This window comes from Lepisosteus platostomus, chromosome 3 (assembly GCF_059453375.1).
Source record: "Lepisosteus platostomus isolate fLepPlt1 chromosome 3, fLepPlt1.hap1, whole genome shotgun sequence".
Lineage (NCBI taxonomy): Eukaryota > Metazoa > Chordata > Actinopteri > Semionotiformes > Lepisosteidae > Lepisosteus > Lepisosteus platostomus.
This window is the reverse complement of record NC_142613.1, coordinates 13,541,893-13,680,011: the sequence shown is the minus strand read 5'-3', so window position 1 is coordinate 13,680,011 and position 138,119 is coordinate 13,541,893. Positions and strand designations below refer to the sequence as shown.

Genomic DNA, 138,119 nt, shown 5'->3' with positions numbered 1-138,119 from the left:
AATGAATTCACTGTGCCCTTTCTCGCCTCTCTCCCAGTGTCTCGCACTCACTCTCCTGCTCGGAGTTCTCCTGGCGCCCATCCTCGCCGAGGAGGTGAGTGTCTCTCGTCGTGTCTGTCCCCTTCCCTCGCTCTCTTCTCTCTGTCAGAGTCTGTCGTTCCACTGCCCCTCCTGCTCTCCTCTGTCCCAGTCTCTGTCCATCTCCCCGGCCCGGATCACTGTAACCCCAGGGCAGGGTCCGTGTGCAGCTGAAGTCCTGTCGTTTCGGTATTAGCTCTCTCCTTATCCCTCTCTCAATCTTTCTGCACACCAATTCTGTCCCTACCTCTCCCTTTATCTCTCCCCCTTCTCCCTCTTTCTCTCCCTCTCGCATCTCTTCCTCTCTCTCCTTTTCTCCCTCTATCCCTCCTTCACTCCCTCTCTTCCACTATCTCTCTTCCTCACTCCCTCTCTTCCTCTTTCTCTCCTTCTTTTCCTGTTTCTCTCTACCCCTCTTTCCCCCTCCCTCAATGTTTCTCTCCCCTTTCCTCTCTCCCTCTCTCACCCTCCCTCTCTCCCTGTCTCACCCTCCCTCTATCTCTATCCCTCTCTCCCCCTCCCTCTATCTCTCTATCCCTCTCTATCCCTCTCTCCCCCTCCTTCTATCTCTCTCTCCCTCCCTCTATCTCTCTATCCCTCTCTCCCCCTCCCTCTATCTTTCTATCCTTCTCTCCCTCTCTTCCCCTCCCTCTTTCCCTCTCTCCTCCTCTCACTGTCTCCGGCTCTTCCTCTCTTTCCCTTCCTTACTCTCTCCCTCTCTCCCTCCCTCTCCCAGAGTGTGTCACTGGTCAACAAGGGGAAAGATGGGAAGGATGTCCACCACACTCTGGTGATCAACAAGGAGCAGGGAATCGCTATCCAGCACGTGGGGGCGGGGCGCCAGTCCGTCACCGCCATCATTGACTACAAGACTGTGAGTACCATGGCAACAGGCTTGGGGAGGCGGGGGGTGGGGGGGACTGAGGGATCCTCCTGGGGAGTGCGTAGAGATTCTGCTTGGCTTTATGATCCAGCTGCTTCTGACATGATGGCACCAGTTAACTGTCCATTTACATTGGACATGTGGAGCACTGGGAGCACATCACAGGACAGGAATCACTGATCTGTCTCACAGACACCATGTGTCTGTGCTCTTCACAGTTACTGCTGTTAGTGCTCATTTGAACTTACTTAATTGGATGTACAGTATTATTTAATTTGATGTTTCTACTGAATATACCGCTAACGTTTAAATTACTTCTTCTGACTTTTTTTTCTGCCGATTCGTTGTGTGGCATGAGTTCTGAAGATACAAAATTACAGTTAGGGTACTTGTGTGAATCCATTACAAAGCTGGCAGTTTGCTCCTTGGTGTCTGTCCTGTATTCAGGTCACATACAGAGATCCTGGAGAGCATCTCCAGGTTATTGAACTGTTCGAACCGGATGCTAGTCAGCAGCACTCCTGTGCATTGTGAAGCAATGACATTTTGCATGTATGCAAGTGGAGCTGTAGGGCACTCACGTGTATGACAGACCAGAGACTACCACATCGCCAGTGTCCACTAGAGGGCGCACATGAGCCTTCAGGAACACAAATGGTGATGTCATTGAGCTGATCTAGCATGCTCTGGTGGGAACAGCTGTTATCCACAGGAACACTTTCCAAAGCATTGCATTTGTGTAAGCAGTAACTTTCCATCCTCATGGGTGGTAGCTGTCCAGTACCAGGCTTACATGTAGTCATTTGAATGCATTTATCAGATGCTGCCTTCTTTGGGTCACCAGATTCCAGGAACACAGAGTCGCCCCTCGCTCTGTTGCTGCAGTGGGTTGAGTAGCGTGGCTGTGGTTGTTGTCTGTGTCAGTTAAGAAGGTCCAGGACACCCAGGTTCAGTGTGTCGCAGGGATGCGTAGGTGCCAGTCTGATATCTGGCTGTGGTCTCAGGAGTGGGACAAGCTCTGTTCCTCAATCCTTTGACACGGGGGGTGTGCCTTCAGGTATCTGATCTAATTCAGGTTCAGGTCTGATATCTGGCTGTGGTCTCAGGAGGGGGACAAGCTCTGTTCCTCAATCCTTTGACGCGGGGGGTGTGCCTTCAGGTATCTGATCTGATTCAGGTTCAGGTCTGATATCTGGCTGTGGTCTCAAGAGGGGGACAAGCTCTGTTCCTCGATCCTTTGACACGGGGGGTGTGCCTTCAGGTATCTGATCTAATTCAGGTTCAGGTCTGATATCTGGCTGTGGTCTCAGGAGGGACAAGCCCTGTTCCTCAATCCTTTGATGCGGGGGGTTAGCCTTTAGGCAGACAGCTGGCCCCAGAACGCTGCCGTGTAGCTCCAGGTGGATCCTGCACCCTGAAAGCCAGCAGGCTGGACGACATAGCTCATGAGCTGTAAACCCACTGGGGCCTTCACGATCAGGGGCCCATCTAGCCCCTTCAGTAGTTCATAGCTAATGGTATAGACTGAGGATCTCATCCAACTGTTTCTTAAAACAAGCTGGCCTATCAGCTTCGACAATATGGCTGGCTAGATTGTTCCATGCTCCCACAACCCTCTGAATAAAGCAGTGCCTCCTATTCCCACTTTTAAATGTTCTTCCATTCGTGTCCCCTGGCTGGTATTTTATTGTTGATTCTGAAGAAGTCTACTGGGTTGACGTTGTTAATGCCTTTGAGGACTTTGAATACTTGTATCATGTCCATCCCTGTTCTTTCTGCTCAGGACTCGAAGGGTTTGAATTCTTCATTGTGAAATACTGAAGTCAGATAACAAAGAACCAAGAAGACGCTGTAGGTTTCCAGGTGTAGCTGCTGTGACGTGAGTTTAGGGGTCTATATTCTGAGGTGACACACGGCGGATGTGCACTGTTTCCATCAGGGGATCATCGCCTACAGGGCGTTTGAGTCGCAGTCCTGCTTCATCGTCAGGATGGACCGGGCCACCTTCCCTCCTCTGGACAAACTGAGACAGGCAGCGGAGGATGAGAAGGTGAGACAAAGAGAGAAACACTTAAGAGTACAGACAGAGGACTGTTCTAATTTTAATATCTGTCTTTCTTTTCTCCTTATGTCTCTCATCCGTTTCCTCCTTTCTTCCCTCTGCCTCTCTGTTATGTCTTTCCTTCTCATCCTCCTCCCTTTCTTTTTCTCCTCTCTCTCTCGTCCTGCTAACCTCTTTTCCTACAGTATCTCCACCTTCTCCCTTCTCCCTCTCCCTTCCCCTTCCTCTCAATTTCAGTTCAATTCAAGAACACTGTGTGACCAATGAACTACAGTGATGCCGAAGCATATTCAATTAACACAACTTTTACAGGCGATTACAATACAGACACATCATGGGATGTTTACATGCAACATGCAACATATAGAACATTCCTGGGAGACAGGCTCACTGCTCCTCAGGCTGTAACAGGAGATCACATACCGGGCTGCCAGTTCAACTGAGTTCCCTGTCCCTTCTCCCAGTCGGATTTAGAGCTGTTCTGATTCTGGCAGCTGTGGAGCTGTTCTGATTCTCTCTTTCTCTCTCCCCATTCTCCTTTCCCCACCTCCCTCCTCCCCCTTTCTTCCCTCTCCTACAGAGCCAGAAGAAGAGGCCCCCTCCCCCTGGCAAGCAGTACAATGTCAACCCAGAGCCCATCAAGGACCTGTCCAAGCTGGGGGCCCCAGTCCAGGCCATGTGCCACGACCTGCCCACTCACTGGGCCCAGGAGCAGATCGGTAAGCACAGGGCCGTCAGATCATGCTGCTTTCGAACTGGCGTCTCTGCAAGCATCTTCTTCATAGATGTGAATTTTAAACTGCAGCAAACAGGAAACTCATGATAGTGCACCCATCAGCAGTTCAGAATAAAAAAGACATTTACACTAAATTATCAAGACCTACTGTGCACCTATGGGGTACTTGTAAAGATAGTTGGTGTATTCAACCATCTTCAGCATTAAGGATTCAATGCTAAACTATGTTATATCAATGGATTAGATCATAATCACATTATGGTCCAAACCTGAAGGCAGGTTTTATATTTAATATGTTTAAAGCTTGCAGTATCTTACTGCAAGACTGAACAATAAATGCTCCACCATGTTATTTTTTAATCCATCATTTTTATGTGTAGTTGGAATATGAAACATGGGTGAAATTGCATCTTTTAAAATCCATGCTTTTCTTTACTTGTAAGTCTGAATCAAGAAATGCCTCTCGGATGTTTTAGACATGTATTTGCATGTCCTAAAAGTTTGCAAATGTCCGGTTCTGTTGGGAACTCCTGTGTCTGATGGAAGGCGTCGGTGCTTCTCTCTCTCCACAGGAGAAATGTTCTTTTTTGGTGAATCTGGAAAGTGCTTCAATCTGAATCTCCTCTTCCTCCTCAACATCAACATGTGTCGGCACTCTGAGGTCCACTCATCCTACTACTAATCGCCTACCCCCTGCCCCGCCACCCTGCCCCTGACCTGAATCCTGCCCAGATATAATCTGATATAAGAGCTGTAAGTTCTTTCTTCCCGCAAATAAAGGCTTTCAGCTTCATCACACCTGCCTCTCGTCTGTCTGCTTTCTTCCATAAAACACTTCACAGCAGCCGGGCAAACTAGTCCAGATAGTGTGGCCCTGCAGAATGTACAGGAAAATAACATCCATCAATAGCTTGATGTGCTCCAGTATTGTGACAGGGAACATCGTGTTGGAGAGGCACTGTCCTTCAGAAGGAAATTTCAACTGAGGATAGACTACATGCCAGAATTTAGAAATTTGAAAAGCACAAAATGGAAAGGAAAGGCAGGTTTTTCTAAACTTCCAATTTTATTTCTATGCCTTTGTTTTGCGCTGTTCAAGATACACTCCTGTGTCTTGGAGTCCACTTTGAAAAAAGTCTGGTCTCACTATAGGTAAAATGGGGTACCTCTTAGATGGTGTAAATTTCAATTTGGCTCCATAATTATGCAATTACTTCAATGTTCAGCAGAAAGGCTACCAAGCCATGTTCATCTGAAGGGCTCAGTCCAGAATGTCTATAGCCTGTTTTTTACTTGGACCTCAGCAGGAAATAAAAACAGAAGGAAAAGCACAGCCAGCTAAGGATAATTTATATGAGATAAATAATTTTAAAAGCTGTCCTTGTCAATAACTCACAAGTATCAGAACTGCAAAAGATTGAGTAACCCAGGGTCACTTAATCTACTGCAGTGCTGTACTTATACACAAACAATCAATCCCAGTTAATTACTAATTAAAATGCAAACAAGTTATCAAGGCTAATTACAAATTAAAGTCCTGAAGTAAACGCCTGCTGTTGATTGAACTGAAAGGCTCACAGGGTGAATACCAGTATCGAGGTCCATTGCCAGTCAATTGCTTCTCAGCCAGCAAGTCAAGTTGAATCAAATGTGCTTCTTTATAGCGCTCTTTGCACCAGAGTGTCTCTGAGCTCTGCCAGGACTACGGTGGAATCTGTCGACTCTAGGTGTCACTCAGGATCACAGTGCCGTCAGTGAGGGACATGTCTCTTCTCCAATCAGCGATGATTGGATGTGTTGTCTGTGATGTGTTGAAAGATGATTGGCTTGAAGGCCCGGGGGTGGGAGGAGTCTGCCTACACTTCCTCATTCTCCTGTGTGCAGTCAAGAGGTTTGTAGCTGTGGGCAATACATGAAAAACACACAACTGGTGATTTTAAAATGTGGTGCGTATAACAAAAATAATGGTTGATTTTATTATAAACCGACCATTCATTAGCTGCAACAGTGTTTTCCAATCCAGGAGCTCTTGACCCCAATGTCTACTGTTCTGTTGTTTAAACTGAGCTCTTGAGAATTGAATTCACTCCCAAATTTAACAATTAATGAGCAAATTAGATCTCAGTTCCAACTGCCCAACTGAAGGTCCAGCTGGATCGAAAACTACCAGACACTGAGGTCTCAAGGACCAGAATTGGGTGGATTTTACTGTTGTTAATGGTACAGCTGAGCTGTCTCCTTGAACTCATAACAGAACTGAAAATCTTAATTAAAGGGTCATCAACAAGGATAAGACATTATACTCCATTATATTTCCTTGGTATAAAAGCTCTATATTTAATCCTTGTTTTACATTGATGTAAGATGACATATTTCTTATTTTATTTTTAAGATACTGACATTTATGTCACACCTGCAGTTTTACTCCAGGTTTAAGTGTTGAATTAAAAGTTTTCATGAAAAAAAAAACGTTTTCAGGCTCCAGAGATTCTGGTATTTCGTCCCAAAGATTTACTGTGAGACAACTTGCTTTGGGTATCAACCCTGGAGCGGCTTGAATATTGACACCCTTTTCATCCTCAATGTCGCTGTCTGTGGGCAGTCTGGCATTTTCTGAGCACTTCACACGGATTATCCCCCCTAACCTGTATCCTCTCTAACCTGTTGACATTTCTATCCCCGAATTACCCAGCTCCCTCAAACTTCTAATAAAGACATTCAACTACAGTCTCTTATCTGTCTCCTACTTCCCTAAAAAATGATAAAATATTCCCAGAGTCAAAGAGGAAACAGAAGTTCATAACATTATAACTACAGCTGTGTCACAAGCAAAATACGTCTATAGCCCAACACCACAGCACACAATGGAGCAGCCACTAGCACAGGATGTGTATAATATGACTGCAGGAGCTGATACAGATGCACATGAGGGAATTCATTGTTGATTCCACTGGTTTACAAAACCCAAGACCTCCAGAGGGTTTGAAGGGTGCTCATTTTAATGTGGCAGAGTCGAGCAGATTAATTTACATTAATATTTACTTTTTAGGTCGTAGTGTAGCCAGAGGTTATATCCACACAGTGCGTTGTGTGATTTTAACAAATCTCTTATTTATTCTTTATTCCTATACCGTTTCAGTATGAGTAATAAATGCAGCAACTGACGTCAGTTATTTTTGGATGTGAGATTGGCTCTAGTAGAATGGTTCAATATTCAAAGGTTCTGTAAAAAAAATAGTTGACGGTAGTTTTGTTAACAACGGTAAATGGTATTGAAATAATTTTTAGTAGATGGCAATAACAGCAGTTATAGTTGCACAAAGTCAATATATGTTTACAATTGTGCCTGTATAATAAGGAAGAACGCTTAACGGAGCATACAAATATTTTGGTGTGGGTGACGGTTGAGACCTTACGAAGACGTCGCAATACGATTACAGCCTATTCGCCACGCCTCATCAGTGCGTTATGCGCTCCGATTGGCCTTCTCCTCGGCCCGTCGCGCCTGCGGTTGGTTACGACGCGCTGTCAGTCAAAGGCGTCCTGCAGGATTACCGGAAGTGAGTCACAGAGACACAGAGCTCCGATCGAGGGATGTGGAGAGTGGGCATGTCGGAGGATATCGGCAAAGCGTTACAGGCAGTCGTAGACCGGGTTCAGCAGGCAGCTGCCCGGCGCCCGCAGGTGGGTGCGGGAAAACTGGGGGGAGGCGGGGAGGATAAGGGGAAACGGGCGAGTCGAGCAAATAAACTTAGTGTTACCTGACCATATGGTTATGTAAAGAGAGACACCTTGATAACCTTTGGTCTGTGGAGTACATGTGTACTCACCACTGCCTGTTTCAACCTTGCGCTTGTAGATTTAAATACTTGTCTTACTCTGACTTGTGGGAATTACACTCGGATCGATTGAACGGATGGGATCTGTTCCCAGTACTTGCCTACGCTGGGCGCTAACGGCTCAGAGCGGCAGCAGGTAGCGGAGTGTTCCGGCCGGCTCCTGCTCCTGCTCCTGCTCCAGCTCATTCACGTGTCCGGACAGGGGGCGAGCGCGACACTCCCCCGTCATTCCGGTGTTTATTTCGGCCAGCGGCGTGTCTGGCGAATTAAAGCTGCAGTCGCGGCGAGCCTCTTCGCACACGAACCGTACTAACGTTTGTAAAACCGTTGAAGAAAACTTAAGATGATGTAAAACGATTCCTTTCTGTACACACTGGAAAACAGAATATGCAAAATATCCCACCCAGCTGGCCTGGTTGTGCTGGTTTGCCTACTAGCTGTAGCTAATTGCTCTGAGCATCTCTCCTGCAGTCCTTCTAACAGCACGTCTTACAGCTTGCTACAGACACCCACTACCCTTTGTGTAAAGGTGCTTCCCGTTCTCCCGTTGATTTAGTTGCTTGAGCGCGTCAATGACATGCCCGTTAGCCCTGGGGTTATTCTGGAAACTCCCTGTGGGGTAGTGATCTCCATGTGAGAACTGGACTCAGTATGCTGCTTGGGGTCTGACTGTGATGCCGTGTTGCATACCGTAGTGGAAATACTTCAGTTTTTCTTCCTTTGTTGAGTTTTGCTAAACTTAAGGGTCATGCCTGAAAAAAGCCCAAGATATAGAAATATACCTCCCCGTGGAGCTGTCTGGTTGTGGGTGCGCTGGCAGCGGTGCCGATCCATTTTGAGCCCTCGCTGGCGGCGGCTGTGCTGGGGGGTCGGACCTGCTGGTGTGGGTCTGGGTCAGGTGTGGGAGTGGAGCGTGCAGTGGCGTTAGGGGGGAGGCCAGGGCCCAGTTATGGTGAGGGTTGGGCTGCTGTGTGCCACGCGTGTGAATGTCTCTTGAGGTAATAATAATAATTGCTTACACTTATATAGCGCTTTTCTGGACACTCCACTCAAACGCTTTACAGGTAATGGGGACTCCCCTCCACCACCACCAGTGTGCAGCCCCACTGGGATGATGCGACGGCAGCCATAGTGCACCAGAACGCTCACCACACATCAGCTCTCAGTGGGGAGGAGAGCAGAGTAACGTCACTAACTGCCCTCTTCTGCCCCCCCCCAGTCCCTGCCCAGCCTGCCTCCTCGGCTGGTGGCAGTCAGCAAGACCAAGCCCCCCGAGATGGTGATAGAGGCGTACCAGAAGGGCCAGCGCAACTTTGGGGAGAACTATGTGAGTACAGTGCAAGAATAACACTCATTTCAGAAGCTTGACTAAACTAGTGTCCAAACCACCTGTCTGAATCTTTCTGCTGGCCTGGTCTGCTGACCAGTATTGCATTTGCCTTTCTGCGTCATGTTCTCAATGATTCATGCTCAGGTTCCTTTAAACTGCCGAACAGTGTCTGTTTCATGGAGTTGTGGCTATTAAAATTACTCTTGGCAACAGGAGCATGTTTAAAGTGATGTAAAAAAAATAAGACTGTGTCTTTAATTGCAATTGTAATATGACATTTTAAGGCTGCCGATCACTACCAATAGAAACAAGAAAAGAAATCAGCATGTATCTCAGCTGTTAAAAATGAGCAGATAAGAAAAAAAGACCCCCCCACCCCCCAGTGATGTTAACTTTTTTCTTTAAATGACCGAGGGTACTACAGATATTGTGTAGCAAGATTTGTCATCTGTCTGATTTTCTCTTAGAATTTTCAATAAATTGAAAATTAGAGCTAAAGAAATGGTGGATTTGAGACCTCTAAGTGGCTCAAGCAGTAAAGGTGCTCTGTGACTGTGGGTTCGAGCCTGGGTCATGTCCGTGGCCAACCGTGACAGGGCCTGGCTCTGCTATGCTTTCTAGTTCTCAGAATGTTTTTGTGGGTCCGATATCTGGAATATCTGTATATACACACATAAATCTGATTCCTTGAATCTCTGTATACAGACACATGAAACAAACAGCCAACGAGTAAGGGGCTGGGCTGCCTGTGATGTGTTAAAAGATGATTGGCTTGAAGGTGGGTGGGAGGAGTCTGCCTACATTTCCTCATTCTCTCAGTGTAGCTGCACAGCTACAAACATACAATGGGCTACTCCAAACTGATTGATCATAAGAAAAAATAATTGGAGGCTGAAGAATGTCTTGATCTAGACTTGATGCTTCCAAGAGGATAGTTGTTACTATGGTTACAGTATATCGTTCTGTTGCTCACGCAGCTGTTCGGACTTCATGGGGTCCTCCTGGTATTGGTGTGTCACTCCATGAGTACCATAGCAGCCGGGAATGGAAGTGGAGCTGGTGCAAATGTAGAATTAATAGGATGCTGGGACTGGGGTTACACTGGGTAACACTAAGTCTGACTTTTTCCTTAATCCTCCAGGTTCAGGAGCTGCTGGAGAAGGCGTCCAATCCCCAGGTGAGTCCGGACACAGGGATCGGGAGGGTGGTCGCATCCCTGCTCATTTGCTTGCTCACTTGATCCCAGCACCTCATTAAAATGTACAAACTCAGACATGCAGATTTCATCATTTTTTGCCAGTAAAATAAGCCATTGATTTTCCAGAACACTTATGTAAGAAGAGAATAGAGATACTTTTCGTGCTTTTTTCTCTTGATCAGCAAACCCGATGTGCATGCACAAAACAAACACACATACACTTCTGACTTAATTCTATTAAAGTTAACAACATATAGTAGATATCAGCACGTTGCATCTCCAGCAGTGTTACTCACTAGTTTGTTAAGAAGTAGATATCACTTACTTGTTTTTGCAGTATTAGATTTCTCTAACATGTATATCTTAGCAACCAATATTAAAGACATCTAGTGAATGAAAGTTCCAGTACTAATAATTAATACTTATTTCAGCACCTGTATAGAATTTAAGTGTGTTTATTCTTTTTTTGGGGTCAGATTCTGTCCTCCTGTCCTGAGATAAAGTGGCATTTCATCGGGCACCTGCAGAAGAACAACGTCAATAAATTAATGGGTGAGGACCCTTCGGGTGCTGTCGAGAGCGACTCTGGCGCACTGCAGCCCATGTTACAGAGACAGTCCTGGGTTCCCCAGCCTTCACCGTCGAAGTGTTGGGCAGTTTGTATGGTGGAGTCGTGGATACGATGTTGGTCTCGACACTGCCCACCTCATGGAAAGTCCCATCATTATATCAGTACTCCCCAATGTGGGTGGAAGTGCCAGTTTTTTCCCAGATCCTTTATTACCATAGCAGAGTGGTTGCTGCTGTGTTCATGTCTGTTTTGGTGTTTGCTGTAGTGCTATAGTCATCTCTGCCACAGCAGGGTACAAATTAAATGGCAGGTTGGCAGCATTCGCCTCCCTCTCTCTCCTGCCTATTCCCCACCCCCATCTGCCACTATTCCTTTTCTTACTCCCTCTCTGTCTCTCTCCCCATTTCCATTTCTCAGGCGTTCCTAATCTTTTCATGGTGGAGACGGTAGACTCTGTGAAGCTGGCTGACCGAGTCAATGCTTCCTGGCAGAAAGTGAGGGCGTCGTCCACGCTGGGTCAGAGGTTAAAGGTCATGGTCCAGATCAACACCAGTGGAGAGGACAGTGAGTAAACAGAGGGATTACATTTGGGAAGAGCACCTGTTTGTTTCGAAATGAGAAAGCATTGCGGTGAGGGCAGAGTGATGCCACCCTCTGCCTCCCGCTGAGCGGCAAGTGTTTCTTAGTTTCCAGTTGAATGAAATCTAAAAAAGCACATTATTTGATTTCATAGCCAGATTGGTTCACACTACGTGTGAAATGTAATAAAATCAGAGGATGCTCTGTTATATGTGTTTGGGGAAAAAGGAGGAAAACAAATTGTCCTTGGGTGGCACGTTAGTGCAGCTGTTAGCATTGCTGCCTCACAGAGATGGGGCCCTGGGTTCAGTTCCTGGGGTGCTATCTGCATGCGTTAGTACAATCTCCCCGTGTTTGCATGGGATTTCCCCTGGGTGCTCCGGTTTCCTCCTTCAGTTTAAAGATAAGCTCAAAGGTTAATTGGTTCCTGGGAAAATTAGCCCTGGTGTGAGTGTGTGCCCTGGGATAGAAAGGTGTCCCTTCCAGGGTGTACCCTGCCTTGTGCCTGTTGCTTGCTGGGATAGGCCTCAGAACCTGGATTGGAACTAGCTAGAATGGATAGTTCTAAATTTACTGATTTGTTGGTCTAAGCAGAAACAGTATCTTAATGTTTTAGAATGAAAAAGCTTTCTCTTTGCTTTTAAGGCCCATCCTGAAAGTGTGTGTATTGTGTGAGGTAATTCACCGCGTCACTGTGTTGCTTACTTCTGCAAAGAAATGAGGTGTGCAGTTAAGACTGGTGGTGACAGTGTGTTGAACACAGCCCCCTGCCCCTCGCTGTCCCGTATGTGTCGGCAGGTAAACATGGCCTGCCCCCGGAAGAGACTATCAACACCGTGCAGCACATCGTTTCGCAGTGCCTGGCCCTCGAGTTCGTGGGGCTCATGACGATTGGACGGTATGGCTATGACCTCAGCGAGGGGCCCAACCCTGACTTTCAGGTACACGCCTCCTTTGCAGAGCTCACTTCCTCTCTTAAAGGGGTTGACAGAACTGGGAGTGGCAGGACAGGTGTGCAGTGTGTACCCTGCTGTAGTTGAAGACAGCACCGTTTAAAAATGGCGTGGCAATTTCTTGACTGTCAAATATTTCCTCCGTAAAACATAAGAGGTTATTAACGAGAGGCCATGTGGTCCATCTTGCTCATTCGGCATCAGGTGTCTAAATGATGTAAGAATGCTACCTGTCCTTTTCTTAAAGGACTGGATAGTCAGCTTTGACCACATGATTGGAAGATTGGATGAATATTCTGATTGCCAGATTTGTTTTTCTGGTTACTGAAGATTTTCTTTAACTACAGAATGCTCTGTCCAACCTTGAGTGTTATTTTTTTTCCTTGATTGAAACCAACAGTTCACCCACCGATTGCTTAATTCATTGATGACCTGCACAACTTCCCGATTGATTGAGTTTGATATTTATGTGTCCAACCCATCCCTTGGCTAATAGAAGTGGTAGTAAGAAGTAGGAGAGGCTGCCCAGTCTGTCTGTATAGCTGAAATGGTCTTTCGTTCTGTGGCTGTTTGTGCAGAACCTGCTGGCTCGGAGGAGGGAGTTGTGTGAGAGCGTGAAGCTGCCCCTGGAGAAGGTGGAGCTCAGCATGGGGATGTCCAATGACTTCGAGCACGCGGTGAGAGGGCCACACCCCTGTACAAAAGAAACACACGCTCTTCATCAACCAAACACTGCTGAACACAAACACAGTCCTGAACAGTTTGTGTGGGAGCTGGTCAAAGATAGCCATGCAAAACAGCCATTATATACAGTTGTATGCAAAAGTTTGGGCACCCCTGGCCAAATTACACGTTTTGGGGATTTTCTAAGTGAAAAGAAGTTAACACAACTTCTGCAGCGAATAAACTTAAACCTGACATATTTCTGCAAATTTTAATGCACAGTTACTATTTGTTTTCTGTTTAACAGACAGAAGAAAATAAAACAGTAAATGTGGCAATTGTAAAAGTTTGGGCACCCTATCTGTCAGTACTCAGTAACACCCCCTTTGGCAGAAATCACAGCCTCCAAACATTTCTTGAAGCCAGCCACCAGTCTTTCTATTGTTGCTTTAGGAATTTTTTTATACATGTATACAGTATATGATTTGTACTTGTATACATGTTGTCGGAGGTCAATTACTTTTTTAAAGTTGAATTGGTGTTTGTGTTTTTTACTGCTCCAAACCGATTGATTCAATTTCTGACTGATAACCAGTGTTTTTGCTCCTCCCCACATATGAGGATCTGGATTTGCTAGGAATTAGTAAGGCGTTCGCTCAGCGGGGCCAGTAACAGACAGATTTGGAATTCAGTGCTCACAAGAAGGTCTGGGAAGGGTCAGCTGTGTAGTCTTTCAGCTGTATATACTGTAAAGCATGTATTTCGTCGTGCGCAGGACTTTCACATGGCTGTTATGGGGGGGAAAAAAGGGAAAGATTTCCCTTCCCTGTCGTAGTTTTCTCCTGTAAATTGCTTTTGTAAACTTACAAACCATTTTTAAAACAAACAAAATGCTTTAAAATCTCTTAAAAGTGTCTCGAAGCTTCGTTGACAGTGGTTTTTTTTTGCCATCTTTACTGTTACACAGTCTATACAGTTGTCCATGCAGTAGTACAGTTTCCATGGGGACGGCCTGGCTCGCTTCCATCACTCTGGGGTTTGAATAGAGATTTCGGTTTGTGGAAACATTACATTTTTGACTAATTATCTGCTTAATTTCAGATGCAACAAAAATAGTTTTCTCAATAATGAAAAATCATGACAATGATTTCTACCACATTATAATGGGGAGGACACCCCTTAAACTACACCCTTCATAATTAAAAGTCCCTTCTGTTTTTTTCAGTTTCTTGTGAAGGGCAGTTTAGTTTGGGAGCTCTTATCTTTTCACTGTCAGCTCATATTTTCAAATCCGCAAGAGCTTCACCAGGTTTTATTATATATATTTTTAATGTTGATTTCTTTCTTTTCCCCTCTCTGCCCAGATTGAAGTGGGCTCTACCAACATAAGGGTGGGCAGCACCATTTTCGGAGATCGGGGGTACCCCAGCACCCCCAGCCCCGAGAAGAGGTCAAAGGTCGTGACGCAGGAGGCGGCAGAGAAGCTGGACCGCCTGACGGTGAAGGAGCACTGACTCCCCCAAAGCCGCGCGCGCCCACAGACGCACACACGAACCCAGCCTGGCCCGTAGGCGGAATGACGAGAGCTATGGACAGACTTCCCGGAGTCGGGAAGCCAGCATGGCATAGGCTGTCTCTCCAGAAAATCTGAGAGGACACACCCCCCCCCACCCAAAGCCTCATGGAAGGAGACACTTCAGACTGACTGGCCTCCCTGTCCCCCCCCTCACTCTCTTCTCTGCCTTGTTCTCCTTTCTCTCCCTCATCCACCTTCGCTCCTTTCTTATCCATTTCTCTCCACCCTCTTCTCGCTCCCTCTCCTCCTTCTCTTTCAGCTCCCCTGTGCCTCTGTGTGTTAGAAAGCCCCTTTCCCTTTTGTTCCTTTACACTGTTCCTCTTCAGCGACACAGAGCTGCTTGTATACTGAACACCCTCACCCCTCTGCCACCCTTCACCACATTTTCTCTGAGTGACGGGAACACATCGCCATGACCTGCGTTTTAGTGTCGTTTTTATTATTTCCATTTTACACCTGAGCAGTTTATTAACTAAGGTGGGTTAAGAGGTAAAAAGCAGCACAAGACTCTAAAAGGATGTGAGAGAGCTGGTATGATTAGAGATTGGTCTGCCAGATCAGTGAGAGATTCAGTATGTGGTTTTCCGCCGATGCGGGTTCAGCTGTGTTATTTGGCACACTGCATTGTTGCAATCCTGGATTCTTCACATTTAGTCAGGAAAAAATTTAGGACTTTGATCAGTTTTATCAAACATTTATGAGTCTTAAAAAAGCCTGGTGTTAAAGTGTTCTTTTTTGTAAATGTTTAAGTTATTAACTTTTTTTATTGGCATGCAGTTTCAGATGAAGGTCTCGGGCAGTTTCTGTGTACACATCACTCTTCCAGCGAGAGTGGGAGTTCTCAGCTTTGCTTCATGAAAGTGCTTTTAACCAACGGCAAATCATGCTGTAAATATCATGACCATTGTTTCCAGCTAAACTCGAAGCACAGATTGTTAAATATAAAAAATATAAATCTATAATAAAATTATTAGAAATTAGCTAGAGTAATTATTGCATTGAATTATTTTTAATTCATAGGCATTGGCTTTGCTTCTCATGAGTACCAAGGAGTTTTTTGCATGCTGGGGTGGCTAGGCTGAAGTTACCACCTGCAATCAGTAGGGGGAGCTCTCACCCTAATTTCGTTCCAAATAAAAGCCAACGTCTTTTTTTAATCCTCTCTTTAATTGCAAACAGAACAAACTTGCAAATTCCCACACGAGTCTTGTCTCCTGCTAATCATTCACCTTTTACCTTTTTACTCCCTTTCAAACTCACTGTAATTAGTCCCTGGAGTAAAAGCCTGGCTTGGGGAGCTTTAAGCATTTCCTTTCTGGCTTACTGTTTTAGAGTGTCATTGACATTCAGTGGCAAAAACTTCGAAAAGTGGATGTTGTCATTATGCAGGTCAGTTTTCTGGAGGCAGTTATTTGTAAATCAAATTCTTCATGAGTTATTGTCTTAAATCTTTTCCACATTGAAAAGTTTGTAAAGTGGTAAACAAGTATAGGCACCTATATTTAAAGAATGATCCCAGTGTTGCTCGTCAAGTTCTAAAGTAAAACTCGATTAACCTTCTCTGCACACAGGCCAGCCTTAATAAAAGGAACAGTCCAGACAAAGACTACGCACTGTATATAGAGCACCTGTGAGCCTGATCTTTTCTGTCCTGCGTGGCCTGTTTTAGACAGTCATGCAGAGGATAATCTGGAGCTATTCCACAATTTTTGTGTTCTGGAGGGGTTGCTTACTTGATAAATCCATTCTCTGTATGTATCCTGAATTAAGGGAATAATTATCTTTGTGGCTGAGACAGTTGTAGACCAATATTTTAAAAGCAGAGCTCCAAACTTAAACCCGTAGCTTTAACTGATGTGTTCTGCATTCTAAAGTAGCAGGAAGTGAAGGCTATGAACTTTAATGAATAGAATAGCTGCCTTTAAATTCTGTTACTTCATAATCGCGAATTTGTGTGTTCATACTGTAGGTATAATCCCTCCTTTGAAAATGTTTTTTTTTCAGTGTGTCAGCCAATTTGTGCCAATAGTGCTTCTGTTGGGTGTTGCCTATTTGTCTTTCTAGATGTTAATAATAGAATCTCCCCTTTAAACCTTGTTTTATAGAAGCCACCCATTGAAACTATAGCAATTTATCACTTGTAATACATCGATCTTATACAGTGCCCCAAGGAATGTCAGCCTTATAGTCAGACTGAACATATGCATTATTTTCATTTTTGGCTATAGTGTGTGTAAGGTTTGTGCTATACAGTTGTTTATGAATGCATTGTGTACAAGTGTTTGTTTTATTTGTGAAAATTCTGCACTGGATCCGTCCGGTTCCCTGGACTGTGCCACCAGACTCTTCATTCTGCTGTGCATTAATGCCTTCTGGTGTGTACTGCCAGTGCTCATGTGAACACATTTTTCATGGTCTTATTTGACTGTGCAATCAATTTGATTTGTAGATATAATTTTGTTTGGCCCAAAGTGCACAGTTTTCCCTCTGTAGTTGTTTGCCCAGGCCAGCTAACTCCACATGCACCTGTAGAAAGTAGAAAGAAAATCTTTGAATTAGTTATGTAGTTTGACACCTTGTTGGTCTGTTCATCCACATTCCACAGACCACCAATTTAAAAACCTTCTGAAGAGTTGTAAGCGGTGTGTGGCAAAATTACAAGAAGCCATTTTATGCTAAAAACAGGAGGACAAAGACATTTGAATGTACACTACTGCCAACGTATTTTAAACGCTATGGGCTTGGGGATGCAAACTAGAGAGTGAATACAGGGTAAGCTCTGGAAATCAAACTACTGCTGAATGCCTCAGTGTGACAGTGTAGCACTCTATGGTCAGAGCGGTTGTCTGTATGGGGAGGGATTCCAAACAGAGCCTTCCAAAGTTGTTCTACAGCATTCCGAATGACATTCCAAGAGGAATTCCTGGAATGCCTTTGGAACTTGGTGAGGATGCCAGAGTCTGGGGGCTGGAGATGGAGAGGTTTTGGGTGACAGCAAGCCAATACACTGTTGCCAACTGATGTTCTTTATTGGGAGTGTTTATTTTTAATGCAGATTTCAAAGTTTACTTTAGTATAAGAGTTTGTAGACTGTACCATTCTGTAAACTGTAGTCCAGTTATACCTGAATAGTTTGTACCCTTTTGGTCTCCTCTGCATTGTGTGCGTGTGTGTGAGAATGCATCACAGGCTGATGGGTTTTAAAATCAGCTCGTTTTGCCGAGATTGATGGTTTTGCTGATTCTTTGCATTCTCAGCTTGCTTATCTCATTGTTTAGATGAGCCAGCTCACTTACCAGTATAGATACCAGTATCTCTTCTGCCACAAACAGAATATCTGACAAAAACAAAACGTCAAGCCATGCCTGTAATGATTACATGCCTGTAATCCTGTAATGAAGTGATAATACTGATCATCAGAGCTGATCCGCATCGGAAGTGCCAATCCATTCACCAGCAAGGCGTGATCTTGTCAGGGGAGGACTGTGACGCGGAGAGGCTGTGGGCTCAAGCAGGGGGCCAATTACATGCGTGACAGTCCGGGAGAAAGCCTTGCTTTGAAACCATACTGGATCTTTTTCATCAGCAGGATTAGTGGTACAATGTGAGGAATGATAAAATATAATAAATGACTATTTTTTACTGTACACATATCCGTTTAATTATATATTAATTTGAATTAAAGATTTATCTGAACAGAACGGCTTTTTCTGGGTGTATGCTCTCATCTTTTACTCCATTGTGTAACTGCCCTTCTTTCTCATTTCTTTTTTGGATGTTGAAAATAACACTCCCCTGGCCCAGTCTTTGTTCTTTACTTTCGGTTCACATACAGTATGTTGGTGAGCACACCGTCCTGGTTTTTTCACATTCGCTAACATTTGAGGAACGCTTCTGCTCAGGCAGATGCAATAACTGCTGTTAAAAGCACACTACGTTTTCTGCCTCATTCATACATTGGAGAAGTAGTTGGCATCTTGTAAAACCTGAAGTGGAATCAAACTTCTATGTAGCCTGATGGGAGCACTGTAAAACCTGGAATCAATCAGGTCGCAGAGCAGTAAGAGTCCGATAATCTGGACTGGACCACACCACTCTGCAGTGCGAACCTAATAGCTATACAGTATCGGCTTCATTTTTTAATGTTTTCTGGCTGGTGTTACTAGACAATGATCAGCCTGTGTGGACATAAGATATATCTCACTCATCCTTTTTTTTAATAAAAAGGATGAGGCATATGATTCCTCCAAAGGGTATACTGGAAATTGTGTCCATTGGACAGTCTTTCTCCCTCTTACCCTTGCTTGGCGTTGCCTGTGCAACACCTACGATTTGATTTGCACTTCCATTCTGTTTCATAACCTGTAGGAGCTTGCAGTTGCATCGTAAATTAGAATTTAAACATGTCAACATGTACACACAAACACGTTCGACTGTACGTTGTAATTGCTATGTAATTGTTTACACATATGCAGCGAAGTATTCTGTATCATTCTGTATGCATGCAGTTCTAGATCTAAACTCCATCCCAGCTCTGAAGTTTTTGATTGCACTGGCAAATCAATCCATGCAGTTTTTGTCCTGGACCCCTTGGAAACACTTGGAACTTAAACTGGTTTTCCTACCTGATTTGATGCCCGTGCTTGAAAGCAGTCAATCACTAAGGATTTAGGTTTTTCTGAAGTTTGGACACCTGGGATGCACCTTAAACACTAAAAGCCCCCTTTGTGTGAAGAGGTGGGAGACAAGAGCAGCAGAATGGGGAGCTGTTGACATTTCCCTGGGATCGCTCATCCCTGGGTAATCTAGATTGGGGGACCGTTCTGCATTTGAAAAGGAGGTGTTTGGTCTTCTAGGCCAAAATAAAAACACTGATTTCGGCACCTTTTGTGAAGAGCAACCCCCTAGTGAGAGACATGGATGGCTGAAGGTGTCCCTGATGCTGGTTGAGGTGAGAGGCACCTGTTTGCACCTTTCTGCTCTTCCCCCATCCCTGTTTGGGACACTTCTTCTGCACAGGTCCTGGGACAGGGTGCTGCTGCCTGCACAGGGTCACTCCTATAATTCAGACACACCACGGAGGATGACTAGATGGTGACAGAAGAGAATGCAGAGCGCATTAAGCCCATCAGCACCCCACCTCTCACTGCCCGTCACTGTGTTTTCCCTCCTACAGTCCGGTAAACGCTACCGAAGCATTCGGTCAAAGTCCAACAGACTACGGAACAGCTTCTACCTCCAGGCAACAAGACTGCTAAATAGACAACCTGCAGCTCCTTCAGCAAATTACCCGTAATGGCTACACGGACACACAGTTTTCACTGTATTCGGCATGCTGCACTACTGGGACATAATGTATTGTATACACCCTGGACGCATACTGTAGCAGCTCTATTTATATTGATTTTTGTCAGGGTTTATTTAATTTAATCAGCGCAGGTCTGCAAGTTACACTGCAAGTCAACTACTCAGAGAAAACTTTTGTCGCTTTAGAGCGCAAGCAATGACTGACGGGTGATAGACCATTTCAGACCAACTTGCTACGGTTGCCAGCGTTTGTACTGAATGTCTCCAAAAAGGAAACTCTCACCCAGTCCATTTTTGACGCTATGGCACACAGGGCTTGATTTACAGGGGTGCGCTGCGTCTCCCCGAGGCCTGCGGGTCCCTGTGCCAAGAAGAATAAGTCTTGTATTTTCAGTGTCGAATAGAGCTGTTCCCCCTGCAATCCGCTTGGAATAGGGATCAATACAATCGCAACCCGATTGTTCTCGGTGCGATTGCCTCTCCTCTAAGCGGGCGGACCTGAATACACCACGAGCAAAGTTGTTGTTTTTTTAATGCGATTTGCATACTCCATCTAGAAGCCGTCAATCGTATCTCCTGTTTGTGCAGCTCCCCCCCAGCACACAAACTGCGGTGTCCGACGGAGGAGATCGTATCAACAGAGCTGCAGTGTTTATGCAAACGATGAATACCACGTCTAAACAAAAGAAAAAAAATGTCCCCCACATACCCGTCTTGCGGTTTTTGACGCGCTTCGCGGAGATTTAAAATAATCATCCAGTGTGTACACGCGTAAAAATGTCCATGCGTAAAACATATCTTAACTGTCCACCTTTTGCCGCGAGAAGACAACTGCAAGTTTTTAGCCTTCTTTTAATAAGATTACAGTAAAAAAAGAGGGTTGAAATGCTGCGTTTGCATCGCAGAGTCTTGTTAATTCGGGGTGTATTGCTCCTAAACGGGGCGTAAGGTCCCAGGCCTCAGGGGAGACCACACCCTAAATCACCCTCAAGGCTTGACCGTCTGTGAGCGTGCGCGACCCCACGTACACCGGCCGCGGCGATGGACAGCCAGCTGACGGGAGTTTACATATTTTACACCAGATTTTAAAACTTCGTGTACCACTTGCAAAACGTGTACGTTAAGAGTGATAATCGTAAATGAAAGCATAATTTGCGAATAGAAACACATAGGTTCATAACATCCAGACGCAAGTGACGCGCTTGGTGAAGGAATGTGAATAGATCAGTTTTTGAGTTGAGTATCCCTGATAATTCTTATAATGCATAGATTATTTCATTCGTTGTTACTTATTGTTACATGATTTTTCGTTAATGGCTATGAATTACAAATATATATAAAATTACAAAATACTAAAAAAGCATTGCAACGTATTACATATATATATAAATTTAAGAACTGAACATTAACTGGAAATTAGTTTGGATAGTTCACAGATAAAAACCTTCCAAACAAGGTTAAAGAAATACCAATTAAATTTTTTACAGATTTTATCCTGTTAAATTAACACTTTCTAGTTTCATATGTGAACAAGATAATTAATGTGTGTTCTGTAAGGCTGGAGAAGAAATTTGGACACATTTTTCATTGGTATATATACGACGTTTGTTTTGCATAGACCTGAAAAACCTTAACCATTTAAATGTGAATATACGACTTTGATATTTTGTGCAAGATCTACTATGGAAAAAGAACATTTATTTATAATTATTTTGTTAGTAATTCTGGGCTAATCTCATATTAACTAAACAAAACGGTCTGACTTGAACACCATTAAAAACCTGAAAAAAACAACAAAGCAAAAACACAAGTGATGAAAAAATCTTATCTTACTGTCTTCTGATCTGTAATTACCTCTGGCAATATATTGAATTGTGTTTTGTTTTTGTACATTTATGTTTTTTGGATACCTTTTCTCTTTGTATTATTTACGTTCAATGAAAGTTTGAAAAATAAGATCAGTTCTTGAATACATGAGCAGGAACAAGACAAGAACAAGATGATTGGGATTTGCATGATTACTAGTCCTGATTGTGTCGGCCAAATTATCTCAGACTTTAAAAACCCTGTGTTAATAAACAATGATTGTCCTGTTGCCTGAATAACGAAATCATTCTTTAAAAAAACTCCTCGCCGCAGAGCAGCAGCTACACTGAGCTCGAAGGATACTGATGAAGGACAGGAGAATTTCAGAGTTAAGATGGTGTCTGGTCTGCACGAAGCGAGCTTACAGTAAGATGCTTCTGGGGAAAAAAGAGCTCGGTGACAGGGTTTTTTATTTTAGAAATAAAGCAATTTGCATCTTATAAAGCATGATAATTAGATAATCATTGCATTTAGATATAATTTCTTTACCCCCAAATTAAGCTGAAGCCCTTAACTACATTTCACCAAATTTCCCCCTGGCCTTTAGGAATCATGGCCTCCTAATAATCCCCATCTCTGAACTGGCTTCATGACTGTTCTCCTCCCCACTGAGAGCTGGTGTGTGTGAGCGTACTGGCGCATTCTCGCTGCTTTTGTATCGTCCAGGTGGGGGTGGTGGAGGGGATTCCCATTACCTGTAAAACACTTTGAGTGGAGTGTCCAGAAAAGCGCTCTGATCAAAGTTTATTTATCAAGTGCACAACAATGCAGCGTGCAGCAGTAGTTGCTGGCAATGAAATGTCTTTTTTACGCGCTCACCTGGGGGATAAAAATCACAAAATTAAGGTGACAAAATAATAGATAATAATGCAATAGAAATTAAATTAAATAAACTCAGACAAAACTCAATATAAATAGAGCTGCTATGTGTCCAGGGTGTATATGATACATTATGTCCAAATATGCCGAATACAATGAAAACTGTGTGTCCATGTAGCCATTACAGGTGATTTGCTGAAGGAGCTGCAGGTTGGCTATTTAGCAGTCTTATTGCCTGGAGGTAGAAGCTGTTCCATAATCTGTTGGACTTTGACCGAATGCTTCGGTACCATTTACCGGATGGTAGGAGAGAAGACAGTATGTGACTGGGATGACTGCGGTCCCTGAGAATGGATCTGGCCTTCTTAAGACATCTAGCTGAGTAGATATCCTATATAAGTGTAAGGAATTATTATTCATTATTATTAACTACGTCCCCAGTGAAATAAAAAGGGGGTGTTTAGGGAGGCCACAGTGTACAAGTCCAGCATGGAATGTGGCCAGGACAGCAGCATTGTGCACTGTACGCCTGCAAACTTCTTTAATGACCTTCAGAGATCTGTGGGGAGAAGGGAAGGGAGAAGCAGAAGATCTAAGGACAATAGAGGGCACAAGACTGAGTCTCAAGAACCTTTTATATTGATTATATCAAATCATTGATTTGAGAGCTGCTCCCAGGCTACAAGGTAGTATCAGTTTCTTCCTTGCCAATATCAAAGCAATATTGCTGTTGTCTGTACCTCAGAGCAGTTCTACTAGATGAAAACTGCTGTTAATTTGACATTTTTCATAGTGTCTTTGTATCAGTCTTGGATTGCTCTTGTTGGCATAACTTGAAAGGCTGTGTGGATGCTGTGGGAACGGAACTCTGTGTCTCGTTTGGCCAAAATGGAAATTCTCCATACGAGAGGACATGTACTCCTATGTATATGTATCATGTAATGTGTATTGGCGATCCTGCTGTTGATGGCTTTTTATGCATTTGCTAATCAACTCAACCACTCTCCTTTATTTTAGCAAGAATATCCCAAATAACCCAAGTGAATCTGAACCTGAAGACCAGGGGCTCTCAGAAGGCTGCTCTTGTCTCGTGTCAGATGTGAAATAGGAACGGTGATCCTGCACAATAGAGCCCTGCCGAGGTGTCTCTGTTGCACAAGTAGGCACCCCCCTCTTGAAAACGTCCTCTGCAACCACCAAGGCGAAAAAAACGGTTGCTCACTAAAACACATACTTGACGCAATAGAAAAAGAATGTATTGGAATGTCACAAAGTTATGATAAATGACTCGGTAGCTGCTGTACTCTAACTTTACAAAGATATGCAACATTGCAGGGGAGGGTTTTGTTTAACACAACAGGTTCTAACATCCGCAAAGGCCCAGGAAAAGTCAGCCCACCGGACATCTTCACAGTCAGCAGTGAAACACCAGCCAGGGGAAGCCACAGAGGTTAAATGTAAAATTCAGACCAGGGGGCACCTCTATTAAACAAAGTTGTGGGAGACCGGAACAGGCTGCCCAGCCGTGCTGTTGAAGCCGATGACCAGGCTTCCTTCGAGAAACATCTCATCTCGAGATCCTCAGATCAATATACTATTCACTACCAGCGAGCTGCCCAACACCAGAACACCAGCAGACTAGACCGACAGAATCCCCTCTTCTCCTGTAACATTTTCACTCTCACGTGCGCATACTTAACACTGAAAACCCTGAGGGTCAGGGTGAGGGATCAGAGGTAGCTAGGGTTACAGAGATGTGCAGAACGTGGGAACGGGGTTGTTTTCTCTGTTGTTGTGTCACGGGTGGGGACAACCTCCTTGTCTCCCGTCTGCAGAAGGTGCTGGGTGTACCAGGTGACTGATCACCTGCCCCCCACCTTCTCCTGCCTCATTAATCCCATTGTCTCCCTAAACTGCAGCAGCTCCTCCCTGACACACACCTGCCGAACCGGGATCGCTGGACCAGCAGCTCTAGAAGATCAAAAGCCCCCCCCCACCCCCACCCCAAAATCATTTGTTTTTCTTTTTCCTGCTCTTCAGTCGGGTCAGCCTAACGATCGCCCAATAAAGCACCTCACATTTTTATTGGTGCCTTTCTTGTAAACAATACATCAAAGCAATTATCAGGACAAACTCATATCAGGGAATCAGAATCTGACATCTTGGCACAGGGTTAATTAGTGTAAATGATTAATGTAAGTGAGGTATGGATGCTTGCACCCTCTCTGAAACCATGATCATTTTTTCCCCTGTCCAGCCCATCACATTCAGCAAGTGTAGAGTCAAACTGCCCCTGGAGTCACAGGAAGGAAGATGTCTTCCTAAGTATCGGCACAGTGTTAATAATTTAAAAGTCATTTGAGGTAAGGTGCAAAAACATGTGAACTAACCAATCTTTTTGAGTCAGAGAACAGTTGATTTTGTAAGGCTGTGCTCCCCAAAGAAAATAAAGAACAATACTGGCTTTAACTCCTTCAAACCTCCTTCAAAGGCTAGATAATAATAAGGTTAATGATTTACTGTTTGGTGCTAATCTTGTCACATAATCAATCCCTGATTTTTTAAACATTGAATGATGGTACAGGGGTACATGATTGCCACACTAAAATGAGCGTGAAACATTTATCAGATTTAACCCCTGGAAAGCATGAAGTAAATCTGATATATGACCTTTCAGTGTGAGCATCTGGGTCAGGCCCTGCATGTTTGATGAGGCCATCCTTGCCAGCAACTATATCTACCTGCAACTCACAGCTAGCAGCCCCACTGAAGCTTAACAGGTGTGAGCCTGGCCTGTACCTGGATGGGAGACTCCTGGGCAAGATAAGGTTGCTGCTGGAAGAGGTGTTATTGGGACCAGTAGGGGGCGCTCACCCTGCAGTCTGTGTGGGCCCTAATGCCCCAGTATAATCATGGGGAAACTATACTGTAGAAAGGCACTGTCCTTCAGATGAGATGTAAAACCAAGATCCTGTCTCTCTGTGTTCATTCAAAATCCCAGGGTGTTTCTCAAAAGGAGTAGGGGTGTTACCCCAGTATCCAGGTGAAATTCCCCCCTGACCTTTACCAATCACGACTTCCTAACAATCCCCATCTCTGAACTGGCGTCATCACTCTGTTCTCCTCCCCACTGAGAGCTGGTGGGTGATGAGTGTACTTGCACACTATGGCTGATGTCTCATTATTCAGATGGGTCCTACACATTGGTGTTAGTGGAGGAATGTCTCCATTACCTGTAAAGCACTTTGAGTAGAGTGTCCATAAAAACACTATATAAGTGTAAGGAATTATTATTCTATATCAGGCACATGGCGCACAGGCACAGGCACATACCAAGCAGCAGAGCTGGTGCCAATGCTATTGTAACAGCTGTAGAAAAGCCCCTGCCAGTCTGCTGCACTCTCACCCGAGCTCGCTAGCCTCACTACTCTTTGTATATGCTTGCTGGCAGTGAGTTGTCACCCCTGCCTGCTCAGAGCCCCTGTGTTTTCCCTCAGACTGATCCCATCAGGCCCTGTACAGCTGCCACACCTGAGCTTTCTGCTTTTGCTGCCTTTGTTTTCTCTCTCTTTTGTTACATCAATGAGAGGAATTTGCTCCTTAAATGAGCAGGTTTGATTCTGTGATGAGACCATCAGTCCAATAGGACTGAGGTTGAAAGATAAGCCTTGAAAGTTCATGATTGTCTCTAATGTACTTTGGAAGGCTAAGCCCTGTCATCTACAGATACTACTCAAAATTGTTTCAAATGATGCAGATGAAACAAATGTTATCTCTTAAACCTTGAGGAAACAAAAAGTGCAGACTATTTCAAATCAGAAAGGATTATCTCTTTGTATTGTAACTGTAACTTAGTGCATTGGAAAATGTAGAGCAGTGAGGAGCTGAAAGGCCTGTTTTTCGTTTCATTTGAGACGAGTATTTCTTCTCTTCTGCTTTTTCGTGCTGGAAGGAAAAATCAGAATGTCTCATTCGTGGTTTCCCAATATGCACTTGGTTCAGGAGCCACGACATAGCCTCTTGCGTTCAGCAGCGGCTTAGTGCGCATTTGCTGGGCTGCATTCCAATTAATATAACTGTGAGCAGCCAGTAGGTATGTAAAATAGATCATATAGCATACGGTATATAAAATAATTATTGTTCCTCGAAATGACTTTCTGGAACGAACGTCAATCAACAAAACTAAGTTTCATAGCTCACGTGTCACGTGGTGTTTTCGTGTTTTTGGAAAGAAAACCAGGTATCTAAGTTAGTCCCGTGGTTGATTATTGGGCTCCTTGGATTTAGTAACCCCCCCCACCCCCGTCCTCAGCTCCCTCGTGCCTCCCAGACCACACCCCTTTCGACCCCCACAGTAGACGGGCTGTAAAATCGCCAGTGCTCGCCGCTCACTCCGTTACTGAGTGCGGTGAGAGGGATGAGACCAACTGCGGTTTTCTGAAAAGTCAAACGGAATCTCTGCAGTTTGCAAACCCAGATGCGTGTTTGAAATTGGACTTATTTTTTTTTAAATAAAACCACTAGTGGCGAGATAGAGTAAAAAAAGTTCAATCTTGAGAAAGCTGAAAGTTTGGTCACGCTGGTATCACAGTTTTGTTCGCATTCGTAGTCTTGCTGTAACGAGTTTGAGTTTGTTTTTAAAGACGACCAACTTTTTTTAAAGAAAATCTTGCTTGTTTTTTTTTCGGGAACTGTCACGCGATGTGATGCGAGACCTGCACAGTTTGCAGAAACCCACGATGCCGAGAAAACACGGCCGTCTGGCCATCTGGAAACAGCGAAGGCGAGGTAAGGGTGCTGTGCCTGTCAGTACCTGTTTATTACAATGGTAATAACCTAAATGCTAAAAACCTGCTATTTACCATGGCCTCGTATTGCATTTAGTTTGGGTAGGTTATATTTTCCCCTGAAACCGGATTACTCGTGTAGAGATGCAGTCAGCAGACTAGCATGTTTTCGGCTCCTTCAATCGTGCATCTGCGCATCTTAGCAGTGGTGGTGTCTTGAAAGCATCTTGAGATGGGGCACTACGACTCCGTAATGTACATTTAAATATAATTTAAACTGATTCGAAATGGAGATACTTCCAGACCTTTATTTTTCGTTCCTTTCATTCATTTTTGTACGTAATTAAAAGGTCTACGCAATGTTGGCGAGCAATTATTTGTCGTTATTTGTACCACTGAGCATTGTTACTGTCATATCAACACTGATTTTGCGTTCCCATTCGAGACATTTTTTAAATCCATTTTTATTCTGGTTCTGATTTGTGAAAAGCGATATAAAAAAATATCGATAATGACCCTCCGGTCTCTCTTAAAGCGTGTGCAGTAGCCGGGTGTGGGACCGAGCCATCAAGAAGCTGTTTCCTCGGTTAACTGAAATGTCAGAACAGAAACACAGGACCTGTAGCTGAAGCTGAAAACTCTGTACATGCGGAGACGGCAGCGCCAGGCATGTTCTGCTTAAGTTATAAGAAATTCCCATCTTCCCATGCCGATTTCAGTCTTATCCTCTTTGTTGCACCTGTAGAAGTGTTTAAGGCCAGCGGTGTTAATTTCTTAGCGTTTGGTTACCTTGTACATTAGTCCCTGTGGTTATAGGGCGATACGGAAGTAGAGGTTTGTACGTCTGCTTGACTGTTGTAAGCATCAGAGGCACATTTCGAAGGACCCAGGGGAACCAAGTCACTGTCGCACACAGAGAGCTCTGAAGCTCATCGATAAAGCACTGTACTCTGGAGCCTGTGCAGCTGTGAATCGGGTCCCCATATTGTCTCATCCGTGTTGTTTTGGTTGATTGTTTAAGGAATATTTGATGTTCCTTAAAAAGGAATGGTTTCAGGGAAACGGGTTGAAAATAAGTTAATATAATACAGCGTGCGCAGGTAAGGGTGACATAATTACCGCAGAACCGTAAGGATCTATCAGTGATCTAGGTTCTGATATAGCTGGTAAACTAGAAAAGTTTGCAGATGATCCCAAATTAGAAGGATTAGCAAACACCAGTAGAAGCAACCAAGAGCATAGATAAAATTCAAGTCCCTGCAAACTCAGGGACATAGTGGGTGAATAGTATACATTGGGAAACACTGAGCAAGAGGCTACTTATCAAGAATCTTGGATGTTTATGTTGATGCATCATTGACATCTTCTAGACAACGTGGTGAGGCAATAGAAAAGGCAAAGAAATGTTAAGTGTGTACAAAAACAGAGATGTTAAATAGATTATGCTACAATTGTACCACACACTCATAAGTCCTTATTGGTACTATTGTGTACAGTTTGCGTTGCAATGCTGTTGAAAAGATATTGCATTTCTGAAATTAGTCCAGACAAGAGCAGTGAGATACATACTAGGAATTAAAGGAATGTCTTGCACTGACAAGCTGAAGGAACTTGAACAGACAGGATTGTCATACAGGTATTCAGGGTCCAACAAAGGCACTGACAGTGAACCCAGGGGATGTCTTCAGAATCAACAGTGGAACTTGAACCAGGTGATACAAGTGAGAATTAAGGAGGATCTGACCCTAATAACAATTTCGTGAAATGCATAACAGAATATAACCGAGAGAAGAGCTTGCACATTGTTCAAAGAGCAGGCTGATCATCTCGACTGGCAGGATAGCCCTCAGAAGCAGGCAGGTGTGTAGCACAGGAGAGAACAGCTTGGAGGAGCCGGCAGGGTGAGGGAGGTCAGAGAGAGACGAGGGTCACCGGTCACCACAGGCTGTACTGGGAGGTGAACTGGTTCAGGCCTCGTTCGCCTGGAGTGCCCAGGGCAGTGGCGGTTAAACTCCAGTCTGTCTCTCCTGTCATGAAAGATGGATGAGAGGGGACAGAGAGACAGACAGAGGACATGGTAACAGTGCCTTGAGGGAGATTGGGGGGAGACATTGGGGTTTCAATGCAGCTGAGCTTGAACTTAAACTAAACCACTGAAGTCCTTAATCAGACTTTGTTAGCTGTTTTTGTTTAGCTGGGAAGCGCTTGGAGGTGTCAAGATAGCTCTAGAAACCCTGTCATATCTGGGAACATGCAGCCCCTTAGGAGCTTAAAACAGCTGAAGAGATCATTAATTGAGATCAGTTAATGGTTCAGTTTATCCTGATAATCATCCAATTAGCAGAGCACAGTGGGGTGTAAATCAAGCGCCAGCACACAGTGGGGACACCCAGATTTGGAAATGAGCCAAGAGTAGGCTGTCCTCAGCAGTTTGAGAACACAATGTTTATGTATCAGCAAGCATTAAGAGTCATTGTGTGTCCCTGGTGATATCAGCACCAGATCTCCCGGAAACAATCCAGCAGGTTATCCAGCAGGTTACAGAGTGAGAATGCAGTGTTTTATTAACCACAAAGAGCCCTGCTGGGCTTAATGGCAAACTATGTTTACATAAACTCCTGACCTTCTCCTAGGCCAGAAGCTTCAATTCCTGGTGGCAGGGGAGAGACTCCTGGAGTCTGTGCTCAGAAAGAGAGGGAAGGATGAGGAAGAGAAGGAGTCTTTATGTGATGTAGCTGACCAGTGTGCTCAATGATGTTTATACTGTAAATGTCAGTACCTGTTGTGCTGATTGTATGTGTTTGGCAACACTGAAATTCATCGGTCTTGCCAGTAAAGATGACTGAATTTAAAAGGTGAAGGGAGCAGGCAGGACAGAGACGAGGAGATCTGGATCAGGGGTCCCCGACTGCTTCTCTCCCAATCCAGTGGAGAGTGTTCTGGGTAACTATTCCATGGCCAAGTTCTAAAGGCTTGAGACAGTTTAATTCCAATCGGTTGCTTGTGATTGGGATTCTGACATCCCTCATAACAGAAATGTAGTTTTGAAGCATCAGCTGCCATGATTGACCACATGGTCTTGATGGCAGTAACCCCAGTGTGTAGCCCAGTCTCTTGTGATCTCTGAAGAGGAGGGGGGCTGGGCATGTTGGTGGGCCTTTAGGTGCAGGATCACCTCTTGATGTTCAATCTCCAGGCCAGTCTCCTGTACGCAGATGAAGGAAGTGCCTTCTTTCAGTTGCTTAAATTGAGGATAAATAATGGCTGCATGGTCATGAAAGAATCCAGGCCACAGTTTGATAGAATGGGTGTGTTGGGGTTTTGATCCCTGTGTCCCGGCAAAAGCTTTGGATTTGTGTAATCTAATTTCCCCTTACTTCAGTGGATGATGCAGTTTTCACTCTTCCTCCTGATCTGTTGTGCTGTGGAGCTGCTGTGTCACCAAGCTGGGCTGTACCCTTTGTGGTGAATGAAGTGGGTCATTCAGGGCAGTGATGTTATTTGAGGACTTGCCTGCTCTATTGGGTGATTGGAAGCTGTTCTAATTCTAGGTAGTGTGGGAATTGTGAGATTAGATTTATTTAGAGGAAGAATGTTTTATTCCCAAGTATTTCTTACAGTGCTACAGAAAATGCTTCTGCCTCTGCTTCTCTCTGCTGGCAGTGGGAGCACAGTCTGTCCTCTCTGGGTATCCAGGTCTGCCTGTGTCCAGTTTCTATGGCCAGGCTGTGGTCACTGAGCCTGTCCTCTCTGGGTATCCAGGTCTGCCTGTGTCCAGTTTCTATGGCCAGGCTGTGGTCACTGGACCTGTCCTCTGTGGGTGTCCAGGTCTGCCTGTGTCCAGTTTCTATGGCCAGGCTGTGGTCACTGAGCCTGTCCTCTCTGGGTATCCAGGTCTGCCTGTGTCCAGTTTCTATGGCCAGGCTGTGGTCACTGGACCTGTCCTCTGTGGGTATCCAGGTCTGCCTGTGTCCAGTTTCTATGTCTAGGCTGTGGTCACTGGGCCTGTCCTCTCTGAGTATCCAGGTCTGCCTGTGTCCAGTTTCTTTGGCCAGGCTGTGGTCACTGAGCTTGTCCTCTCTGGGTATCCAGGTCTGCCTGTGTCCAGTTTCTATGGCCAGGCTGTGCTCACTGAGCTGTACTTCATCAGGGTTGTCATCTCTCGCCCAGGGCAGCTACTCTGCCAGTGTACAGAACCTGGAAGCATTTTTGTTGTGTGTGTGTTAGCTGTGATTTGAAATCCGTTGCACCACTTCCTCCCTTACCCCCCCCCCCCAAAAAAAAAAACAGGCCCGGCCACAAAAGGGCTGCTTTAGTTTTCCTCCTGTGGTTTTAACAAAGCTAATCCCCCAGGGTGTGCAGGCCCATTGACTTTCCCGGCAGTGTGAAGGCCTGGGCATTCAGAGCCGTTGGCGCGCGCCCTGTAGCTCGGGCCCGGCGGCGAGATAACGCCGGCCAACGCCCCCCACCCGCGCACCCCCTCGTGAGGCTGTTTCTCCGCGGCCGCTGGGGTGCGAACGGGGAGGGCGTGGCTAATGGATCGCTGAGGAGGCTGCCATTGTTTCAGCCCTGTGGTGTGTGGAGGCGCGCGAGTGGAAAGTGGAGCCACGCTGTGGGATCAGTCCAGGCTGTGGTCACTGGATCTGTCCTCTCTGAGTATCCAGGTCTGCCTGTGTCCAGTTTCTATGGCCAGGCTGTGGTCACTGAGCCTGTCCTCTCTGGGTATCCAGGTCTGCCTGTGTCCAGTTTCTATGGTCAGGCTGTGGTCACTGAACCTGTCCTCTCTGGGTATCCAGGTCTGCCTGTGTCCAGTTTCTATGGCCAGGCTGTGGTCACTGAGCCTGTCCTCTCTGGGTATCCAGGTCTGCCTGTGTCCAGTTTCTATGGCCAGGCTGTGGTCACTGAGCCTGTCCTCTCTGGGTATCCAGGTCTGCCTGTGTCCAGTTTCTATGGTCAGGCTGTGGTCACTGAACCTGTCCTCTCTGGGTATCCAGGTCTGCCTGTGTCCAGTTTCTATGGCCAGGCTGTGGTCACTGAGCCTGTCCTCTCTGGGTATCCAGGTCTGCCTGTGTCCAGTTTCTATGGCCAGGCTGTGGTCACTGAGCCTGTCCTCTCTGGGTGTCCAGGTCTGCCTGTGTCTTACGTGCTTCCGGAGACACAGCTTCCACACAACGGCGGGCGAAATAACCCGCGATCGCAGATCCCCGCAAAGTGGCTGGACACGGGTTCAGACATTCGTAAGGAGCTTAAAGACTCCGGGCAAGATTACAGGGAAAACGCAAAAGAAAAAGGTTGGGGAGGATTGTCTTAATTCTCCCGAGCCGTCGCTGTAAAAATAAGAAGCACTTCTGTACGCCTGGGAATAGCCCCGTGTCACTTGGCTCAGCCTGATCCTCTTTCCTATCGCTCGTTTGTCTTCTTACACGTGTCCTGTGACGCTCATCCACATGTTTAGCATGTGCCAACGCTGTTTTTGTGTCCTGAATTACACATGGAGGGCATGTGGAGAAGTAAAGAGGGATACGAGGAGGTTTGTGAAACTTGAAGGTGGCTGTTAATTGATACTGGTAGTTAATTGATCTGAGAATCCCATCCTGCTGTTTCTGGAAAAAAGCTGGGTTAGCAGCTTCAGTAGCCCAGCTGGGTTGTTCCATTCTCCTTCAACCATTAATAATAATAATCCTTACACTTATATAGCGCTTTTCTGGACACTCTACTCATAGCGCTATACAGGTAATGGGTATTTCCCTCCACCCCTATCAATGTACAGCCCCACCTGGATGATGCTCCAGTCCGCTCACCACACACCAGCTCTCAGTGGGGAGGAGAACAGGGTGTTGAAGCCAGTTCAGAGATGGGGATTATTACGAGGCCATGATTGGTAAAGGCCAGGGGGAAATTTGGCCAGGACACCGGGGTTACACCCCTACTCTTTCCAAGAAACACCCTGGGATTTTTAATGACCACAGAGAGTCAGGACGTCGGTTTTACGTCTCATCTGAAGGACGGAGCCTTTTTACAGTATAGTGTCCCCTACTGGCCCCAGGGACTGACCAGGCTCACATCTGCTTAGCTTCAGTGGGTTGTCAGTTGTGAGCTGCAGGGTGATATGGCCCTTGGTGTAAAGACATCCTTTTCTCAGTTATAATGCAGCTCTCATTACACTTGTCCACCCTGGTTCATACTCTGCTGCTGACCCTAGTCTAAGAAATAGGTGAGAGATACAGATCATATTTGTTACAGAACATGGAAAAGAGCACACCTGGCACGGGGCTGGAGATTAGGCTCCCAATGCACAGCAGTCTGATCCATTCCGGATTTTGCCAGCTGCTGACCGTGACATTCCTGTTCAATGGGTGTCTGGTTTTTACGCTGATCTCCAATGGCTAGGGTTTTGCAATTTGTTTTTATGCTTGGACCTTTCAACTCATGAGTTAGCGTTTTTCTGAAATGTGGAAAACGGGAGGGGGAGCAGTTTCTGCCCTGGAGTAACAAAACCTTTCAAGTCTTTGTTCATTGTTAACGTGAGAGCCAGGACAACAGTTCCACTCAGCTGTGTAGGTAAACATTTTTAACTTAATCTTTAATAGTTTAACTTTTGAGAACAAAGACTCAAAAGAGTATTTTAAGCGGGGTGGAGGTGGGGGGGGGGGTTGTTCTCCATTTGTTTTAGAATTGGAGGTATTTAAACCTGCAAATGTACCATAAACCAACACCCGCCATTGAAAGGCAATAATTTTTATGTGGTTTAGCTTGGATCTTTTTCTGTGTCGTTTGCCTTTCCTGCCTATTAAATACGTTTATCCCATTTTGTTCATTTCCTATGGAAGACTTTTACTTTGCTGAATCAAAAATCCTCTGTGGATTTTAGATTCAAGGTTTAGGAGGCCAGAAGGAACTTATCTGGGAGTTCTGAGAGCAGGTATTGTTCTCAGGTGTGCTAACAGAGGCTCAATGATGACTTTGGAAGCAGGTGTGAACTCTCCTGCTGGGAAGACTCCCTAACCACAATGGACACCATCAGTGGCGTCGTTAGCAGCTGGTTTTTCTGCACAGCAGGGATCAGTGCCTGTTTTTTTACCTACATTAGCACTACATCAGAGCTGCAGTGATGCACATCTAGCCTGTTGGCTTGCAATTTGATCTGAGGATCCCATGCGGCCGTTTATGAAATGAGCCCAGAGTATTGTCATCAACAGCATAGCTTGGGTAACTTGTTCCACACTCCCCCAACCATTTGTGTAAAGAAGTGCTTCCTGTTTCTCGGTTTTAATTGCACTTCCATACGGTTTCCTCTTGTGCCCTCTGGTTTGTTTTTCACTCTTCTGAAGAACTCTCCTGCTTTTAGGTATTTTGAATACTAGTATTAGGCCCATAGTTTTCTATGTTCAAGTCTAAAATGCTTCAGCTCCTTCAGCCTGCCAGTGTAGGGTGTGTCCATAATCTGATAATGCATCTAGTTGCTGTTCTTCACTGGACTAATTTCGAGCAGCAGTATCTTTTCAGTTCCATGGTGATCCAGATTCAGATTGTTTTGTATTAATAGTGGAGGTGAGTTTTAGGTGAAATTGACCCTCTAATGCTGCTACAGCCAGGCTGAAGGGTTTGGAATTTACAGTGTGAGAGCTTATTAAGATGAGTATATCATAGACCCACACAATGCTCTCTCGCCCATCGCCACCTCATCCAGGGGCAGATTTTAAAACCCCTCCGACCCCCTGGTGCCCGTCCGTTCCCCCCGTTGGTAGCGAGCAGATCTACAGGTGCTCATGGGGCGTGCGAGAGCCTCTGCAGGCTCGTGGAGGAATGCAGGAATTCAGAAAGGGGAGGACGACGCCGTGCAGTCGGCGTGGACGCCCCCCAGCTGGCTTCGAGGTGCCCCCAGGGGTTAAAGGAAAGAGAAGAAAAGCTCCATTGATTGATGCGATGCAGGTTACCTGTCGTCCTGGAATGCGAGCTATGTACCTTTACTTATCTCTCCCCTGGAATGTGCCGTGTGACGACTGAGGCATTGCAGATCGCTGGCGTCACTTGGGATGAGTGAGCCAGCCTCTTCTCTGGCAGCACTGCCTTGGAGCTGGGAGGCTGCGGGTTCAAATCCTGGAGGGGCACTGCTGTTATGCCTTTCGTTTGGATTGCCTTTGTAAAAAAAAATACCCAGCTCTCTGAAGTTTTAATGTATGATGTATATACAGTAGAAACTGATACAGGCAGACTGTGTAAAGTAAGTTCTTGGCTTGCTCGCGTGTATAGCAGCAGTGCCTGTCTCCTGGTTTCTCGTGTCCGCTGCTCGAGAGAAAACTGCTTCCAGACTGCAGCCCTGACCGTGAAGCCTGGAGGGGTCTATGGTCTTCGGTCTCAGCTGTACCTAGAGCTCACTTACCATCCTAACTAGTGCAGTCAGTTACTTCCAGCTTTGGTCCTGGAGGGTGTCAGTCCTACTGGTAAGAGGTGCGGTCAGGCATAGACTAATGTTGCACAAACTCCAGGGGCACATTGGCCTAACTGTGGACATCTGAGGAAAGGATCACTATATATCTTCCGCATCCCTTATATCGTGAGCTTTAAAGACTGAAATTCTGGCATACTCGTACTTAAACCAGTCAGGTTAATTAAGGTGCTAAATCTGTAAGCTCATATCCCATGCCACTGTTTTCATAACGTGTTCATTTTCTTATGAGCATTTCTTGGGAATCGATATCCCAAATATTTCTTTTCCCCTTTGCTTAAGGTCTTCACTCTTGATAACTTTTCACATTTCTCAGTGCAAGAAGTTTTTGAATATTATCCAAAGATTATTTTTACTTTTAAATTCAAAATATATATTTTTTTATCTTTCTGTACCTTTTAAAAGCTGTAGTAGCTGCAGTTTCACATTGCATATGAAGATAGTTGAGAGTGCATTTCCAAAAACACATACAGCACGTGTCTTCTCTAATAGTTTAGGTTTGTATCATTTTCTGTATATGTTAAAATCTATACAGGGTTTCAGCAAGTCTGCTATCCTCTTCTTACAGACAGAAACCATACTGTTATATACAGCAGCCATTGTCTCCTTATGGGCAAAACCTGTACTGTTGTTTAACTGCTAACTGCAGGTTCTGGCCATGTAGCTGCTAGTCTCTTCTTATAACAGTGCAGGCTTTGTCCATGTAGCTGCTAGTCTCTTCTTATAACAGTGCAGGTTCTGGCCATGTAGCTGCTAGTCTCTTCTTATAACAGTGCAGGCTTTGTCCATGTAGCTGCTAGTCTCTTCTTATAACAGTGCAGGTTCAGGTTCTGGCCATGTAGCTGCTAGTCTCTTCTTATAACAGTGCAGGTTCAGGTTCTGGCCATGTAGCTGCTAGTCTCTTCTTATAACAGTGCAGGTTCAGGTTCTGGCCATGTAGCTGCTAGGCTCTTCTTATAACAGTGCAGGTTCAGGTTCTGGCCATGTAGCTGCTAGTCTCTTCTTATAATAGTTCAGGTTCAGGTCACGTAGCTGCTAGTCTCTTCTTATAACAGTGCAGGTTCCGGCCATGTAGCTGCTGTTCTCTTCTAATGGGTAAACCTGTGCTGTTGTGTAACAAGCCTCAGGCCACGTGAAGGAAAACAAAGACATTGTGCAGAATTCATTACAGGCAGGCTGTGGAAGATCACATTTTTTATAACTGGCACCATGAACAGGCAGGCAGTGTGTGCGACTGGATGACGAGAGACATCTCTGGGCTCCTCTTCCAAGGGGTGTAGAGGGATCCCCCTCTTTTTTTAACGGGGTGACTCAGGAGGCAGAGGTTTGAACCAGCCGGGCCAGTTTCTCAAACAGGGAATGTGGAAGTGCCTTTTAATTTCCTTCATCTTTTAAAAGAAAACGCCTCTTAATAAGAAACAGGAACAGACCGATCTGTTCCTATGTCGCCCTGCAGTTTTGTGCCTGCAGGCATCACACATTTTTACAGGTCTCATGGCTGCTCTGTCTGTTTAGGCTTAATCCAGGATATTTCCGTTTGTGCCTTTAGCTTTTACATCCTGAGCCGTTTTTTTTCATGCCTGTCTCTGGAGCCCTACAAACTAGCGCAGTGTTGCTCAGAGTCGACCTTGAGTGCAGGCTGTTCTACAAGGCACCCAACTCAGTCTTTCAGTAAGGCAGGGCATCTGAAGCCGGCTCCCCTTCCAGTCCCCTCCGTTTCGGGACTCCAGTGTAGCTCACCCAGGCTGTTAACCAGATGAGCTACTGGTTGCACTGAAGAGCTGGCACTGGAGTGGAGTGGACGGGGCCACTGTTTCTTCAGACCCTGTGGAAGTGTGATGTGGAAACTGAATGGGGGGGAATAGAGGAACTTGATTACTGATACCTGCTCTTGGGAATTCAGCCATGAGGGAGGTGGAGTCTTCCTCTTTTCATTCCACTGCTGATCTTAACTATTTGGCTAAGCCAAGTCACATTTCCTGGCCTTATAGTTAACTGATTTAGTGGCCTCAATTAAAAACCTCCTTTATACAGCTTGCCTTCAAGGACTGAAGCTATTTATTGCTGCCATACAGTCGGCTCATACAGGGGTCCCATTTCTGGTCCTGGAAGAGGGGGTAGCAGTAGTGAGGAACCTCAAACACTCCTATTGTGAAGCGCCCTTGTTCCAATTTAGGTTTAAGGAGTATTTTGCAGGTATTTCAGTCTTCTTATGCAGTGTCTGAGATTTACCCTGATGGACACTTCATCAACACAGTTGGTGAAACCAGAAATGGGTCAGCTGGCTGTGCAGTGGGAGTCATGTTGCTACAGCAAATACAGAGGAGCAAACAGCTGGGAAACCACTGGGGAAAAATGAAGGTGGCATACTGTATATTAAAAGAAACATGAAACCGGAACAAGATGGCTCCAGCTGTCCTCTGTCTTTGTAACAGTGAAGACAGATAGGGAACCGTGTCTAGCTTTCTGATGTGGGAATTGTATCGGATAAGAATGAAGCGACAAGCTGTACAAATAACATATCAACCAATGCACAGTTTCCACAAGGCCTGTTTGAGCACATTGAGGTCGGTGATTGGCCCCATCTTCCATTTGTTCCGACACGCGCGTGCGGTCGGAGACGGGCACGCCAAGGGCAGCGGGCAGCAGCCGGAGCAGGAAAGCAGAGTGGCAGTTCGCTCGCACACAAAAGAGAAAATGGAAATGCTCAGCACGTGAGCCGCTCTTGAGAAGCCAGCGGGGGTGTTGGGGCTGAGTCACAGGCAGGAATGCGGTGCTGTCCTGAGGAGGGGGGAGGGCAGGAGGAGGAGAGGAGGAATTTGGATGTGAAGGGAGTGAAGTCATTCCAGCTCCTCTGCTTGTGACGGAGTCTTGAAGGTGGGGGGTGGGGGCTGAGGAGTATTTTAAAAGCCGCCCTGTCTTGACTCACTGCAGAAGGCTGCCTGCCTGCACCTTGTGCTCCTTCACCTCTGCTACTGCCCTAACTCTCTCTCGTACCCTTGCAGAGAGCCAGGCTGTGGAAAATGAGGTGGTCCTCACCAAGATGAACCTGTATCGGAATTTTGGCACGCTGATGGAGATGTGGGAGAGCTGCCCCCCCCTGGACAGGAAGGAAGGGGGGGTCCCGTCGGCGGTGGGCGGCGGCAGGGCTGTGGGGGTGCTGTCCAAGTCCGAGTCGGAGGATTCGGGGGTGGAGATGCCGAGCGCCGAGACCACACCCTCCACCCCCCGCGGATCGGAGTGCAGCTTCTCCTTGACGGGCTCCACCGACCCCACGGACACGGAGAAAGAGGGGTCCCCCTCCCCCTCCCCACTCCCCCACTCTCCCCTGCGCCGCCCCCCCTCGGTCTCGGACGAAGACCCGGAGGACATTTTCGCCCCCGCCCGCTCCAGAGTGGAGCAGGCGCTGCGCAGGACGGACTGGCGCGGCAGGAAGGGCCTGCGCGCGAGGCTGTCGCCGGTGCCCTCGCTGCGGGAGGCGGAGGCCGCGGGGGAGACCGCCGACGCCCAGCTGTGCCCCCTCAGCGGGCGTCTCTCCCAGAGCTGCGTGGGGCTGGAGTACCTGGATGCCTGCTGGAGAGGGGAAGTGGTGAGCCAGGCTTTTCTTCCCCGCTCGTTTTTGGGAGACTGGGAGACTGTGGGACCGGGGGGCAGGGGGACTGGGAGACTAGGAGACTAGGAGACTAGGAGACTAGGAGACTAGGAGACTGTGGGACCAGGGGACCGGGGGACCGGGGGAACAGGAGACTGTGGAGCTGTGGGAGACTGGGAGACTGGGAGACTGTGGGACTGTGGAGCTGTGGAGCTGTGGAGCTGTGGAGCTGTGGAGCTGTGGAGCTGTGGGACTGGGAGACTGTGGAGCTGTGGGAATGGGGGGCTGTGGGACTGGTGAGCTCACATCGGCTCTAGAGTTCTCCTGGGCAGGCTGCCACGCTACCCCACAATTCTGGCAAACCTAACGCCTCTGAACTGTTTGGGTTGGACGTGTTAGTCTGCAACTCCCTTCTCAATTTCCCTCTGAAAGATTCTTGAAGAACAATCTAGAATTTTCTTGGTCGCTTGAAACTGGACCCCGGGACTGTGGAAGTGTTTGTTCTGACAACTGTCAGAATTGCAGCCTTGAAACAAATTACTAGAGACTTGTAGCCAGATCCAAATGTCTCAGTGAAATATCTTAAGGAGAAAATTACCTTTAGAATTGGAAATCAACTACGTGTGTTTGCAAAGAAAGTTAAAATGGGAAAGACGTAGGACCTCTGTCTTAGTAATGGTGGAGAAAGAATGGAGCAGACTAGTGTTATAAAAATTCTGATATATGTGAAAAGGGGGATAAATATTATGTCTAAAGATTATTCCAATAAAATCTAAACTTCCTTCTAAATAACCTCAGACAATCCTACAATGCACGCCACACTACCAAGCTTTTCATTATTTCCCTGTAAAAGCAGGGTTTTAGTCAAATCAAACCTTCAGCCAGGGTCTGGGGTTATGGGGTGATCTCAGATTCCCTTTCCAGTCTCTCCGCTGGTTTCCAAGCTCCCAGAAGACACTTCTGCGGTTAAGTCATGTTGCAGCATCAAACAAACCCCAAACAACACCCAAGCAAAGCTGGTTTCATTGTTTTCTAAAGGCTGTATGACATTACCTGAGGGAATGTAAACACTGATTGATTGCCGTATTGATGGGTGATTGCTAAGGCTCTTCTCTGGTTCCCCTGTGGGCTTGGGGCAGGTGGACAGCGGGGTGGCGACAGAGGCGGCTTTGCAGGGCTCGGGACTGGGCTACCTGGAGCAGGTGTGCCGCATGTTGGAGGAGATGGCCAAGCTGCAGAAGACCAGCCAGGTCCTGCAGAGGGAGAGGAAGAGAGTGGAAAGCAAGCTGCGGGCTCGGGGTAGCCAGGAGGTGAGAGAGAAGGGGGCAGTCAGTGGGCAGGTCGTGCTAACAGAATGCACCTCTGACTGGTCTCTGTCCGTACAATACAAAAGGCAAAGACCGTGCTAAGACGTATTGTTAATAGCATAGAAACCAAATTCGGGAATGGCACGTTAACATTGTATAATATACTAGTTAGGCCTCATTTCGATATTATTATGCACAATTTTGGTCACCAAGTTATAAAAAACATTGTATCTCTGGAATCATTCCAGGGGAGAGCAACCGGATACATTCCAGTTCAAGGAATGTCCTAAAACGGGCAGGTTAAAAGAAGTGCAGTTTTTTTGTTCTTGATCGGTGAAGATTATGTGGGGACCTGATGCAAAGTATTCAAAATCCTCAAAGGCACTGACAGCATCAACCCGGCTAATTTCTTCGTAACAGAGAGTGAAACACAAACCAGAGAACAAAAGTGGAGACCTATTTGTGGAAGTGCATTTAAAAGCGGGAATAGGAAGTACCGTATTTACCCAGAGGGTGGTAGGAGTGTGTAACAAGCTCCCCAGCTACATGGTTCAAGCTGAAAGCTCTGTCCGGCCGGATGAGGTCCTTTGAGCAGTTAGTTGCTAGCTACCAAGCGGGCTGGAAAGACCGAATGTCCTCTTCTCGTTTCTTACAGTTCCTGTGTTCTTCTGTATTTGCTCTGCAGGAGGGTTTATGCAGTGATGATGCTTGTGGCACAGCAGAGGACTGTCGGGAGACTGTGAAGACCGATCCCCGGAAACGAGGGTCCAGCGAATCTTCGAGAGAGGAGCCCTTTGTCCCCACGCACTTCAGACAGCGGTCTGTCTCGGAATCGCAGAAATTCCTCCAGAACAGGAAACCCCTGGGTGAGACCGCATGTCGCGCACATTGATCGCCCTTTAAATGAGCAGGCCTTTGATTAACACCTGTTTGTCAGTATAAGAGAGGATACTTAACTAGCTGGTTAATTCTACCTGGTTATTTGTGTCAGTTAAAGTATAAAGGAGTGTATGGTCAGGTAGTTTTAGGTGGCAAGTTATTGAACATATTCCCACTTCCCTCAATCTAATGGGACAAACGTCTTATCCCACATGAATGTTGCAGTCAGCTTTCAGAACAGCGTACTTTTTAAACTGTGAAGGTATGGTTTGCGTTACGGTGACACTGGAGAAAATCACATGGCAGTCCGTGATGTTTGGCCACTGTTGTTAAGAATTCGGGACTAGACGGTTTGCCAGTAAAGTCACTGGAGCCTGGCTCCTGTCACTAGACGTCAGGAGCCACGATGACTCAAGCGTAGTGCAGAATAGGTCTGAAGACCACCAGGGCAGGCCTGGGATGACTCCCGAGACTTTGCAGATGTGCAGTGATGTCAGTGTGGGACACGTTGATCCTCCAATTGCTGTCAAACTCTCCTGTCGGGCACTGTGGAGATCATAGCTTGTCCAACAAAGGGGTGGCTGTGTAAGTGGGCGTGTCAGGGGCCATGCGTCCATGTGCCTCATTCACTTCAGTTAGAGCAGCAAAGCTGCTGAATATCTATATCTGATTGGCTGCAGTCGTGCCACTTCTAAATTGGCATCAAAGATATTTCAGCTACTCTCCCCGTGTGATTGGATACCTTAAAAGACCTGGGGGACTATAAAACAGAGTTAGGTTCTACTGCATCAACGATTAGCCCAGCGAAGTGAATCAAGAGCTGAAGCTGGAATGCAGTGCAGATGTAACCCTGCTGAGGAGGAGTGCAGTACTGACCTTGTTGTGTTTTTATCTGACAGACCAATGTGATCTCCCGCTGCAGTATTTCCACAGCACTGGGAACCTGCTGGAAATCAAGGACACTCTGCCTGAAATCCCTGCCAAGGTCAGAGCAGTGCCACACCCTGATCATTCACACACAGTCACCAAGAAGGCCATCAGACATAAGGTTTATCAGTATGGGCCTGTTGAAGAACTCTACTCTGATCAAATATCAGGAACTGAGATGTTTTCCCTTTCAGGCATTGCTGTAACGAACTGGGTGATATCAGGGGGGCAGAGTGGAGTTGAAACAGACACTAGGTGTCTGCAGCAAGTGTTCACAGCCCCAACATTTTGCCAGAGTAGAAGTGTGTTAGAGCACAGCTACTATGATCACATGTTCAGAAAAGGAACATGAGACTGTGCAAATGAGAGGAAGATTCAGCCCATCTCACCCATTTGGCAGTTAAAAGTTAATTTATCGAAGAAGGGAATCGACCTCAACAAAATGGTTGGGTGACTCTTTGTGTAAACCATTGCCTTTGGGTACCAAGCAATCCCACGACAAGTGGTAGTGCTACAGACATCCAGTCTTGGTATAGATACAGAAGGCCCTGGAGCTGGTGACACTTGAAAAGGTCAAATTCCAAATGCAGTGGAATTCTCATTTCCCTGTTCCCAGGAACACAGGCTCGCGGATACAGTCACGCACGTTTGCCAGTGCCTTGGGGTCAGGTGTTTTTTTAAGCCTTGTAGCTGAATAATGTAATGTTTAAAAGGGCCCTGAAAAAAAATCCAAGGTCACATGCTGTTCAGAAGTGCCAGCAGCCACACAACTCAGGTGGGCTGAACAGCCAATTTTTGAACGCATCCAAAGCTACGAAGTTGGCACGGGCATTTTTAGAAAAGGTCGTGGGAAAAGAAGGCAGTAAACACAGTAATGTTATGTTCATTACACTATTACATAAACTTACACACATACATACCGCGGGGCGGAGCAGTGGCTCTGTGGCTAAGGATCTGCGCCTGTGGCTGGAAGGTTGCCGGTTCGTATCCTGCAGCCGGCAGAGGAATCCTACTCCGTTGGGCCCCTGAACAAGGCCCTGAACCCCAGCTGTTCCAGGGGCGCTGTGTAAATAGCTGACCCTGCGCTCTGACCCCAAGCTTCTCTCTCCCTGTCTGTGTGTCTCATGGAGAGCAAGCTGGGGTATGTGAAAAGACAAATTCCTAATGCAAGAATTTGAATAGGGCTAATAAAGTGATCTTAAGCAATAAATAATTCAATGAAGGGGGTGTGACTGTGTCTCTCAGCAGACGGAGAGGAAGCAGTTGGGCAAAGTGAAGGAGCTGGTCTCCCGGCTGAAGAGGAAGTCTCTGAAGCAGCGGGGCAGCCTGTACAGCTCGGCCGCCGACCTGAGCAGGTGGGATTGCGATTCCTTTAATCCGGCGGAGCCCAGCTCCGGTCCTCAAGGGCTGCTGTCCGGCATGTGTGACAGCAGGTCTCTGTAACTCTCCAGCTTCTCAAGAACAAGGAAGGGTCCGGTTAAACAAGTGAGTTCAGTCAGGAAACTAATAAGAGCTCAGCTGGAAATAAAACCAGGAACCTTCTGGCCCTCCAGGACTGGAGTGGTGCCCCACAGATTTAATCCTGTAAGAATCCGGCCGCATCCTTCAAATCCGGATGGAAAATGAGATTAAGAAACTTTATGAACGGTTGAATGGTATTACACTGGAGATTGTTCTTAGCTTGGATTACACACATCAAATTACCCTGAAATCTTTTACACGATCTCGCTTGTTATCTTTTGATACTGCAGTCTTTCTTCTTTCAGTATCTCTGATGACAAGTGTTAAAATTCTGGCTTCTGTGTGCCTCTGGGGCAGCCAGCTGGAGCCAGATCAACCAGAGCGCTTCAGTGAGCGTGGGTTTCTCAAACAGCTTGACTGATGGCTTACACCGTAGCCAATTTCAACATGAAAACACACCATCTGAGCAGCAAGTGTTTCTGAATGGAAGATGCTGCTTAGTCATCACTTGGCATGATTAAAATGCATTGTTATATGGGGAAAAAAAAAGATGGCATCTTGAATGCTCCATCATTTCTTAATTTTATTATCCTTGCAAATTGCCCTCTGTTAGTTCATGCATTTTCCTTAAATGCAAGAATTCAGCAATGAGCATCAGCTGCTCTGTCTGTCTGATCAGTGGAGTTTTGGGTTGGCAATAGGAAAATGAATCAAAAATGTAATTCTACTTAATTTTCACACAAAATTAGTTTCAGTTGAGAGGAATTGCGCAAAGCCTATTGGGTTCCTGTCTGAAAAGCGTCAGGTTGATCTGGGGCAAAGCCGCCAAGCCTACATACAGCGCACACCACAGAATTGCCAAAACAATAGACTTTAACGAGTAAAGAGGCATTTTAAAAATATCAGCTTATTTGACAGAGAGAGGCCGGATGGCACCGTCTCAGAACTGAGTCTTCCAGGCCTGTTCACAGTCACTGCGGTTAACCTTTTTCAGCTCTGTAGGGCGCTCAGCTATTAATTTCTTTCTCTGCGTTTGTCTGATTCTTAGGAAAGACGCCCCGGATCCCACAGAGACGGGCTCCAAGCGGCGGTTAAGTACGTTCTTCAAGAAGAGGGAGAAAAACTTGACCATACACTAGACCCGTACCCTTCCGGAACATTCCAGGCCTGGCAAGCCTCCGTCTCCACGTCCCATCTCTCCCTTCCTTTCCTGTTCCTGTGCATTGTCCAGGAGCCCCCGACCTATATACACACAGCGGTGACCTACGCGATATGGTCAAACCACACGCCCGAGACTGACGCCGCCTCTGATCTGGACTGCTTGCCTGAGCCTGAGTCTGAGCCTGCCCGCTTGTCCTTTCTCCCTGGAGAGCTGTCCTCTGCTTCCTCTTCGCACTGTCCCCGTGAGGGGCCCGTCCCGAGATCCTCTCTGCTCGAGCAGCCTTGCTGAGAGGCGGGGCTGGGGTGGCGCCCCTTCAGGGGGCAAATAAACACAGCTGTCGAGCCGTTGGGCTTGTAGGTTTATACGAGCGTTCTAGTTGTTGGGTGACGTGTCGAAGTGTCTGTACCTCAGACTACGGCAGAAATATTTCGTGACACTTTTGCCTGTTGGAACGAACCAGACTCGTCCTGGATGTGCCTGCCAGCTGCATCCTTGTTCTGAGGGAGCAGGAATAGAGGTGAGGGAGTATCCGGCGAGGAATCCCATAGACTCTGAAATCCACTGCTGTCTGGAGTCTAACCATTTCCTCTTGGATAGACGGTCTCGTGCTTGTGCTCCCAGTTTTTTGGGGAAAAACCTTGGGAGCAAAGAGCAAGCGTTTCCCTTTTAAGCAGTTTCAGGGGAATTAGGAGACTACCTTTTGCTAAATTGTCCCAGGAGAGATGAAAAAATCTGGCTTTCAAAACAGATATTCCTAAACCTCTCACCTCTTCCAGGTTCTATCTAACTGTCCAATTACCTGAGAGTCGGTATCTTTTTTTTTGTTTTGTCATTTTCTGAGAATTACTATAGAGACACTTTTGTGACACAAGTGATTTAACCAAACATCAAGAAAGAGTGACTATCGGGACAGGAATCCAAAACGGCCTGCCCACAAATCGCCTTACAAGTGTGCCTGTGGGTGGTTTCGTAAAAGGTGTCGATAAAGAAAAACTTTAGATTTTAATTTGGGATTGGTGGGCAGGGTAAAGTCTTGATTTAATCTGGTTTCCAGGATTATCCAGGACTGTTTCTGTATTTCTAGAAAGGACTGGACTATTTTTCTAATTCTTCGTATTAAAACTGTCTGGTGTAATGAAGGAAAGAAATAGTTGTTTGCCAAAAAGGCAGCTCATTTTCAAATGGCAGGCCAGGGGAGAGGGCATGACCGGGCGAGAAACGGGGACAGTGAACAATGCCCGGGATGTCTGGGGAAAAGGCTCTGGCCGTGCTCTCTGTTGCTGTGCTGCTGCTCCCTCGGGCACAGCAACTGCCTTTACCTTCGGATCCCCAGTCGTTATTCAGGCCTGCAGGATCTGGCTGTTGCCCATTGTGAAACAGCGGAGGGCGCAGTTTGGCCCGTCTCTGGCTCAGGCTCGAGAGAGATCAGGGCAGGTCTGAGCCGGCTGGGCTGTACCAGTGGACCTCTCTCGCAGGAAGACAAGTGCGCTGACATGCTGTAAAATCCTCTCCCTGGAGGGCTGGGAAAGATCCCGGATCCACACGGCTTCCACTTTCTTGCCAGCAGCTGTCGGATTCGTCGGGATGAGTTTTAGGATTCTCCACACCAGGGTCTGAAATCCCTCGTTTTTGCATGAACAGTTCAACCACTGTACTTTGTGAATTTCTTAATAACTCTGAGGACACAAGAAAAGTGTCATTGCACAAGTTTGATCCTTTTCTGTTTTCAGGCTGTGAGCCCTTGTTGAAGCAGGGAATGTATTTTATGTAGACACTCTTATGCAGATCTTCTTAAAATAGGGTGACAGGTTTGAAATGTTCCGCACCTCTTTGACTTTTGCACAGCTCATATGAAAACCTGGAGCGGACCGCAGTGCATTGGGAGTCTCGTGAGTTTCTCCTGGGTAGACTGTACTAAAGGTTGTCCGTGCTGCTACTGTTGACTCTTCCTGAGGAACGATCACTGTGTTCATCCTGAACTAACAGTCACTCCTGTGGATTTCTGTATTTGTGCTTCTGTATGAAAAGAGAAAAAATATGTTTTTGTCTTGATTTGTTTACTGACTCAGCTTGTTAAGTGTTGTGATATTTATGAAGAGGCAATTGATGCAGTATATTTTATGTACACTTCTCAACACCTGGCCTTATTCTGTATGTATATAATGTCCTTGTCAGTATTACATGGCAATAAAGGTGTTATCCATTTCTTCAAAGTGTGAGGGATTTTCTTCTTGAACTACTGAAAGGTTCATGATGAGCTACTATTGTGATTATATATTTTCCTAACCTTAAACATAAGCTTTCCCCTTGAGCATCGCAATTAGGCACCTGCTTTTTTCAGTGCACCAGTACGCAAAACACTGTAGAGATGAGTGGCCCCGCATGATTAATGAGACCAAACTACACAACACTACACAACACTGCTGTTTGAGACTGCTTGGCATCAAGGCTGCTCCCTGCTGGGTGAAGATTCTGTACTCCCTACATGGTGTGTGTGCCCTTGTGTGTGTGTGTGGGGGGGGGTAGTTTAATTGGTAACCTTGCTGAAGATGGCAGCCCAGACGCTGGGTCATGACCCTCCTCCTATGTGGGCACAATAGTGCCGTTTCAGACGCTCTGGTCTGGAAGAGTATTGGGGCGGGTGGGCAGAATGGTCTCTCCGAATGTGGGTGTCCTGGCACATTCCACTGGGTTAACAGTTCACGGTTAGTGCTAACAACACCAGCTGGCACCGCTCCACAGCTGCTGCTCATGTCTGGCTAGAGCAGTTTGTTGGCAAATGAAGTTTAGTTCAAGGAATGCATGCTACTCTTTTTTTTTACTTTTAGCCCTCAGCGATTCAGTGAAAAACAAGGATCTCGGCTCAGGGGACAGGGTGTGCTGGGGAATAGGTCGGGTGTCTCTCCGATGGACTCTAGTTTTCCGGCCAGTTCAGGCCACTGTGTTGCGCTGTAGTTCTTGTGTTGGGACGGGGTGGGTGGGCAGGTCTGATCCTGCACAGCCAGTGTCTTTGCAGGTACTTATAGGAGCTCCTCTCTCAGCCTCCATCAGCTCTTTGTGGGCTCAGAGGGGGCCAGTTTAACAGCTCTCAGTTCTGAAGAGATCCAGAGAATGTGTGGACATGCCAGCCCTCCAGGACCAGGATGGGACGTCCCGGTGTAACGACGCTATGAGACAGTCCGCTTTTTTTGTCCCTTTCCCCAGTGTGGTCGTGATTCACTGCAATGCTGATTTCTAGAGTGTTTTCCATTCCACTGCTGAGAAATGACAGTTCTGAAATGAAATTTCGGGCAGAGTGCTGGCTCTGTAGCTAAGGATCTGCGCCTGTGGCTGGAAGGTTGTAGGTTCAAACCCTGCGGTCGGCAGAGGAATCCTACTCCGTTGGGCCCCTGAGCAAGGCCCTGAACCCCAGCTGCTCCAGGGGGGCCGTATAAATGGCTGACCCTGCGCTCTGACACTAGGCTTCTCTCCCTGTCTGTGTGTCTCATGGAGAGCAAGCTGGGGTATGAGAAAAGACAAATTCCTAATGCAAGAAATTGTATAGGGCTAATAAAGTGATCTGATCTTAAATATCTACCGAACTTGCTGTTCAACATCCCCCTTCGTTTCTAAGAGCGAAACCTTCACATCTCGTCACTAAGCCATGCGGTTTCTTCCTTTCACTTATGCATCCCATTTGGTTTCCCGCCTTGGTCCGTGTCCTTAGGCGCAGAATGCCTTTCCGTGAAGCTCGGAATACTGGGGTCATTCCATAGTATAGCTTCTGTCTCCTCTGACAGCTGCTCGTCCAGATGCACAGCCAAGAAATTATAGTCCGTCAAAGGGGGAGAGAAGGGAGGAACAAGTCCGCTGAGCTCCTGCGCTCTGGGATGTGAAAAGCACTCAGCAGTGCAGTGACCCTGGAGGAAGCCGGCGTGCATGACCTGCCGCAAGATGAAAGAAGGACAGCCCTTGTTAATGATCGCGGCCGTTAGAGAAGTGTTAGCTGCTCAGTGTATCCCCTGATCTCACTCCCCCTGTAGCTGGATCCCGGGATCATGGATCAGGGGGAAGTCACGGGCCTTAGCAAACATTGCTGTGATAAGACAAACACTGAGACATTGCTGTGATAAGACTTTTAGGACAGGAAGAGGAAGACCGCACTGTTTCCCGCAATCCCCCTGCCGGTCCATTGTTTAACCTGCCCTGCTGGGACTGTACTGTATGGCTTTTCTGAGGGAGAGCTGTTAACTGACTCGGAGAAGGAAGCGGCAGAGATCTGTTTGAGCCCAAGACTTGGAAACCTAGTTGAACGGAAAGTATTTTATTTTTTTATGTGGTACTCCAGTCTTTGCCCCATCAGGTTAATGGGACATGAACTGTCAGAGACTTTCATTTTACCTAGTGACTGCAACACGTTAGGAGGAGAAAACAATCAATTCTAATAATATGCAATAATTCCTTACACTTATAGAGCACTTTTCTGGACCATTATTGCATTTTACAGGTAATGGGGACTCCCCTCCACCACCACCAGAGTGCAGCCCCACCTGGATGATGCTCCGGTCTGCTCACCACACACCAGCTCTCAGCGGGGAGGAGAACAGAGTGATGAAGCCAGTTCAGAGATGGGGATTATGAGGAGGCCACAATTTGTAAAGGCCAGGGGGAAAGTTGGCCAGAACACCTGGGTAACACCCCTACGCTTTTCGATAAACACTCTAGGACCTTGGTTTTACATCTCATCTGAAGAATGGCACCTTTTTACAGTATAGTGTCCCTGTCACGTCACTATACTGGGGCATTAGGACCCACACAGACTGCAGTTTCAGGGTGATATAGCTGCTGGCTTTAGAAAAGTGAATTAGAAAAAAAAATGGAAAAGTGTACATAATCAAATTATTAAATCAAGGAAGAAAGAGTTCAATTTGAAGTAAAAAACAGCAGACACACAGTTACCTGTTACATGTCTCATGTTGGCAGTGGCACTATCATAAAAGTTGTAGTTAGGAAGACAGTATGTTTCTTAAATTTCCTGTAACAACAGTTGTAAACGACAGAAGGACATTTGACCCCTTAGTTGCTAATTGATCTGAGAATCTCATCCATCTAATTCTTGAAAGAAACCAAAGTACCAGCTTCAACAACAAGGCAAGGGAGCTTGTTCCATACTCCCACAACCCTTTGTGTAAGGACGTGCCCAGTGTCTTGATCTGAAGATTTCCTCCAGCTTTTTCTTGAAAGCCGCCTTGTACGACAAGGGTAACACCAGCATATAGGAGCAGAGGAAAGGGCCACAAGTGGTTGTGGATTAACTCAAATTAAAAAAGTTAAAGCACAAATAGCTGAAATTTAAGCTTAACATGTAAGGACTTGAAACGAATGTTTAGGGCAGCACAGTGGTGCAGAGGTTAGCATTGCTGCGTTGTAGTGCTGGCTTCAATTCTGTCTGCGTGGGGTTTGAATGTGCTCCCCGTGTTCCTATGAGTTTCCTCTGGGTGCTTTGTTTTCCTTCAACAGTCCAAGGACATACTGACGGGTTAACTGGCCTCTGCGAAAACTTGCCCGTGTGTGTTTGTGTGTGCCCTGCTATGGACTGAGTCCAGGGTGTATTCTGCCTTGCACCTGTTGCATGCTGGGATAGGCCCCGGCTCCTCCACGATCCTGCATTGGATGAAGGGGTTAGAAATCGGATGGATGTACAGTATTTTAAAACTGCAACTCTTTATTTAGAATAAACTGTATGCTGTATACTGTTTGTGATAGAGTTATCCATTCCTTGTTTGCAACAACAAAAACAAGGCTTTAGCTAAAAAACAGCAGTAGATGCACATCAGCGAAGAAATGCTTTTTTTTTTAAACCGTACATCAACTCTCAGGTTACGGTGATTTCAACAGCTCATTCACAGTCTTAGACGGTACCAAATCGCCCTCTAGTGGTGCTGAGTAAAAACTTTCTGTGTGAACTCTCAGAATCTCCTCATTTAAGCTCTGTTCTCTTTAGGCTCTGTTCCCAAACTGCTTTCCGGTGCTAGCGTACTTGATGGCAAGAAAACTCCACATAGGCCGTCGACTTGATGAATCCGACAAAATCATAAACGCGCTGACAACATAATTCAAAGGCGATTAATTATTAATATTCCTTTTGGAACACGACTCGGCTAGACCGAATCTGTTAGATGCTGTTGTTTTAAATGCCTGTATGAGTGCGCAACAGTAGATTCTCCCGACTCTGCTGTATATGACCGATCATTGTCACGCTACGAATTCCGCCGGGGGAAAAAATGCCGTTATTTAAAAAAAAAAGTATTAGAAAGTTTAAGGACGTGTCATGCATTAGTGAGACTTCGTTTAAGAACATTGGGAAAAAGTTTTGGTTTCTATGTTACAAAAAAAAAGTATTTCTCCTCTGGGACTAGTTTAGTGAACTGTGACCAGGAACATTTCCTGACTCAGAGCAATGTCCTACACTGAGAGGCTAAAAGAACTGGGTGTCTTTGGTTTTAGACAGAGCACTTAACGAGGTGACTCGTTATTTCAAGTAGTCCTAGAAGGCACAGACGGAGTCAACCTAACGGTCTACTTCAGTGCTGTACCCTTACTAGAAAACAGCCTCTGAATCTTTAACAGCGTGAGGCCGTGGAGTTAAGGGGGTCCAATTATACAGTTATACAATTATACAGGCAGTTTATTCGTTTTCCCGGATCTAGATCTTGCTGTTTTGGGAGAGCCCTTTCCCACGTGCACAGTACTCCTGCACCGATGGCAAACGGATACTGCAGATTCTGTCGTTATGTGTTCCGAAGTGCTCTGCTCTGTAAGAAATCACTCTCGTGTTTGGACCGCCATTGGTCAGCTTAATCCTAACTGACATGGGTTTAATGAATTATCCATTTTGGAAGCATTTGAAATCCTAAAGTGTTAAAAAGCAGAACACGCAGGTCACCAGATCTACAGAAAATTCATTTTCAATAGAAAAGCGTAGCTTTTCCAGCAGCCATATCCCCCTGCAACTCACAACTGGCAGCCCCACTGAAGCTCAGCAGGTGTGAGCCTGGTCAGTACCTGGATGGGAGACCTCCTGGGAAAATCTAAGGTTGCTGCTGGAAGAGGTGTTAGTGGGGCCAGCAGGGGGCGCCTACCCTGCGGTCCATGTGGGTCCTAATGCCCCAGTATAGTGACGGGGACACTATACTGTAAAGGTGCCGTCCTTCGGATGAGACGTAAAACCGAGGTCCTGACTCTGTGGTCATTAAAACTCCCAGGGCGTTTCTCGTAAAGAGTAGGGGTGGCATCCTGGCCAAATTTCCCATTGGCCCCTACCAGTCATGGCCTCCTAATAATCCCCATCTATGAATTGGCTACATTACTCTGCTCTCCTCCCCACTGATAGCTGGTGTGTGGTGAGCGTTCTGGCGCACTATGGCTGCCGTTGCATCATCCAGGTGGGGCTGCACACTGGTGGTGGTCGAGGGGAGTCCCCATTACCTGTAAAGCGCTTTGAGTGGAGTGTCCAGAAAAGCGCTATATAAGTGTAAGCAATGATTATTATTTTTACACTCTGCTGAAAACCGTTCCCTGCACGGTCTTTGTGTACGCCCTGCGTGAGGGACTATTTGTCCGCTGTATCTCTGTGCAGATACAATATAATCAACGTTCATGGGTATGACTTCTCATGCAAGGACTGCCAAAGCATTGCGTAAAAAAGAACAGCATCACACAGTACAGTATTACACGGTGCGTAATATGATATAATATAATAACACAATAGGTCAGTACGACTGAGGCGAACCTCTATGCGGATACAGTGCGCATTCCCTCCCAGACGCTAGGTGGCGGAGTTGCTTTAAACTCGCACGGCTGTCTGGCTCACTGTGTTCTGTCTTCCCTCCCTGCGGACTCTCCTCCCTGTTACTAAACAAACAAAAGCGATGGTAAGGAAAAGGAAGTAGCGATTGGAAGACTGAGTTGTGGGGGGGACGTGTGAGTGACGGGTTTCTGATCTTTTTAAATCGACCTTTAAATAAAACCGGCAGCCCGCGGGTGTATAATGGACTCGGCGGGTGTTGTGCGCTCAGCCTGTGTGAAATAAAGCTGCTTTGTTCGACTTTGAAGGCGAAGTTTGCTCACCCGGACACCCCGGGATAGCTCGGAAATGTGAATCTCAGAATTGCTCCCGACAATAGAAGGGACACGTTTTTACTCAAATGCAGGTTATGTGTTTGCCGTGCTGACTGCTTTTCAGTGCTTTGTTTCTTCAGCGTGGCTATTTTGTCCAGTTTGTGGTAAATGATCTCCCTGTTTTTCCTACGAGACTTTTGAGTATGCTTTTCTGTGCTGTCATTGGTACTGAAGGCGACGGCACGTTCGGGTATCGGCTCTTTTTAACCGGGGAGAAGTTCGGTGTCGATGCGGTACTTTTAAAGAGAATTCAGTCATTGGTTAATTGTACTGTTTTTCGTACCTTGCTATGCGTTACACTAGGGGACAGCAGTGCAGGGCTCTGCGCCGATCCGATCTAGATCCGCTTCCGATCCGGATCTGTACACCTTTTTTTAAAATAAAAAGAAAAAGCCCTGTTCATACTTTTAGGTGACAGCAATGCAAAAGCGCCTTATTTCTTGTTCATTCGATTTTAGAAATAATACATGAAAACGGAAAAGGTCGAGCTTTCTCCCGGCTTCGTTCACGTTTGCATGCAGATCAGAGCAGCCGCTGGAAGATAAACTCGCCGAGCGGCTCAAGTTTTTGCGCAGGTCTGCTTGTCTTTGACGTGGCTCAGCGCCCCTCTTAACTAATCGCCGGGACCGGCTGCAGAGCAGCCCGCCCTGGGTCGGTACCGGTCCGGTGCGTGATGTTTTCCAAGCCTTTTCCCGAATGAAAAGATGAAAAAGTGACCGTTTGACGTGCCTCGCTGTAGCGAGAGGGCTGGTGGGCGACAGCACGATGGAGACATGCCGGCCCATACCTTTGTCGTTCACGATGATTATTTCATTTCATGAACGGTTGAGTTTTGGAATATTTGTATTATAACCGGCGCGTGCGTGGGGAGGGCTCACTCGTGAACGAGTGAAAGGCCACTCCTTTCAAATCAGATTCATGGTGCAGGCACCGTCTTTTTAAAACGACTCGTCTGCCCACTGAACGGAGGACGCCTGGGATCTGCGAGTCAAAGCAATTTACACGAAAAGCGTAGCTTTACAGCAGGGTTGACCCGGGCAGGCTTGGTCCAGCATGACTGCGAGGTTTCGAGGTGCCCTGTTTCTTAATGAAGGGGGTGTCCAGTCCTGGTCCTGGACAGACTGTGTATCTGTAGTTTTTCTAGCTGTCTTTAAAGCAGCAGCACCCGAAGAGCTGGAAAGGCAGGTGGATTGGGCCAGTAAAGCCAGTAACTAGCTGGTTTTGCTCTTGGGTTGAAAGGGAAAACCTGGCTCTGGCCTTTCGGGACCAGGATCGGACACTCCTGGCTTTCATGTTCAACGCTGGCAAAGGGGTGTCATATGCACTGCTCCGGGTTTCAGCTGCCTGCTTCTTTCTTGTAGAGCAAGTTCAGTATTGGCCGGTATCGGGACCACTGGTTACTGCAGGTGCCTACGGGGGAGCCAAGTTCTTCCATCCGAGCTGGGGTACGTCTTGCTATGTTGTTTGCACCGGCAGAGATCGGGCCTGAAAAATCTCCATTATTCCTTGTTGTGGGAGTCTTGTTATCCTTGTTGGCAGCAAACTCATCGCATTGTCCTATTCTGGACATCCCAAGCACCTTAGCATGCAGGCAGCTTGTTGGAGCAGACGTCTCCTTCGCTGGTGGCATGGGATTGGTCCTTTCAGTCCTCAGCGTCCTTTCCTATAGCGATGGATATATTCTCCACTTGTTAAGAAAGGCAGAAAGCAATGCGGTGACCAGATCATAGATAAGGGTATGCTTTCTGTGTCTAGTCAACATGGCCATTGGTTTGCCTACTGAGAGATCCCTAAGAAAGCACATTTTTACATCTCATCTTCAGTTTTTGACTGAAGTAATACATAAACTGATTTATTTTACCCTTTTTCTAAAACCCTACCCATTTGCCCATAATGCATGGTTCATAATAATAATAATAATAATAATAATAATAATAATAGCTCTGTGGTTAAGGATCTGCGCCTGTGGCTGGAAGGTTGCTGGTTCATATCCTGTGGCGGCAGAGGAATCCTACTCTGTTGGGCCCCTGAGGAAGGCCCTTAACCCCAGCTGCTCCAGGGGCGCTGTACAATGGCTGACCCTGTGTTCTGACCCCAAGCTTCTCTCCCTGTCTGTGTGTCTCATGGAGAGCAAGCTGGGGTATGAGAAAATAAATTGTAAAGGGTTAATAAAGTGATGTTATTTGTGATGTACACCAAGTCAGTATGTACATTATCCTTCAGTGTAAGAAAAGCGTGCTGTGTTTTAAAATGCTGTTCACTCAGAAGTGCGTCAGATGAAATTAAAGATGTCTTGCTCTTACAGCCTGGAAGTCCTTGGTAGTGTGAGACATATTGGGGTTAACATGTTCAGTGTTTTGTGTGTGGTAATTTGTTTGTTTGGTGGGTAATTTAATCTCTGACCCAGGGAAAAGTGTGGTGTGGACGGTGGAGGTGGAGGTGGACGGTGGAGAAGAGAATGCAGGCTCGCGCTGTGTCCGTTATTCTTTTTCTTCGTCTGGCTTGGTCGGCTCGTTTTGGTTTTATCAATAAAGTTTGATCATTGGCCAGTGAAAGCTTCACGTGAATGCCGAAAACCCTATACCGAATGCAGGATTTTACAGTAGTGTTGGGTGTAGCTTAGAATTAGGGGAACTTCCTACAGGAAGAAACCACATGGATTCGGAGCTGTGGAGAAGAGTACCTGTCTGAAAGAGCTCATGGCAGAGGTTCACTGCAGGATCCAGTTAAGAACACAAGAAAGGTTACAAGCCAGAGGAGCCATTTGACCCGTCTAGCCCGTCGGGTAGTTAGTCGCTGATTGACCCAAGCCATTGCTGGATCGTATCTGGACATTTGCTGGAAGAAGCCGGGGTACTTGCTTCAGAACATGGCTGGGCAGCTTGATCCGTACTCTCACATCCCCTTATGTAAAAACATACCTCCAAGTCTCAATGTCTTTGAATGCCTCTTCCACCTAGTTTCCACTGATTTGTATAAAAACAGAAATGTTCTTGTCGAGCCATTATGAGCTTCGGACGCTCTGCAAAGGTTTTTGCACAGGATATCTTAAGAAAAAGGATTGTCACATATACAATACTGTTGTTATCCACACTTTATGGCCGTGTCTTGAGTAAGAGCTGCTAAGTTAGGATCTGGGATGTCTGCTTTTAAAGATGGAACTTCCCTTCCGTTTTTTTAGCTACATGGGGAAAAAAAACTGTTTTTAATTTGATCCGTTATGAATTTTTGAGTGCCTGGTATGGTCGGATGACTCCTGTCACCCACCAGATATGTATCAGTACTGACTGTGTTGTTTTGCAGAGTGAATCGGGAGAACGGTCTCAACGTTGTGCTGACCTAGCGGAGTGCACCATCAGCTCAGCTGACGGCATGGCAGGGTAGAGTTCAGGATGTCATCGCGAGCCAATCATAAGACAGGTCAGTACTGTGAGCTGGTATGGGTCTTATTGTCCTGATTTATGTATACTTGTGTTTGTATGTAATATTGTAAAAGCCCGCAATGTAATTGCACCACCAGTGCTTATTTAGTGTCACACACGTAATGTAAAAATTAGTTCTGGACAATAAAAGACAAATGTAAAAGCTATATTAGTAAGTAATAAGCTTTGATTAACAAAGAGTAGTTAAAGTAGAGTGCTATATTAAAAGTACAGTAGGATAGTGCTGTTATAGTAGGAGACTGTAGTAAAAGTGCAGTAGGACAGTGCTGTTATAGTAGGGGACTGTAGTAAAAGTGCAGTAGGACAGTGCTGTTACAGTGGGGACTGTAGTAAAAGTACAATAGGACAGTGCTGTTACAGTAGGGACTGTAGTAAAAGTGCAGTAGGACAGTGCTGTTATAGTAGGGGACTGTAGTAAAAGTGCAGTAGGACAGTGCTGTTACAGTGGGGACTGTAGTAAAAGTACAGTAGGACAGTGCTGTTACAGTAGGGGTCTGTAGTAAAAGTGCAGTAGGACAGTCCTGTTACAGTAGGGGTCTGTAGTAAAAGTGCAGTAGGACAGTGCTGTTACAGTAGGAGACTGTAGTAAAAGTGCAGTAGGACAGTGCTGTTACAGTGGGGACTGTAGTAAAAGTGCAGTAGGACAGTGCTGTTACAGTGGGGACTGTAGTAAAAGTCCAGTAGGACAGTGCTGTTACAGTGGAGACTGTAGTAAAAGTGCAGTAGGACAGTGCTGTTATAGTAGGGGACTGTAGTAAAAGTGCAGTAGGACAGTGCTGTTACAGTAGGGACTGTAGTAAAAGTGCAGTAGGACAGTGCTGTTACAGTGGAGACTGTAGTAAAAGTGCAGTAGGACAGTGCTGTTACAGTAGGGACTGTAGTAAAAGTACAGTAGGACAGTGCTGTTACAGTGGAGACTGTAGTAAAAGTGCAGTAGGACAGTGCTGTTACAGTAGGGACTGTAGTAAAAGTGCAGTAGGACAGTGCTGTTACAGTAGGGACTGTAGTAAAAGTGCAGTAGGACAGTGCTGTTACAGTGGGGACTGTAGTAAAAGTGCAGTAGGACAGTCCTGTTACAGTAGGAGACTGTAGTAAAAGTGCAGTAGGACAGTGCTGTTACAGTAGGGACTGTAGTAAAAGTGCAGTAGGACAGTGCTGTTACAGTAGGGACTGTAGTAAAAGTGCAGTAGGACAGTGCTGTTACAGTGGAGACTGTAGTAAAAGTGCAGTAGGACAGTGCTGTTACAGTGGGGACTGTAGTAAAAGTGCAGTAGGACAGTGCTGTTACAGTGGGGACTGTAGTAAAAGTGCAGTAGGACAGTGCTGTTACAGTGGAGACTGTAGTAAAAGTGCAGTAGGACAGTGCTGTTACAGTGAGGGACTGTAGTAAAAGTGCAGTAGGACAGTGCTGTTACAGTAGGAGACTGTAGTAAAAGTGCAGTAGGACAGTGCTGTTACAGTGAGGGACTGTAGTAAAAGTGCAGTAGGACAGTGCTGTTACAGTAGGGGACTGTAGTAAAAGTGCAGTAGGACAGTCCTGTTACAGTAGGGGTCTGTAGTAAAAGTGCAGTAGGACAGTGCTGTTACAGTAGGGGACTGTAGTAAAAGTGCAGTAGGACAGTCCTGTTACAGTAGGGGTCTGTAGTAAAAGTGCAGTAGGACAGTGCTGTTACAGTAGGAGACTGTAGTAAAAGTGCAGTAGGACAGTGCTGTTACAGTAGGAGACTGTAGTAAAAGTACAGTAGGACAGTCCTGTTACAGTAGGAGACTGTAGTAAAAGTGCAGTAGGACAGTGCTGTTGCAGTGGGGACTGTAGTAAAAGTGCAGTAGGACAGTCCTGTTGCAGTGGGGACTGTAGTAAAAGTGCAGTAGGACAGTCCTGTTACAGTGGGGACTGTAGTAAAAGTGCAGTAGGACAGTCCTGTTACAGTAGGGACTGTAGTAAAAGTGCAGTAGGACAGTGCTGTTACAGTGGGGACTGTAGTAAAAGTGCAGTAGGACAGTGCTGTTACAGTGGAGACTGTAGTAAAAGTGCAGTAGGACAGTGCTGTTACAGTAGGGACTGTAGTAAAAGTGCAGTAGGACAGTGCTGTTACAGTAGGGACTGTAGTAAAAGTGCAGTAGGACAGTGCTGTTACAGTAGGAGACTGTAGTAAAAGTGCAGTAGGACAGTGCTGTTACAGTGGGGGACTGTAGTAAAAGTGCAGTAGGACAGTGCTGTTACAGTGGGGACTGTAGTAAAAGTGCAGTAGGACAGTGCTGTGTACAGTTGGGGGCTGGGCTGTAGTAGAAGAGTAGTTAGCGTGTAGTAGTTCTTGATCTGCCTGAAAAGTTCTGGCTTGTGAGTGTGAGTGGGCACTGTCAGTGAGCTCAGGAGGGTGTGGACAGCAGGCAGGGCCGGTGTTTCAAGAATGTCTGCAGGCTCTGAGCACACCCCAGTGGCACAGGCTCAGCCAGTGCTTCACGGGCAGGGCAGCTCGGATTCCGAGCCTGTACCTGCACTCAGGGCTGAACGTTTCAGCCTGTGAGTCCTCCTACTTCATGGCTGTTAAGTGCTTTGACCTCTGGGGCACCATGTGCTGTGTTGGCGAGAGTGTTAGTACCAGGATGCTTATGTTATGTTTTTCTCCCAGCAGCCCCGGCATTGCTAGGACATTCCCCAGGATTTGTGCACTCTTCGGCAGGCATGGAGGCCACGCAGGCGCCTTCCCTGCTCCAGGTGTGTGTCGTCTCGGGAAACAACAATTGGAGCTGAACTATAGGATCAGCTATGAGGAAATCGTGATCAGCAGATAATGGCTGTGGGAATCTAAGATATGGTCATTTGGATTCGGGATAAAACTCCAGGGCCTGATTGTTTCCCAGTTGTGCTCACGGAAACAAGGTCAAAACTCTTCCCACAATCTCTCAAGATAAGGGTAATACCCATGCATTAGAAAATGAGATTGTGTGTATATTAACTAACAATAAAGGTAATTAGTTATAACAATCAACAGTACTAATTAAAACAAACATGCAGCACGAAGGAAAATCTCACAAAACGAAACGGATGACAAAGTGCTGCGATTCGATATCACCAGTAAGATGGGTCACTCGCTGGTAGAAGCTGAAGACTCAGGTGCTGAGGGAGTTGACTGAGGAGGAGACTAATGCAGCCCTGCATGTGTTGTGTGAGGTTTTTTGTTTCTCTTTCTCTTGCTGTGACGCCCTTACTCGCCTTTGGACGTCTGTTGACATTCGTCACCAGACAGGACTGGGAAGGTAAAGGAGTTAAAAGTTCAAGACTCTAGTAAGTTGCAGTAAAGAACTTCAATTACACATTCTTCTTCCGAGAATTGGGTTGTCACAAAGACTGCGTTAGACAAGGAAATTGACTTTGATTCATACCTCATCTTAAGAAACTGAAAGTGAAGCACAGCCATACTTGTTAAAAACCGTCAGGGTTAGCATTCCTGTCTTGACTCTCTCTGTGCCTGTCTTCCCAGAATCCCCAGCTGAAGCAGCGTGTTTTCACGGGGGTGGTCACCCAGCTACAGGACTACTATGGCATGGTGGATGAGGAGGTGCAGTTCCAGATGAGGTGAGGCTCTTTAAGAGTTATGAAAATATATTCAAAATTGATGCAAAATCCACATAAGGAATTTCCGGCCAGGTTATGTTAAGTAGTGACTGTCGGTTTCTCAGTGATGCTGTGCCCAATAGGGTGAGAAAGAGGAGTGCTTTCAGAATCTCAACTGAGGGCTGCTGCAGTAGCTCCAAGGCCTTTTAAAACCATCACTCTGAAGACCAAGAAGGAAGACTTGCTGAGAGGCGTTTGTCTTGCTGCCCTTCCTTGATGACCCCCCCCCCCCCCCCCCCCAATGGGCAATGACATAATTGAACTGTTTCTGAGGATCTGTTCCCAAGGTGATAGGAGATGAGGGACCAGCTCTATTGAGCCTCCTCTCTTCCTCAGTAGGATTGGACACTGTTCTGATTTTGACAGGTGTGGAAATTCGGGAATTAGATTTTTTAATTTAGGGAAGTATTTCTCATGAGTGTGGCAAAAGGTGCATTTCTGCCTCTGGTTCTCTGCTGGCAGAAAGAGGATCTGACAGTAACAAACTGCAAACGTGTCAGCGTGTGGCATCCTGCAGTTGTGAAGTTTTTGCATGGGCACGTCGGAGTTTAGCATGTCCTCAGTGTAAGTGCTAACAGTTGGACCTTCTGTACTGAGCTTCCTGATGAACCTGCTAATCCTGAACAACTCTCGCTCTCTCAGTGTGGTGAAGGGCCGGCTGCCCCAGGTGGGCGAGAAGGTGCTGGTGACTGCAGTGCTGGACCCGGCTGTGTCCCAGTCCTGGACTGCACAGAAGGTGCAGGCACTCAACAGCCAGGTACGTGGAGAGAGACCGAGTAAAGGCAGGAGGTGTTGGGCTGGCTGGGGACCTAGACAGAGGGGGAGGCCAGCAGTTTCCCAGCAGACTTGGAATGAGGTATAGAGAGCCGAGTTCAGAGATCCAAGCAACATCAGCAGAGTTGCAAGCAAGAGTAGTCCCTTTGGCCTATTTAGCTCAATTGGCTGCTAGTAACTAATTGATCGGAGGATTTCATCCAGCTTTATTAATTTGTCACTTTGGCCTCTATTGGGAATGCGTATTTCTCACTTTGTTTAAAATAACTTTTGTAAACCTTTACTAATTTCTTAGGTTTCTAGGAAAAGAAGCTTGAACATAACCTTAGAGCCACCCTCTTTATTTTTTTCTCTCGCTTCCTCCCACTTTCTCTCTCCCTCTTCCTTTTCTTCGTCTCCCTCGTTCTTTGTGTTTCTTCCTCCCTCTCTCTCTCTCCTAGCTCTTCTTCAAATCTCCGCCCCCCCTGTTGCCCTCCATGTCGAGCGGACAGAAGCAAGGGATCCTGGGAAACAAGCCCCGACCACTCCTGCAAGATCCCATGATCCCCCCGCTGCTGCCCAGCATGCAACAGGCCACGCCGAAACGTGAGTCTGCTCAAGGAGTTCAGTGTAGCATCACATAAATTCCCTGAGTTAAACATAGTAACATGGCAGTAACATCACCTAATCTGATCTCACTACTCAGCTAGGTGTTTAAGATCTGCTTTGTCACTGTAGGATTGCTCATTAGGCTTCCAATTAACTTCTCTTTGATCCATTCCAGTTTGTTCTCATACAGGCTGCACTGACTCTCAACCACACTTTATCACAGTTCTCTTTTCTTTGAATTTGCCATTGCCATTTCATTTTTTTCCATCCAGCTTGAAAGCAGCAGTTGTTGAACTTGCGGAGTGACAACCCCTAAATGCCAGAAGCTTTTGTCGGTACAAGTCATTTGGAGCGTACAGGCTGTTAGGCGAAGTGGCACAGTCTCTCACAGACACAGGTCCCTGGGGTCACTGTTGGGCAGTGGGCTGGTTTTTGTCATGGACAGATAAGACAAAGTGCGGCTTAAAGCTTGCATTTTCAAAGCTATCGGAGGTGCTTGTCTTAACGTGTTCACATTAACAAAGCATGGCTCTGCCCCGTTCAGAAATGAAAGCACCTTTCTCCACTAATGAGGCTTCGTACTGTTAAGGAGAGCCTGTTCCGCCCTCTTGCTGCTGCTGCTGAAGTTATTTATGGTGCCTTCAACGTCTGCTGAAACGCTGATCATGTATCTGTAGAAAGCTTTAAATATCCCCCCCTTTCATCGTCTTCTTGGCCACAGACACTTTTGCAGATCGAACACTGGTTATTTATGATTCACAGATAGGTCGTTAAACAACAAATAAGCTGAATCATAATTGATAGTACAGTGTCCTGTTTTGTGCATGTGTTATCCTGTGACAGTCTCACCAGCACAAGTAAACACACCACGTATCAATAATATGATCATGAATATTGGGGTGATTGAGCACACCCAGATAACAAGCATCCCCAGAGCCGGAGTCGATGCGAAGGGACCCAATGTAAAAACCGGCATTAACAAAGACAAACTAGCATACGTCTTCAGCGTGAACTGAGAAGCACAAAGCCGAGACCACGAGGGGAAAGTAAGGAGACGTGCATTTAAACATGGACACTTTTTTTGTCAGTAAGTGGAAGTAAGGAAAAAGCTGCCCAATCGTCTTGTTAAAGCCAATACTTCAGGTTTTTATAAAAACAGTATCAATTAGCTACTATCTACCAGATGGGCTTGATGGGCATGAATGGCCTCCTCTCATTTGTAACGTCTTTTTTTCCTTCCCCCTCTCTGGATCGGGCAGATAGGATCTCACAAATATACTTATATTAACTTCTCCGTCTGCACGGTTTCACTGAAGATTTGGTAGTTAACAGGAAACGTGCCCAAACTCTGGTGTCAGCATAGACTGTAGTCTTCGGCTGGTAAAACCAGGAATGGATTAGATTTGCAATCGGATTGCGGTCTAATTGTGTGACAGGATGGCTCCTGGTCTGTTCTTTCTGTTGTAGAGCAATGAATACACCCAAGGGCAATGTCCTTGCTGAACAATAGAATTACTTTAAAGTACTTTTAAACAAAGGGTAAACTCTTTTCTCCATTTACTTACAGCCTATTAACGCAATGTTTCAGTGTAAAGAATGCTTTTGTCAAGGTGCGGTACTGGGTTAATAAGTAAATGGAGCAAAGAGTGCGTATCTTACCTTTTATAAAACTAGGTCCTGTTAAGTGTCCGGCTCAGCACGTTTCTGCCATCTCAGTTGCAGCTGCAAGGTGTGAATCCGAGCCCTAGGTACACTATCTGTGGGCTTCTGTTTAAGCCCATACCAGAGGCTGGATATTGGAATCTTTGTCTAGGATAGGAAGATGTATTCAGAGATGAATGAAGCAAGTAGCTGGGGATCGGCCATCCCTGTCTGCCTCTCTTGAGTATACAGGGTGGCTATACCATGTTAATCCTGGTTGTTGTGAGCCCAGCTATGAAAAATGCCACATGCTGGGAATGGTTGTGGAACATGAGGTAATTACACAGAACGAGTCTCAGCTATCGGAGCCCTGCTGTGCACATCCTGGCGAGCGTGAAACCCCACAGGGGCAGGTGACTGGGCTGCACAGTGACTCACCTCTAAGGGTGTGATGATGTAATTATAATGATCAGGCGCATGGGATGTTTTTGGAGTCACTCCTCTTTCACTCACTGTTCCCTTCTTATTTTTTGCTTTCTTTTACCCCCCCGCCCCCCTTCTAACCTGTCTCCCAGCTGGCTTACTGCAGACGCCCTCCCACATGCCTTCCTGGGGGGGGCACTTTGAGCCGTGGACGGGGGGTAGGAAGAGGCACAGCGAGGGGTCGGGCCGGAGGGGGTCGCGCTGGTGAGTGAAACGCACTTCCTGTCAGGACCGGCGCACTGTTCTTCTTTATTATCCACTGGCCTTTTTAAATAGAATGCTTTATGTCCCTCTCCGCCAAAAAAAACATTGAATTTGAAGTTCAATTCTCTTTAAAAAAAACAAACAAACAGTAGAATTTCAAGGCAAGTCAGCCTCCATTCTCCATGGTAAAGGAACATGTTTGACTAACGGTCTATCTGTCCCCAGCTGTGTATCAGTGTACCTGAGTGTCTTCGTGTGTGTGCACCTCTCCATTTCATCTCAGTGTGTGTATCTGTCTTTCTGTGTGTGTTTCACTCTCTGTCTCAATATATGACTGGTGTGTACCTGCCTGTCTCTGTTGTCTGTGTATCTCTGTACAAGTGTCTGCCTGCGTGTCTCTGGACACATGTGTCTGCCTCTTGGCAGTCTGTCTGTCGGTCTTGCTGTGTTGACTGGGTTGCGTGTGCCTGTATGTGTTGTCTGCGTCTCTCTGGACACGTGTGTCGGCCTCTTGGTGGTCTGTCTGCGTGTTACTGGACATGTGTGTCTGCTTTCGTGTCTCTGGACACGTGTGTCCGCCTCTTGGCGGTCTGCCTGTCTGTATTTCTGTGATGATTGGTTTGTATGTGTCTGTAGGTTTTGTCTGTGTTTCTCTGGATATGTGCGTCTGCCTCTTGGCGGTCTGTCTGTATGTCTCACAGGATGTCTGTCTCTCTGCGTGGCAGGGAGGATGGAGGCTGGGGGGGCGACAGCCAACATCAGAAGAGGCGGAGGTGGCGGGGGACGCAGGAAGAAGGGCCCCAGAAGAAAACCAACGTCCGGACACCTCGATACTGGCCCCTCTTCTCCCGGTTCAGCAGGGACAGGTACAAGGCACGGGGGCGTAGCTGATGAGGGTGGGGTGTTAGCCAAAGGCTGTTTTTATATTGAGTTTCAGCTTTCAGTGTTGGGGAAAACCTCCAAGCATTGAGGTAGCAGATGGAGTCAAATTTCACAGTCCAGGTTTTACCAGCTGCAGGCTGTTCTATACATCATATTCATGAAGCAGACAAGCAAACAGAGCATTCGTTCACTTACTCTCTCTCTGCCACACTCCTCTTCTCCTTCCCTTCTCTCTTTTTCTCTCTCCTCTCTTTTCATCCGCTCCCTCTAGCTCAGCGTGTGATACAATGGAGGTTCTGCGCCGTTACCCTCAGCTCAGCATCCCGGACGCCTTCTTCCACCTGCGGCTTAGCTGGGTCGACACCTTCCCCCCTTCCCGACCTTTGACCCTGGGGTACCCCTGTCCCTTCTACCAGGGCAGCCCGCAGCCTGAGGCCGAACTCACTCACCCCACCAGTACCAACACCACCTACAGCACCAAGGTAACCTCTAACCCGCAGCCAGCCCTAGTGCTCAGTGCCCCTGCAGCCTTAGCACTGACCGTAACCCCCGCCTTCTCCTTCTCCTTAAACCTCTCTCTGGCTCAGATTCAGCCTGCCTTTAACCCCCACTGCAGATGGATCTGATCAGAGCTGTAACTCTAGTCCTAATGCTGAAATCGTCTGTATCCCTTACTTTTTAACCTCCATCTGCTGCTTTTTCCCAGATGTAGCAGCAACTTCAATCCTAGCTCTTAACCCTTAACGTGACACGACTTCCTCTCTGTGGCCCTGATGCTGTGTTTGTGACCTGCAGGTGTTGCTGCTGTCCATGCCCAGCCTGGAGGAGATCTACCGGCAGTGCTGCTCTCTGTCGCAGGACAACAAGGAGCCAGCAGAGGGTGCTGTCCACCCCACGGCCCTCATCAAGGTCAGGGGCCCATTGCTTTTACAGGGGCTTCTACAGTCCTGGAGTGGGGCGCCACTCTTTTGCTCCCCTTGTATCCTAGGACGGGAGCCAGAGCTGTTTAAAGGGAATGGAAAGAGGTCAAGCAAGGATATTGAGGGTTGGCTCTTTGTTCTGCAGCTGCCCCCCTGGTGGGTGGTGAAGCACCTGTGGGTGTCGGCAAAACGCTCTGAGACCCGTGTGAGGCTTGTAGACCAGCGTACACAAACTGTGGTTCACTGACCCCTGCTGGTCTGCAAAGCTACTACAGGGTATCGGCAGAAAAACAAATTGCAACGTGGAGGCTAAAACTGTCAGCACCCCAACCTGACCTCTTTGAATTCAGTGAAGCAGCTCTAGCCATGCTGATCAGTTACTCCACAACCACGTTCTGCTGTGCTACTTCAATAAATTTGTGAAGGGAAAAAGTATAATTTCCACAATTTAAGGCGAGTGTGTTACAGATGTTTACCGAGTACAGATTATTTCTTTGCTCTTCTGTTAGATTTCAAATTTAATGGGGAGTAAATAGAGAGGGAAACTGAGGAGGGGTCCACTCACTCAAAAAGGATGGGGACAGCTGTCGTAGAGCCCCCCAGGATGGTCTGAGTAGTCTCCTCGCGGTTGTCCCCTTTTTGGGGAGCTGACTGACAGCTGGCGGCTCCAGTTCTTGTGGCAGAGGGAGGAGATGCCTGTGGGGCGAGGAAGAAACTAACAGGGTGTCTGTCTGGCCTGGACTGGGTGTCTAACTATCTGTGCTTCTCGGCTCTCTGCAAAGTTCGTGGTGGGGATCCGGGGCGGCGAGGAGAGGTGGATCGGGGGACCCTGGTCCCCCTCAGAAGATGGGGCGAACCCGGCTAAGGAGCCCCAGGTTCTGGTGCGGACGGCAGTGCGCTGGGCCCGGGAGCAGGCAGGACTGGACCTGAGTGGCTGCTCTCAGTGGTCAGTGTGTCCTCTATGAACCTCCCTATTGCCCTCCACACCACAGAGAGACCAGCTCCCATTGTGCAGCAGGCCAATCCATTCCAGCCTTCACGGCTGACCGCAGGTTCCTGGGTAGATTATAACAATGCAGCGGAGAGACACTGTAAAGATGACCAGTTCTCCTCTAGCTTCAGAGCAGTTCAGCACTGCGTAATGTGCAATTGCATTTTACTTTTGTTAGTCAAGCCCTTTTACTCCCAATTCAAGTTTAAAATTATCAGTTTTTATTAAGGGCATGTAAACACTTTAACATTAATTTATGCTATGCAAAATGTACTACATTGTTTTTTAAAGTTAAATATTTGATTTGTAACAGGACAAGAAGGAAGCAGAGCACAAAGAATTAGCATGAAACAAGTGTAGCCGTTGTAGGTTAGCAAACATGCGGAAACCCATTGTGTTTTCAGATTCTCTCCGCTCCTTCCCAATCACCTCCTCCTCGCCCTCAGGTTCAAGCTGGCGGAGCTGCGCTATCTGAGGGGGGGCCACGTGGAGACCACGGTTTTCTTCCTGCCCGATGTCTGGCACACCCTTCCCGGGCGAGCCGAGTGGGAGGCTTTGCGGGCGGTGCCGGATGCCGGGGCAAACAGTGATGCCACTGAGGGACATGAGCAGCAGGTACCCCCAGGAACGCCCTTACTTTTCCTCAATGTCCGGCAGCCACTCCCAGCCTGTTTCTAGCTGAACAGCGTAGTTTTCCTGTACCTGTCTCTCTTTCTCTCCTCACTGCAGTGAGTGTATCACAATGCCCAGTGTCTGTGTTAACCTGTCTCTCTTTCTCTCCTCACTGCAGTGAGTGTGTCATACTGCCCAGTCAGGGTCTGTCTCTCTTTCCTCACTGCGTGAGTGTGTCACACTGCCCAGTCAGGGTCTGTGTTAACCCATCTGTCTCTCTTTCCTCACTGCAGTGAGTGTGTCACACTGCCCAGTCAGGGTCTGTGTTAACCCATCTGTCTCTCTTTCCTCACTGCAGTGAGTGTGTCACATTGCCCAGTCAGGGTCTGTGTTAACCCATCTGTCTCTCTTTCCTCACTGCAGTGAGTGTGTCATACTGCCCAGTCAGGGTCTGTCTCTCTTTCCTCACTGCGTGAGTGTGTCACACTGCCCAGTCAGGGTCTGTCTCTCTTTCCTCACTGCGTGAGTGTGTCACACTGCCCAGTCAGGGTCTGTGTTAACCCATCTGTCTCTCTTTCCTCACTGCAGTGAGTGTGTCACACTGCCCAGTCAGGGTCTGTGTTAACCCATCTGTCTCTCTTTCCTCACTGCAGTGAGTGTGTCACATTGCCCAGTCAGGGTCTGTGTTAACCCATCTGTCTCTCTTTCCTCACTGCAGTGAGTGTGTCATACTGCCCAGTCAGGGTCTGTCTCTCTTTCCTCACTGCGTGAGTGTGTCACACTGCCCAGTCAGGGTCTGTCTCTCTTTCCTCACTGCGTGAGTGTGTCACACTGCCCAGTCAGGGTCTGTGTTAACCCATCTGTCTCTCTTTCCTCACTGCAGTGAGTGTGTCACACTGCCCAGTCAGGGTCTGTGTTAACCCATCTGTCTCTCTTTCCTCACTGCAGTGAGTGTGTCATACTGCCCAGTCAGGGTCTGTCTCTCTTTCCTCACTGCGTGAGTGTGTCACACTGCCCAGTCAGGGTCTGTGTTAACCCATCTGTCTCTCTTTCCTCACTGCAGTGAGTGTGTCACACTGCCCAGTCAGGGTCTGTGTTAACCCATCTGTCTCTCTTTCCTCACTGCAGTGAGTGTGTCATACTGCCCAGTCAGGGTCTGTCTCTCTTTCCTCACTGCGTGAGTGTGTCACACTGCCCAGTCAGGGTCTGTGTTAACCCATCTGTCTCTCTTTCCTCACTGCAGTGAGTGTGTCATACTGCCCAGTCAGGGTCTGTGTTAACCCATCTGTCTCTCTTTCCTCACTGCAGTGAGTGTGTCATACTGCCCAGTCAGGGTCTGTGTTAACCCATCTGTCTCTCTTTCCTCACTGCAGTGAGTGTGTCACACTGCCCAGTCAGGGTCTGTGTTAACCCATCTGTCTCTCTTTCCTCACTGCAGTGAGTGTGTCATACTGCCCAGTCAGGGTCTGTCTCTCTTTCCTCACTGCGTGAGTGTGTCACACTGCCCAGTCAGGGTCTGTGTTAACCCATCTGTCTCTCTTTCCTCACTGCGTGAGTGTGTCACACTGCCCAGTCAGGGTCTGTGTTAACCCATCTGTCTCTCTTTCCTCACTGCAGTGAGTGTGTCATACTGCCCAGTCAGGGTCTGTGTTAACCCATCTGTCTCTCCTCACTGCAGTGAGTGTGTCACACTGCCCAGTCAGGGTCTGTGTTAACCCATCTGTCTCTCCTCACTGCAGTGAGTGTGTCACACTGCCCAGTCAGGGTCTGTCTCTCTTTCCTCACTGCGTGAGTGTGTCACACTGCCCAGTCAGGGTCTGTGTTAACCCATCTGTCTCTCTTTCCTCACTGCAGTGAGTGTGTCACACTGCCCAGTCAGGGTCTGTGTTAACCCATCTGTCTCTCTTTCCTCACTGCAGTGAGTGTGTCACACTGCCCAGTCAGGGTCTGTGTTAACCCATCTGTCTCTCTTTCCTCACTGCAGTGAGTGTGTCACACTGCCCAGTCAGGGTCTGTGTTAACCCATCTGTCTCTCTTTCCTCACTGCGTGAGTGTGTCACACTGCCCAGTCAGGGTCTGTGTTAACCCATCTGTCTCTCTTTCCTCACTGCAGTGAGTGTGTCACACTGCCCAGTCAGGGTCTGTGTTAACCCATCTGTCTCTCTTTCCTCACTGCGTGAGTGTGTCACACTGCCCAGTCAGGGTCTGTGTTAACCCATCTGTCTCTCTTTCCTCACTGCAGTGAGTGTGTCACACTGCCCAGTCAGGGTCTGTGTTAACCCATCTGTCTCTCTTTCCTCACTGCAGTGAGTGTGTCATACTGCCCAGTCAGGGTCTGTGTTAACCTATTTCTCTTTACCCCCCCCCCCGCCCCAGTGCGAGACTGAGCCAGCTGTGACCCCTCTCCCCGAGGAGCCAGGCTTGGTGCTACGGCCTTGTGAGGGCTTGAGTCTCACACCCCTCCCGCTCGCCGCCCTGCTGGAGCCCCGCAACAGCACCTCCGAAGAAGCTTTCGAGGTACATCATGCCCCCATACAGCTCCGTCCAGCAGTATCCCATTTCTAGCCATCACAGGCTGAGATCTGATGTGCATTCTGGAGCAGTCCCTGTGGAGAATCATTCCTGGAGCAGGGAGGTTCCTCAGCCAGAAGGTTCCCAGCTCTAGAAGACTCTTGCGCAGAACAAGCCATAGTGCTTGTGAGATGTGGACCATGACCGCTGTAACCCCTCTGTCCTTGCTCTCAGGTGGGGCTGATGGCAGAGCTCTTCAACGAGATACTGCAGCGGGATTTCGGGCTGCAGATTTACCGCGCGCTGAGCGCCATGCCCCCAGGCGCTGGAGAGGGGCGGGAGAGAGAGGACGTTGCCATGAAGGTGCGGCAGATCTTCGCTGACTCTGGAGCTCTGACAGGCAGCCTGTGCGGCAGCCACATCCTGATAGCCCAAGAGTTGATGGAGTTCTGTAATCCCTGTCTAGAGATGAATTAAGAGCTACGGGAAATGACACTCTTGCTCTCCCTCCATTGCTGTGCCTCCCTGCCTTTGCCTTGTCCTCCAGTCTTCTTTCTCTCCTTCCTGTCCTCTCCTGGCTTCCCCCCTCCCTGCTCACTCTCTGGCCTCTTTCCCTGGCAGGAAGAGAAGCCGAGCAAAGCGGAGAGCAGGTCTGGGAAGAAGACAGGGGGAGAGAGGAGGACCCGGCGGAGGAGAGGCGGGAAGGAGCGAGAGAGCACAGAGGACGAGGAGGAGAAGACGGACGAGGAAGATGACGAGAAGCCTGAAGAGGGGGAGGAGAAGACCGCAGAGAGCGGTGAGTGGGAATCACTACGACGGTGCCCCCTGCTGGAGACCGCATTGTGGTGCCATCACAGCCGGGTTGGAGCACACCTGCTGTCCACATCCTTGCGTTTTCAGTCCATGTGTCCTGGGGAGGGTCGCGGCAGTTACATGTCTTGTAGGGAGCACAATCTTTACTCTCAGCAACAGTCTCTCTCCTGGGAGATTCCCAAACGTTCCCAAGGCCATCCTTGATGAGACAAGCCCTGTAAACAGGGACTGTGCTTTCCTTGGGACAGTAGAGCTCTGATGGAGGTGTCCTTACTGGGAGTTGGATCCTCCACTACAATCCACAACTCCTTTCAGTCCGGAGGAGTAGCAGCTCTGCTCCGAGTCTTTCTGGGTGGCTGAGCTGCTTTCCCCATCACGGAAAGTCAACGCAGGGCTGTTCATGATCATGCTACCAGAGCACCACAGGTCTTAGGTCGATTTGTCAACTTTGGACCCAAGACCAGGGCTTCGATTTAATCGCCAGTAGGTGGTGAGCTGGATCTGATGCGTAGGAGCCGTCTGGATAGACGTAGGAGGCCCAGGGTTCACCTGCTGATTGCCTGGGAACATCTGACGGGTGACCCCGTGCAGAAAGATCTTGTCTCCTACCTTTGAAAGAACTCCTCTAGAACCCCGAGTGAGGTCTCACAGTCTGAGCGGAGCACTTTCAGGGCGCCCATTGTCGAGACAGCTCTGAAAAGCTGTAGCCAAAGAAGGTTGGTGTCTGTCCACTGGCAGGTCCTATAGCTTCCACCTTGACATCTTTGATGAGGGAAACTGCATGGTCAGAAAAGGAGTCCTTCTGAGCAATGCTCTCCGGATTCAACTGAGGTGTCAGCCAGCTGCACGCAGTCACAGAAGTGGAAGTTCTCCTGGATTTGGTGGCACTTTGGGGAGGCAGTAGAGAATGACTGTCAGACAGCCTCGAAGGTGATCTGGACGCCTTAAGACCAGGTGGTTGGACGTTGTCCAGACACTTGTCATTAAGGGCAGCGAAAACGCAGACTTCTAACAATCCTGCTTCCTGGAACATGTTCCGGCTCATCCCTCAATTTTTCAGTTGCACCTTTTCATTTTTGTTTAGTTTCAAATTGAGAATCTGAACGGATTGGGTTGATCAGGCAGGCGAAGGGCTCATGATGAGCCCTGGAATTATTTTTTCTCTCGTCTCTGCAGTGGTGATGGTAGAGGAGGCAGAAACCAAGTCAGCTGTGTCCAACCATTCAGAAGAGCCTGCCTCCAAAGATGCGGTAAGAATGAGGGTGTTGAGAAACGTGTGAGTGGCCAGGGGTGTTACTGCAGGCATAAAATTTCACAGTTCAAGTAGGCAGCTGCGTCAGCATGCGTAGGCTGCAAAGGAACAAGTAAAGGTTGATTCCAGGCTGAAAAGAGATGAAAAGAAACGCAGCGTTTCGGCTGACACCCAAAGAAGGCTCCACTGTCAAAATGCTTTCTTTTCTTCTTTTCAGGAAGAAATAAACCTTTACTTGTTCCATAAAATTAAACAGGCCAGTAGCAGCACCTGATCCTTCTGCGTCATGGTTATTGAATTCTGTTCAATGACCATCAAAGCATCTCCACCAGCTTACCGGGACAAGTAGAGCCGTAACAAACCGTTCTCGTTTGTCATTCGGGCTGGTGGGAAACTGTTCCGTGTGTGCGTGACCTCTCTTTCTCTCCGTCTCCTTCTCTGTAGGAGAGGCCTCCGGGCTGGCAGGCCATGCAGCCCCCCTTTCTGCTCCTCTCCTTCCTGTATTTCGACCAGCAGCTGAGTGGTCAGCTGGCGGAGCGCGACCTGGAAGAGATCCTGCACTCCCTGGGCCTGCACTTCACCCGTGCGCAGGTCAGGGGTCACGGCCCGGGGTCATCGCCAGCACCGTCGCCAGGGCGTCCTCCTTGTCAATTCAGCGAACGAGTTCTGTGTGTCATGGTGTGCTGCTGTCTGTCTGCCCTCTCTGACCATGTGCTGTCCTTTCCCTTCCAGGCCAGGGAGCTGGTGAGCAGAGCTGTGTTGGGGGGGGTGTGTCGGTACAGGACGCTGGCAGCACGCTGGGAGGACACTGACCCCTCTGACCCAGAGCCCCCTGGAGATGATTCCAACTTGCAAGGTTCGACGGTGCCAGCATATGTTTTTTTGTTTCTCACATTTTATGTGAAGGTCTTTTTCATTTGTGTTTTCAAATTTAAAGTAGCTATGGGTCTCTGTTTATGCGTAGAATTTTGGGGTTGCCAGTTCATAACCAGGTCGGCTCAGTGCTACAGCCCTCTGGCCTAAGACATGCACCACTGCACCCTGCCCTTCAGGTCAAACTGTTTGTTCACACGCTGCGAGGCCACAGCACCAACAAGAGACCAGGACTCGAGGGAAAGATCAGAAAATGAGCTTAAAGCTCTTTAGCAGCCCCAAGTAACAACCTTATATCTTATTGTCAGACTACAAAATGTGACCAAATCAAAGATTTAAAGTCAGCATTGTGAGACCTGGGTCCAGGGATATTGAAGGGAGGACAGATGGCAGCCTATCCTTCGGATGAGACGTTAATTCGAGGTCCTGACTCTCAGTGGTTGTTAAAGAACCCCAGGCATTTCTTGAAAGTAGGGAGTTATCCTGGTGTCCGGGCCAAATTTCCCCCCTCGCCCTTTACTGTGGCCTCCAAATTGTCCCCATGTATGATTGGCTTTCACTTGCCCTGCGATGGACTGGCGTCCCATCCAGGGTGTACCCTGCCTTGGGCTCTTTGATTGCCGGGTAGGCTCCGGCTACCACAGGGTAGAGTCCGAAGTCTGGACCGCGCAGTGTGAGCAGGGGGTTTGCTCTGGTCGAACCCTCGTCTGCAGTTTTTAAGACTCTCTCTCTGAGACGGGCGTCTCTGATCCCTGACCCCCACCTCCCGTCTGCATGTTTCCAGGGAATCGGGCCTTGTTGCCGGGTAGCGGTGCGAAAGCTGCCAGCGGATCGTCGCGGCGATCGGGGACTGGGAGCTCGGATGTCGTCACCCACAGGGGCACGGTGCTCAACATTGCTAACCTGCTGGCCAGCCTGGAGAAAGCAGAACGCACCCGGGTGTGGCTGGAAGACCGTGTCGCTAGACTAGGTACCGCACCGATTTCTGTGTCCTGTGATATCCAGTGTTAAACTTGGCTAGTAAATGCACCGTTCCTGTGCCGTCCATGTTTATTTCTGATGCATGAGCATCATGGGCATCTTGGGGCGCCGTGCCTCCTGCCCAGGAGAAGTCTGTTTGTGGAGCAGGCTTTCTTTATTTTTAACCCCAGTCCAGGAGAACGTCTGTAAGAGCAGGAAAAGATGTGTTTTTAATTCCACATCCTCATGCCGGGATAGGGAATCGAGCGGCCCCTTTCGGTCCGTTTCACGGTCAGTCCAGCGCCCTGCAGTGTCCCGCCCGCGGAGGAGTACTGTACTAACTCCACCCCCCGCTTCCCGCTCTCTCTCCCCCAGCGGAGGTGGAAGCCCGGGAGGCGAAACGGGAGGCGGAGCAGGCGGCGCTGTCCTCGGAACTCTCCGCGGCCCAGACCGCCGCCGGCGATCTGCGCGGGCGGCTGGAGCGCGCCGAGAAGCGCAACGCCGCCTACGAGAGGAGCCTGAAGGAGAACGCCGGTCACATGATCGCCGTCATCGAGAAGATGCAGAAGCTGGTGGACAAGGTGGGTGAGGCAGGGAAGCAGGGAGGGGCGGGGGGAGCCGAGAAGCAGGTGGGTGGAAGGGCAGAGGAAGAGAGAGAATCGTTGATTATCGCTGTAAAAGATTCCCTGTAAACAGTTCTCCCAAGAGATGGTTAATCTTACAACTCTTAGATTCCAGGTATGCTTAATTGGTTACTTTGCCCGATAAAGGCATAAGCTGAAAAACACTGTCCCTGTCCATGACATGCTAGGAACTGAAAACCTGTGTAATTGTTGCAGCGAGAGGACAGTTTAATGGTGCACATCCCGTACCGTCTGTTCCTCCTGTTCGCTTCCATCCAGGAATAATCCCACTTCCAGAACATGATTTGGAATTGACCAATTGATTCCTCTTCCATTTGCCCAGGCCGCATTTATGTTATGAAAGTACTTTTACCACTTTTTATGAAGCATCTTAAAGTAAGGGGCCAAGGTGGCTGTTGTTTAATATATTGGATTTATTGGCAAGTTTATACGGAGGTGCTGTCTCATCAAGTGAAGCCAAGGTATCCCTGAATGCTGCTGTACTCCGGGAAGTGTTGTGTCTGACAGTGGAGACTCACCGGCGTCTCTCTCCGTCTCGTTTGGCAGACCACCAACCTGGCGGAGTCCCGGACGGAGAGTGGAGAGAAGGAATGAGGGAGACGCCCAGGAGAGCAGACACGTCCGTCTGTGTGTCCGGGGGGGGGCCTTGTCCCAGAGGCCCGGGCAGGTCCGCAGGGACGTGGAGTTGGAGGGGGGAGGAAGAGGACGCGTGCGTCGATTGCACGTGGACAGACCGACAAAGACGGACAGAGACTTGGACGCTGAGAACTGCACGATGGCAAGGACGAGCAGACACAGAGGGCAGCGGAGCAGAATTCAGACGCAGACGGACACGCGATCGCTGATGGAGGCAGACACTTCGGGTACACGGACGCTGACGGAGACTGGGAGACATGCGCGGACACGTGCAGATGTATACAGACACGCGGACAGTGCAACTCCAGGCATAGATGAATAGACTGTTTCTGAGGAAGGAGTGTTGGGAATCCTGCTCTCCCCTCCTCCTCTCTCACACTTTCTGGCTTTCCTTTTTTATTCTTGACACCAGTGTTTTTATTTCACCCTTTAAACCTTTTCTAAATTATAGAGCAGTTGGTCATGAATCTGTACTCCTCCTTTTTTGGGACTAAAAAATGTGTTTTTGTTTCTCCAAGGTGTAGAACGTGTTGAATACTCTTGGAACAGTGTTCTAGGATTTCTTGGTGGTTTTATTTAGAAGAAACAATTCTCCTGCTTTCCCTGAACAGGAGTCATTAACCTTGCCCTAAGCCCTTAAAAATGCGGCAGCCTCTTTGGTCATGTTTGTTTCTGGACTTCTAGCAAATAAACTTCTGAAAGGCTGGCCATCAGTCCATAAGCGGGACTTTTTAATTAGTTTCTTACTGTGGGTCCCTTTCCGAAGGCAGACATGTGAAGGTATAGTTCTAATCATGCAGTGATTTGTAGCTCTGCTGAAGTTGCGTTCCTTTCTGAACAGTATCCACTACAGCACCTGTCGGTACCAGAGCCAAACGTTGGTAGATTAGTAATGAATTGGATCTGACTTCTGTGGAAGGGGGAATCTGAATTGATCCCTTGCTCCGATACTTTTCAAATAAAGACTGGACAAATTCTCTCAACTGTTTTAAAATGATCCGACTCTCTGTTCTTCACACCTGCAGTGTCTCCTGCTTGATTTGAGCTTGCAGTTCACTTAGGATCAGGTTGACTATAAATCTCCCCATCGGGCACAGAACTGATACAGCTCTGATCACTCGATACAGACAGATAATACTGTACAAATTTGTCTGTCTTATTTTGTCATGTTCTTTTTCCTATAGAGCCCATGCATAATGCCAACCTGCTGAAAGTTCCTGGTTTTAGTATTTTGTATTTATTTTTCCCTGAATTTGCTCTTAACATCTCTGAGTTAGAGTGAACACACTCCCAGTTCTTACTTGGGCTACTTTAAGACGCAACAAGCTTAATAGAGCTGCCCCTAAACTGAAGTTAGAAAGTATCTAAATTAAGGCCAGCGTTTTTCTCAGTTTTGGAATTTAGGTTCTATGTATGCAGACATGCGGACAGCATGCATCAGCAAAGCAATACATTTCATTTGAATTCTATCATTTCTAAAAAATGCCTAATTACTTTTCCATTATGTATTTGGTTGCTGATAATTAAATGAGTTATTTGTTTATTGCTTCATTTTTTGTTATTGCTTATATCTTTGCCAATTTCCTCCAATCAGTGCATTAAATCAGATGAGTCATTCCTTGAACTGGTGAAACAGCGAGCCGTTGGAGCAGGATTCTCTGAGGAGAACAGGATGGCACATCATTTTGTGTAAGGTGAACAGTAACGTGAAGTACTGACCTCCGCATACCAAGAAACTGGAAGTAAATTATGGGAATAATTTAATAAATGCTGAACCAGTGTCAGTTTTGGAGAAGTTTGGAAGGCCAGTTTTTTGTTAATTTCTAGTGGCTTTGGGAAACCCTTAAAACAATCGACCGTCTGCAAGTGTCCTGTGGTGTCTGAAATCTTGTAGTTCCCCTGCATAAAGGAATAGTCATGCTATAGTGTTTATAATCCTTCTTCACTGTCATGGCTTAGACAAGTCAGTAAGAGCACTTTGAGGAAGCTTGGCCTCTGTAGTAGTAGTAATAATTATTCCTTACACTGATATTGTGCTTTTCTGAAAACTCCACTCAAAGGACTCCCCTCCACCACCACCAGTGTGCAGCCCCACCTGGATGATGCTCCAGTCCGCTCACCACACACCAGCTCTCAGTGGGGAGGAGAACAGAGTGCTGAACCCAGTTCAGAGATGGGGATTATTAGGAGGCCAGTGGGAAATTTGGCCTGGACAGTGGGATTAACACCCCTACTCTTTTCTTTTTGCCAGTATGCATATCACCCTGCAACTCACAACTGGCAACCCACTGAACCCACTCAGCAGGTGTGAGCCTGGTCAGTACCTGGATGGGAGACCTCCTGGGAAAAACTAAGGTTGATGCTGGAAGAGGTGTTAGTGGGGCTAACAGGAGGGGGTGCTCACCCTGCGGTCCATGTGGGTCCTAATGCCCCAGTATAGTGACAGGAAGACTATACTGAAAAAAGGTGCTGTCTTTCGGATGAGATGTAAAACCTCAAGGTCTTGACTCTCTGTGGTCATTAAAAATCCCAGGGTGTGTTGTAATACCCCTACTCTTTTCGAGAAATGCCCTCCGATTCCAGTGTGATTCCTGAATTAGGACATAGAGAGGAGCTCTGCTGTGTCATAGTGAGACTCCCAGATTAGGAGGTGGAGTTGCTGCTGTGTTATTGTGTGTTTCGGAAATTAGACCAACTCACTTTGAATCCCTTTTTTTTGGCTGGAAAGTGCATTTTTTCAATGGTGTTCACAGTGATATGAAGGATCACCTACAATACCTTCTGTTCATTAAATTCTTGAAGCTAAAGGTTTTGAAAGTTTTTTTTGCTTTAAAGAAAAAATATTTTCAGCCCCTGGACTGCTGTCAGTGGGGTGAGATTAGCTATTGTAGTAGTTTGGAAAATACAAATGTATCCTCCCTTTACAAGGGTTTAGCACATAGAGTTAAAAGGAAAAAAATATGATAACATCCATAGCTTTGTTTTCTTGTTAGGAAGTAAAACCAACTTCAATTACTCATTTCCCAAAGATTACATCTAAGCAAGACATTTCATATTTTGCTCTGCTGATTCCTAGGCATTTTCTTAGTCAAGGTTGGTAGATCAGTAATGAACAAAAGCATCTCTTCATCTGGTGTTTCTCCTTGTCCGTGTCCCTGCTCCCTCCCTCTAACCTCTCTCCCTGCTCTGTCAGTGCTGCTGCTTGAAGGGAAAGGTCCCCATTTCATGCAGAGTGCACGCCGGCCTGAGCCAGCAAGCGCGGTGATCTCCTCATGCTCCACTGTCGTGATGCTGCTCTGCCCTTGACTCCTCCTGTGTGCAGGTGTGTTGCCGTAGCGATGATGTCACAATGGGGTCTGCATTGTGACATCACTGCTTGTCCTGTGACGGCCCTTTTAAAAGGTTTGAGTGTTTGTGTGTGCCTCGGGTCACTAGCACATGATGGCTTTGCCCATTTCACTTCTCCTCCTCTTCTTCTCGCTTGTTCTCCCCGACCTGCCCTATGTGGGCAGCTGTCTGCAGTGCGATCGGCTGGTCCAGTTTATTCACGATGATTTCCTGGAGATGCACGTCCAGAATCAGCCGTCCCTGAAGAAGGTGATAGACCAGGCATATGTCAACTACAGGCTCACTAGCCAACACTTCCAGGATGTCATAGGTAAACAGCCTTCTTCCCATCTTTTTTATCTACCGCACCTAGTCTTCATCCTCTCCCTGGTGGTCTGCCTTCCCTCCTGCTTCTGATGTGCTCCACCCCCTCTGCTTTTCTAACCTCCCTGTGTCTCAATCGGTGTCTCCCTGCCCCTGCTCTCTCCTCGTGCTTCCTGCTCTTTTACCATTGCGAGCCCCGCAGTCCATGTTGATGGAGAGAGGACGGGCAGGTGCCACTCTCTCTCTCTTGCTGGCGGCACTGCCAGCTGCCCAGCGCCTGACATGACAAGGATACCATGGCTGGCTCAAGCCCGGCCCTGACTGTGCGGTCACTTCTGGGCAGCAGTGGCGGCTGAACAGACAGGAACCAGCCGTGTTTATGCTGCATGGCCCAGTCTGTACTCTGAATGGAGATCTTTACCATGTGCTGGGCCCCTCTAGAGCTCCCTGCTCTGTGCTCTGAGCTACTCTGGAGCTCCCTGCTCTGTGCGCTGAGCTACTCTGGAGCTCCCTGCTCTGTGTTCTGAGCCCTCTGGAGCCCCCTGCTCCCTGCGCTGTGCCCCTCTGGAGCTCCCTGCTCTTGTGCGCTGGGCCCCTCTAGAGCTCCCTGCTCTGTCCGCTGGGCCCCTTTTGGAGCTCCCTGCTCTGTCCGCTGGGCCCCTTTTGGAGCTCCCTGCTCTGTGCTCTGAGCCCCTTTTGGAGCTCCCTGCTCTGTGCACTGAGCTACTCTGGAGCTCCCTGCTCTGTGCACTGAGCTACTCTGGAGCTCCCTGCTCTGTGCACTGAGCTACTCTGGAGCTCCCTGCTCTGTGCACTGAGCTACTCTGGAGCTCCCTGCTCTGTGCACTGAGCTACTCTGGAGCTCCCTGCTCTGTGCAAAGAGCTACTCTGGAGCTCCCTGCTCTGTGCAAAGAGCTACTCTGGAGCTCCCTGCTCTGTGCACTGAGCTACTCTGGAGCTCCCTGCTCTGTGCACTGAGCTACTCTGGAGCTTCCTGCTCTGTGCACTGAGCCACTCTGCAGCCCCATGCTGTATAAGTTTTCATTGCATATAAGTGCACACCATACCTGAGTCTGGCCTGCTGGGAGTTCTGAGTCATTTGGTCCGTACTCCCATTTCCTGGCTTTTGGAAATTCCTTGTAAGTAGTTTCTTTGTGGTATAAAAACTAAGAGCCCTTCCCTTTCACCTCTCTGTGACCCCTCTCCAGATGCCAGCACGCTGTACCGCGCACGTACTGAGTACCAGAGCGAATTCCACAAGTTCCTCAACACCCCACACCAAGGTAACGATGAGCAAAAATATGCCTCTGTTCCACAAAACCTTAGAATATGAAAGGTTGTTTTGTTCTTCAGTACATGATACCTACTATGTGATGGAAAATAATATACTCTTCTTAAATATGTGAATAGCAGACACAGAAATACATCTGCTGCATCCCATTATTAAAACAGGTTTATTTTCATTTGCCAATTATCACTGCTAATCCATAACAAATTAAATATGAGATGCTTGTAAGATGTTACTGTTTGTGTTGGCTAGAAGAAAACAATACCTGAATTACACAAGACATTTATTAGAAGATGATTTCTCAATTACATAGTTTAAAAGTCACATGGGATGTGTCTCACATGGGATTTGAACCAGGAAGTCAGGAACTTTACCCCGATGAGGTATATGAGGTAACAACTAGGGTAAACAAACATGGGTAAACTCTTTTTTTACATTGTTAATCCAGCAGAAATTGTTTGGGTTAACATGCCATTAATGACATTAGATTATTTATTTAACTTTTAATTTTTGTGTTCTGAAAGCAGTGGGCCAGTTCCCCAGTGCCCACCAATGACCAGCCCTGTGTGTGTGTCAAAATACAAACTTTAACACCTTCATTGAACCAGTTGTGTGGATAACAGAAGTGTAAGCAGCTGTTTTGCATGTCTTTATCAGGTGCTGATTGAAAGGTGCCTCTAAACCCAATGAATAGGGATGCCAGCCTCTTTGCTAGATTACTGTTACAAGGAGAAGGATCTCAGAGTAGTGTGAGGCATGCTGATGATGTCATTGCTGCAGACCGAGCCTGGGCTATAGTGCCAACTCGGGTTCAGTTCACAGGCGAGCCAGCCTGAAGCTCTGTCTCCCTGTCTCTCTCCAGAGAAGGACCTTGTGTTTGAGCTGATCCAGGTGGTTGAGAAGGGAAGGGGAATTCTGGAGAAGCACCTGAAGGGGTTCATAGAGACAGGTACAAGCACGCCCACCTGCTAGCTGCCCCTGTGTGCCAACGCATCAGATGAGGACAGCGGTCTCCAACCCTGGTTTCAGAGAGCCCCAGTCCAGCAGGGATTGTAGAGCTCTACTACATCATCAATCTCTAAAGATCTGGAACAATTCTGAATCGGTGTCAATTAAGCAGGTGACTTGATCATTTTGGACTAAAATTAAATGAACAGATCACGTGCTCCATTTATCAGTAACGTCTGGGTGTTGTCAAGCTTTAGAAACAGCTGATCTGCAAGACTAACTGGACCAGGGCTGGAGACACCTGGATTTGACAACTGTGATTTACCACGGTAAATGTTTCTAAGCACATGGAATAGAGAGATGTGGCACCACCAGGACTGGTCTTTCACAGCTCTGAAGGGAAAGGATTGTTTTGTCTTTTGCATTGATCTTATTTGTATTTTGTTTTTTTGTTTTTTGTCCTTTTTAGGACTTTGTCCAAACACGTGTGGTGAGTTCCTTTCCTTGCTCGTCCATGTCCTCCTCTTCCTCCTCCTTGTCCTCTCCTCACCTCCCCTCGACTTTCTCCATCCTCCCACACCTAGCAACCTTACTGATCACAGATCGCTGTGATCCCTCTCTTTACCTGTCCACCCCTCTCCCACTCCCCTTTCTGTCCCGTTGTCTCTCTCCCCCTGTCTCAGGGCTGATGTATCAGAGAGTCATGAACTGTTCCTCCTGTCACCCGGCGGTACGTACCTGTGTGTCTCCCACTGCTGCGGAGAGCTGTGGAGGTGAGATACTGTCCCCTACTGATACTCTCTGTCTCCCCCGATTCCTGCTAGTCTCTTCCTGTCTCCCCTCATACAGTATCTGTTGAACTGAAAACTCTTCAAGGGGTCTCTCGTGGTCTCTGGGTCCCACAAGCCGTACAGCTTTCTTCACACTTAGTGTAAGACAGGGATCTTCATCTCTGGTCAATGAGAGCCTTGATCCAGCAGGCGTTATAAGTCCCCATTCAGTCAACATTTTCTTAAGACTTCAAAGAATTCCATCATGATCAATTAACCAGGTGACTTGATAAATTAAAGTAATTAAAAGACCATTTGGGACCTAAATTTGAGTGCCCTTTAGCTCTAGAAGAACAGTGTTCTCTTAATCGAAAAGACTGTTTGTTAATTCATTATTAGCTTGTAGGTGTTGCCAGTCAGAAGGAACAGCAACCTACAGTATAAGAGCAACTAGACTGGGGTTCTGTAAGGGATTAGGTTGGTGTTGCATGGGAGTGGGAGTGGCATGGGCAGGGAGTTGACAGGATGGGAGTGGGTGGACAGTGTGGGGGCGGGGCCAGATTGGGGCGTGTCTCGAGAGATGTGTGGACACGCCAGTAACTGCCAATACTCCCAACAGTGGATGAACCAAGAACGTGGGTCATCCTGTGTGACAGTCTGTCTAGTTTCTCTTTATCTTATCCCTCTCTGCCTCTCTGCTCCCCTAGTCCTTTTTGCTCAGAGGATCTCCAGTGCTGACCTGCACGCGGCACTACTGTGTGTTAACAGTCTGTGTGTTATTAGCAGTTCTGTTTCAACAGTTGCCTGATGCCATGCATTTGGTGGCAATGTTACCATCTTGTCAGTCAGTACAGTTATTTCTGTGTGAGCTGACACAGCTGCTTCTGCACATGGGCTTCCTGCTCATTCAGCTGTTTGATTTGTTGAAGGATGTTATTGAGGCTATTTTAGCCTTTTTGCAAACAACTTTTTGAGGCAAAATGTAGGCTGATTGTTATCGACCAAGCTGAATTGAGGAACTCATGTTTACTCCCGGCAGGGTGCAGCTGAAATAGGCCTAACACGTGCTGAAGAATAGATTTCCCGTGTTTGTTCAGAACTCGGGTGTTCCATTTTAGGGGATTACATTTTGGAATGTTCTGTATGTAAAATGTACATATCTTGTTATTCTTGTGTTGCATTGAAATTTGGATAAAAGGGGGTTAGACGTCACCCCTCTCTCTCTCTCTCTCTGACTGCAGTGTACAGAATCCAGGTGCCCGAGGGAGGCCAGGCTGTGCTAAACTGCTTCCTGCCTTGGCACAGCCTCACCACGGGCAAGGCTGAGTACCAGTACTCCTGGGCACCCAACCTGGTGAGAGACGGGCACTGGTACACCTGCACTGGAGACACATGGCTCAATATATTCACAATTCAGATACAAACAATGTGTATGCGGAAGTACACAACGTTAATCATACAAACAAACATCCACACAGTCCACACACTTGTAGGGTTTATGCATGCACATTTGCACAAGGGTGGCACGGCAGTGTTGCATTTAGCACAGCTGTCTCACAGCTCTTTGGTCTGGGGTTCGAGTCTAGACTGGAGGGCTCTCTGTGTGGAGCTTGCATGTTTGCCTCCCACGTTCCAAAGGCTACTCACTGTTCTCATTGGTGTCTCTATTGCCCCTCTCAAGCCAGAACTGTCCCCCCCTTCCCACCCCTTGTGACCTTCAGGGGCTGGGGTGGCACAGGGATGATGTGTGTGTCCATCCTGCAACAGACTGACACCCTGCTCAGTTGTACACCTGCCTTTTTTTGCCCTTGTGTGTTGCCATAACCCTTACCAGCAATGTGCAGCTTCCTGTTTGTTTGCACAAACCTAGCAGGCACTGTTGATCGCTGATCCTGAACCTACTGCCTGTGCCAACCTCTCTCCCCTCAGACTGCTTCCAGCGAAGGGGATTTTGAGGTGGTGATTGCGACCCCAGATGCCCGGGTTGTGCTGAACCAGGTGCGGATGGAGGAGGGGGGAGTGTACCGCTGCCTCCTGCTGTCCACCAACGGCACTATCCTCACTCGCATCCTGTTCCTGCTGCGTGGTGAGTCCCAGGGCCAGGGAGGCAGAGCAGCTGCAGTGATAAGACTAGAAACATGATCTGTCACAGTCCTGACAGCTTGATGTCTTTCACACTTTCAGTCAAGTACAAACTCGGTCCACATCCAAACTGGAACAGACTCAAACTCACAGATGGGGTTTGGCTTGGCGTGGTGCAAGATGCTTAGCCAGACACAGTTGCTCATGCAGGAGGCTGAACCTTTATATACTGGCACTGTACGGGTGGGGAGGTGCTCTTTTTCATTTGGGTGGGTTCTTTTTGGGGGGTAGCTCTTCAACACATTTACACTTGTGACTTTCCTCCAATTCTCCCTCACTATCCAGCTCTGTTTCCCTGTTCACTTTCTCTCCCTGTTCTCTCTCTCTTATCATTCTCCTCTCTCCCTCTCCCTCACCCCCTCTCTCTCACCTCCTGTCTGTCCATCTCTCTCTACCTGTTCATTCTCTCTGACTTCTCCTTCTCTCTCTCCTCCTCTCCCTCACTTCCTGTCTGTCCATGTCTCTCTCTCTCTGACCTCTCCTCCTCTCTCTCTGACCTCTCCTCCTCTCTCTCCTGTGTTTCCCTGCTCCCTCTCTCTGTCCTCTCTCCCTGCTCTGTCAGTACTGCTGCTTGTAGTTAGTTGCAGCTGTACAGTTCACACAGAAGTTAAAATGGAATATTAGAAGAGCTGATACCAATACTGAACACAACAACAGACGTCTTAACAAGAGTAATAACACTAATAACAACTATGGTGTCTGTCTCTCTCTCTCTCTCTCTCTCTATCCCTCTATCGCTCTCTCAGTCACCTCCCTGCCGCCCACTTCTCCCCAGCCGGTACGGACTCTCCCCTCCTTGCCCCCCGATAACAGCACCTCCCCCCCCACTCCCGTGACCTACAGTGCCCCCGTGGTCAGGGGCTGGGTGGCTGCGGTGACAGCTGGGAGTGCGGCGGCGTGCGTGGGCGTCCTCGCGGCCTTTGGGTGAGTGACATAACAGTGCCACAGGAAGTGACATCACGGCCACGTGCTATACTACCAAAAACCAACACGGACACCTGGCGACAGTGGCAAGCGCTTCCTTTTCCGGCAGTTCAGTGGCAGCAATATTCCTGCTTTATTAGTATTACAATATGAATGAGTTATTAATAGCTCGTTATTAAGGGAGCTCGAAGGAAAGCCAGTTAGACCTCACTGCCTCTCTTTTCCTTTCTCTCTCTCCCTTACGTTTCCAGCACTTTCTCTCTCTCTCTCTCTCTCTCTCTGCTTCCTGTTTCGGGGTGCTATCAGTGTGGGGGTCCCCGAGCTCGGTGATAAAGGCTTGCTGCCTGTAGCGGATTGAGGGTTTAGTACGGAAGCCGTGTGGCTGGGAAATCTGGGGCGGGCTGTAGCAAAGGGGCAGTGCTGAAGGCTGGGGGTCTCGCTCCGTCAGGGTCTGTGTGAAGAGACAGAGGGGGGCTCAGCGGGAGGAGGAAGACAAGAACATGACTGAGATGGTGGAGCTTCTGGAGTGAAGAGAGACCTTCTCTGCGGGGGGGGGAGAAGAAGACGGCACCTCCGCACACAGCGGCCATGGTTTGTACTGAGAATTGTACACAATAAAACATCGCCTCCTGGTTGTCAAGGGCGAATTCAGTTGGTCTCGGAGTCTGTCACGAGATTTGTTTTTAAGGCAGACTTTTGGGTGTAGAACTTGAGAGAACATCCAAGGTAGAGGCCTGTCAAGCCCGTTTGGTGGGTAATAACTACAGTAGGTGCAAGAAGGTTATTGTTGCTGGTTCGCTTGCACAGGAGGCAGAGAGAGAGGACAGAGAAAGCGTTCCTCTCTGAGAGACAAAGCAAAGATCAGGACTCCTACCACCCCAAGGCCCTGCTCTGCCAAGAGCTGAGCCCTTGAAGCGCTGCCCTGAAGCACGCCGACTCCTGCATCCACTGCTCAATCCACACAGCTCACAGGCAAGCAAGTCACAGCACCAGCCAGACAACACTACCTCACCCACTGGGACAAACACAACACGCGCTGAAATGTTACCAGCTCTAAAAAGACAAAAGACAGTGGTGGAGTATCTGACTAGGATGAGAGAAAGCAAGGAGAAACAGACCCTGAAGGAGTACAGGGACAGTGACCACAGCCTGCCTATACTGTATAAACTGGACACAGGCAGACCTGGATACCCAGAGAGGACAGGCTCAGTGACCACAGCCTGGCCATAGAAACTGGACACAGGCAGACCTGGAGAGCCAGAGAAGACAGGCTCAGTGACCACAGCCTGGCCATAGAAACTGGACACAGGCAGACCTGGACACCCAGAGAGGACAGGCTCAGTGACCACAGCCTGGCCATAGAAACTGGACACAGGCAGACCTGGATACTCAGAGAGGACAGGCTCAGTGACCACAGCCTGGCCATAGAAACTGGACACAGGCAGACCTGGATACCCAGAGAGGACAGGCTCAGTGACCACAGCCTGGCCATAGAAACTGGACACAGGCAGACCTGGCTGCCCAGAGAAGAGAGAAGCAGTGACCTGTAGAAAATAGCTGTGAAATGGAGGAGCACACATCAAAAGAAAAACTTTGTTGACCATTCCACAAATTCAGGCAAATTTCCAACGAGCTCAAAGAATCATCAAGCTCCCTCATCACCACCCCCTCACCTCAAACAAAATTCCCCGCAATCACCTCTAAGTCCCGAAAAGCTGTGAATCAGCACTTCCAGGCCCTTCACAGAAACGGATTCATGTGCTGGAAAGCTTTCAGTTCAAAATCAAGACTGCAGTGAATTAAAATGAAAGCACAAGACCACATCAGCATCTCCAAAAGTGTTATTCGTATCGCTGCAGCCAGTGGTGAGCTCTGGCCACGCATTCCTCTGCCCTGGGTGTGATGTGGTCAGACCAGAGAGAGAGACTTTGACCTTAAGCCAGTTTTAGGGAAAAGAGTTGTTGCCGAGCAGGGAACTGAGAGAGAGAGAGAGACAGGATTTCCACAGCAGGCCCGGCGGGCGAGAGGCGGCCCAGCGTGAGCGTGCCATGACATCACCGTGGTCACGTGACCCACCCATGTCAAGGAAAAAGGATGTGAGAGACAGGCAGGGGAGGCAGAGGAAAGGAGGAAGAGAGACAAGCTTGCTGAGCATATTGTTGAGCCTACAGTATCTCTAGGGGTTCCAGCTCTGAAATGATGTGCCGCATCAGGTAGTATATAAACATCAGCACAACCAGCAGCCATATCACCCTGCAACTCCCAGCTGGCAGCCCCACTGAACCCACTCAGCAGGTGTGAGCCTGGTCAGTACCTGGATGGGAGACCTCCTGGGAAAAACTAAGGTTGCTGCTGGAAGAGGTGTTAGTGGGGCCAACAGGTGGCGCTCACCCTACGATCCATGTGGGTCCTAATGCCCCAGTATAGTGACGGGGACACTATACTGTAAACAGGCGCCATCCTTCAGGTGAGACGTAAAACCAAGGTCCTGACTCTCTGTGGTCATTAAAAATCCCAGGGTGTTTCTCGAAAAGAGTAGGGGTGTAACTCGGGCATCCTGGCCAAATTTCCCATTGGCCCTTACCACTCATGGCCTCCTAATAATCCCCCTCTATGAATTGGCTTCATTACTCTGCTCTCCTCCACACTGAGAGCCGATGTGTGGTGAGCGTTCTGGCGCACTATGGCTGCTGTCGCATCATCCAGGTGGGGCTGCACACTGGTGGTGGTGGTGGAGGAGAGTCCCCATTATCTGTAAAGCGCTTTGAGTGGAGTGTCCAGAAAAGCGCTAGATAAGTGTAAGCAATTTATTAAATATTATTATTATTATCGGAAAGGCACAGCTGGTGAGTCTGGTGTCTTTCTGGCAGCGCAAAAGCCCTGATCTCATGGTGTGTAAAAACCCATGGAGAAGTCAGACTAGGCCGACGGGTACGCAGACTGGCACGGCAGCACACCCAGGGAAGGACAGACGTTGCGGAGGTGGCGGGGTAGCAGGAGAAGGAGATTCTGGGAAGGCGATGGGGTCAATCCCTCTTGGGTTTTCCGGGGATTACGGAGCTGGCAGTGGATTAACTCCTGGCATGACGCTAATCCACACTAATCCCACCCTGATCTCGGCAGAGAGAGTCTTGCCACCAGGATGGCAGATAGGAACGGCGAGAGTGAGGGGGCGAGGAGAAGACCGGGCGTGTGAGGGCAGTAGAGAAAGGGCCAACGTGTCTGGGAGGGAGAAAACTAAGAGTGAGAGGGGAGGAGTGAACAATTTTTTGGGGGGGGAGTGAGAGAGGCAGAGGATTTTGGAAGATGGAGAAGAGAGACCCTGACAAAGTACAGGCCCAGTGACCACAGCCTGGCCATAGAAACTGGACACAGGCAGACCTGGATACCCAGAGAGGACAGGCTCAGTGACCACAGCCTGGCCATAGAAACTGGACACAGGCAGACCTGGATACCCAGAGAGGACAGGCTAAGTGACCACAGCCTGGCCATAGAAACTGGACACAGGCAGACCTGGCTGCCCAGAGAGGACAGGCTGTGCTCCCACTGGCGGCGGGGAGAAATAGAGACAGAGGTGCACTTTCTTCTGTACTGTGACAGATACTCTGGGATTAGAGAAACATTCTTCCCTAAACTCAGAAATCTAGTCCCAGAGTTCCCACACCTGCCAGAATCACAATGGGTCCCAATCCTACTGGGAGAGGGAGGAGGGAACTCAGTTGAACTGGTAGCCCGGTATGTGATCTCCTGTCACAGCCTGAGGAACAGTGAGTCTGTCTCCCAATAATGCTCAATATGCTTACAGTATATGTAAATAGTTTATGACATGTCTCTATTGTAAATGTCTGTAATATGCCTGTAGATTTTATTTTACTTTTATTTTATGTTTTGTTCCATGTTAATTTTATTATTTTTATTTGCTTTGGCAACACTGATTGTACCCATCGGTCATGCTAATAAAGCACCTTGAATTGAATTGAATTGTTTGGGGAAAAAGCGTGCAGGAAGACCGGGAGAGGAGAGGGTGAGAGTTTAAGTGAGTGAGGCAGAAGAGCATATACAAAAGACAGGAGGAGAAGACTGTTTAAGAGACTCAGCAACTCGGAAGAGTTTGGGAGAAATGAAGAAAGAGAATAAGAAAGCAAAAGTAGGACACAGAAGGGAAAACACGGAGCAGGGGAGTGACAAAGACAGAAAGCAGGGGAAAACAAGAGAGGAACATACTATTTTGTCCGAAACTGTGATCATTGAAGGAGTATTTCACATAGGCCTTTTTTCCCACGTTGAGGACTGACTACTGAGAAGAGACGCAGGCATACCCCGTGCGTGCGTTCTACAAACACCGCACACAGGAACTGAAACACCCAGGATGCACCAGCCTCTTGCCTTGTTTCAGTATGTCATGTGACCGCGCTGGCCTCAGCCGTTGCCGCGACAATGGAACTGATGAGCAGAACGCCTCCACTACCTGTGTCACAGGAAGTCAGCCAGCCTCTTCCTGTATCAGTGCGCGAGATGCACAGCCCCAGGCAGAGGAAGAGAAAGTGGGGGTGGGGAGCAGAGAATGGTGGAAAACAGTGAAAGGGAGTAAGAGAGGGAGGCATTTCACTTCTTCCAAGCTTTATTAACAAAAAGTGGCAAGTCTGACATTCCTACCACACTCTTAACAGCACTTAACGTATCGCAGAAGCTTCAGAGCTTTAAAACTACTGTTGAGTGATAAAAAAAGTTCAGATATAATACAAAAAAACACTGTACCAATAGATATTTAAATGAAGTCTGTTAAATGCTAAAAAATCTAATATTAAGCAAAATCTATAAATTCTCTGATAATAGAACCAGAGAGATAAAAACAGTTTTGTGCTCTGAAAGTCCCACACTGCTTGATCGAAAGCCCAGATCAGGCTAAAGATATTCACGTTCTGCAAGGCAGTTAAAGTTGAAGTCCAGGCAGCTCTATGGACAGAAAGAGACCAAATTCCTAGGCCAGACTTTCCCAGTCCTAATGATCATCAACAGGAGAGCAGCCAGCAGACAGGTGCCTCATAGCTCTCTCAAAGTGCGTTGATATCCTGTCTCAAGCAATTTGGAATCGCCTGTGTTTTTCACATCTGGAGTCGCCGCTATAAATCCCAAGACCGTACACGGGGAAAATGAGGAAGTGTAAACAGACTCTTCCCACGTGCCCACCTTTCAGCCAATCATCTTTTAACGCGTCACAGGAAGCACAGCCCCATACAGGAGGATCAAAGCTGATTGGTGGAAAGGTGGGTTCCTCGCTGATAACACTGAGAGCCCTAAGGCATGACTTGGAGAACCTGGGTCACGATCAGCTAGTGACAGGACCCAGGTTCGAACCTGCTTTACTGGTTGAGTAACTCAGGAGGCCCCATTCTGCCCTGGTTGAGGCTGGGGGAGAGGAGGGAGATGAGGAAGCTATCATATCGTGCCGCAGTGAGCGCATACTGGATTCTGAATGAGATTAAGAAAAGGCCAGAAGAAAGGAGGGAGGTAGTGGACTAAGAGGAAGAGAGAGAAGGGCGAGACAGAGACGAAAACTGTTCAGACCGGATGGACTGTTGAATTGTGTAATACCTTTTGCGGCAGTGATGTTATTAGCTAGGCTGATAAAATACCTTTGAATTGAAGTGAGATAGAGGGATGGAGGGAGAGATGAAAGGGAGCACAAAGACACAGGGTTGAGAGAGCAGGGAGATGTGGGTGACAGAATGACGTCTGGCAATGGAGTACAAAATCGATCCCTATAAATATTTGTTTTGTGATAAATACCTTTTTTATATATTTCTGTTGATGATTGACTTTATTTTCCTTGCAACCACATTTCAGATGCAGCTGAAACCTTTTTAAATCTCTCTTAGCTTTTCCTTTTAAGCTGCAAACACGAATTGCTTGATTGCCACGATTAGAAATGATTGCTAACTGTGAACCCACAACGCTACAGTGATTGATCTGTCCTGCTCATAAAGGAGTGTTTGGGGGACCGAGCCGGGGAGGAGAAGAGAATGAGAGAGTGGGTGGAGGAAGAGTGTGAGTGAGAAAGCTGGAGGAGGGCAGAAAGCTCCCGTCTCACCCACGGGTGATCTCAGGCTGCAGAAAGGAGACAGCATGGTAGATACAAAGGGACACAGCTCTGGTTTTGAGTCAGCCCGAGTGCAAAACAGAGGTCTGAAGGTGAGTCACAGCACATTTCCGTTGTAACGTTTGCTGTGGTACACGATTAATATGTCATAAATCACAGTACACTGTAGCAAAGTGCAGTGAAACTAAGTAAAGAGAAGCAATGTGCTGTAAAATCATGATTTAAACAAAGTAACGAATACCAATGTGTAGTTAAACCATTGTTTTCAACAGTAAACTATAGCAATGTGCCGTAAAACTAGTGTTTTAAACTTCTCCACAAAAGAGAGAAAACTATAGCGAAGCCTTTGGAAAAAAAAGAATAAAACTAGATGTCAAGCAGACGTACTGTGCGCATTCTGCAATAAACCCCTACACAGCACCCCCCCTCTCTCCTTATTAGTCCAGACCTCTTCATGTGCTCCCACACTACCCCCTTAAATCCCCCAGTTTCCCCCCTTCTGATGTGTCCCAAAGTCACCCATACATGTCTCCCACACATCGTAGTGTGCAACACTGCTGGACACACTCCACACACACAATCTACTGTCTCACACTGCCAGACACACTCCACACACACAATCTACTGTCTCACACCGCCGGACACACTCCACACACACAATCTACTGTCTCACACCGCCGGACACACTCCACACACACAATCTACTGTCTCACACTGCCGGACACACTCCACACACACAATCTACTGTCTCACACTGCCTGACACACTCCACACACACAATCTACTGTCTCACACTGCCTGACACACTCCACACACACAATCTACTGTCTCACACTGCCGGACACACTCCACACACACAATCTACTGTCTCACACTGCCGGACACACAATCTACTGTCTCACACTGCTGGACACACTCCACACACACAATCTACTGTCTCACACTGCCGGACACACTCCACACACACAATCTACTGTCTCACACTGCCAGACACACACAACCTACTGTCTCACACTGCTGGACACACTCCACACACACAATCTACTGTCTCACACTGCCGGACACACAATCTACTGTCTCACACTGCCGGACACACTCCACACACACAATCTACTGTCTCACACTGCCTGACACACTCCACACACACAATCTACTGTCTCACACTGCCGGACACACTCCACACACACAATCTACTGTCTCACACTGCCGGACACACTCCACACACACAATCTACTGTCTCACACTGCTGGACACACTCCACACACACAAATCTACTGTCTCACACTGCTGGACACACTTCACACACACAATCTACTGTCTCACACTGCTGGACACACACAATCTACTGTCTCACACTGCCGGACACACTCCACACACACAATCTACTGTCTCACACTGCCAGACACACACAACCTACTGTCTCACACTGCTGGACACACTCCACACACACAATCTACTGTCTCACACTGCCGGACACACAATCTACTGTCTCACACTGCCGGACACACTCCACACACACAATCTACTGTCTCACACTGCCTGACACACTCCACACACACAATCTACTGTCTCACACTGCCGGACACACTCCACACACACAATCTACTGTCTCACACTGCCGGACACACTCCACACACACAATCTACTGTCTCACACTGCTGGACACACTCCACACACACAAATCTACTGTCTCACACTGCTGGACACACTTCACACACACAATCTACTGTCTCACACTGCTGGACACACACAATCTACTGTCTCACACTGCCGGACACACTCCACACACACAATCTACTGTCTCGAAACACATGAATATATGCCAGGAATGTACAGATATAAAGGTACAAGGGATACGGGAATACATTCTGGATTATGCAGGATCAAGAGCACTTGTAATGGGCAGATCTTACCAGCATCTTACTGGTTTCCCACCTTTGTTAGCTCCTAAGTGCTTAACCCAACCTGTTCATCACTGTTTCCTGGAACTAAAGCCTGCAGCTATTTATAGACACCTGTAGGACAGACTCACATGAACAGGATATCCCACAGGTGGTGGGCAAACATGTACACACACAGACGCGGGCACATCGAGTCTCTTTACACACACAACGACATCCTCCCACTGACATCGCCCCTGCACACTTGCGTCTGAGCAACGGAACATGTCTGCGTCACCCTCTGTTTTTATTCTTCTTTTCGGTGCGCCTGTGACTTCCTGGATATCTGCTTTAACCTCTCCACCCCCACTCCCCGCACACACAGACACACACTCCAACAGCACTGGCTGCTGCTGTTAATGAACCCGCCACACTGTCTGCAAGTCCCCCGGTCCACAGGCCAGCCTGCTTCCTATACTCTGAAATGGGCCAAAAATATGCGTTTGATACGTATTCATGTAATATACTTGTGTATTTAAAAAGCTTTATTGGCATTTGTGATGGATTTCAATGCTGCCTAAACAGTAACAATCAGTAAACATTTACATTGAGGACAATGTCTTTATTATTATTGAGAGGCTCCCTCTCTGTTCCTCAGGCTGCACCAGGAGATCACACACAGTACCAGGCTGCAGCTCTGTTTATGTATAACATATATATCTATATTTATCTGTTTTCATCGCTGTGATGATCACGTGAGACTCACGGAGGAGCATCGTGTTTAAATGAGCTCCCCTGGGAAGGACAAGCCTCGAGACACAGTATAGTTGCACAACACTTCGTATGCAACCTGTCCGCACAATCTACTGCTCAACACTTCTGGGCACATTCTGCATACACTGACACAGACACATACTGTACATCTACACACACATTACCCTGCCGAACACCTGTGGACATGTTCTGCACACACAAATACACACATTCTACTGCTGATCACATTCTACACACACATTACACTGCTCAACACTGCTTAGCTCATCCTGCACAATACACAAACACACAACATCTGCTGAACACGGCTAAGCAGTGCTTGCCCATGTGACTGGCCAGGCTGAGCCCAGATTAACAGACTGAAAGATGGGGTAACTGGCCCTTTTCTCTGGGTCTGAGTTTAGATTACTGCCTGGAGATTTTTCTGCTCTAATCTGGAGGGTTTGCTGCTTCCGAAGAGGGAGGTGTTAAAATCCGTGGTCACTAGCCAACTGGCAGAGTGCGTGCCGAGAGGAGAAAGGGAGAGGGCGATGGAGTGCGAGAAGGGGAGAGGGAAGGATCTGGAGAGGGCAGCAGGAAGAAGGGGGAGGGAGGGAGGAGGAGAGAGTTCTGGTAGGATGTGCGGGTGATCCAATGACTGACACACCCTCCCACCAGGGAGTTCCCCTGCACACAGACCCACAGGGACGTATCCACAGACTCCAGGCAGGTAAGCAAGAGAGGAGGCTGCTCAACGCCTCCCACTCGTTTAGATTGCTAGTAGCTAATGCCTCTCATCGGCTTGTGTGGGAACAGGTACAAAAGAGAGGCCATTCGGTCCATGTGGCTAATTGATCTGAGGATCTCATCCACCCTTTTTGTGAAAGTAGCCAGCGTATCGGTTTTAACAACACGGCCGGGTGACTTGTTCCATACTCCCACCACCCTTTGTGTAAAGATGCAAAGATGCGCCACCTGATCCAATCAGAGGGTCTCATCCTTCCCTTTCCAGAAATAAGCCAGGGTAATGGCTTCAATAACATGGCTGGGTAGCTTTCTCCATACTCCCACCACCCTTTGCGTAAAGAAGTGCCTCCTGTTCCCAATGCACTTCTCGGTACTTTTCAGTTGTGCTGTGGTTCATGTTTTACAGCCCCTCCTTGTCTAACAGTGGTCAAGGTGAAGGGGGATTTCAAAAAGGACCTAGCCAGAATCATGCCCCTTCATACACACATACCTGGGTCGGGGAAACATTAACAAGACCCCCCACTTTAAACAAATAGGGAACAAGGGTCAATGGATGGAATATGGGTTATTGAAGGTTTGTGGAGGAGGTGGATTCAGTTTTCTAACAGACGTGAGTTAGTGGGTTAGGCACTTGGTCAAAGAAAACAGAGAAAGAATTTAGGAAAAACTCACCACCACCCCCTTATTCTACAGAACATCTACCCTGACACTGGGAAACCTGGACCTGAACCATGTTCCTCTATCGCACTACCTAAAATAAAGGAAGAAAAAGGCATTGGGGTGAATCAGCCGTGATTCAGTGGAAGTCGTTTTATGAGAAATCGGGCTCGTTTTTAAGAAGCCCACAGTTTAATTACCGGGGGTTTTATTACGAAAATCTGCTGCTGCCGCTTGTCCGCCGACTGCTGATGTCATCAAATCACACACACGCGTACACGGGGCGGGGGGGGTATCCCCAGAGCTCCACGTGCTGGCAGGCCTGGCAAGAGCGATGACGCCACTAACCATATATGGCTCGCCGACAAAGAGCGCCCGCCGCCATACATGGAAGTTCCGTCCGTGACGTTTTTTCCTTTTGTCAGGGGAAAAGAGGCGGGGCCCTGTGGGCAGGCTGCGCTTATAAAACTAAGGGCCCGCCCCACCCTCGCCTGTCTTTCACAGCTGTTACACTAAGGAGACAAAGGTCGAGAGGGGAAGACAGCCAGCCTCATCTGCGTGACATCAAGTATACTGTCCTGTACGCTGGCGTAGCTTTTAAACGGAGGCATAAACTTAAATACCGAGTTCATGAACAATCCGTAGCAAAACAACCAACGTGAAAAAAATCACCTCTGCCATCAGTGGTCCACCAAGTCTACATTAGTGAAGTAAATAAAAATAAACTGAAGTATATTGAAGGGGAAGGAGGTATCTTTTCCCCCAAAAAGAAAAAACAGTGAACACTACTTTCCAGAAGAGGAACACGGATTCGGGGTCTGTTGTTGTTTTTTTTTTACCGTTTGCCCGTGATGGGAACGACCAACGTGCTGGATATTGAGGGCGGCGAGCTGGTCCATATTCTGCGGACGCCCCGCGACCACTTCTCGTCCGGCGGGTGCGTGGTGCTGGACTGCCGCCCCTTCCTCTCCTTCTCCCGGGTCCACGTCCGGGACTCCCGCAACGTCAACTGGAACTCCATGCTGCGGCGGAGGTCGAAGGGGTCGGCGGTGAGCCTGGAGTGGATCGTCCCGGACAAGGCGCTGCTCGCCCGCCTGCGCGGCGGGGAGTTCTCGCCGGTGGTGGTGCTGGACGAGGACAGCCGGTCCGTGAAGGACCTGAAAGCCGAGAGCCTGGCCAGCATGCTTCTGAACGCCCTGCACGGCGAGCTGGAGCCGGGCAAATCTCAGATCTGCTTTCTGCAAGGTACATCTCGCCTAATAATAATAATAATAATAATAATAATAATAATAATAATAATAATAATAATAATAATAATAATAAACTACTGTTACTAAATAACTACACAAATCCCAGTAAACGTTTTGAATTCGCCGCCTAGAAATTGTTTTCGCCGTATGTGAGTGTGTGGGTACGAATATAAAAAGTTCTTTAAAAAATAAAAGCTGTATTACTCTGTCGTTGGTTTATGGGCTAATTCTAAAATCATACGCCTTTCTCTGTTAAAGCGATCGACAGCCGCAGTCTGTTTTACAGTGCTGTTCCGAAAACTGTCAATCAACATTCAGAAAGATGGAGAAATTAATTTAAGAATTACATTTATTCGATCGAATAAAGTCAGGTTTCCAGCGCTTATTGCGGTGGACCTCGTACATACTACGTTGCCTTAATGGAAATCAAGGCAAAAGTTTATTTCTAAATTAATAAACCTGATGGGTTTATAATATTCTGTTTCATAATATCGATTTAATACTTAAACGCTCAAATTCATTACGTTTTTGGTTAGTTTTAAAACTGTACAGAATTGTTTTATTAGTAGAATCGGTATTAGAATAAATCGAGTAGCAGATTGTTTTGTCATCAAAACGTCTTCGCATCTAAAGCTGAAATTTTAAACCCGTTTTTATTATGATTGGCAGCAAGTACAACTTGAGAATGAGCCGTCCGTTTCTGTGAGCCGAGAATAATGAAGAAATAAATGCGTTCTAAACAAAGTTTCTTTTGTTAGACAGATTACTATATTTGTGCTCTCAACGCCAAGACTTCGTTTTCAAGTTTTTTTTATGTATTGTTAAACGGGCTGTGCGTATTTTAAACAGCTTCGCGTTTTATTGTAAAGCTTCAAGACGAATTCAACGTATTTTTTTAAACAAACATTTAAAAAAATACGAAGGAACGAGTGATTTGTTCTGTAACTTAATAGCGTGGTCTTTCTCGCTCATTTTAGGGGGATTCGAGGGGTTCTTCGCCTTGTGCCCGGAGCTCTGTGTCCATTCCCCGGGTCTCTGCGGCGGTCCTGCCGCGCCCAGAGACGCCGAACCCGGCGTGTCAGGCAGGAGCACCCCGCTGTACGATCAGGTGAGCCGGGAGTCCGAGCACCTCACCGCATCTGCAGAGGAAACGAGAATGCTTTGTGAAATGAAGTGTCGCAGTTCTGCTTTGGAAAGAACTCGGTCAGAATTAAAGGTCGATTAAAAGATGATCAAATCAAAATGTATAATCATATACGAAATGTACGTCAATCTGTCAAACGGTTTTGCAGACTGACGTGGGCGTCGTGCTGTTGCTTTACCTCTGATATTACGTTAGCTAAATGTGTGTTTGTACTGTAGTTTAAGGACAACCCTTACTTCGGAGTAGGTATTTAATATTTACCACTGAAATATGTATTACTTTAACTTTGAGACTGTGTTTTAATACCGAAAGCAAAATTAACAGGGTTATGAGCAAAATACTACAGCGATAACAGCGGCAGTTCCAGCAGTTCAATATTATTGTACTAACTGCGATGTTCGTAAAGGCAACCCCAAAGATACCAGTATTTGTACTAAAAAAACAGTAACACAATTTGCTGTTTAAGTCATTAACACCTGTTTTTGTCTAAGAGGAGTGAGTTTCAAGCAAGAGAAATACGTTTGGAATTAAAATTTCTCTGCCTTTTGCTGAATTGCTGAAATGACAACAGTGGTAATAATCGAGAAGATATCCAGCAACAGTAAAAGCCGTGATATCGGCGCTACTGTTAATATTGTTCCAGCAACAGAACTAACGACGGCGTTAGTCAGTTCTGATAGCGAAAGCAAGCGCGGTCCTCATTAAACTGGGCGGCAGTCCCCGGAGAAATGGAAAACGGAGCGGGAGAAATAACGGAGTTGTTTTCTGCTGCCGTGTGATTGGCAGGACGGCCCCGTGGAGATCCTCCCCTTCCTGTACCTGGGCAGCGCCTGGCACTCCTCGCGGCGCGAGGCGCTGGCGGCGCGCGGCATCACGGCGGTGCTGAACGTCTCCTCCTCGTGCCCCAACCTGTTCGAGGGCGAGCTGCGCTACAAGACGCTGCCCGTGGAGGACAGCCTGGCGGCGGACATCAGCGCCACCTTCCCCGAGGCCATCGGCTTCATCGGTGAGTCGGGGAGGGAGAGAAGGGTGCAGGGAGAAGGAAGATAATGATAATGTTGCTTTATTGGCCCTATACAATTTCTTACATTAGGAATTCGTCTTTTCACATACCCCAGCTTGCTCTCCATGTGACTCACAGACAGGGAGAGAAGCTTGTCTGTGTCAGAGCATCAGGGTCAGAGCACAGGGTCAGCCATTGTACAGTGCCCCTGGAGCAGCTGGGGTTAAGTGGGATTCCTCTGCTGGCTGGGGGATTTGAACCGGCAACCTTCCGGTCACAGGCACAGATCCTTAGTCACAGAGCCACCGCACCAGGGTCCGAATAAGGCGCCACGAAGAAACAGGCCCCAGAGGAAAGATACAACCTAGAGGCAGGCAGAGAGAGCGATTGTAAGGCTGATTAATCAATAGGTGAATCAGGTGTCCGTGGTGCCCCTTGATAGACAGAGTTATTCAGCTGTGATGATGATAGCAGGCTGCAACCCCTCTACAGTTCTGTAAACCCTTCCCCCGCTCCTCCAGATGGGATGATTGTGTTCGTTTTGCGGACAGCCGGTAGGAGTTGTCACCCCAGTGCTTGTTGACTCACGTGGGGTCTCCCTGTGTGTTGCAGACTCAGTGAAGGAGAGCGGCGGCCGGGTTCTGGTCCACTGCCAGGCGGGCATCTCCCGCTCGGCCACCATCTGCCTGGCCTACCTCATCGTGTCGCGCCGCGTGCGCCTGGACGAGGCCTTCGCCTTCGTCAAGCAGCGGCGCGGCGTCATCTCGCCCAACCTGTCCTTCATGGGCCAGCTCCTGCAGTTCGAGACCGACGTGCTGTGCCACTGAGCGCGCCCTCCGCCGTCCCTCGCAACGCGGGCACCGGGGATAGGCAATGTGGCCTCCTCCACCTCCTCCTCCTCCTCTCTCCGCGAGGTGCACGGGACAGCACTTCCTTCTCGGTTTCCGGCCCGGACCAGCCTGCTCATGTCGGTGTCCTGCGGGCAGTTCAGCCGGGAGGGGGGCTGGCGACAGAACAAAGCACTGACTGGCGGGTTTCTGGGAGGCGCGCGGGACTGGACGCGGACTGCTCCGGACGCTGCTGTTGAAGCAGGTTTTCCCGGGAGTCTTCAAGAACGGGGTACCAACGAGGGGAGGTGGGGCGATGGGTCTTCTCCGGCGACCAGACTGTTCTGTTTTCCTGAGGCCACGCGGACCGCGTGCTGGCGCGCGGGTCAGTCTGCGATGAGCGCTCGTTCGGGCCCCCGTGAGACAGTGGCCAGCCCTACCTGCTGAGCAGGATTCGAACCCGGGCCATTTCAGTATCCTGTCCCTGCGGAATCTTTTTTTTTTGTTTCGTTGGGGTGGGAGACTTAAATTAGGGCTGTTTGAATGCGGGGGGATGCGATTCACAATTCTCTGAGTTTTTACCAGAAATCTGGGACTGAAATGCCCTCGGAAGCTTGGACTGGAGACCACCCGAGCTGTTCAAACTGAGATACCGGACAAAAGTCCTGGCTGCTTTAAGCTGTCTTCCATTGTTACAGTGACGCCAATCAGACTGCGAGAAGGCTGTGCTGGGTCTGTCATCACCCATGTGCAGGCCACATCACACCCATCCAATAGAGTTTGGCTGCCCCTGCCAATAACACTAACTGCCCCTTTACTACAAAAGATCTCAAGGATTTTCCTGCTGGTGCTAGGATCGTTGCTTTTATGTAGCCCAGTACAACATTTTGTTTTCTGGTTGTACAACGAATCGCAAAAACATCAGGGTTGCCTGTGCTGCCGGATCAGCTAGTCCTGATCCAAGCTCGGACCGGTGCCAGTTCTCATCCTGAGCTGGATGAGCTGAACACGAGCTGTGGACCATAAAAGCAATAAGTACAATCAAACTTTCTTGTGCGGTTGGATGGAGAGATCGTGGGCACCTTGTTAATTACTAGAACGGCCTTTTCTTGCCACATACACACACACACTGCATTGTTCAGAAAATGCATCGGATGCTACATTTCGGCTGGGATCAGTATAAAATGGGTATCTTGCGGGGGGGGAAAAAGCAATAACAATATTTTCTATACATGCAATTTCTTTGTTACACTTGAAGAGCTATGTGTCATATTCCCTTGAGTTTCCACAATGAAATAAAGCTAAAAGATGCCGAGGCGTTCAACATGCCATATACAAACTCTAAGACTTCATCTAAGAAAGAGAACTGCCATACCCCCAGTCTGGGGCGAGTGATTTTATTATTCTTATGTATTTATTTTTTAAATTGTGATTTTATTGCTCTGTGCAAATCGGTATATGTCGCTGCGATTTCTGTGTAATTGCACTGCACTTTATTTCGACCTGAATTCTTGTTTATATTGGTTCTCCTACCTTTTTATACACATTAAAAGAAAGTATTTGAATATGAAAGAAGTGACTCCATTCATTTTGTTGCTTGAATGTTATATTTCCAGGTGGTATTGAAGCATACTGTCTCACTCTGCTAGCATCTGATGTCCTTCTGTATCTATTTTAAAGTTCTGTCATCGTCATACAGATCCCAGCCTTGGGACAGCTGTGAGATTCATCCAGGTGATTAAATTCAATCCAGGGTACTCACTTTGTGGATCTTGTTCACTTTCCTGCAGTCCTTTGACTCCTCCAGCACCTTTTACTGTTTTTTTATGCTATTAATTGTCAATGCAAACAATTAACAGAGTGGTTGTGTGGTGTTCCAATCCTGCTATGGATGATTTGTGGTTCCCTGAATTCAAACCGTGGATCTCCAGTCCAGTCCAGTTTCCGAATGGCTGTTGTGCTCAAGCGCACAACTTGCAGAGAGCCAGAGGATTTCTCTTTCCACCTCAGCCCTTAATGATCTAAATTAACTAATTGTCTCCCTACTGGGGAAAAGTTGAAGCCTTTCCTTGTGCTGGAGAAGCTGGAGATTTAAAGATGCAGGCACAGTGCTGCCTCACAGACTGGGGGCTCTGGGTTCAACTCCTGGCCTGGGGTGCTGTCTGTGTGGAGTTTGCATGGTTTCCCTGTGTTCAAGTGTGCTTCCTCCCACAGCCCAAAGACATGCCAGGACTTTAACTGACTTCTGGGAAAATAGACCCTGGAATGAGTGAGTGTGAGTGTGAGTGTGAGTGTGTGTCTTACATCTCTTCAGGGTGTATCCTGCCTAGTGGCTGTTGCTTGCTGGGATAGGTTCCGCCTCCCCCATGACCCTGAATTGGAAGAAGCAGTTAGAAAACGGATGGAAAGATAGAGCACCTGTGGGACAGTAGCCCTCGGGGACCGGGGTTGGGCTCCCCGGGCTGTTGTGTCTGCAGTGTGTCTCTTCCTCAAACCAGGATCCCAGTGGATCTGGAGAGCCCCAGTCCAGTTCAATCCGGTTATTATTATAGGATCACCTATAAGATGATTAAAAAAAACAGTTGATTAAAAAAAATCATCTGTTGTTCAAATATTAGATATTACATCAGATGTCCTAATGAAAGGAGCTCTGGTCCTTGAAGGCTGAAGAACATGCTGTTGGACTTTTGTTCCAAATGATCTCTATGTTGGGACAGCACAGTGGCACAGTAGTGAGCATTGCAGCCTTGCGGCATTTCCTGGGTTCTGGGTTCAATTCCTGGAATGCTGTCTGTGTGGAGTTTGAATGTTGTCCCCATGTTCGCCTGAGTTTCCTCCCACAGTCCAAAGACATACTGGTAGGTTAACTGACTGCTGTGAAAACTGACCCTGGTGTGAGTGTGTGTGTGCCCTGCGATGGACTGGCATCCCATCCAGGGAGTATTCTGCTTTGCACCCATTGCTTGCTGGGATAGGCTCCGACTCCACCGCGACGCTGAATTGGACAAAGCTGTTAGAAATGGAATGGATAGATGATCTCTGTGTTGCTTAATTAAACACTTATTTAATTAATAAAAATGTAATTGTTCCAAGCCTTTAGAAATGGATGATTTAAAGGTTCCATAAAAACCTCCAAGACCAGGGTTGGAGACTCCCTGCCATAGAAACTAATATTTATCACTCATGAGGCAGGTTTGAGGAGGCACTTAAGAATTCTGGCTTGTACAGAAGAGTACTGTATCCCTCCCACACACACCAAATGGTTCATTAACTCATCGAGACTACAATTGAAGAACGAGGATCAGGTTAATTAATTCAAGTGAATTCATTTCTCTTTTCCCTCAACTAACCAAAAGAACGAGTGATAACAAACACCTCTGACTGAAGCAGGCTCGTTAATTGGAGGGCTACATTAATTGTTTTCACCTGAGGGTGAACCCAGTACGGGTTAAGTCGTATTACACTTAGAAGACAGAAGGACAATATAAAAGCTCGAAGGGCGCCTTGTGGTAGATGTGTCTCTGGATCGCCGCTGAAATGGGGAGTGCCGGAGGTTTGCTCCGTCTCGTTCTATGTCTGCTTTGGCTGGAGGAAGGTACGTTAGGGTGAATTCATTCTTCACCTGTTGGCGGCCGTGACGAAACTGAGTTGTTAAAGCAGCGCATGAAAGAGTGGGGGATTTCTTTTCTCGAAGCTTCTAAACTTCTCCCAAAAACCGCCCCCAAGCCCGTCGATGCTGTGTGCGTGAAAGACCGCTTTAGATCATGCATGTATCCGAGCTGCCCTGCTTTCCAGATAGGCAAAATTAACGCCTTAAACTGACGCGCTAGTTTCGTAAGAAACTGACCGTCGCTGCCTTGTACTCGATCGGAGTAATTCGTTTGATTGTCTGCAGGAACGATGAATTGGTGAACGCGCTCCCTTTACTAGGGATCTCCTCTTGTTTGGCCCCAAGCTCTCTGGGGAAAGTTTTCCTAATCTACGGAAAAGCGTACTTTGACTACTACGTAAAACGCGGACTGGACTAAACAGGGGACTCGGACGCCGTTAGCGCGTTGGCACGAGGAAGATCACGGCCCTTCCCTTGACCTCAGTTGGTCTTTGGGGGGGGGGGGGTCCACTGGGATAGACTGCCCGATCGGCCGTATCCTTGTACGGAAACCATCGCTGTATTGTTTGTACATCGTGTGTCCCTCCAGCCTAAACTCGCTGTGTATCTCCCCCCGTAGCTGTTTCGTTACCGCTGGAGAGAACGTCCGTATCAGGCGCGCGAGCGCGGTACGGTTTCCGGTCGCGGAAGGACTGGTGGGCCCGCTTTCACAGAAAAGGTATCTTCACTTCCTCCGCGCTTCGGAAATTGCCTCGGCTGTTGCTGCTGTGGACTAGTGACTACAACTCTTTGACTTCCTCAGCTCTGGCCTCCGTTCTGAATGAGGCGGTAGAGGAGAGTCCAGGAGCGGCTTTGGCTTCTCTCAAGGCCATAGATGACCTGCATGACATCCATACAGGCAGGTGTTCACACCCGGTCATGGATGCCACTTGCTCCTATTACTGGATTGCTAGCAAACCATAGGCTTAATTCAGCGGCGCAGTGGTTCATGCTACAGAAAGCAGTATTAGCCATATTGCTGTCTAATTCTAGCCGTTCTCTGTAACTCATCAATATGACGACTTCTAGTTCCAGTGAAATGACCTGTCCTCTTCTGATTGTGACCAAATCTCCACAGGCTTCCTGAAGTCCTCCTCCAGACAGGCTGTGCTGCAGGATTCTGGGCTACAAAACTCTTCCAGCTCCCCTCTGCCCTCATCCAGTCCTGCAAGCCATCCTTCTTCCATAGGACACATGTCAGACTCATCCTCTGCTGTTGCACAAAGTACAGTGGTCCCGATAGCAGCAGATCCTACAGAGCCGGCTGAGCTACAGCACACCTCTAGGACTGAGGCTCATGGGGCCTTGGTGGAGCCTACAGGGCCCGCTACTGAACACTATCCCTCTAGTACAGAGCTCCACTTGGTGGAGGCTACAGGGGGTATTACTGAACACTATGCCTCTAGTACTGAGGGCCATGGGGGCTTGGTGGAGGCTACAGGGCCCGGTACTGAACACTATCCCTCTAGTACAGAGGCTCACTTGGTGGAGGCTACAGGGGGCAGTACTGAACACTATGCCTCTAGTACTGAGGGCCATGGGGGCTTGGTGGAGGCTACAGGGCCCGGTACTGAACACTATCCCTCTAGTACAGAGGCTCACTTGGTGGAGGCTACAGGGGGCAGTACTGAACACTATGCCTCTAGTACTGAGGGCCACAGGGGTGTGGTGGAGCCTACAGGGCCTGCTACTGAACACTATGCTTCTAGTACTGTGGGTGGTAGCAAGGTCGAAATGGACTGGGTAGGGCCTTCAGTGCGCAGTACTAAACGCTATGCCTCTAGTACGGAGGATCACATGGGCTTGGTGGAGGCTACAGGGCCCGGTACTGAACACTATCCCTCTAGTACAGAGGTTCACTTGGTGGAGGCTACAGGGCCTGGTACTGAACACTATGCCTCTAGTACTGAGGGCCATGGGGGCTTGGTGGAGGCTACAGGGCCTGGTACTGAACACTATGCCTCTAGTACAGAGGTTCACTTGGTGGAGGCTACAGGGCCTGGTACTGAACACTATGCCTCTAGTACTGAGGGCCATGGGGGCTTGGTGGAGGCTACAGGGCCCGGTACTGAACGCTATCCCTCTAGTACTGAGGGCCATGGGGGCTTGGTGGAGGCTACAGGGCCCGGTACTGAACGCTATCCCTCTAGTACAGAGGTTCACTTGGTGGAGGCTACAGGGCCTGGTACTGAACACTATCCCTCTAGTACAGAGGTTCACTTGGTGGAGGCTACAGGGCCCGGTACTGAACGCTATCCCTCTAGTACTGAGGGCCATGGGGGCTTGGTGGAGGCTACAGGGCCCGGTACTGAACGCTATCCCTCTAGTACAGAGGTTCACTTGGTGGAGGCTACAGGGCCTGGTACTGAACACTATGCCTCTAGTACTGAGGGCCATGGGGGCTTGGTGGAGCCTACAGGGCCTGGTACTGAACACTATCCCTCTAGCCCTGTGTCTGGTAGCACCAGGGACCAGATGGGCTGGCAGCATGCTGCAGAGCAGTCCACCTCTAGAAGCCCCCCAGTGCAGAGCAGTAGTGCTACTGGGCCCATTGACAGTGCTGATCTCTGCGACTTTGAGTCAGATCTGTGCAACTGGACCCAGTCTGCTGCTGATGAATTTGACTGGAGTCTTCACCGGGAGAGGCCTGTCAGCAAGGACCCCTGCCACAGCAAACCTGGTAGGGATAGAACCAGCTGCTGTCTTTCACATTGTTCCATTAGTCCGGAAGCACAAGTAAGGATGGGCCTGGCCTACCCCTAAGTGTAATAGTTATGGACTTAGCATAGTCCTCAAACTCTGAACGGTTTTCCTGAGTCCAGTTTGTACTGGACTCAACTTTTAAAGGAGTCCAAGTACAAAAAAATTCCTCCAAGGTTATGCTTGAATCCAGTTAATGGTAAAAACAGATCAGTTGGTTTTGCTTCCAGGCTTTATAGCCCCCCGAAACTTAAAGCAGTCTTTCCTGATCTATTGCTCTCCCAGGACGGTACTTGTACATCCAGGCAGCATTCCCACTGCAGAGTGGCCAGACTGCGGTGCTGCAGAGTGGGGAGCTTTCGGGAGAGGTGTGCCTGTCCTTCTGGTACAGCATCTTTGGGGCAGGAGTGGGTAAGTTGGGGGTCCCAGCCAGCTGATGGTACATCTTGTAAAGCTCACTGTGGCTTGGGTGGTGCACTGAGCCCAGGGATTATCTAGGTTCTTCTCAAAGTGTAAGCTTTGTGCTAGAAGTTCCATCAGTGGCAATGGGGGGCGGGGAATCCTCACTGCTACACGTTTCCCTTCTTTATCAAGTCAAATGAGGGGACCACCATGCATGCAGAGTGTACAGTCAGTGGGGGTGGGTGGGCTGAGTGGAGTTGACTAACCTTGGAAGGCTAATCCTGTCTACATGATCTCCTGATGCTTGACCCACAGGCTCCCTGGCGGTGTACATGCAGTCTCTGACCTTCCCCTCTGGCCAGCACAGGGTGTGGTCTGACAGTGGGAGCGAGAGCCGTCTGTGGTATCTGGAGAAGCTGGATATCAGTGGGGTGGGGATGGAGAAATACAGAGTGAGTGCACTTAACCCTCACTTTATTTTTTTTTTTAATCCTAGATGGCCTGAATGTTTTCTAAGATGACTACAGTGTGATTCATTACAATCCCATTTCTCCTCCCTTAGATCCTCTTTGTGGGCACCATTGGCAACAGTTACTGTGGGGATGCTGCCCTGGATGATGTGCAGGTTCAGAAGGGGGTGTGTCTGCCTCAGCACAGGCCTCTGCACTTCAGGAGAGGGGAGCGGTCTGTCCCTTCTCCAACACCGGGCACCACTGCCAGCTCAAACACCACCAGCCTCTTCTGCAGCTTTGAGGGCTCCCTGTGCGGCTGGACCCAGTGCCAGAGGGACAGCTTCGACTGGAGGCTGCATGCTCCCCTGGCACCACGGCAGGAGAACTGTATTCAAGAGAGAGGTAAACTGGAGCTTGGAAACCTGCTGCACAGCAATTTCGATCTGCTTCAGGCTTTCCAACCTGCAGGCTCTATGCCAGTTGAATACTGCGGGGCCACATAATGGGTCATGCTTTTTAAAACTGGGATGATGTTGGAAGGAGTGTCCCGATAGAGGAATATTAATCACTCCTGCTTCCAAAGAGATGAAGGGTAGTTTGGCTTTCATTTAACCCTCACTACTGAATCATCATATGAGCTGTCCATGGAAATCCACACCACTCGGTTTCTGCCACGACCAGATCCATCAACAACAGGGTAGCTTTATTCCCCCTGTGGGTCGTACTGGCAGTGTAACATTTTGTACGGTTTCCTCAATTGGATATTTTGCCACCTTATTGTCCTCTTGCTGTTTGCACAATTTCTAGTACTCTGTAAAAGGGCCTGCTGGGCCAATGGTTTGATGACCCAATGGTTCGCACTTTCTGCTGTAGAATCTTGAGACCAATCAAAACTAGACCTGCTGGACAACGAATCTTCACTCCTGCTGTCTGCAGTGTTCCTATGCAGCAGGATTCGTAGGCAGTGGTCTATAGCCCATCTAAATTCCTGGAGTGGGAAAAACCGATGGTTGTCCTCTAACTCTCTCTGTGCTCTCAGAACAGTACCTGTACATCATGGCAGCCTTTCCGCGGGAGCATGGGCAGACAGCAGTGCTGATGAGCCCTGTGCTGCAGGAGTCGGTGTGCTTGAGCTTCTGGTACAGCATCCTGGGACAGGGAGTGGGTGAGTACCTGGGGCTGAAACTGTTTCTGAGTTACTTCTACCCATTCTGCAGGTTTAATGGCCAATGTTGCCCCCCCCCCCCCTTAGTCTAACAAGCCACTGTTGACCCAGTGAACTTGCATTTCTTGGAATGTTTCATGGCATTCACCTAAGAGGAAGCTGAAAAACTAAACCAAAACCTATTCTAACACTGTTCTAAAGTGAAGGCTTAACACTGGTAGTTTCATTGTGTTGCTCTTCTCCTTTAAACTGATTTTTGGGTTAGGTGGGTATGTTGCTGTCTTATTCCTAAGCTTGGGGTACTTCATGTAAAGGGGAGGATACAAAATGCAAGACCAGCTGGATGGCCATCCTAGTAGCTTTATTTGCAGGAATTTATCCAGCTATTTCCTAAAGGAACTGGCTAAATGACCTGTTCCTGACCCTGCCAGTATTGTCCTTTTTGCCCCCCAGGCTCACTCACGGTGTACATGCTGTATGCTGACACTCCTGATGACTGGCACAAGCTGTGGGTTGGCCGAGGCAGCGGACGCAGGGCCTGGGCCTGGGCTGAAGTGGAGTTGTACATGGAGCCTGGGAAGACCTTCCAGGTAGGCCTCTGACTGCCTACCTAGGGCTGCTGGATAACTTCAAGCAGGGAGCCAAGCTAGTGGTGAAGTTGAAGATGCTCCATTTCTTCCCAGTGTAGGATTAAAATCTTGACTGGGTTATCTTCTGGAGTTGCCAATCCTTGATGGTACGGATTTACCCTAAATCTGCAGCACTGGAGAAGTGGTTTCTATCCCCTCTCCTACAGAGCAGCAGTGCATCTAGATCTTCACTGCTTACCCAGTTCTGTGGCTGAACCTGTTGAGATGGTGATCTTGCAGGAGGCACAGGTTGAGCTCTGGTCTCGGGTTTGAACCTGGGTGACATCACTAGATGACTGGGATTACCCTTAAGGTTGTATGCAACTAATGGAGAACCCTTGAGGGAAGGGTGGGGTAAGTTGACTAGGGTTTTTGGGCATAGTACCCCCTGTGGACTCCCAGGTGCTTGCAGTCCTGTTGGTGAGGAACCCGCCTCTCTGATCCTCTGGTATGAGGCTGTGATGTTAACAATGGTAGGGCTGAAGTAGTAGAATGAGGAAGAGTAGGCAGAGTTATCCTGTCATGGGAATTGTGGCTGTGAGCCAAGGGAAGAAATCCTATTGCTACCCTTTTGAGTAGAACAATTTCCAATTCTACTTTTGGTAGAAGCCCTATTTATGCTGACCATTCCCTAAAGAGGAATGCTTTAAGTGGACTGGATTCAAAGTCCAGTATTGGTCAACTTTTTTTTTTGACGCCGACCCCCCCCCCATTTTTGCAGGGAAACGTGGTTTTTGAGTACTTGTATTTTTTTCCACCTGCCTGTAGAATTAATTGTTCTGTTGTCCTGAAATTCCTTTAATCCCCACTGAAGCTCCTGCTGGAAGGGATGATCCAAGAGGGCTCCTGTGGAGATGCAGCAGTGGATGACATCCGGGTGGAGAGAAGACGCTGCTCACGGAAATGAGGATGCTAACCATGCTTGGAAAGACTGGACCAATAAACTGCTTAAGCAGACACTGTTGTGCTTACTGTCCTTACTTATGTGTATGCTGGAGAGGGTGGTGTAGTCGGACACTTCCTATTCTACTTCTGTGAAGTAGGGCTTGTTAATGGTCCTGTGTGCATGTCTTTCAATATGTGAATGGCCTCCTCTATGATGTATTTTAGGGATGATCTGAGACCATGGCCCAAGTGCAGGAAAAAGCACTTAATGCTGGTTATTAATGGCCTGGCTGGACTAAGAATCGAAATAAAATAAGAAATAACAGGGAGTTCAAGATGTGGGAACTCCTGGCTCCGTACTTCCCAATCAACCTAGCTGCTCTATTGATCTCATTCTAATACTTTTAGTGTCCAGCTGTTTAGATATAATTTGTTGCTGCTTGCAGGCTGGCCTGAGGTTTCTAACTAAATCTCCCTTTAAGGAAGGGAAGTTAATGGAATAGAACTGGCACAGCCAAGAGGAAGCTGTGGTCTTATAGTTGTTAGCTGCACTAATCTCATCTCCTGCTTTCTTGAAAGAAGGTGGGATGGTGGTCTCAAACAGGGCTGGTTAGGTTGTTCTGCTCTGTCTAAAATTAACCTCCTCTAGCTGTTGGAAAGAATCCAGGGTATTTGGTGTCAGTTTGCCTATTAAACCAACTGGACCCTTTGACTGGGCATGGTCTTATACAGTGCCAACTTGGATTAGCAAAGCCTGGAGTGGGATTCCTCTCAATGTGATGTCATGACTAGAAAATGCTCCATAGAGGCTAGATGAGCCCTGTCTGTAATCACCTTGTTATAAAATAGTTAATCAGTAAAATATCTACCAATTTTGACTAGCAGGATAAAATCTCATTCTCACAGACTGGTAATTGCACCCACTTTGTGTGTGTGTGTGTGTGTATATATATGTGATTTCCAGCTAAAATAACTACAGTAGATCTGCACATGACCATTGATTCAGATGAAGTCATTTCTGAACTTCCACCCAAGAGTGGTATGTACAGTACTCACTGAGTGTTCCATACTCCCACAGCTGTTTGTGCAAAGATGTGCATCTTGCTTTTAAAAGCACTTCCATGTACTGTCCTGAAGAGCAATGTATTTCTTAAATATGGAAGAGCTGCTGGATTGTGGCTCTATAAATACCATGGTTTCAGGTGCCTCTTCCTCCTGAATAATAAAGATGGAATCTAATGTTCTGAAATGCTAATTACTTCTTGCCAAATGCAAGTGTGTAATGCAGTAGTGAAGTGTGACTTTCATAGAAGTACTTTATTAATGTGATTAATTTCTTAGACCTATGGGATTTTCTTTAAATGTATTTAATGGTTAACTGCAGTTTAATAGTACTTGTACATAAAACACCCCAGAGCCTGGTTTGACACATCACATTTAAGGAGCTAATTACATTATACAAAATATGTAACTGAGAATGCATTGCTGCTATTCAGCACTGGGGCCCTGGGTTCAATGCCAAGTCTGGGGTGATGTCTGTGGAGTTTGTATGTTCTCTCATATTTGTGTGGGTTTCCTCTGTGTTCTTTGATTTCTTCCCATAGACCAAAGACATGCTGGTAGGTTAATTGGCTTCTGTGAAAGTTGGCCCTGGTGTGAGTGTGTCTGTCTGCCCTGCGTTGGACTGGTGTCCCATCCAGGGTGTACCCTGCCTCGCACCCGTTGCTTGCTGGGATAGGCACTGGCTCCCCCACGACTCTGAATTGGAAGAAGGGGTTAGAAATTGTACAAATGGATGTGACAAAAAGTGAGAAGATGGGCTGGCGGCTGGTCTGTCTGTACCTGTTTCCAAGTACCAGCACCAGAAGAGCTAGGAGAAGCTGTAAGAAGCTGTAAAAACCAACAATGAGCTGGTTGAGCTCGTGAAGAATTGAGTTATTACTTAAAATGCAGTTTAAGTTCCCTTAAGAAAGATTAACTCTGTAATGGCAGGAACAACTAGTGCAGGCCCGGGTATTAGGCTTTCTCTTAAATTGAAAGAAATGATAACCGGAATATCAAGACAAAAACCGAGGTGTAATTTACAGTAATTGTGACGCATGACAACAGCCGTCAAGCTGTTTAACTTTCACCTGCAACACCCTATACTTCACTATCAGCCGCTCGGTGTTTCTGAAGTCCTAAATGAAAAACATTGACGTTCACACATCCTTGTTTGAACATTTTTCTGCGTGCGTGTTCCTTTTGGAACTGTTTTTTACAGATGAGCTATGTCGGAAAAGACACTAATCTTCCGATCGTAAATTCAAATTGCATTTTACCAGCAAATCGCGCGGATTAATTCAATCTAAGCGCAGACCCGATGACAACAGCTACTGTATATTAAAACGCGTGAGATGATCACGCGTTCTGTAACCGCGCGTTGTAATTGATTTCATGTGTTCCTGCTTGCGGGGGGCGTTTAAATGAGACAGACGGCGAGCTGGATGTTCGCTACTCAGGGTTTGAGGTTGGGGTGGACTTTTGAGTTATTATACTCGTTATTTTTCCTCGAGTTGATGGTTAGGTTCTCTAGTTCGTGTTGACATGGGCTGTTTCCGCGTCTTCGTGTGGGTGCTGCTTCAGATTGTGCTTTTGGAGGGAGGTATGGTACAGTGTGTATATCGGCATGTGAAATTTACCACCCCCTTCTGTCTCTCCTACTGCACCGCCATTTAACGACTCCCCCCCTGTAGCCGTCCGAAGACGAGGATATTCGGAGTTGGGATGTTTGTGACGGATTGAGAGTGCTGTGTGGTTTGTTTCAGTGGGCACGGTTCCGGTAAAAAGAGGCTCGAATGAGGCGCATATTGACAGCAAAGGTAATGTCATTCGCTCTTCGGCTTCTCCTCGACTACTATACTACTGTAGGTTTATACCGCATAGCGTTAACGCGCTGTCGGAGTGCTGGTGTAGACGTGACAAGTCTTCTTCCCACCTCTCCGCTCATCTCGTATCGTTTCAATCCCGTCCCTTAGCCGCGCCTGGACCGAAATCCTTCCAGATCAGCCCGGAGACCGTGCTGGCGCTGGCGGCCGGGCCACACAGCGCAGAAACCCTGGAAGGTGAGTGAGCGGGACCGCGCATCAGCCATTGCCACCCGGTGGACTAAGACTCCCGTTAAGATATCCCGTTAAGAGCAGCAGGGTGAACTAGAGCTGTCCTGTCGCTAGACCTAGCGTTTTGTGGATCCTAGGAAGGGACTTCTCTAGATCTGTTTCCATGTACACTACAATTATCTCCCACTCCAATCTTTTTACTACTTAAAACAAACTTTAACTTGGTTTCTTCAGAGCTGGTTAAGTTCTTCTAATTGCTTACAAACGAACAAGTACACATCTTGTAAAGAATATTTCCACTTGGAGGGGTTGGGGGGGCTGATAAACAGGGTTGGGTATTTCAAAATTATAGCCAAGTCATCACTTACAGATGATTCGACTGACACCTTTTGTAATGAGGAATTGTAGAAATGTGGACTTGGTAATGAGGGAAGTGAGATGGGTAAGGGTGGGCAGATCTGGGGAGGAGTTACCAAAAGAAACATTCCATAAATTGATTTGCCCAGATCTTCAAGATGCAAAATCAAATGCGTCTTCATATGCAGTGGGTCGACTTGAGTGATGACCAGTCCACATACCTGGACTTGTGCCATGACTGACCTCGGGCATGTTTTCATCAACTTGAGCTCTAACATTCCCCTCTGCTGCTGTTTCTGGGAAAGACTGCCATTCGAGGAGCTACATGTTGGGCTAACCATACTCCTCGTGTAACTAAATGGGGGGAATGCCTTCTTGCAATTTCTCTTGTTTCTATTGTGTATAATTGTTGAACAGTGCTTTGTACTGTGCATTCACCTCTCTGCTTTTGTTGGGTTGGACAACACTGGTTTTTAGCCAGGCAACGCATGGCAAGTCAACATTTACACTTGCCACAGATGTTAACATTTTATTAAAATGCCTCAAGTAGTCGGTGTGCTTACCTTCAATGGTAGACAAGCCACATTTTGCAGAGTTATGGATTTGACCAGTTGAAAATCCTATGAAATAGGCAGTCGCCTAGCTAGCCTGTTACCATATTGCCATTGAGCTATCTGGGCTTGGAGCTCCCAGGAGTGAGACTGGCTCATCAGATCTGTCCCTGCGTGATTCGGTAACCCCAGGTCTCCTCTGTACAGAGCTGAAGAAGGGAAATGAAGACGCCTTCGCTGAGGGGGATATTATACTCCCGGTAAGAAGTGAGGGATATGGGGGGGGTTGTGTTGAGAGTGGATGGCAGTCCCTCCCTTGGCTCCCGACCATAATGTTTGGACTAACCTTGGGCTTTAACGGCAAGCCCTTGGGTAAATTATGCCAATGTAGCACAAAGCAGGCTGCCATTAACTTACCTGTTCTTCTGACCTAATGCTGCTGGTGCTCTTCTCTCCCCCTGGCTGAGCCCTAGAGCGGTTCTGTTCCCAGCCCAGCTGCATCCAGACCCTGGAGCTTCTCCCCCTCCGTGTGTTACAAGGGGGTGCAAGACTGTGGGGAGAGGCTGCCCCCTGTGGGCATGCTGCTGTCCACCAAGCAGGCACCCCCTGGGCCTGTTTCCCATTCCCTTCTGAGATCAGTGGAGGGGCTTGGTGAGGGTTTGAGCACCTGGTTTAGTTTTGTTCTTTCTAGGCTGATCGGAATGCCGATGTGAAGGGCGTGTGGCCCACGACGGATGGCAGGATTTCCATCCCCTATGAGATCTCCAGTGACCTCGGTATGTACTATAGACCCTCCATCAGTAATGGCCAGAAAATGGTGATGGTAGCTAGGTGAATTTGGCAATGGGTTTTCATAGAATGGCTGAAGGTGGAGGTCAAATCTTGGCTCTGATTTCCTCTTATTCTTCCAGCCTCAAAGGTGGATGATATAAATAAAGGCATTCAAATGATCTCCTCTTCAACCTGCATCAGGTTTCACCAGCGTACCACGGAGACCAATTACCTCTATTTCATATTCAGCACCGGGTGAGTTCCCCTGCTTTTCATAGTGGTAGAATCAGGTCTGTGAAGTGTTGAATCGCATACATGCAATGTAGAACATCCTGTTGATTCAATGAAGCTGCGCAGGAGAAGCACTGCTCATGACTTGAAGCTCCGTCATTGACCTACCCATGGTGAAGCAGGGAGTTTGCTGCCATCTACTGGAAACTGGGAAATGGCTCAAGCTAGTGAGCTGAGGCATTCTTTCTTGAATATAAGAATCTTAACCATATAGAATCTGCCAGCCTTTTTGGAGAAGGCTAGCTTTCCAGTCCAAGCAGTGTAATGGTGGGGATTTGCTTGTAAATCCTTGCCTTAATCTGTGACTTCTTCTAAAACCCAGCAGATCTTCTATTGGCGTAGGGGGGGGTGGATTATCAAAGTTTGAATTGACTTTGCTCTGAGGATCCCCGGGATGACCTTGGATTTAAATCCCCCTCCAGGTGTGCCTCCTATGTTGGGAACCTGCAGCAGGGCCCTCAGAATGTCTTTGTTGGGAGTGGCTGCAGTGGTGGCAACCTAGCGCACGAGCTGATCCATGCGCTGGGCTTCCACCACGAGCAGTCCCGCATGGACCGTGACAGCTACATCACCATCCAGTGGCAGAACATCATGAGCGGTAACCTTCAGCCCTGCACTCTCCAGACTAGCCCAGTTCAGTCCAGTTCGAAGCCTGCAGTTTCAGTGTCTGGTTTGTGGTGGGTAGCTTTTTGACAGGTGTTTGAAAGGTCAAATAGGTGTTTACCTGAGGACTAATGAGCTGACTTGACACGGGGGGGGACCTGCTGTGGGTGTCTTTTGATGGAACAAAACAACGCTGCTCGAGATGTGGAGCTGCATTGCTCCTGGAAAAGGTATGTCAAAGGCCTTACTTTTATGAGAGCTGTAGCCAGCAGGTGGCCTTCCTCCAGGGTGGTAGACTCCGATCCTGGAAGCACCTGAGAGCAGGTGCATAGTGTAGCCTGGTCTTGAGTTTCAGTTCCACCTGACTTATGAGGACTTGATGCTGTGATCTCAAAATGGAGCTCGAGAAAAGCCTATTGCACTAAAGAAACCAGTGTGAGGAGAAAACTTGGCTGATCTTGACTTTCTTTTCCTCTGTAGGGAAGGAAAAGAACTTTGAAATGAAAGAGGGGAATACCCTAGGGCTGCCCTATGACATGGATTCCATTATGCACTATGGGGAGTAAGTAACTTGGCAGTGGTTATTGCAGTTGTCCAGAGTGAAGTCTGCTTAACGGATGGTCAGCTTCTTATGCACAGGTGGACTCCAGGAAGTTCAAAGCCCATGCCATGAAGTCTCGCCTAAAATGAACCTGCAATTTTAGGGATGCTAAGTGGTCACTAGGCACTGGGTGCTGACCTGTTTTACTGCCATGTCATTCTGCATATCTGTATGGATGAACTGACATGCATGTAAATCGGTTCTCAAGCTCTTTCATTAGGCTGTGGTTTAGCTCAGAGGAGCTCTGGTTTTGGAATATCTGCAGGTTTTTCTTCTCCTCAAATGGGGAAGCCACCATTGTACCTAAATCGGGTGGTGTGAAGATTGGCCAGAGAACCCACCTCAGTGTCCTGGATATCAAAAGAATCAACAAACTATACAAGTGTGGTGAGTAGCCAGCTACCTTTTAATGCACCTGAACATGAGATGGGCTTTTTCATCCTAAATCTGGATGCGGTCCCCTTCCTGTCTTTAAGTAGAAAGACTGGCACTTAAATAAGCAGTTCTGGGATACTTAAGGAGCCAATACCTGGGCAGGTATTGGTTTTATTTGGCAATGTTCAAATTTCTCCTTTTTGAGAATATGGTAGCTTCAGAGCAGTTCCTTCCAGCTGTGGGTTCAGATCTTTGCCTTTCTGTGCTCTTAGCAGATACTCTGGAAGTGATGGCCTTGGAGCAGAACCTTATCCAAAGTCCCACTGTGAACTCGGGGCCAAGTAACTCCACCAGCTCTCCTGCTGCCTACAGTGGCATAGAGCCAACTGCTGCCCTGGGCTGGGCCGCAGGGGGAGAGCAGCATACTTCCGGCACCGCTGGGGCTCCTACAAGCTATATGGGTTTCCCCGGCTCCCCTGTGAGCCACTCGCCCACAGAGAGGGCACAAGACATGAGACGCACGGAGCAGCCTATCTCCTCTGGCTCTGTGCCGGAGGTGGGCTGGCAGGAGTTCACTGGTACCACAGAGCAGCCTGCTGAGCGCAGCACTGAAGGCCCCAGCCCCTCCCTCTTGAACAGGCTGAAGCGTGCCTGTGACTTCGAGGGGGTCATGTGCGGCTGGTCGCAGGCCAATTGGGATGATCTGGACTGGGAGTTGCACCATGAGACGCTGGTTCCACCTTCTGCTGATGACCAGGACCGCTGCAGGAACCTGACCAGTGAGTTTCAGGGTGTGGTTTAGAACCTAACCCTTTATTTGGCCATGAAATGGAAGCTCCTTTCTTGGAGTCAGACTTCCTGGTTAACTAGGTCCCTTTCTCAGGGCAGTACCTGTACATCCAGGCAGAGTTCCCATGGCAGAGTGGCCAGACTGCAGTGCTGCAGAGTGGGGAGCTCTCTGGAGAGGTGTGCCTGTCCTTCTGGTACAGCATCTTTGGGGCAGGAGTGGGTAAGTGAGGCTCCCTGGGGATACTGATCATGATGCATGCAGACTGCTGGGCCAGGAAGAAGTTGATGCCAATGAACCTTAATTCAAAGCCTGGTTCTGGAGATGCCATGCAGTATGTTTAATGATGTGATGAAGTCACATTTCATAAAGAAATGTGTAATATATGCTAAAGCAGGTTTATGCTGACATTTGATTTGGATACAATGTAAATGAGAGGCATGTATAACTTCTAAAACTTCCATGATAACATGCTTATTGAACAGTATTATTGCAGATGACCTCTTTAAAACTGTTCTGTCTAGTTCCTGTGACTGAGTGGGGGACATGTAGTCCCTCTTAATGCATGAAGGTTTTATTCACCTCCTTGCCTCTTGATAAAATGCCAGTTGAGCAACTGGCCTTCATTAAGAGCTTCTGTGTGAAAGAAACTACATTCATGAGAAAAAGCTCAATGTCAGTGGGCTTGGTTTTGCTTTTGGCAGATCCGGTTACTTCTAACGGCTTTTAAAGCATGTACTGGTGGAATGAATTTAGGAAGATCATGCATTATTGGATGGAAATGAATTGTAGGTACATGTCTGTAAAGGTTGTTTCCTTCCACTTCCAAAAGTGAAGTAATTGTACACACTGCAACCTCTTTATCCCTGTAAGATTAAAGACATACAAGGTCCTTGCTCCATACTCCCAGTGCTGGCTGTATTGGCCAGAGGTTCTCCAGCTATGCTTGGCTGACCATGGGCTTTCAGCCAAAGACTGGGTTTTGAATAGCTACATGCCTTGTGTGTAAACTGCTTGGTATTTTGGGCATTGGGCTGTGCTGTCTTGTTCCTTGATGTCCTCTGGTATTTTTTTTTGTTTTTTGCCTGGGTTAGTATAATGAGACTGGTTCTAAAGCATATACCAGGAGGAGTCCAGAGTGGGGATCCTGGAGGGCTGGGTTGTCACCAAATTTCCCAGGCCTGTTTTAAGGCAGCAGTGCCTGATGGGCTGGGAAAACTGTCAAACTGGTCCTGTTAAATTGGTGAGCCTGCTCACTAGTCTGAGCCGAGCTCAACCTGAAGGACCAGAGCTATGGTACAGGTGTCTTTTGACTATTTGGGCTCAATTTTGGAGCTTAAACTCTGGATTGCTTGACCGTGGTGGTAGAAGTTCAGAATAGATATCCAGTCTAAGTTGATATGGCTGACATGTTTGGTAATGACTGCCCATTCTCTTGCTGCAGGCTCTCTGGCTGTGCTGGTCCAATACAGCACCACCCCTAATGATGAGCTCCAGGTGTGGGCAGGCAGAGGCCAACACAGCAGGCAGTGGTTCTTTAAAACTCTGGACATTACTGGGAAGCCTGGCCAGACGTTCAAGGCAAGTCTTGAAGCCACTGGTGGCTTTGCATTAGGATAGTGCTTCATGACCCTACCTGAGCTATTTTATTAGGTCTTGAGTGATGGGGGGGGGAAACTTCCTTTTGGAGGGAAGGAGCTCAAATGTTTGACCCTGGGGTCAGAGCAAAGCTAATCCTTCAAGTGAAATTTGGCATTTTAAAGCTGACCTGCCTTCAAATTGCAAACCCAGGTCCTTGGTAGCAGTTCCTAAATCGTGTACTTGCTAATGCGTTATGAAGTGGAATGTCTAGCTCTTACCTTTATAGGCATCTATAGATTAATTCTCTGCCAAGTGATGTGGGACTTGCTTGCAGTTTCTCGGTCTTATTGGTATGTTCTCAAGTCCCCATGGTGATGAAAGAGATTGGGCCTCTGGATGTTGTTACACATCTGGCTAGCTTTCATCTGCAGCTGCCAGATCTGCCCATTGGGTTTTGTGCATTTTTCCCATTACTGAAAAGGTGCAGATCTTGTACCATTTTCCATATTCCTAATTGACTGACTGCCTCCACTGAGAAATCAAAATCATATGGAGGTACATTTAAAATGGTGAATAGGTAGAACTATTTGGCTGTGGGAGTATAGAAAGCCATCCATCTGGTTGAAGCCAGGGTTGGCTGACTTGACGACAAAGCCAAACAACCCTACCCCTCTGTACGTTTCGAGACTGGATTAGATGAGTGACAGACCTGGGTAGTAAAAACTGCTAGCAAATGTGTAGGAGTGTCCAGGGATGAATTAAAATGGTCTTCTAGTCTACATGTTAGGAGTGCCAGTCTTTATGAATGAAAGGAGTTGGATTCTGAGTTTACTTTCGGACCCTCCACTGCTTCAGGACCTGCTTACAGTTTGAGCTGAAGGAGTGCTGGCTCCTTGCCTGCGTGTTCCTCCAGAGTAACTAGGTTTTAAAAGCTTGTTTTTGGCAAGGGGGTGGTTTGAAGAAACTGTCCTCCGACTCTTTCTCCAGATCCTGTTTGTAGGCACCTTTGCCAGCGACTTCTGTGGCGACGCTGCCCTGGACGTGGTGCAGGTGGAAAGGGGGCCGTGTGGGGGCCAGTACCACATAAGAGAAGGGCAGTGGCTGCCTCACTCCTCGGCGCGCCCTGCCGCCTCCTCCTCCTCCCTGTCCCCAGGCCTCCTCCTCTGTGATTTTGAGAGCTCGCCATGCAGCTGGACGCAGTGGCAGAACAATGACTTCGACTGGGGTTTGCACAGAGAGGAGGTCCTGATTGTGGACGGGCCACAGCAGGAGACCGAGGGTGACTGCCCAAAATCGCAAGGTATGGTGTGATCTTGGCTCGCAGTACAGCAGGGCACTTGAGTCTCTCGGTTTACTTTACCCCCCAGCTTGTACCCCAGTGTTATACCCAAAGCTGGGGCCAGGTCAATACTGGGGATGAGACCTTGACGCCAAGCTGTGACTATAAGGGGTACACCCAGCCCACAACTCGCAAACCAAATTCTTTCCTCGAACTGGCAGAGGTTAAGGGTCCCAATCACTATTAGAGTAAAAAGTGATTATTTTGAGGATCTTAGTGTGCCATTTGCTCATCTTTGGTTACTCTAGTACAGTACACAACTATTAAAACTGAAAAGGAGCTGTTGTGAGGTTTGAATCTGGCTACAATGGATGCAACTTCAGTGTAGCAAAAACTCATGAAATTCAAACATTCCTAAGTCAAGGTATAGGTGTTCATCTACATGTGTGGTCCAGCAGATGGCATCAGTTTCCCCCGACAGAACTTCCAAGCCAGTGCTAATGCAATGGGAGGAGGACCGGACTATAATGACTCATGACTTGCCCAAAAGGATAATGAGCTGATCTGTTGGTGTTATTTGATGGCCTGGCTGATTTCTACTCGGGGCTTTTGCTTCTACTAATAAGCAATTTGTTCTCCACCTGATCCACTGTGTGGAGATGCTGCACTTTGCTAAATGAATTATGTAAGTAATTGGCTGCAATTTGAATTAAATGCAATTAAGTTCTGCAATGTTTTTCTGCATAAATTGACGTACATTTGTTACACTTGCCCATATCTGATCCTGTGCAGGTGGTTCAACTTGCACTTTGACCAATTACTGAGCAGTATAGGCAGTAAGCACCTTCTCCCTGTGCTCTCAGGACAGTACCTGTACATTGAGGCGGCTCCTCGGGTGAGTGGCCAGACGGCAGTGCTGATGAGCCCCGTGCTGCAGGGCTCCGTGTGCCTGAGCTTCTGGTACAGCATCCTGGGACAGGGAGTGGGTGAGTCCCTCCGTGTTCATCTAACCATGTGTCCAAGCTTCTCCTTGGAAGCATAGCAATAGTACTGTTCTAGTAGTAAGTATGAAATGTGGCTAGGCTGAAGCAATCCAAATCCATTGGACACTGGCTCCTTTTTGGAGTGCATTCGTTCTCCTGTTTAGTAGGCATCTACAGGCTACTATAGATTAGTATTGGAGTTTCTCCCAATGCGTTTGTCTTAATGCACTTGTGACCTGCCCTTTGGTCTCCAGGCTCTCTCAGCGTGTACGTGCTTTACACTGACCGTCTGGACAGCTGGCGCCAGCTGTGGGTAGGCCAGGGCAGTGGGGTGAGGACCTGGGCCTTTGCACAAGTGGAGCTCTTAACGGAGCCTGAGCGAGCATTCCAGGTAAGACTGGATCACCCTTTTCTTCCTCATCCTGGAGGACCCCTGGGTCTGTTGTGCTAGCTGCTGCTTAACTAATCACTGTGCTGGATGTGGCCTTTTTCTGGACTTGTGCATGGTTTTCAACTTTACCACAATACCTTATTCAGTCCCTCTTCAAATTGCTTATTAGTCTGCTCTTTAGCATTCTGCAAAATGGCTCTTAATTGATTAGTTGAACATTAGGGTGGGAATGACCCTATCATTCACTTCCCCCCCCCAAGCTGAAAGATTTTAAAAAGGTACCAAAAGCTCCAATATCAACCTCTAAACTAATAAAACAAGTGCTCTTGCTCTCTACACCTACTGTTTTAGCCCAGTGATAGCAACATTGACTTCACCACCCAAAGACAAGCAACTGTAGTCCAACAAACCATGAAATGGCAGGGCTTTGAAGCCACTAGTCTGTGGTCCTGACCTTGTACAACAAGTACTATAGCTAGTTCTACTAGGTAGTGGCATTGCTTCCCCAACTGTATAGTGGAGTTACTGCTCCATGGGGAGAATAGGAGACTCGAGTCTCTCCAGTTGATAGCTGAAGATGACCTTGACAGAGCCTCTTGGGGACTTGTGCAGGGCTATGTTAATTCCAGAGATGCATGCTTTCCTCCTGGAATACTGTGGGTATCTCCCACCTTGCAGGAAGTAGGGAATTTCTTGTATATTGCTAGACTCTGATTTCTCAACTTAATAGTTGACTGTATAAGTGAAGCACAAGGTCAGACCATGTCAACTGATCTTGCTGACTTTGGACTCCTAGTCATGGCTATTGCCCGGGTTACCTCTCGAATTCAGATTAGGCAGACCACCATTCGTTGAGCTGACAAGGACCACTCCTTGAGTCCCCCAAGGACCTTGGTTAATTAAATCTATTCCAGACCTTTAGGAACTACTTGAAAAAGCTTAACTGTGGCTCTCTAGGAGGGGCACTGGAGATCCTGCCTTGCATGACCATCTTTTCTAGCTGCAGGAGCATGTGAAGGCTTAAGGAAGTACTTTCCTGACTTTTCTCTTTCCCTAGCTGTTGCTGGAAGGCAAGATTGGAGAAGGCAACTGTGGAGATGCAGCGGTAGACAACCTCCTGATCACACGAGACCACTGTAGCAGCACTGAGAAACACCAGCCCTGCCACAAAGCTGGCGATCGGTAGAATAAACATTTGCTAACCCATGCCTGCTCAAGGACTGGTTTGTCAACTTTACCTTTCTGGTGGTGCATGTACAGCATTCCTCTGTAACCCTGAGGGGGGTTGTCTAGCTCTGTTGCTGGAGATCACGTGTGGCTGCAGGGGCTTCTGTGCTGCTTCCCCCACATCGGGCCTGCACCAGGCTGGCCTACATCTGTGGTAGAGCAGAGCCATATTCTCTGCTGCCAACCCGCTACCCCACTGGTATTCTACTGCCTTTTATAGTTTTGGTGAAATTGCATCTTTCTAGAAATTTAATTCATTCACATTGTTGGGGTCATGCAGTTCATTAATAATTGCTTACACTTGTATAGTGCTTTTCTGGACACTCCACTCAAAACGCTTTACAGGTAATGGGGACTCCCACCACCACCAATGTGCAGCATCCACCTGCATGATGTGATGGCAGCCATAGTGCACCAGAATGCTTGCCACACATCAGCTATCAGTGGGGCAGAGAGTAATGTAGCCAATTCATAGATGGGGGATTATTAGGAGGCCATGATTGGTAAGGGCCAATGGGGAAATTTGGCCAGGATGCCAGGGTTACATCCCTACTTTTTTCGAGAAATGCCTTGGGATTTTTAAGGACTAGAGAGAGTCAGGGCCTGAGTTTTACATCTCATCCGAAGGACGGCACCTGTTTACAGTATAATGTCCCTGTCACTATACTGGGGCATTCGGACCTATATGGACTGCAGGGTGAGTGCCCCCTACTGGCCCCACTAATGTCTCTTCCAGCAGCAACCTTAGTTTTTCCCAGGAGGTCTCCCATCCAGGTACTGACCAGGCTCACACCTGCTGAGATTCAGTGGGCTGCCAGTTGTGAGTTTCAGGTTGATACAGCTGCTGGCATTACTTATTACCTAGCCATATTCAAAATGTTAACAGCATATGAGCCCCTCTCAGTAACCTCGGCAATACAGTAGCTTGGAGGCTTAGTCAAATGTAGACCTATAAGAGCTGAGAAGGTTTCTGTTTCATGAACTCTAGTTCTCAACAGTCTGAGAACTGAGCATTCAATCTGAAGAGCCCTAAAGCAACTGGTTATCAGACAGGTCTCCTTAGCAGTGTTTCTAGGGTCTCTATAACCTGTTACAGTACAGGTTCTGGCAAAGGTGGATTCAGCCCCCTGTATCTTGGGGAGGTTAGGTGGCCTGTTTAGGTTTTATTTTAATTTGCTGGTGCAGGCAATGGGAATAGGAAGGAGAGGTGAAATGACGTTTCCAGGGAGTTATATTGTACTTGGAGCCCTTTCCAAGGTTTATATTCCCAGTCTCTAAAACTGGGTAGTGAGCAAGATCTGACGACCTATGCTTAAGAGCATCTTCCCCATTTAACCATAGGAAGCAAATCTTGCGCTGCTTATCGGTTGTATTTGTTACCACACGGTGGCAGCATTCCCCTTTTCTAACGCTGTCCATGGTGCTGAGCTTGCTCTCAAAGCCATGGTCTCCCTCCTAGTAGAAATGCAGAGGGGAGAATAGCGGAGATGTTAGAAGGCGGGCTCCTTTTATTCTCCTTAAGTCTAAAACTACCTTGTTTTATTCTATACCTTAAAGCAGAACAAAGTCTTTTTGCCGAGGTGCTCATGTAGGTGCACTTTCTTCTCGTCAATAGCTACTCGGGCGTCCCTCGTCTCTTTGCTGTGAGGAGTGAGGGATGTTCATGAAGTTCACACACAGGGAAGTGGTTAAAACTCTAACAGTAGCGATGGTCTTGTTTAATCAGTGTCGTGATTTTTAATGCCGTTCGTGTAGGGGCAGAAGTATCTCGTTTTACAGCGTGGATGTGTAAGCTTAGAGTGGTTAACGTGTTCAAGATCCTATTTCGCCAGCGTTTCTACATTAGTGGGGTTAGCACAAAGCAGACAAGCGGGGGTCGTGAAGAGATTGTCCCTAACCCGCAATCCCAAGAGGTCCAGCTCTCCGCTGGCCTACGAGGTCTCTAGGCAGCGCTAGTTCTGAATGTCGGCCTATCCTATTGCAGATGGAAAAACACTCTTCCAACCCCTGCCCATCTCTCTCTCTCCAAGCTGATCTCGGTTCGAGTACAACCTCGACGATATACTTTTTCACGTGGGCGGATGGGGGGGGGAAGCCAGCGGCACTACAAAACTTGAAGTGGCTTATTCAGGTCTAGCCGCCATCAGGAAGCCGCTTCTGCCTGAAGTCTTGGTGAGAGCAGAGCGACCCGTGCCCTGCAGATTTGGAGAACTGAGTTTAGCCTGGAGTCTGTGGAAAGCGAGGACACCGGAGCATGCGGAGACCATGCGCGCTCCACCCCGAGGGCGTGCTGCTTCGGTGTGGAGTCCAGGACTTACGCCGTCCGCCACGCTCCTGTCCGCTATTAGGCGGCTCTCCAGAAAACAAGTGCTTCTCGCATGTGTTACCTTTCTACATTTTGAGCGCATTTGCATTCCGTACGCCTGTACTGTACAAATATTGCGCTCGGATCTTAGTCACAGGCAAAAGTCACTTTCGTGTTTATGGTTTTATTTCAGCTTCACCCTGGTAGTCAACAACTCGCGCTGAACGCGCAGATGAAGAGGCTCTTTTAACTACTCGAGTTCAGCGTTCCCTGCAAGCGCGCGGCGCGGTGTTGGGGCCCTGCGGCAGGGATTGTCGAGTTGCCTGTGCCCCCTCGGGTAATTACGGCTCGAGTGTTTTTATTTAGCCACCTGCGGGGAGAAAATCGTCGCCTCTCGACCACGAGTGTGTGGCCCCGCTGGCCTCGTGTTGAATGGGCGTTTACGTATTTCAAGGCCCGTTTTCCAAATTTAGCCAGCAATTCAAACGAGTTAGGTAGAATACTGCACTCATGAGAAAGCTCCTTGATTTTCACATCGCAAAAATGTTCGGTTTTATCAAGCTACAACGCCTGACCCGTACACCATTGCGTTGAGGAGGTAACTTCATAGTGTGCAGAAAAGTGGACCTCTGCACATTGGTACATACCCTTTCCGAAATGGTTTGAGATATCAAATGCTCGAGAAACTGTAGAACTGTAAAAGGACGATATTTAAAAAAAAAAACTCGCTACGGCCGTGCTCATAACGTACAGGGAGATAATACCTCAAGCGTCAGTCAGTTATGCTCTGGTCGGAAAGCTGGTACCTTATTGAAATCGGAATCTCCTACAGCCCTCGTGCCGGTATCGTCTTTCCAGTAACTTCTGAACTTCCTGCTTCTCGCCCACCAGTTGTGTATAGGTTCCAGAGCTCTGCTGTGCGAAATTAAAGCTCTAGCGTTATACGTCGATAACAGTCTATACTGGGAAAGGAGGGAGGACCTGAGGCATGGCAGTTAACGCCGTTTAACAACTTGTTTCCAGCATGACACACCTTCGGTGTGGAGTACGCATGTTCTCCCGGTAGTCGGGTGGTTTTTCCTCCGCTTCCGAAGCCATAGGCTGGCGCGGTTAAGTGGCAGCTCTGAATTGTACCTTTGCGTGAGCGCGTACTTGGATGGACTGGCGTTCACTACACGGCGCCCTGTGCTTCCGGAACGGGTTCCGGGTCTGCGTCCTTCCCCAGGAGTAAACTGCTGTATGGACGAGATCAACATAAAAACGTGCACTTCCGCCCATGCGTTAGTTTTAAATCACTGCAGTTGATTTGACCCTATAGGTTGTACCTGCGTGAACACAGCGTGGTGAAGGCAACGCCTTGTGTGTGATATAAGATTGGATTGGATTCTGATATTTCCCCTCTCTGTATGCCTGTATGGTCTTTTAAAAATCTCTCACTTTTTTTAACACTCTTAAACGGTTGGCTAACCAAAATGGGGAAAAAGGACAGTTTTCATACTTTTTTAAACTGCACAAAACGTTCAGCTAATTAAAAAAGAACCGTTGTGGGTTTAAAACAAAATTAAAAACAATTTTTAGCACTTATACAAAAGACGCACTTCTTACACAAGTAAGATATGCGTGATCCACCGTTTTAGTCTCCGACAAATGCAGAATCTCTAAATAACTTCTTGGCCTCTATCTTGTCTCTCCGGTGCTAAACAGTCTTGGTTTGGGGGAGGTAGGCGGTGTGGATCAGAGCTCGGTGACGCTACACTGACATCACGTTTCTGGGCAGGGAACCCGACTGGAGGGACTCGCTTTTATTAAGTAGTGTGGAAAAAAAGCGTAAACTGTGTAACTGGAAGGCGCACGGAGCCGGTCCTGCCACAGAGAGAGCGCAGAGAGATGAGAGATGACAGCCCCGGGAAAAGTCCTGCCCTACCGGGTACAGCGGAAAAGAGCGGACCGGTTTTGATATGAGCGTGCTTTTTATTTTACCTGTTTTACCTCCGGTTATGTTTTTTTAATCAAATACTATGACTTTGTGAAGGTGTATCTCGGTTCTGTGAGAGCGGGAACGGCACCTCACTGGTTTAGCAGGAGCCTCGGAAGCCCGCGCGTGCTGCCGGTTTAAAGAGCTCTCCGCGAGCCCTCCGCGCCCCGTCAAGCTGGAAACTGACAGCCTCTCTCTTTCCACTAACCCATCTTCTCCACCGAGGACATGACCTTTGATAGCTGAGAAATAAACATGAAGTAGGATTAATCCATGTAACAGCTGCGAGCTACGTTTTGTTTTCCTCCTTTTCACTCCCTTTTATGAAGAGAAAACATCGCAAGACTGTTTCGATTGGCGCTCTGCCCCGAGCCCTAAGTGAAAACCAAGGAAGTAAAAGTCTTCAGAGGACGGTATTTTAGAAAACACTTCCTTTGGGATTTTAACATCTGATGTTGGTTTTATAGTTCTTTTTTAAAAGACGAGCACCTGTCCGAGTTCGTCGCTGTTACGGCAGGGGACTGCGCAGTGTCTGCTTGAACTACACGAAAGTCTGCTGGTCGCTCCTGTATTTGCGTGATTGAGTTCACCGGTCCGATTGAGCAGTCGGCAATAACTATTGGGTCAGTAACGACAGAAAGCGAGCGGACACAAGAAAAGATCTGACTGTATCTCAAGCAACGCCAGAACTCAACGGCACAACGACCACGGAGAAGCAGAGGTCTAAAATAAAGCCAAATACGAACTTATAAATGAGGTAAAATCAATTCAGATTGTTTTATCTGTAATTTCTCTGTTGCCCGGACGTAGTACTGTATTAGGAAACGCACTGCTCCTTTCTATCTCGCAAGAAAGCATCGTCATAGTTCACTTAATTGCGTTTTGCTTCACTGTGTAGGAGAGGTTATTTTTTTTTCATGGAGATCATCCCCAACTTTCTCAGCTTCATGTTGTGCGTCTAAGATCAGAATCAAGGGAGGATTCACGTCCGTCGAGGACTGGGACAGCAAACAGGCGGGTTCGAACCAGGAAAGATAAAACTATTCCCTCAGGGGTGCTGTTGGATTTGCTCCATGAGGTCCCACGTTTGACCAGATGCTTGTTCATCAAGAGACTGGGAACGGCAGGAAATCTCTTTTCTTCGTGTCCTTTTATAAATGAAGTGCCTTCGCCACTAGTAGATGAACAGCTGCCACCCTGTAGAATCCTTTCACGTCCAAAAGGATGCACTGAAGAAACCCTTCTGCCCTCTCGGAGCAACTTGGACTTGTCAATTCTGCTGCGTTGACTCCTGGCCTGGGCCCTGGGCCCTCCCCTGGCGATGTCAGCCCCGGCAGAGCGCGCCTGTCTGTCCCTGCCCAGCAGCGGGAATGCCAGCGGTGGAGGGGGTGGCGCGACGCAGGTATGCAACGAGAGCGTGCTGAGGCTGTCCCCCTACTCCCCCCAAGCCACCGCCGCCTTCGCCACAGTCATCACCTTCATGATCCTCTTCACCATCTTTGGCAACGTCCTGGTGATCATCGCCGTGCTCACCAGCCGCTCCTTGAAGGCCCCCCAGAACCTGTTCTTGGTGTCGCTGGCGGCCGCCGACATTCTAGTGGCCACTCTTATCATCCCCTTCTCCCTGGCCAACGAGCTGATGGGCTACTGGTACTTCAAGGCGGTGTGGTGCGAGATCTTCCTGGCGTTGGACGTGTTGTTCTGCACGTCCTCCATTGTCCACCTCTGCGCCATCAGCCTGGACCGTTACTGGTCAGTGTCGCGGGCCATCCAGTACAATGCCAAGCGCACGCCGCGCCGCATCAAGGCGACCATACTGGTGGTGTGGTTGATTGCCGCCATCATCTCCTTCCCGCCGCTGCTGTCTATGAACAAGAAGCAGGGGGTAGCCGGGGATGGGCGGCCGCAGTGCGAGCTCAACGATGAGAGGTGGTACATCCTCTCTTCCTCCATCGGCTCCTTCTTCGCCCCCTGCCTCATCATGATCCTGGTCTACTTGCGCATCTACCAGATCGCCAAGCAGCGCACCCGGCGCCTGCCCGGGGAGGCACAGAAGGGGGGCGGAAGCTTCGCGGCCGCGGCTCCAGCCTCCTGCACCAATCCCTCCCTGAAGGACCCCCCCCTGCCTGCCCCCGAGACGGAGAAGGAATATCAGCCAAATGGACACCAGGGTGGCCACAACCAGAGCACCGTGCCCACACCGGAGGATGCTGAATTACATCACACAAATGGCAAACCACCAGCTCTAGCCTGGCCGTCTGCTCTCAAAGTGGCCATCCCGTCCCAGCCCCCCTGCAAAGCCACCATAGATTCCAGCGACCTACTGCAGACCCCCTTACCACTTCCATCCCCCTCGACTTCTCTCGCCCTCTCACTCTCTGCCTCTTCGACTCAACAGGGCGCAGGCGGAGAGGCGGGCCGCTGTTTGGAGGCAGCCTCGGAAAGCACAGCAGCGAGGAGGGAGTGGGTGGCCACTTCTGATGGGCGGCAGGCGTCCCAGCATGCAGCGAGAAGAGAGAAGGCCGCCTTGGACGACTCCTCTTCCGGCTCGGAACCCGAGGCGGAGGGGGGCAAGCCGAACAGGGGGAAAAAGAAGGGGAATGGGAAGGCAGGGCCCAGGGAGGGCGGGACTTCCCCGGGAAGCGACTACAACAGCCCGCACACCTCCATCCGGCGATACGGTGCGACGATCGCCACTGCCCGGGGGGAGGTTTTCGTGGTGCGCCGATCCAAGCCGGAGGGCACGCCCAACACCGCCCGTCGCAAGGCCGCGGTGAACCGTGAGAAGCGCTTCACCTTCGTTTTGGCGGTGGTCATTGGCATCTTCGTGCTCTGCTGGTTCCCATTCTTCTTCTCCTACAGCCTGCAGGCCGTGTGCCCAATAGCGTGCCGCCTCCCTGCGCCCGTCTTCAAGTTCTTCTTCTGGATTGGCTACTGCAATAGCTCGGTGAACCCTGTCATCTACACCATCTTTAACAAGGACTTCCGCAGGGCCTTCAAGAAGATCCTCTGCCAAGACACCAAGGGCACCTTCTTCTAAACAGATTCAGGTTTCTTTTCCCCTCCAGGAAAAAAACAAAGAATTTGTAACACGAATACAAAAATGCACCATGAGACTGGCTTTCCTTTATTGCTGGGAATTTTGCCTGTGGATGAGCACAAAGGGCGCTCTCCTTTTTTTTTTAAAGATAAAGCACAGATTAACTTTTTGAAGCTTGTTTATTGATAAAAAAGCAACCTTGCCCCTTAATTGGGGGGAATTTAACATTGAGGAGTGATCCTGTGTAGAGACAGAAGGAGAAATCAGCTTGTTTAACTTATCCAAAATGTGCTTCACAGGGATGATTTCCTCAAGTTTGCCTTCCGGGAAAGTTCTGAGCCTGCACTCTATGGGGAAGCCTCCTGTCAGAAGAAAACAGCTGAACATCATTGAAGCCACTTAAAAAAAACCTAAAGACCTTTAATCCTACAAATGTGATTGTAAAACCTTTTCACAAAACTAGAAAAGGGTAACCATGCTCTGCAGTCCTTTATATTTAAATTTTTGCCTTCAAAATCTCTTCTTTTTACCCCTCCAATCTCAGAGCTGCAATTAGAGAGGAAAGGTCCTGCAGGGTCAGGGTTCACCTTGAGTCTAAACTTCACCCGGATCCTAACTATTCATGAAATGAGTTATTTTTGTCTCTAGCGTGGACAGAAAAACACTTAATTCCCGTTGTTTTCTCACAGATGATGGACCCTGAATGATGAAGGTTGCAAAATTACAGCGAACTTCTGAATCTTCTCTTCGGTGAGAAGAGGTTGGGGGGGGAGCAAAGGTCTACCTGCAATGCGGTTCACAGGGACTGGAATGAATATAGGCAACCCTCCCCCCGATCTCCCCCTTGCTCCTACATCGGTGGCGTTTGTACAAGCACAAATAAAAAGGCAGGGATGGGTGCGTTACATTTGGGCAGACATCTCCAGGAGGGCGCAGTTAGAAGACCGTGGTAAGAGACAAGGTTCAAATTACTTCAGCACAACAGGAGGCTTGCCTCTTCCCCAGCTGCCAGAGCTGAGCATCAGGCAGGAGAGGAGATGGGCTGAGTGTGTGGAGCCAGGGGACAGAGGGACAGTGCGCCTCAAACAGATCATCGTGCTCCGTTCTGCGCACTACGAGCCAGGCGCCAGACTCCACTGGGATTTGCGTGCAAAGCATGGGTGGGAGGAGTGAGTGGGCAGGAGATCCGTCCCCAGGGAGGCCCATATGTCCCTGGCTGTGCGGGCAAGAGGATATCAGTCCAGGCTCCCAGTCCGAAGCAGACGGCAGAACTGGTGCGGGCAGAGCTGCGCAGCTGAAGGGGGGCCGCTTACGGACTGCGTGGGTTCGAGGCAGCCCCGCATTCACAGTACAACATATGGGACTCGGAGCCTGATGGGTATCTCGCAGATGGTGCCTCAGAACGCTTGCTGCTTTAAGATATTGCTCTGGTTTCTGGAACTTTGTGTTGTTTTTGGCATGTTTTTCTGCTTTGGAAAAGTGGCTAACAACTTTGCTGCGGTTTAAAATTTGTTGCGCTTTTACTTATGACAAAAAAATAAAATCTTTTTTTTGAGGGGGAGGTGGTTTTTAGAGGATCACTAAAACATTTCATTACCTCCATTCTTTTTTTTTTAACTGAGTCCACTTCAAACAAGAAAGGCGCAAACGAGAAGAGTCATTCGGTCCAACTAGCCCGCTGGGTAATCACTATCTAACTGATCTAAGGATCTCATCCAGCCGCTTCTTCAAAGAAGCCAGGGTATCGGCTTAAATAACACGACAGGGTTACTTGTTTCATTCTCCCACAAGACTTTTTATAAAGAAGTGTCTTACTTTTGGTAAAATGATTGTTTTGCAGCTACTTTCAAAAGATGGGGAGCAAATTCTGCTTCCCGGCATGTTTTTAAAAAGCCTCCGTTTGATATTTAGCGAACGCGATGACGGGTTACTGAAACAGGGACTCTCCTTAAACACCTGCATCTCCTATTTTACCTTTCCATTTGTATCCTTCAACCCAGTTCGTTTTCTCTTTAAAAATATCTGCAGAAAAGTTAAATTACCTAGCACCTTTATAGTACCTGTTCTAGCGGCAGTGAAGTGACTGGTTCTCCAGTTAGACGGAGTAAAACGGTTTTGAGATTTAAAAATGTGCCTCGTGCCTCACACAGTCCCAGCATTCCGTGCTCTGAAAGAACTTCCTGCGCGGCTCCGCGATGCGCGTGGCGTCCCTCGGGATTACTCTGGTTTTCCTCGATCTGCGCTGCTTTGAGTTTGCTGAGCCGCTTTATTATTCCACCACCCCCTCTCCACCACATTCCTATCTGTACACCCCATTGCTTGGCTGCTGCTCTTTCCTTTTGACATCGATAGGCAAAAAAGAGCTTTGATTATTTTCGCAAACTCTAGTTGTCGGCGTGTATCCCGCGGCGCAGGCAATCTAGCCTAACGCTAGATAACGCTAGCTAAAAACCTAAATAGAAACCCTCACCGCTATCTCTGACCCTGTTCAGGCAGTTGTTGTATCCCTACGACTGAATTCGTTCAGATGTGAATAGATCGCAGGTGCCATAAATATTGGGGTTACTGAAAGACTTTAAGAGTGTCAGCAAGTCACAGATAAATTCTGTTTTACATTGTTTTTCTAGGACACCATCAAACTGGGATTTGGGGAGAGGGGGTAGAGTCCATACAGGTTATTGGAAAAGTACATTTTTTAATCTAAACGTTAGAAATGCAATGAGAGAGAGGAGGTGTGTGTGTGGGAGGCAATGATTTTACATTTTTTGTGGGGGGCAGGTAGATTTATCAAGAGCGCTGAACTCGGTGCGAAAGCTCTGCATTCCCGTCTTTTAAAAAAAGCACAAAAGATCTTCGCAAGCGAAGCGAGCTCTGTATTTCAGAGGGCATTTTATTCTTCAATCTAAACCACCACTGCCTCTTGTAGAATTGATGTATTTTATTTTATGGACCTAGCAACATGACAGCGCCAACTTTCTTAGCTACAGTTACCTGACCCTGACAAAATATCGAAAGAAAGGCCATTTGTGTTTAAACGTGTTACAGTATATCGGCAAAGATCGCAGTGTGTTTTTGTTTATTAACAAAACCCCGTTTCCCTCAGAGGGCTGTTAAGGCGCGACCCTGCGCTGCTAGTTATCTCTTTTGGCGCGGAAACTGCGTTGAACCGCAGCTCGAGCACAGGCTGTCGAAATCCTTTTTTCCCAGGAAGAGTCCTGCCTGCTGTTAAGAGCCCCCGTCGTCTTTTTCTCTTCGTCACTTTGGTTAAAAGCGTCAGCTAAACGGCTTTGGGAGCAGTTCCGCCGGGCCCAGGCATTTCGCCTCGGGTCTCAGTAATTTCCTAACCGGAACCCCATGTGATTTACTGAAGCCTTCAATCCTCCCGTGTTCGGCGCGCATCCCCGGGGCGACAGATCACTCGTTCCCGATAAAAGCGGATATCTTTCTTTGCTTTGCTCTGTCAAGAGTGCTCGAGGTTAAGAGAACGGCTTTTTGAAATTACAGTCTTGAATTGATTCCCCCCCTCTCCACTGCAGTCTTGCGAGTTCATGTCCCTCTCGAGTTGGGGTTTGAATATCTGTGCACGTACTGTATATTCCTTTTTTTTCTTTCTTTCCGAACTGAACTCGGGACCCTGGAGGGTGTACCCAAAGGTACAAAGAAATTAATTCGAATTTGCTTTCCACCAGAATTTTGAAAACTTCGAACGAATTTCAGCGGTCGATTTGGAGCGACAGCTCGCAGGCGCTGCGCATATCGGCGCTTGAAGCGTTCTGCCCGGGGGCGCACGCAGAGGTGGAGATCATCATATATGATGTAATTGTGCCCTGATTGATTAATTGAATTCTTCAGAAAAAAAAGAAACGTTCGATTGAATTCCAAGAGCTTTTCACATTTTCCCACATTTTCTCACATTTTACCCTGAAACGTTGCCAATGTGTTGAGATGGGTTGAATATAACACAGCACCTTACCTGAACGCTGGGAGGGCTGGTGGATCTTACACACTTCATGTGCAGACAAGAACTTGTAAAACGTTGGAAGTTGTGCCGACTACATGAAAACCTCATCGACACAGATTCACTCAGACCTCCAGATTTCAAGCCTGGTCCTGCAGAGCCCCAGTTCAGAAAGTGCTGTTGGTCACCATTAAATCCCCAAATTCTAAAGTCTTAGAACAATTACACTGTGATGAATCTCTTCCATTGCATAATTTAGAGATCATTTAGGACGAAATTGAAAATACTTGCAAGTTCTCCCTGTGTTCATGAGGGTTTCCTTGGACTGCTCCGGTTTCTTTCCACAGTCCAAAGACATGCCGGTGGACTAACTGGTTTCCGGGAAAACTGGCCCTGTTGCGAGTGTGTGTTTGTATCTGTGTGCCCAGTGATGGACTGGCGTCGCATCCAGAGCGTATCCTGACTTGCATCTGTTGCTTGCTGGGATAGGGTCTGGCTCCCCCGTGTTGGAGAAATGGATGGATTATACTGTATGAATTAGACATCCTACATTGTCACGTGTGTCAGTGTGTCTGACATTTAACACCAGGAAATTAAAAGCATAATTTGATTGAATTGAACAACGTTAGCAAATCACTATACACAGGGCAGATTGCTCAGGACAATGCATGGATTGACATTTGTCAGGGGGACAAGCTGAAGAATTAAGATAGCGTCTGTATTACTTAAGGATTGATTAATGATAATGCTGTTCTTAAGTGAAGGCTAAATACTCAAGGGAGCTGTTGTCTTGAACTATTGTGGCTTGTCACATTTGGCTAGACTGAATGTAATAGTATGGAAGAAGTGGGGTGGGGTTTCTTGCCAGAATAAAGGCAGAAACTCTGGTACAAGCTCTGGTAAACCAGAGGTGTCCAGTCCTGGTGCTGTAGGACTGGTGTGTCTGTGGGTTTTCAAGGCCTTTTTAAAGCAACAGCCCCTGAGGAGCTGGGAGAAGCAGTTTATTTGCAATGAGTTGCAATGAAGGCCAAAACACAGATATCAGGCCTTCTCCTGACCAGGAGCGGACAGCCCTGTCACAAACTAACACATAGCATGGCCGTGGTCTGTGTCCAGGCCCTCTCCTGACCAGGACCGGACAGCCCTGTCTCAAACTAACACATAACATGGCTGTGGTCTGTGTCCAGGCCCTCTCCTGACCAGGACCGGACAGCCCTGTCTCAAACGAACACATAACACGGCTGTGGTCTGTGTCCAGGCCCTCTCCTGACCAGGACCGGACAGCCCTGTCTCAAACGAACACATAACACGGCTGTGGTCTGTGTCCAGGCCCTCTCCTGACCAGGACCGGACAGCCCTGTCTCAAACGAACACATAACACGGCTGTGGTCTGTGTCCAGGCCCTCTCCTGACCAGGACCGGACAGCCCTGTCTCAAACTAACACATAACATGGCTGTGGTCTGTGTCCAGGCCCTCTCCTGACCAGGACCGGACAGCCCTGTCTCAAACTAACACTGACACTAGTATTCCTAACCTATAAGAAAAACAGGTGATTTTGTGGTGACCTATGGCACTAACTGCACTGGGGCTCTCCTGGGCCAGAATTGGGTCCAGGCCCTTAGTTGCTCATTTCAGAAATATGGCTTCAACAGGAAGGATGCGGGCTGATACCTGTAGTCCCGACTTCACTGGTTCATGCCCAGACTCCAACACCGGAGATTGCACTAGCGGCTGTGCACGGTTTGCGTTGAAGTGAGATCAGCTGATCCCTTGCATCCGAGTGGGGCTCATCATCCGGAAGGACCCCAAAGCAGGTCACACACAGCAGGGGACCCACTTCTCCAGCGCAGATCAGCCCCACATGGGCGACACAGAGCAGCCATTCTGCACCAGCAGCCCCACTGCCCCGCCAACCAGGGGGAGGAGCGAGAAACCGCCTCACCCAGTGAATTAAGGGGGTTCACCTACGTTAACACCCTTACCTTTAGGAGCAGTGCCCACGGGTAGGTCCACAGCTCGTCTCTGTGACTGATCGACACTCGCTCATTCCAGAAGCCGGGATAGAAACAGCCATTGGCACATCCCCGATTTTAAAATGGAAAAAAAAACCCCGCAGCCACCTACTGTAAATCTAATGAGCGATGCTTCTCTGAGCATGCCCCCGCCCCTACCCCTGGCCTTGTGCTGCCCCTGGGCCTGAGACGCATCTGCAGAGCCACTGCCAGGAAGAGATTACAGGGGCCATTAAGCTTCCTTCACGGGCAGTTTCACTGCGCAGCGCAACTCCAGGCCCTCGCTGATTGCCCACTCACACGAAAGGCCCTGCTTCCCTCCTCAGGTCCACCGTATGCATTGCACAGCAATTCTGACCAGGATCTTTTTGTTTTAAGGGGGGAGGATAAGGGGCTGTCCCTTCAAATGCTTTCCTGTTTCTGGGCTTGTGTCTTCATGTTAACTCCCCTTGTTCAACACAGGACGGGCAAATCCAGTCCAATCAGGGCAATGCCTGGGAACTAATCTGGGCAAGGAATCCAATCACCTGTTTTTATAAGTCTTAATTGCCTGCTAATTAACCTGCAGGAAGGGGGCCCTGGAGGAGTGGGGAGGCCGGTCTCTGTTATACAGTGAATAAAGAAGGTGCCCGATTGGCATTGTGCAATACTGGTTTGGGACTGTGGACTCTTGACAGGTGGGTTGTGGGTTCAAATCCCTAAGGCGGATACAGCTACAGCATCCTTGAGCACACTGCATACCTGTGTACCAGCCATGTGAATGTAGAAAGAATACCTGTCGCTTTGGATAAATGTGCCAGCCAAATAAATTCTTACTGATATATATAGGTATGTGGTTATATTCGTGATTTCTGTTTTGATCTTCAAAACAACCTTTTTATTTTTTATAATGTTTGTATTGAACTGGAAATGATCGCTCTTTTTAAGGCCCTCCTCAAATGTTCTGCTTTCAGCTCTGAGCTCTGGTACTTAATTCAGCCAGTGGCTTCTTAATTAAGGCTTTGTAAATGTGTTTGCAGCTCCTGAAAACCTGCAGATTTCAAGCTAATTATGAATTCTTAGCAGTAACCTCAAACTTCCAACAGTTCCAGAGCTGTAGGCAATTAGAATGGCCTAATGAGCAAATATTAGTCTAATTACACATTAAATTAAGTCATGAGTTGTTAATATTTTCCAGTGAAGCACCTGCAATAAGAGCAAACTGCCTTTTCACATGACATCTTTCTGGGGGACCTCCTGTCCTGGGGGTGGTACCCCTGATTTGTACAGCAATACCTTGGCAGGGCTTTGCCAGAGTGCTCTTTGTCCTGGCCATTATCTTAATTACTCCCCAGGCACCTGTAGAGGAGCAGGATGCCTGTGACATTCGTACAGGCAGACAGGCCAGGTGGAAGCACCTACAGCACACTCAGTGCAGGCTGTAGCTGTGCCTTCTGCTGCTATCTGGGCTAATGGGAAGAAGCAATGAAGAATGATAGGCAAGCCCTCAGCCAATGAGCCTGTGTCCACTGAACGGCCAGCACCATTCATAATCGATCATCGAAAGGAAGTCTCAGGCTCCCCAGGGCGACGCACAGCCTGGCCCATCCTGGCAGCCGTACTGGAGCTCCTCCCATTGGTCTCCCGTCACAGACAATCAATCTACACAAACTCCAGCTGAATGCATTGGAGCAGAGCCAAATGTACTGTATCTGCTTTTTCTGTAAGTATAATTCTAAAATAAACTCCTTTGAGAACAAAATGGATTTGCAATTACATTCTACGCCAAATATATCACTGATGCCATTATTGATATCCCAGTGCTAAGGAACAGTACTAGTGGGAAGCATCCCCAGTGAACCCAAGCTGTAATTGCTGCTATTTCCCACAGCACGCGGTGGGTGGTGGGAGCATTGAACAGGCTACTCAGCTATGCTACTGAAGTCTGTATCCTGGGTTCTTTCAAGAAAAAGCTGGATGAGATCCTCGGATCCATTTTTGTCAAATTGTCATTACTGTCAATTTGTCGAATTTGTCAAATTGGTGACCACATTATTGGGCAGAGCGGTGGCCCAGTGGCTTGGTGGCTAAAGATCTGCGCCTGTGGCTGGAAGGTTGCTGGTTTGTATCCCATGGCCGGCAGAGGAATCCTACTCTGTTGGGCCCCTGAGCAAGGCCCATAACCCCAGCTGCTCCAGGGGGGTTGTATAAATGTGGACCCTGTGCTCTGACCCCAAGCTTCTCTCCCTGTCTGCATGTCTCATGGAGAGCAAGTTGGGGTATGCGAAAAGACAAATTCCTAGTGCAAGAAATTGTATATGACTAATAAAGTGATCTTATCTCATCTCCTTTTTATGGAACACATCCTCAGCACTGCAGTTGCCTACAGTTCTCCCACACTAGAATAACACGTCGGATTGAGCTGGCAATCCAGGTCATCCATCCCATGAGCACCCTGCAGGAACGGCGACCCGTAGTTTGAGAAGCCACGAAGTAGCTGACAGCTCAGCTGAAATGAAAACAAGAAGCCTGTGTGATGTTGTTAGTGCAGAACAAGCCACCCAGCCACAGTGTTGAAGCTGATACCCTGACTTCCTTCAAGAAACAGCTGGATGAGATCCTCCAATCAGGACAGGAGGCACTACTTTACACAAAGAGGTGTGGAGGTGTGGAACACACTGCCCAGTTCTGCTGATGAAGCTGCAACCCTGACTTTCCTTCAATAAACAGCTAGGTGAGACCCTTCAGATCAATTCACTTCTAATAATCAAATGGGCCAGGTGGGCAGAATGGCCTCCTTTCATTTTGTAACTGTTCTCCTGCTCTTATGAACAGAAGTGAGATGGTGTTCCTTTAACCCCTAGAGCAGGGATAGACCATCTCTGATCTTCAAATTAGTTCATTAATTGAGACAAGGATTAAGGATGTTTTTGGGTGCATCTTAATCAGTTGCTAATC

The 138,119-nt window shown here is 47.9% G+C and overlaps 9 protein-coding genes and 1 long non-coding RNA gene across 19 annotated transcripts in view; all 10 read left to right on the top strand.

Annotated features, from left to right (window-relative positions):
* Positions 1 to 4,557, top strand: part of LOC148674474 (gastrokine-1-like) — a 4,777-nt gene extending 220 nt beyond the window's left edge. The window contains exons 2-6 of the mRNA XM_088624618.1: positions 38 to 94; positions 815 to 952; positions 2,901 to 3,011; positions 3,604 to 3,742; positions 4,332 to 4,557. Coding sequence (XP_088480744.1) covers positions 38 to 94; positions 815 to 952; positions 2,901 to 3,011; positions 3,604 to 3,742; positions 4,332 to 4,441 — 555 coding nt within the window. The 3' untranslated portion in view covers positions 4,442 to 4,557. The remainder of the gene's footprint in view (positions 1 to 37; positions 95 to 814; positions 953 to 2,900; positions 3,012 to 3,603; positions 3,743 to 4,331) is intronic.
* Positions 4,558 to 7,284: 2,727 nt separating this feature from the next.
* On the top strand, positions 7,285 to 17,015 carry plpbp (pyridoxal phosphate binding protein). Its single transcript, XM_088624616.1, has 8 exons — positions 7,285 to 7,443; positions 8,818 to 8,925; positions 10,070 to 10,105; positions 10,603 to 10,678; positions 11,115 to 11,261; positions 12,075 to 12,217; positions 12,808 to 12,906; positions 14,257 to 17,015. The coding sequence occupies exons 1-8, from the start codon at positions 7,354 to 7,356 to the stop codon at positions 14,404 to 14,406; spliced, it is 849 nt and encodes a 282-aa protein (XP_088480742.1). The 5' UTR covers positions 7,285 to 7,353; the 3' UTR covers positions 14,407 to 17,015.
* A 9,805-nt stretch (positions 17,016 to 26,820) lies between these two features.
* LOC148674472 (uncharacterized) lies at positions 26,821 to 47,237 on the top strand. 2 transcript variants are annotated; one of them, XM_088624615.1, is made up of 7 exons: positions 26,821 to 27,248; positions 38,702 to 39,285; positions 40,428 to 40,598; positions 41,281 to 41,461; positions 42,374 to 42,459; positions 43,650 to 43,756; positions 44,911 to 47,237. In XM_088624615.1, exons 1-7 carry the CDS (start codon positions 27,167 to 27,169, stop codon positions 44,999 to 45,001), a joined length of 1,302 nt encoding a protein of 433 aa, XP_088480741.1. In that variant the 5' UTR covers positions 26,821 to 27,166; the 3' UTR covers positions 45,002 to 47,237. The 2 variants fall into 2 exon arrangements, with proteins under 2 accessions (XP_088480741.1, XP_088480740.1); XM_088624614.1 differs by having other exon boundaries at positions 26,823 to 27,248; positions 43,647 to 43,756.
* Positions 47,238 to 52,918: 5,681 nt separating this feature from the next.
* Positions 52,919 to 76,027, top strand: ccar2 (cell cycle and apoptosis regulator 2). Of its 6 annotated transcripts, none has more exons than XM_088624610.1 (22): positions 52,919 to 52,937; positions 54,546 to 54,629; positions 56,488 to 56,604; positions 59,261 to 59,346; positions 60,113 to 60,207; positions 60,889 to 61,003; positions 61,461 to 61,605; positions 63,825 to 63,936; positions 64,662 to 64,802; positions 65,090 to 65,300; positions 65,614 to 65,727; positions 66,521 to 66,684; positions 67,176 to 67,344; positions 69,718 to 69,858; positions 70,087 to 70,215; positions 70,474 to 70,648; positions 71,842 to 71,915; positions 72,362 to 72,508; positions 72,650 to 72,773; positions 73,575 to 73,760; positions 74,126 to 74,331; positions 74,941 to 76,027. In XM_088624610.1, the coding sequence occupies exons 3-22, from the start codon at positions 56,577 to 56,579 to the stop codon at positions 74,986 to 74,988; spliced, it is 2,610 nt and encodes an 869-aa protein (XP_088480736.1). In that variant the 5' UTR covers positions 52,919 to 52,937; positions 54,546 to 54,629; positions 56,488 to 56,576; the 3' UTR covers positions 74,989 to 76,027. The 6 variants fall into 6 exon arrangements, with proteins under 6 accessions (XP_088480736.1, XP_088480739.1, XP_088480737.1 ...); XM_088624612.1 differs by having other exon boundaries at positions 52,923 to 52,986; positions 59,264 to 59,346; XM_088624608.1 differs by having other exon boundaries at positions 52,923 to 52,986.
* A 2,382-nt stretch (positions 76,028 to 78,409) lies between these two features.
* Positions 78,410 to 85,409, top strand: izumo1 (izumo sperm-egg fusion 1). Of its 4 annotated transcripts, none has more exons than XM_088624603.1 (9): positions 78,410 to 78,688; positions 79,890 to 79,964; positions 80,832 to 80,918; positions 81,387 to 81,407; positions 81,601 to 81,690; positions 82,929 to 83,041; positions 83,617 to 83,773; positions 84,576 to 84,753; positions 85,161 to 85,409. In XM_088624603.1, the coding sequence occupies exons 1-9, from the start codon at positions 78,469 to 78,471 to the stop codon at positions 85,210 to 85,212; spliced, it is 993 nt and encodes a 330-aa protein (XP_088480729.1). In that variant the 5' UTR covers positions 78,410 to 78,468; the 3' UTR covers positions 85,213 to 85,409. The 4 variants fall into 4 exon arrangements, with proteins under 4 accessions (XP_088480729.1, XP_088480731.1, XP_088480728.1 ...); XM_088624602.1 differs by having other exon boundaries at positions 78,421 to 78,688; positions 85,202 to 85,409; XM_088624605.1 differs by lacking the exon at positions 81,601 to 81,690 and having other exon boundaries at positions 78,418 to 78,688; positions 85,202 to 85,409.
* An 8,077-nt stretch (positions 85,410 to 93,486) lies between these two features.
* On the top strand, positions 93,487 to 100,689 carry dusp2 (dual specificity phosphatase 2). The gene is made up of 4 exons (XM_088624606.1): positions 93,487 to 96,135; positions 97,118 to 97,248; positions 98,071 to 98,290; positions 98,900 to 100,689. Exons 1-4 carry the CDS (start codon positions 95,742 to 95,744, stop codon positions 99,112 to 99,114), a joined length of 960 nt encoding a protein of 319 aa, XP_088480732.1. The 5' UTR covers positions 93,487 to 95,741; the 3' UTR covers positions 99,115 to 100,689.
* A 1,879-nt stretch (positions 100,690 to 102,568) lies between these two features.
* Positions 102,569 to 109,169, top strand: LOC148674468 (uncharacterized). The gene is made up of 9 exons (XM_088623442.1): positions 102,569 to 102,709; positions 103,344 to 103,442; positions 103,842 to 105,443; positions 105,749 to 105,874; positions 106,181 to 106,317; positions 106,428 to 106,719; positions 107,357 to 107,482; positions 107,936 to 108,072; positions 108,926 to 109,169. Exons 1-9 carry the CDS (start codon positions 102,628 to 102,630, stop codon positions 109,016 to 109,018), a joined length of 2,694 nt encoding a protein of 897 aa, XP_088479568.1. The 5' UTR covers positions 102,569 to 102,627; the 3' UTR covers positions 109,019 to 109,169.
* Positions 109,170 to 111,180: 2,011 nt separating this feature from the next.
* LOC148674467 (uncharacterized) lies at positions 111,181 to 121,870 on the top strand. The gene is made up of 16 exons (XM_088624601.1): positions 111,181 to 111,640; positions 111,804 to 111,857; positions 112,014 to 112,100; positions 113,210 to 113,262; positions 113,694 to 113,778; positions 113,914 to 114,028; positions 114,487 to 114,662; positions 115,148 to 115,229; positions 115,534 to 115,655; positions 115,919 to 116,422; positions 116,527 to 116,652; positions 117,875 to 118,011; positions 118,999 to 119,311; positions 120,154 to 120,276; positions 120,528 to 120,664; positions 121,722 to 121,870. Exons 1-16 carry the CDS (start codon positions 111,583 to 111,585, stop codon positions 121,848 to 121,850), a joined length of 2,301 nt encoding a protein of 766 aa, XP_088480727.1. The 5' UTR covers positions 111,181 to 111,582; the 3' UTR covers positions 121,851 to 121,870.
* Positions 121,871 to 125,816: 3,946 nt separating this feature from the next.
* LOC148674466 (uncharacterized) lies at positions 125,817 to 130,772 on the top strand. The gene is made up of 2 exons (XR_015935318.1): positions 125,817 to 126,928; positions 129,901 to 130,772. It is a non-coding gene; the product is annotated as an uncharacterized LOC148674466 (long non-coding RNA).
* adra2b (adrenoceptor alpha 2B) lies at positions 126,928 to 130,772 on the top strand. The gene has a single exon (XM_088624600.1). It carries the CDS (start codon positions 127,493 to 127,495, stop codon positions 129,209 to 129,211), a length of 1,719 nt encoding a protein of 572 aa, XP_088480726.1. The 5' UTR covers positions 126,928 to 127,492; the 3' UTR covers positions 129,212 to 130,772.
* Positions 130,773 to 138,119: the final 7,347 nt, after the last annotated feature.

Excerpts from the sequence above, each read along its gene's own strand:
- adra2b (XM_088624600.1), top strand. The coding sequence starts at position 127,493 with ATGTCAGCCCCGGCAGAGCGCGCCTGTCTGTCCCTGCCCAGCAGCGGG.
- izumo1 (XM_088624602.1), top strand. The coding sequence starts at position 78,469 with ATGATGGCTTTGCCCATTTCACTTCTCCTCCTCTTCTTCTCGCTTGTT. Across the intron at positions 78,689-79,889 it reads ACACTTCCAGGATGTCATAG|ATGCCAGCACGCTGTACCGC; the intron begins GTAAACAGCCTT and ends ACCCCTCTCCAG. Across the intron at positions 83,774-84,575 it reads CATCCTGTTCCTGCTGCGTG|TCACCTCCCTGCCGCCCACT; the intron begins GTGAGTCCCAGG and ends TCGCTCTCTCAG.
- plpbp (XM_088624616.1), top strand. The coding sequence starts at position 7,354 with ATGTGGAGAGTGGGCATGTCGGAGGATATCGGCAAAGCGTTACAGGCA. Across the intron at positions 10,106-10,602 it reads AGAAGGCGTCCAATCCCCAG|ATTCTGTCCTCCTGTCCTGA; the intron begins GTGAGTCCGGAC and ends TTTTGGGGTCAG. Across the intron at positions 12,907-14,256 it reads CCAATGACTTCGAGCACGCG|ATTGAAGTGGGCTCTACCAA; the intron begins GTGAGAGGGCCA and ends CTCTCTGCCCAG.
- ccar2 (XM_088624610.1), top strand. The coding sequence starts at position 56,577 with ATGTCATCGCGAGCCAATCATAAGACAG. Across the intron at positions 65,301-65,613 it reads ACACCACCTACAGCACCAAG|GTGTTGCTGCTGTCCATGCC; the intron begins GTAACCTCTAAC and ends TGTGACCTGCAG. Across the intron at positions 72,774-73,574 it reads AGATGATTCCAACTTGCAAG|GGAATCGGGCCTTGTTGCCG; the intron begins GTTCGACGGTGC and ends GCATGTTTCCAG.
- dusp2 (XM_088624606.1), top strand. The coding sequence starts at position 95,742 with ATGGGAACGACCAACGTGCTGGATATTGAGGGCGGCGAGCTGGTCCAT. Across the intron at positions 96,136-97,117 it reads TCAGATCTGCTTTCTGCAAG|GGGGATTCGAGGGGTTCTTC; the intron begins GTACATCTCGCC and ends CGCTCATTTTAG. Across the intron at positions 97,249-98,070 it reads GCACCCCGCTGTACGATCAG|GACGGCCCCGTGGAGATCCT; the intron begins GTGAGCCGGGAG and ends TGTGATTGGCAG.
- LOC148674468 (XM_088623442.1), top strand. The coding sequence starts at position 102,628 with ATGTGTCTCTGGATCGCCGCTGAAATGGGGAGTGCCGGAGGTTTGCTC. Across the intron at positions 103,443-103,841 it reads GGCCCGCTTTCACAGAAAAG|GCTTCCTGAAGTCCTCCTCC; the intron begins GTATCTTCACTT and ends AAATCTCCACAG. Across the intron at positions 107,483-107,935 it reads CATCCTGGGACAGGGAGTGG|GCTCACTCACGGTGTACATG; the intron begins GTGAGTACCTGG and ends TTTGCCCCCCAG.
- LOC148674472 (XM_088624614.1), top strand. The coding sequence starts at position 27,167 with ATGCGAGACCTGCACAGTTTGCAGAAACCCACGATGCCGAGAAAACAC. Across the intron at positions 42,460-43,646 it reads TGCCTGAAATCCCTGCCAAG|CAGACGGAGAGGAAGCAGTT; the intron begins GTCAGAGCAGTG and ends TGTGTCTCTCAG. Across the intron at positions 43,757-44,910 it reads TCGGCCGCCGACCTGAGCAG|GAAAGACGCCCCGGATCCCA; the intron begins GTGGGATTGCGA and ends TCTGATTCTTAG.
- LOC148674467 (XM_088624601.1), top strand. The coding sequence starts at position 111,583 with ATGGGCTGTTTCCGCGTCTTCGTGTGGGTGCTGCTTCAGATTGTGCTT. Across the intron at positions 111,858-112,013 it reads GGCGCATATTGACAGCAAAG|CCGCGCCTGGACCGAAATCC; the intron begins GTAATGTCATTC and ends CCCGTCCCTTAG. Across the intron at positions 116,653-117,874 it reads CATCTTTGGGGCAGGAGTGG|GCTCTCTGGCTGTGCTGGTC; the intron begins GTAAGTGAGGCT and ends CTCTTGCTGCAG.